Source organism: Plectropomus leopardus, chromosome 15, assembly GCF_026936395.1.
Source record: "Plectropomus leopardus strain MGB_pleo_1.0 chromosome 15, ASM2693639v1, whole genome shotgun sequence".
NCBI lineage: Eukaryota > Metazoa > Chordata > Actinopteri > Perciformes > Serranidae > Plectropomus > Plectropomus leopardus.
In genome coordinates, this window is record NC_142190.1 from 19,170,763 (window position 1) to 19,310,981 (window position 140,219).

The following is a 140,219-nucleotide window of genomic DNA, read 5'->3' on the forward strand; positions in this document are numbered from 1 at the left end:
AAAACACATCCTCACTGGATTGGTTTTTATGCAGCAAAAAGGTTTTTTTAATCGTAATTGTTTTATTTGTGTTTTCTTTAAAAAAAAAAAATTTGCTGCCTTCTTCAAGCCCTTTGTAATGTGGATCTTAAAAAGTGTGCCATAAACTCTGAGTATTAATATTGTGATCATGACTCTAATTATTGTTATTATCAATACTATGAATATTATCATCGTTATTATCTTAATCAGGCCTACTTCGCCCCGTGCCTACTCGTCACGTTGTTTAATGCCAGGATTAAAGCTTAAAAGAGGACAACCTGGTGAAAAATATTACATCATTACCAAAGTGGGAATTAGAATAAAGAGGAATATAGGCTGCCAGTCACACAAGTGAAATATAACGTTGTGACACGAGATGGTTGCTCACACTCACCCTCCTTTCCCCTCATATTTCATGAATCCTTATACGACTTCAAAGCTCTGTTAGAGAACAGTTAATAGTAAATTTTAAATATGCAGAAAACATGATTAAAAAAAATAACAAGAGAATATAAGAAGCAATAACAAATTTTGATAACTATAGGCCTATAGCCTAAATTTAGGGCAAAGATCCGATTATAAGCCTGTGTATATAAAAACTTAATAAGCAGCACACAGCTCAGTAAACAGCTCCATGTTGATGTGAAGAGGTATTGGACCGCAGCCACTTGTGTTGAGCAGCTTGTCTATTTTAAAGCAGAAATACAAATTTGGCTTTGCCTGAGGGCCGCTTTAGTAAAATGACAGGTCGCCAGGGGACACTTAATAAACCAACATTAATATATTCATCAGTAAAAAATTAATAGACAAGGCAAATCCAGTCTCAGGAGACCTTCACAGGTCTGGTGTCAACAGGGACGTTTCTAGAATTTGACGACATTCGAGACCCAGCCCAGCCCCCCCGAAACCTTTAGCATTAGCATAGGCTACATGATGTATGCTGTTGGTTCTAGGATGGAAATTATATGACACATACTGGTTTATAACACCGCAAACAGATACATCATTAGAGGCCCTTGCTGATATATCAAATATTGATTTATTTCCAAATAGGAATTTTTGTTTGCATGCTGGAATTTCTGACATATTTTGATGTAAAATTGGTTTTTAATGATGTACTGTTAACTGCACCTCCCCTCCCTCTGGGGTGCACAATGAATCGTTGTTGTTGTTTACCTTTCCAAAGATGAAATTGTTTCTGATGGTTAGAGCCGATGTCTGATAAATATTATTACTGGTGGCCTGTGTTCGGCAAATTGATATGTTTGATGAATTAAGGGTTTTTTTGTGAAGTCTGCTGATGGGTTCAACAAGAGATTACTGGTTATTTTATGTATTTTAAGTCTGTATCGAGCATCCAAAGCTTTATCTTGCTGTTTTGTTGTCATTGCTGTTGTTTGTTTAATGATTGTTCTGGGGTTTTTTTTCATACTGTATGTGTTGTTGTTGTTGTTTGTGGTTGTGATGGACTCTAACTGATATTGTTGTTACTGATGTTATGTTTTATGTATTGTGTCCCCTATTGTTTATGAATATAAAAAAGATAATTTAAAAAATCCAGCCCCACACAGGTCTGGTGTATACAGGGGCGTTTCTAAAATTTTAGGATATTTGGGGCTCAGCCCAGCCCCCAAAACAATCCCCAGCAGTATAACCTATTTAGGATTTTAAAATGCTGTGTCTTTGATTTTTGTCGCCCCCATTTTTGACAACATTACCCAAAACTTAAAACAAACACATTGACTTTTTTGATCCATTAGGTGGCGCCACAGTGGCACGATGTAGACTTCTCACCCACACAACAAAATGATTTCCTTACTGCGCAGAATAAATAGAGCTGCTAACGCAGTGAGAACAGCTGGTGAGACATTATCAGGTCATTCTTTGTCTTATAGAGGACAAACAAGTCTGTGTGGATCAAACCCTTGATTGTTTCGATGCGCGGATATCCCCCTTATCAGGCTTCTCTGGTTTTTGGAGAAATATAAATGTTTGGGACCATTGTGACATTGCATATTGTTTTTCCACTGCAAAACATACATGTTTAACGTGTTTTGTATGTTATTATTTTTGTTCTGTTTTCTTGTATTGTCCTTGTGTGTGGGGCTCCTGCCATAAACAGGAACATAAAAACAACCCATCAGTTGATGACGGGCTTAGAGAACCTGGCCTCCCTTGGTGGGACTCCAGACATTCATTGCTATGGGAGACATGTCTGTTGGGATAAAGCATGCTGGGAACTGTCACCATAGTAATGGCATGAGGCCGGGAAGAGGAAACAAGAACGACCCAACCAAGAGAAGAATAGGAAGATGGTGGCTGAGGAAGCATTTTTTATTCTATCCAACCTTGTGTCTCAACAGAGGTTCTCCTCAAACCAAATATTAAATGATGACAGCAAGATGTTTACTGAACTGAGTTTTTTCCTCCGTCTCAAGTGATGCAATTATTTAAAATGCTGCCTTTACTTCAAGATATTTCGAATGATATTGTATGAGCAGAATGCTGGAAAATTGCACCAAGATAGCAGATTCAGTGTTTATTCACACAGCAAAAAAAAAACAAAAAAACAACATTGTAAGATACAGACAATACACATCAAACTTAAAAAAAGAAATGGATGCCGGTGGAAAGATGAGGCTAATTGGTTTAAAAAATCTAAATAATAATCTGAAATGTTACAAACATTTGGTCAATAAATAAAACAAACAAGGATTAAAAGACTGTTTTGAATGTGGAACTAAATCTGTGTCAGTAAAGACCGAGGAGGTCAGTGACAGTTTTAAAGTTAAGGCTGTTTTTTCATTTGAGTTGGAAAATAAACAGATTTTGCTGACCTGGCAGCCCTGAGTAAATACTGTGGTTCAACGTCTTCACTGTGTAATGAAGCTGAGTGTCCAGACAGTAAACGTCAGCTTGTCTTCATGCTACACAGAGCATGTCCCTGTCTTTGTTCTCAGCCCGCTCTTTTCCAAGTGCCTGCAAATGCGCACAGCATGCAGTCATGAAGTCAGTGATGTTTTTTTTCTTTTAGTTTTAAACTATAAGAGAAACATCTGAAATGATGAAACATCTTATTCTATTAAGAGTATATGGAAAGTATTTTCTATGCTTGACCACTTAAAAATGAAGGATTAAAGTTTTTGGCAAACTTACTGCTCTTCCCACATGTTGTCTATTATGAAACTTTTTTTTTATAGAGAGAGAAACCATTTTTCTTATAGAGAGTGATTCGTTAAAGCAATGGTGCATATATTGTTGACCTGCTTAAACTGTCCCACATACTGCATGCATCATGTAATTTTTAATTCTAATTTGATTTATTAGGTCTTTATTGGACATGGGCAATATTCATTGATTAACTTAACAAAAAAAAAAGAACAAAAGGCTATTTTTCATCTCTTTACTGAGTCAGATGTTAAAATGGCATCCTAATAATAGAACAAAATGACATATCTAAATAAATCTACATCTATAACATAATATACCGTCCATGCACAAGACAGTATGGCATCACAAAGGCAAAGAAAAACATGCAAGAGAAGCAACAGAGAGGCATAACGTGGGAACATTTATTTAATGACCAGTGTAGGCCTACCTATTTAATTTTATTGTTTATTTTTGCAGGGGATTACGCCCAGTTACAAGCAATTGCACCAGAGTTAGCTAGTTGCTCATCTGTATGTGTTTTCCCTGGAAAGCTAAAAAAAACAAGAACAAACAAAAAAACCCAAACAAAAGCAAGTAGCTGACATGACCAAAAATAGGTCAATACATAAAAATCCATGAGTATAAAATTTGTATGATTGACAAGCTACGTTAACACAAAATGGATTATGACCCTTTAAATCATAATTCGGGTTTCAGTTGAAGATGGCTGCAAAACTGTCCGATCAACCAAAATGTTGTTTGCCTTCAGTGCCGTTGTGTATTAACTTACATCGTCCCACAAATGTTCAGAATCTTTTAGCTCAAAGTGAAGATTACAGAAGTTGAAAAAGTTGCTTAAAAATAATAGCACAACATTTAGCCTAAGCCTAACCCACAAGTTGTATCTAATTTAATGCAGAACAGGAATCAAATTTCTGCTTATTCACAAAACCAGCATTTTTCACTTCTGCTTCACAGATACTTCTGCTTTCACATGTGGACTGCAACAATTTCCCTGTCAGTCACCTCTATGAACCTTTGCCCCCCTTATATCTTTTCATTTATAAGGAATGTAGCAACAAATTACAAATCCATCCACATTTATAAGTGAAAGGCACTTTTTCTTTATATTCTTCGCCATTTTTGTAGTCACATTATTTGTATTTTGTCTTTAAAAAAGAAAAATATACAAAGAAAAGTCAGACACTTTCCTGGAAAGCTCTTTCTCAGGCAGGATTTGATACCAGTGAAATGATATTAAAACAGAGACGGGTATTTATCAGCAAGCATTTATTGTTTATTCTCCTCATGACATAAATGATGATACTAAAATATTTCTGTCCAATTAGTCGCTATTTTGGTCTTTCACAACAGCTCCAATTTATCTGAGTTTACAGATATAAATAGTTAGACGACTCATTAGGTCATAAAAGACAGCTCAAAGCTCCCTGATAAGAGCTGCAGGATTTTCAGGATACTCTGTGAGAGAAGAGGAATGTTCTGATTTCAGGAAAAACACTCAGGAGTCAGAAAACAGGAGTCAGTGCACAACAGCCGCATCTTAAAGGTGAGGGGGGAAGCTATACTAGAGTCCATGTTGTCAACATCTTACAACTACCACCAAAACAACAGCAGGGCATCACTGCAGAGACTTTCCAAATCATTTGTTATCTGTGGAGGCTTAGGTCATGTTTAGGTTTTTGGCTCTGGCGCTGGAATATAACTGATATCCAGTGAGTTCCTGTAAGGTGGAAACTCTAATTTAGAATTTTTTAAGGAATTACTAAAACTCCTCCTCCCAAACCACCAGAGATCCATATCTTCTTACACAGGCATGCACAACATAGAGGGTTTTTTCTAACACAAAAGTAATACGATATGTAACAGATGAATAGGTAGATTGTGTTTACTTTGCTCACTTTAATATCTTATTTATTCATTTAATGTTGTGCATGTTGTGTGGTAGTATTGCCTAATCACATCTAACCCGCAAAATGACCATTTCTATAGCAAATACTCACTGTGTGTTACCTTGAATTTGTAATTCCTCCACAGTGAACGAAGAATCCAAAAAAGGCAAACATTCTTCATGAATTGATGTAAACAGCAGCTAAACTTTATCAACGGCTTAATGTTATCAAACATCCGTTGAAAAACTCTCACACAACCAGTGCAGTATAATTCAAGTCTCCTTTATCCAGTTGTATGCGCAGTACTTCTCAAACAGATTTCGCTAACATTGCCATTAAAAACACATCAGCACAAGCAGTCTAATGCAAGGACGAGGAGCGGGCCTGTTTGAACTCAGCACAGTTTTAGACTCTAATGTTTTAATGCAAATGCAGGTGTTTGTGAAGTACTGAGCATAACACTGGATAAAGGAGACTTGGATTATACCGCACAAGTTGTTGACTAAATGTTTGCCTTTTTTTGGATTCTTCATTCACTGAGGAGGCATGCGAGAAAAAAAAGAGTTTTCTTGAATTCAAAGTAACATGCAGTGAGAAATTGATGGTCATTTTGCAGGTAAGGTATTCTATAAGCTTTTTAATGGATGATTACATCTAAAATACAGCATATTTGTAGATACATGCCAAAAGAAAGTGTTTGCAACAGACAGCTCATCTGCTTTACACAACTTTACTGTCCATCAGTCAGTGAGGTTAAAAAATCTGTGATAACCTGAGCTCTGAGTCTCTATCAGGTGCTTGTTGGACTTTGCTGTTCTGTCATCATCTTGTTTGTGAGACATCTGCTACCTGTCAACCTCACGTGTTCCTGCTGGAAAGAGAAGTTGACATTCAAATGTTCTTACTTCAGATCCCAAAAGTACACTGGCCTTTATTCTCTTCTCATGGCATTGTTTTGACCTTTCCTTTGTCTCTCAACTCTAGTTCTCATTTTGTTCACTTCAGTTCAACATAGCTAATAAACTTCACATTGAGAGTCTATCAATAATAATGTTTTAAGTGGTTTATTTCCTGATCTTTATTCATACTTAATCATTTTATTGAATTGATAAGCTCATTAAAGATACCCCGTAGTTTTTTTGTATTGCATACCAACATGGGCATGCAAATAAAATGAATAACATGGTGAATTGAGCTAACTCATTAGCACTGATATGCTATACCATATAATGAAATGGAATGTAACAATACATAGATGTGGATTCAGTTAAGCAATATCAACGCAATGCCTGTGCGCATTGCATGTGGACGCATACACTACCACCCTGCCCCTCACCAGGGTATGATAACATCGCCACCGGTTCTGTCTGACTGTGTTGTCATCTGACGCTACCCCGTGTGTTGCATGTGGACGCAGAAGGTTGTACGCTGTACGCTGAAAGAACTGACAGAGCTGCACTATTTGACGAGTTTGGAATGAGAACGGTTTGAACCATAACACTGTGGGTACCGCTCAAGTGTAATTTCTGGACACTCACAAACGCCTTGTCAAGTTATGCATGCTACATTGTGTCTTTTCAAAATAATCTCCAGTTTTCACAGGCAATGTACATTTTCTGCCTGCTAAATGCATGCAGTATGTAGGTGTCAGGAACTGAAAACTAGTTAAAAACTTTGTTTTTAGGTCTATTCTCTTGGGTTTAGGCAACAAAAGCATGTGGTTGGGTTTAGAAAAAAAAACATGAAATGAGCAAGACATGAGAGCAAATAGTTTATATGCTACACATACTAGTACACTACATTGTTATTAAATACCTCGATTGACTTTTGGTTTCACTAATGACTAGCAGGTTCCTGGGTTAAAGTCTTTATACTATAGCAGTTGCTCAAAGCATCAAAACATGCCACCACCAGGTCCGTCTCCTACCCTTTGATAAAGGGTGACTCTGTGCGTTGGTGTTTGACGCTAAGGGCCACTAACCAAGTGTTGGTATTTAAGGAGTTTGGTTGGAATCGTCCAAAAAATCTTTAACATCTCATATTATTATAAAACTCGTTATTTCCATCTTTACTTTTTCAAACTACTTTGAAAAGTGCCCATCCCAGTTTCCCAAAGTGTTTTGTTTGACTAATAGTCCAACGGTTTTTAAACAATTAAAGAAAACAGAAAGAAGTAAAACCTTCATTAAAATAATGTTTGCAATTAATGCTTGATTAATGGCATAAACCAGTTATCACAGCTGATTTTAGATCACCTCATTGTTTCAGCACAACATTAATAACCTGCTATGATTTGTGGCTTTGTTGTGTTACGGAAACTATTTGCATCACTGTCTTCTCTATTATACACTTCTGCCAGCGTAATTGTTTTGTGTCAGCACACACTGATGAATACAGAGATAAAGCCTTTATTAGAGGAACTGAAAACTAAAACCTCATATGAAACACTGTCTGTGTAAATAAGGACCAACTACACTAGTCAAGACAAGAACACTGAAAGGACAATGACTGTATTTTTAATATCAAAAGGTCAGCATATTTCTATGCTGAATTCCATTTGCTGATCCACCTCGTCATTGTCCTTTGAGATTGCAGGTGTACAGCAGTGTGGCAGGGGTGTTACAAGGCTGATGAAGTACCTTTGGTTCTATTTTCTACAGATAAGGCTGTAAAATGATAAGTCAGTGGTTCAAACCCCTCATGGGACCCTGCAACACTTCTTGACTCAGTATCAGCATGGATAATATCGATATTGATACTGATTAGTCAGTCCAGTGTCTTTTAGCACGTTGTACTTTACCCAACAGATACACAACAACATGATGCTTTAATTAATTATTTGCAACATTTATTTATTATTTTAATTTAGAAATAATGTGCAAAAATTCATTGATATTATAGCGGTACATTAGAAGTGGAACAAGGAACTCATTTAGTAAAGAAACTGTTAACGGTCACAGGGGTAGATTTTGGGAGAAATACAGGTTACCCGTCCGTCTCAATATTCAAGTGTTCAAGTGCTGAAAAGGTCTGTTTTCTTCTGTTCCTCTCCGTGTCTCTTGCCTTTAAGGCTGATTTAGTCCTTTTGCCTGTTTATATAGCTCACAGGCAAACATCCTTGGCAGGTGTGTGGCAGCCCAAAGAAGCCCACAGCACCTGCCACCCCTAGCGTTATTAAGCTCTGGCTAAACTGAGAGATGGATTTAACTCTATAACACTGGCAAAACAAAGACACCCAACTCCCAAAGCCAAACCCGACTTTCAGCTTTTTGAATTATTTGATTTAGACTGATCCTTGTTTGTTTTAGTAGCACATGCTTTGTGATGTGCCTGCTGCGATCTTATAGCACTCTACAAAGGGTTAAGCCATCTTTCTCGAGGAAAGAGGGAGACAAAAAAACCAACATCATTCTTTAAATGACTTTTATTAAAATGTTCAAACATCTGAAGTTCCAGCACTACTGTAAAACATTTGACAAAGCATTTTATGTCATAAATCAGCTCTTTTAACAATGTTTGAGTAACAATAAAGTAACAAAGTTTTTAACACAAAATCTATCTAAAATATTTAAAGGAGATGAAGATGAATTTGTAAGATTTTTCATTTGACCACACAAAACACATCCTGCTGATGTGGAAACAAACATCCTACAACAGCCTGTTCCCTCAGGCTGTGTTTTACACACACACACACACACACACACACACACACACACACACACACACACACACACACACACACACACTCTAAAGAGGTCCTTAATTTTTTTTTTTTTGTTTGACCCACAGAGGATAGTACAGACTGTTGCTTGACAGAAATAAAAGATACAAAAAATAAAAAATAAAAACACAATACAAATCTATCTGAAACATAGACACACAATAGAGTTTATAGTACAAATACAATTTATTACAGAAATATAAAATAAACTCACACATATGGACACATAAAAATGTTTGCGTGGCAACTGAAACAGTCTTTTCTATGACCTCAAACAGTGAAACTGTGAGAAAGAAGTTGTTTTTACCTGGGGTCGTATCATGGAGCCATCTTTAGTTTCAGTCTCGGCAGAAACTCTCCTAGGCAAATATTACATGCAAAACACACACACACACACACACACACACACACGCAAAACCAAATCCATGTAAAATGAGAGCTGGCTTTTCCTTGTCATTGTCAGTGACACACAGCATTTTAACTGAAAGCTTCAGTGAAACACGACACCAGCAGTCCAACAGCTAATGATAGAGCCACACACACACACACACACACACATGCACACACACAAGAGGCAGGTGTTTTTTAGATTCAAATAATGCTACAGACGTTAGGGTATAAATACAAAAAGGTCTCAAAGAGACGTGGTTTGACATTTCAAAATTTATGTTTTTCTTAAAAACAGGCTCTAATGTTCATATAATGGAAACAGGAGCATCTTTAAAAACGCACCTGCTGGATTACAGCAGAGCAAGGACCTTTAAATGACATAATAATGAACATGTCAGCCAAAAGCAAAACAGAAAAGTCAATATTTGTACACACATCTTCATCTCGGAGTCTTGTTGTGGGGTTCACCCTGTGGTTTCAGACAGCAAAATACAACACAGACACACAAAAACACTCATGTGCAACAGACATTTCCATTGTACCCTATTTTCCAAATGTCGGACACTTCTGTTCAGACATAGTCTTTCCTGTCGTATCCTCCGCCTGCACTGGTGCTGCGTGGGGCGGAGTAGGCCATCCGGGGCGGCTTGTACTTCTGCTCTTTCGGCGGGCAGCTGGTGCACAGCATCGCCCCACCAATCAGGAGCAGGGCCGCCGCTGCCCAGCCGATGTAGAGCGATGCCCCCAGCTCCCTCCTCTGCCCGCTGGTAAGAAGGGGATTGTAGAAATCACGGATGACGACGCTGGCTGTCCAAGAGACGGGGATGAGAACCAAAAGGCCACCAAGGATGAAGAAGATTCCAGCGATGATCATCACTTTGGCTTTGGACGCCTCGTCGTCAATGCAGTTGGTACACTTGGCACCGACGATGGAGATCATGACTCCCAGCACCCCAAGAATGATGGCGATGATCATCATCGCTCTGGAGGCTTGCAGCTCCTGAGGCAAGGCCAGCAACGAGTCGTATACCTTGCACTGCATCTGGCCGGTGCTCTGGGTGACACAGTTCATCCATAAACCTTCCCAGATGGTCTGAGCAGTTACAATGTTGGCTCCGATGAAGGCCGACACCCTCCACATCGGCAGGGCGCATGTTACAATTGCAATAATAAAACCAATGACTCCAAGGGCAATGCCCACGATCTCCATGCCCATCGACATGGCTGACCCTTTGTGTAATGACAAGAGCAAGCCTTTCAGATCGCAGTAAAGATCTTCCTCTGCTGTTCAGGCGCTCTTGAAAAGTGTGACCACCTGAAAGAGGGTGTGATGTCGCTATGAGATGCTGCCACGGAAACATGTGGTCCTTTATACCTCAGGGGAGCGAGGAGGAGTCCCCTGGTGATGATGTCAACAGGAGGCTGTCTTCACTAAAACACCACCTGTGCACATATAGTGGAGGAGGGGAGCTGGAGGCACCGCGGGTGAGGAGGGATGTGATGGCGGGAGGGTGTGGCTGTGGTTGGTGGGGGTTGGTCGCTGGTAAAATGGTTGTTTTCTTGAGAAAAGGGAAGTTTTGTTAAAAACAGTCAAAAAACAACAAGCATAGTTCGTTAAATCTAAATACTGACTTACATACATACAGCATTTAACTACGATGGAGAGCAGAGAGGGAGCTTCAGCCTCAGGATACTTAGAGAGCTTGTTGTGAGTAAGCATGGAAACGTAAACACACACACACACACACACACACACACACACACACACACACACACACAGATGCAAACACACTCTCGGGCTATAAGCAGGCTCTGATACTGTTGATCTATTGTTGCTTCCTGGTTCCAGTTGTGTGAGTTTCTCAAACAGTCAAGATTCGGTGTTAGGAAAACAATCCTAAAAAGCTCAGCTGGAAACCGGAATAACTGCACCCAGAGCAATTCTCAGACACCTTTAGCATACAGACAGCATGATCTTCTCAGTATCGGTTAGACGCTGACCAAACATTTCCTGGAGACACATGTGGTTTAGAGTACTGTATAAAAGCAAAAAAAAAAAAAAAAAAAAATACTGTTGCTGTTTTTTTTAACCCCATGTTGAAATTGTCAAGCAAGCGTTTTGTGTGTTCTAAAAAGTTTAAATAAAAAATAACATTGATTTTAGTAATGATAAAAGTGCCGTTACACTTTCAGGCACCTTGTCATTTACTGTAAATAGGTGAAATGTGTGTGACGATACCAGACTGACATTGTTGGTAATGCTGTGGAAACACTGAGCAACTTTCACAGGAATGAACGTGTGTAAATGTCTCTTTAAACATTTATTGTTTGCCTCTTCAAGGACATTAATAGCAAACAGCACCACTTTTATTTTAATGTGGGATGTTCTTTGATCACAGTCATATTTTTGAGGTGGCAATCTGGATTATTTGCAAGGGCCCATTTTTCTCCCAACTCTGTACAGCCCCCCTGACCCTGCTGGGCCCCAGTGCAACCACACTGCATGCATATTCTATATTTCACCTCTGATGTAGAGTTTACAAACTGAACAATGTGTATTTTCTCTGTGATCGGTATCAAGTCCTTTAAATATCATAGAATTACTACAAAATACAGCCACATGTCTCTAATGTAAATTTCTTACTGTCATAATAAAGAGGAAAAGCAACTTTTTTGTTAAAGATTATTTTGGGGAATTAGTAGGAAAGCGATAGCATTAAAGGAGGAGAGAGATAGGATGATATGCAGCAAAGAGCCGACAGCAGAATCGAACCCGCTGCTGTTATGTTAAGGACATAGCCTTTGTACATGGGGTGCCTGCAATACCGGTTGAGCTAACGGGCGCCCAAAAACAGGGCAACTTTAATCTTTTTTTTCAACAAATCACTCACCCACAAACCAAAATCTCAAAGATCTACAGTCTGATTCAATGTTTTCGTCAAACACACACACACACACACACACACACACACACACACACACACACACACACACACACACACACACACACACACACACACACACACACACACACACACACACACACACACACACACACACACACACACACACACACACACACACACACACACGTTACAAAAAACTGTCCTCACATTCGGAGTGTGGAGCCCAAAATAATTTTCACAGAGATATAAACACATAAACAAACCCTTAAGGCTGAACGGGGGGCCTGTTTGTCCTTCCATCGTGTTTATGTAACAACGTCAACTGACGCATCACTACTGAGATAACAGTGATAACCTGTAGCCTACCTGTATCAGCACACCTGTGTCCACCAGCTGCTTGTGTTGCTAAAACAAAAGGTGCATGTGTCCCTTGTCATGTTAAACCATTTTAATTACTATCACAGTGGCTAAAACTAAGACACACTCATTAGCCTCTTAATTATAATATAGGAGATGTAAAGTAATCCAGTACGTTTCTCAAATATCCTAACATTCTATTACTTTAGTATACTACATTTTAGAGGGGTATTTTTAAAGGATTCAGACAGTTACTATAATGGAATCGAATTATAAATGATTAGATTATTATAGGTCAAGATAAGACTTTATTGATCCCCCATTCACAAGTTGCAGTTTATAAAGTAATTAAAAATATCCCCACCTTCACCAGCTGCAATATTTATGGGATGTACAAATTAATTCATCAATAATTAATCCAATAAATAATAAATAAATGGAGCGTTCTGTTTGATGAGTAGGCCTACTTTCGCTTTAGTACTTACATTTTAATGCTAATGGTTATGTATTATTTAGTAGAAATTTTATTTTGCTTTATTTGTAACAGAGTAACTGTGATTTGCTATTTTTCACTTGAGCAAAAGTACTTATTCCTGGTACTTATTCCTTAGTACTGGGTGTTACTGTTAGTATATTCACAGAGGAGTTTCAAAAAGAGGTTTGTTCAATGTTGCTCAGATGAGCAGAAATGTAGGTCATGCGTAGTTATGCTGCTGATGCAAAGTTGCTCTGCTACCTGAGCACACCTGCCAGAACACAGAGGGATAATTTGACTATTCAAAAATGGGAAAAGCTTTTATCTGTGGTTCAGACACTAAACAGAGGGGCCTGCCCTTACCGTCACATCAGAAACCTAATCGAAAATCATCTGTCAAACGCAACTCTGACATATGTTGGGAAGTTGTCACAACACTTTTTCAATGCTGGATTTGTTAAAAAAAAAACCCAAGAAGGTAAAAACAAACATATCTGTCATGCAACCTCTTTCAACATTAAGAATTGAATGAATTAGGGTGAAACATGAAAAGTTAAGCCTGCATAATGTGCCATGGTAAAAAAAAAATGTATTCCTATATTACTTAAGTTATTTTAATCATTTCAGTAGATCTCAAAACAAAACATTTGCATTCATAAAGTAAACTCTCATTATTACCAAACACATACAATATTAATACAACAAAAGCCTTGTTATATAAAAGCAGAAAAAGTAGAAACTCAGCCTCGTAAAGCACTGCATGTAAAATGGGATAGAGATAGGAAATCACTAACGTATCACCCAACTAATGTTCATTTTACATAACTTATTCTTACAGTTCTCTCTGCCATGTTGACCTTGCTTTGAGCGCCATTTTGCTTGACTGACTAATGTTTCACATCTGTGACTGCATCTGCATTTTGTGATAATAGCAAGAAAAATATCACTTGGCACACAACAAAAAAGTCATTTTGCTTTACAATAGTACTATATGTACACACTGATCAGTAGAATGAGGAACACAACACAACATGTTAAAAGCACAAATAATAAATATATATAGGATAAAGTCTCCTCATTGAACTGACCACATAGACCAAATGCTCTACTAAATTTTCTAACTACTCTATATCTGGCCACTTCCTCTTAAACTTGCTTAAGACCAATGCTAATTGTAAACATTACCATCAAATATCTGTATAGAGCTTCCTCATCAAAAAAAATATCAAAAAAACTGTCTTTATTTTTACACTTATTTATGTTCGGAAATATATACGAACTAGTTTGGCCCTTTTGTGGTGATCTGTTCCACTTCACCCTCTGAAACCCGAGCAAATTGGTTTGATTTCTCTCAAAAACACAGGTAGAAGGCAGAAGCCTGTTCCCAAAAAAGTGCTGAATTTTCTAATTTAAAAAAAAAGTTGTTTTTTCTCTACCATAATTTAAATATAAAATTATTAAAACTTATTCATAAAATATTAATATACTTTTGTGGATATTTTTACCTAGTTTCTTTTTAATATATATATATTTTCCTCTGCCCTCCTTTTTCCCAACTAATTTTGAGGTAATTTCCTTGTCAACTTTTACTTATTTCTTGAAATTTGTGGGACATTTACCACCAAGTTGGTCATTGCCTTTTCCCATGTTTGTTTGTTTTTTTTACCTCCAAAAATCAAACCCACTTTCCCTTAGTTTCAAGGGTTTAAAAATGTAATCATTATTAAGCTACATTTTTGTACATGTTTCCTTACAACGTACACGTAAGCAGGATAAAAGTGAAAACAGCATGTCACTACTTCTCCTGCTCCCCCCTCAGTCCTGTCCTCTTCCTCAAACGTAGTCCCTCCTGTTGTAGGAGCTCGGAGCGTTTGACCTCGGCGCGGCGGAGTATGCCACACGACTCTGGGGGTGCACGCTGTACCTCAGTGGTTTCTCTTCCCTGGGAGGGCAACTGCAGCAGAGGATGGACCCTCCAATTAGCAGCAGGGCCGCAGCGGCCCAGCCAAGATACAGCGCCGCCCCGATCTCCATCTTCTGACCAGAGGGGATGACTGGACTGTAGAACTCAACCACGATGGTGTGCGCCGACCAGGAAACGGGCACCAGCTGGGTCAGTGCTGCTGTGACGAACGAGCCGCCTGAGGCGACCATCACCCTGGCTTTAACCACTTCATCCTCGATGCAGTTGGTGCACTTTGCTCCCGCTACAGAGATGAGGAGAGCCACCACGCCAATGATGATGGAGACGACGGTGAGCGCCCTGGCGGCCTGCAGGTCCTGAGGCAAGGCTAGCATGGAGTCGTAGACCTTACACTGCATCTGCCCCGTGCTCTGGAACACACAGTTCATCCACAGGCCCTCCCAGTACACCTGAGCTGTGACAATGTTGGACCCAATGAATGCAGTGACCCTCCACATCGGCAAAGCACAGCTGGTCACACTCAGCACCAAGCCGAGCACTGACAGAATGACGCCAACTAATTCAAGTCCAAAAGACGCCATCGTTCACTCAGAGAGGCGTACGCTCTTTACATCAAAAGCTCCTTTATTTGTCCTTTCTCTCCTCTTGGTTCCTCTTTTATAGAACTTTCTCTTTCTCACCGTTTTCTTTGCTTCCCTTTCCCCTTTTTTACTGTCCAGCAAATGTCTACAGGCCTTCTTGTTTTTGCCCTCACAGCTCCTCTTTGTGGACTCTTCTTTCCACCAGGTACGCCTCCTCTTCAAGCCGTAGCTCCTGCACCAGCTGCTGAATCCAGAAGTGACGATTTGTCACAGTGTGTTTCCTCCCCTCTGCTGCGTGTACGTGTCTGCTCAGATGTTACTTTCCTGTGTTCTGCTGCTCTTAAGGAGTTGATGACCCTTATCCATGTATCGTTTTATTACTAAGTGGTCAGGCCCTCCTGAAAGGTGACATCACTCGTCAGCCCAAGCCAATCAGGCAAGTCCTGGGCATTGGCCTCGTTTACCACCTGGGCGTGTTGGTGCTCGTTTGTGTGCTTTTTCAAATGAAGAGTAGTTTTATGGGTTAACCTTTTGCCCATGGTAGCGCTGGGTGTGTCTGCTTTATTGCTGTCAGGAGGTAATGAGTGGCCAGGCAGAGCTTGTTATGTGGTTGATAGGTGACCACACAAGACTGTAACGGATTTACAAACACGTATTGGATGTGTGTGTGTGTGTGTATATGTGTGTGTGTATGTTTGCATAGAGTTGGATTGTGTTTGACAGAAACTGGGGGAAGAGAAAATGAGAACTATAATATTTTAGCTTTCTCAATCTGCTTTCTTTCTTTAAATATTTGTTGTGATGTGTCACGTTTTTTCTTGCCTCGACAAAAACATAATGTGGCCATTTTTATGTTACTTTTTATGACATATACCATTCCCACTGGGTCACACAGTCTATGGGTGATTATACAATAAAATTCGAGTTAATGACAAACTGGAAATGCTGTGAATATATTTTATAGATTTGTGACTGCAGCTTCTGTGAACCTACCCTTTTCCAGCTTTAAAAAGTGGAGCAAACAAGTTCTTTGGTTTCATGTTTGGGAGGATTTATGATAGAAACTGCGGTGCAAACTAAAGCTTAAGCAAAAACAGTGTGATAAACACATAAAACTGAAACATGAGTCGAATGAAAAGACTAAAACCAACAATGTGTTAGTTGGTCTTTCTGTACCGTTTGATCTCTCCTCTTGTTTGTGACACACAGAGAGCCCATTTGTACATACTGAAAACATAAATATTTAAGAAAAGTCATGGATGAATGTGTTTTGTTTTGTTTTTTTAATACTTAATTTCTGCTGGGCAATGTTACTTCTAGCAGTGTATATTATAAAAGTGGAGCAAACTGAACGTACAATTTATCTACGAGGCAGACTGAGTGAGGTACAATTCCTGTTTATTATCAATATCACACTCTGACACACTTTTATCTTGAACAGTATATGTGTACTGTACATATTATCGCACTTCAATATTAATCAAACACGTCTACAATAGAATAGCTATCCCAGTAACCATGATAAGATAAAGCCCGATAAAAGGCTATTCATTGAGATTATCTGCGTGTTTAGGAAGGAAACAAATAATCTTCCAACAATTCAAATCATATCTGACTGTCAGCGCTATCAAACTCTTTGTTTACATGCTTAAACAAGAAATATTTGATGCCGTAGTCTCTGCTCGACAGCACTACTACAGTTTGTTCTCCAGCAAAGACTGTCTTGTGCAAAAGTGAGAAAGACAAACACAATTGTTATAGCAAACATCGTCTTTATGGCAGATGATATTTGAATCCAGGTGTCTGTCCCTAACCACGCTTTTAGAAACCAGGGTGTAAACAGCCAATGTTGCTATTTACAACCGGGTGTATAATCGCGGGAAAGGATTATACCGGTGTCAGGTTGAAACGCCGTCGGTAACAATGTAATATAAGGAGCTGGAAAGTCCCTCTTAGTGGGGCTGGAGCAGTGGTGGGTTGATCCAACAAACCCCAAACTTTCACCCAGGAACCCACTGTTTGCTTCTTTTTTTCAAACCTACCCACATGCTTTTGTTGCACGGAGAAATTAACATAAAAAGGTGTTTTACCGATGTTGTAAGTTTATTAGGGATGGACCCAAATATTTGGCGATTTGGATATTCGTTAATTGGGTAGGTATCAATGAGCCTAATGAGTTTCTCATTAGGCTCAATATAGGCATTCTGATACTGTAAATGATGAATGTCATTTCAGTTTTGTAATCTTGTTGCTTCGCCTGTTACGCACACAGTGACCGGAATGATCATTTTACCCAACGATTACCCAGCAGAGTCAAGCCTTTTCGGTATCGGTGTGAAAAGCACCAGTGTGGAGTGCTTTCCTGCAGCACAGAGCAGGTGAATTTTAGTGTCTTCAATAATGAGGACACTTATAACAGACACACAGCTGAATTTAACAGACTAATTTAGAGCACTGGACAGATTGTTGTACTGATAACTGTCAGGGTTTTTCTTGACTTTATAAATTACTAAAAAGTGTCACAACCACTGTCAAACAGTTTGGAGGCACAGCAGGTCCTTCTCTCTCTCTCCAGACACAGAAAACTGTCACAGTCCGCCCATTACGTAAAATTGACACGGCCTCCCCAGAACGTCATCAAGAGTTGCAGGAAGATACCCAGTGGGCCATACGTAGACGTGAAAGTCCACTGACCAAGCAGCAATATTTGAGAAGTTTGAATAAGAATGTTTCGACATTACTGGTACAAAAAAATTGTAAATCAACTCTGAATAATATCCATATCAGAATTATTTCTATCATCTGTTTTAGATTTTACATAATGAAACTTTAATGCCAGCTATACAAGTTTTAGCCATACGTGTTTGGTCTTTCCACATTTATAAATACTGTAACAGTTTCACATATATTTGTGTTGTTTAAGTTTCACTTGAAAGCTATATCTCTCACGAGTCAATGAATGAGTTTCAGTTCCCTGTTGATTTTTTCTGTGTGTCAATTTGTGAGTGTGAGCTCTTCCTCGTCTCCAGCTGCAGAGCAAATACACAAACGATCTATCATCATATCCAACTGGGTGTGTGGAGAGGGTATTTCACAGGACACGCTGTATGAATAACAGGTTTATCTATTTGGTTAGCTGCCAAAGGAAATTCAGTCAATAGGTGCAGGGGTCAGCAACTCCTGCCAACACACTGATTATACTTTAGTAACCTAAATACAGAAGAGAAGACAGAAAGTTATTTTAAAAAATGCAGGAAGTAGGCTACTGATAATGTCCTACTGGAAGAGTTTTAAAAATCTGAAGTTAAAGTACAATACATGTAGACATACAAAAATATGTTATTGTTATTTTTTCATAACTTTACTTTTGATTCAGTGTTTCAGAGATAAACAGCTCATACTCTAGGAGAGTGACTTAAATGCGTTTTGGATCTGACCCACTAACCCTAACACTGGTATGGGATGAGTTTAGCTGCAAGTATGTGGTGTGTTGTTTAGCATAAATGTTAAATTAAAGAATTATTTCATTGTAAATATGGCTGACCTGATGGTAAAATGAAGCGGCAATCTCCTTGACTGAAAAATGAAGCCAACATGGAAGTGCCAAAAACTTCAGTTCCCTAATGGCAATGTGAAGCTGGCTCTAAAAGCATGTAGATCCTCATAGAAGCCCATGTTATAATGTCTGTAATTTACAATATACAATGTAACAGCAGAAATAAACATGTTTACAGACTGATACAAAAAACAGCGTTGGTCTCTAGCAACATTTATCATTAATGACAACAGCAGGGGTGGTTTTTTTTTTTAATTACTCACCTGTTCAAATGTTATTTAGGCTTAAAGATACACATAATTAAAGGTGTGGCCACTTTGACAGGCTGTCTGTGAGGTTTCAGTGCAGTCTAAGAGTCAGATCCACCCCAACACAACCCTTATCGTAATATGGTCATTCCTTGCTCCAAAAAACAAACTGCCAATAGCTGAATTTGAGGCTTCAAAACGGCAGTCCACGAATCAATAGGTAATGTCAGGGTAGCTATGTCCATTACTTTATACAGTCTGTGGGTAAAATTGGGGGGGGGGCACAACTAACTAAGGGACAACAATTACAAGACAAATACAAGCTCTTTGTTACCTCAGTAATAATGTAACAATTACTGTCTATCTATTGCTGCTGCTGTACTTATTTATTTGGACTTTCACCTAGGAGACTAATGTTTGTGTCCTGTGTGAAACCAAAGGTCAAGGTGACAGAGATGGCAAAACGTACTGCATGTCAAATTACATATGTCACTTACTCATTAACTTCAGAAAGTGAAGTTATAAAACAAATGTAGTTATTTTAACCAAAATTATGATGGTTTTTTTTCCTCTGGGGATGAGAGCCCCGTTTTCTGTGAACATGGAAGTTTATTTCGAAAAAACAAAGCGTTGATGGAGCGGAAGCTGACACATCCAAACATTCAGTCGAGGGGTACGTAGAGCGTCATAGTTTGATGTGTAGGACCATTGACCATGCTGCTGTATTTGATTAGTTGAGAGTGAAAACATGCTGACAACAGAAACTAAAACTCCTTTTTTTAAGTGTATTAATGATAGCAAGTAAACATTCGAGAAAAGGTAGGGCTCATTTATGCTCTATTTAAGATATCTGTGTGCTGACACGAACAGAACCTTTCGTCCATATTCTGCGCTCATTTTGTCTGCATTCGTGAATGTTTTTTGAAGCTTATGAATAGTGGCGAAATGAAGCAGTGCTACCAGAGATTGTGTGGGCAGTGTAGTGTCGTAGTTAAATTCAGCTGTAGGAGACAACAAATACATTTTAAAAATGGGGGATCTAAAAGAATTGGCACTATAGTGAAACTAATTCTCTGTCCACGTCATGACGTATTTAATAATCTGTAAGGCTAGAATGCTGCCACCGTTAAAAGGTACATTATTAAGGAGGACCTCATAAACATGTTGCATACCGTATTTGAAGACCGTACAGTCAATACTAGTTTTATGTTGAATAGATTCACTGCATCAAATGAATATTTTCTCTGCCAAAATCTCAAGTTTATCTGTATTTATTTTTTTAAAATATCTCTCAACCAATCACAGCCTTTCATTTCAAACTGCTTGTTTCAAAGACAAACGGGGATTTTCGCCATCAGCCCTCACAAGGTCAATGGTCAGTGTCAGTACCGCTCTATAAACGGACCCTCAGTTACTTAGTAATAAGTCCTTTGAAAGAGGTATGGAGCCTTGGATTTAATGGCTGCTCAGAGATTTATGAACACATTGAAAACTGCCGTTAGAAGCTCTTTGATGACACACTGTCACAACCACACAGCTATCCTTCTGTCTCTGTGCGCACAGAAAACTCCAGAGTACATCAAACAAACCCAAGATGTATATTTCACTGGTGCATCAAAGCCATTATATAACTAAAAAAAGTACAACAAACAGCATGGAATAATTATATGAGATTAAGATATCAGTTTGGGTCCTCTTAAACCTCCAAGTGACTCTGTATGGGATATTTAGGTCAGATTATGGCACAGTACAGACACAGTGAAATGACAAACATTTCAAGAGTAGAAAGTGCTGCCTCCCTTTGGGCAGAGCAGTGAACAGCACACAGAAGGGCAAAACTTTAGAAAGTTCAGCACTTTCGTTTTCTGTCAGGGTTATAACATTTAAAAGTTTCAAAACCCCGACTGCCGTATATCATAGCACTTGCCCTTGCACTGACCCCTCTTTGTTGCCCTTCCCGACTCCCTCCACATCAATTTCACATAAATAGCTCTGTGATCTTCTTTGAACATGAAAACCTTGCATGTTCACTTTTACAATCGGCCTTCAGTCTGATTCAAAGAACACACACAGACCGAACATAACAGATTCTTGAGCTTCTCTCAAAGCTGACCTCAGCCTTTATTTCACGACCTCTTCAGCTTTCACTAACTTGTTTCAAATATTCTCTATTTGTTTTAAGAAAGTCATTCTAATTATTAAAGTAAGACAATGACTAAATGCATATTGAACTCTGTAATTTTCTAACCTCACAGTGTCATGAAATCATGGTGCTGCCTCAGATTTCTTGTGGGAGGAACCACCTGCATTAAATCAGTGGTCAAAGGCCTTGCATCTTGTGCGTTTCCTTGGTAAACTGATTTCACTGGAAATATGTGACAAAGTGAGCCAGGAGTTTCACCCTCTGTTGAAATCAACAACAGCACTGAGGAATGCAGAAGGCCTGCTATAAAACTGAACACAACCTCAATGAAGCACCTAGATCTGCTTTTTACTCAGATACCCCTCTAAGACAAGACAGTGGACACACTTGAAATTTCGATTTGCAGTGGTGTTAGAAATGAAAAAATTTGTTAATGTCACAAAGAAAGTCATAAATAATATAAATTGCAATATCTTCCTGTAGGTATTTTGTTACTGTTAAATCAAGCAACATGTTGAATGTTTTCCCAGTTTCAAATACAGTTTCAGTTCCACGAAGTGCCAACCTCTGTCCTCAGGGCTGCAAATTTGGGTCAGTTTGTGTGTAATGATAATAATAATAATACTAATGAAAGACAGAAAGAATCATGAAAGTGCCAATGAATTGTGACTTCAGGGTTCAAAAACTAGCCAGATTTCCTCAGCATGATTATGATTTAATTTTAAAACAAGGCTACAAAACCTGAGCACAAATGTCTCTTTATGTCTAATTTAGCATCCAACATTTTATTTATCACACACAGTACAGTCACTGCGATCAACATCAAAATGTATCCCTTGAAACCTGAAAGAAAGGTCTATCAAAAATAAAAGACAAAGTTGAACTGAGGATACAGACACACACACACACACACACACACACACACACACTATTATTCTCATTCTCTTTGATGAGATACATTATTAAGATGCATTAAATTGGTGAAAAAGGTCAGATCAAAAGGGATTCTCAAGACTGAGGTTAATATTTTGCGTGATACATGGAATCGTGCAGCCTTAACAAAAGGTAGCTTAAACAATCGATATTGAGCTTTGGACATGTCTTGACTGAAGCCTGGTGTAAATACACCCGCAGATTGGTATTGTAAATATCATATTGTCTGCCCAAGAGATCTCAAGACATGTTAAGTGGAAAAGTTAATTTAAGTTCACACTAAATACTTTCAAATTTAGCCTGTTGAAGCTGTTTGATAAAGACTACTGAGAAATAAATATGTGTGATCTTTATAACCTTGCTTAAATATCAAAGTTTAATGTGGCCTATGACTCTTGCACAGTACTGTAATTTGGCTGTACGTAACTGCTTCCTGTCTCACTGTCAAGGAGAAAGTAGCAGTTTTTCTGAGAGGGGTCTGGTACACAACGCCTCATGACAACGATAGGGGATTAATATGCATTATCCAGAACAGCAAAAAAAAAAAATCGTACGTTTGGGTCCTGCATATGTTTGCCATCAAGGTATCAATACATTTTTTAAATATTTGTTGTTTTAAACGTAGTTACGCCAACGGTGGCTAGTGTTAGCCTCTGAAGTTTTATGGTAGGATTTGCTTTTTTCTGTGGATAATATAAGCTAAATGTTGATATATGACTGTGTGTTCGGCTTTATTAAAGGTTTTTAGAAAGAGTGACACAAGGACATAGGTCTAAAATTGTCTTAATATGTTGACTATAAAGCTCAGGTTGATTATTTGTTTTAAAGAAGATCAAATATGGATTTGAAGTTTTTCTATTGTGCATGCCATTTGGTGCAACTTATACAGAAATGTATACTGAAATAAGCTGTTTACAGCTGAGAAAAACATTTTTGTTGACGTTAACTGAATTTAAAATAAAAACTAGAATAAAACAAAAATAAAAACAAAAACTCAACTTTTTACATTTGATTTAGGCTTGAAGTTATACATCAATAAGGGCACAGCAGCTTGAGTGACAGGCTTTCTGCCTTAAGTGTCCTCAGCTTCTTAGTCAGATCCACCCCTCGCCCTTATATGGTCACTTCCAGCTCCAAAAAAAAACAAGATGGCAACAGCAGAAATGCTAAACTTGAGGCTTCTAAATGGCAGCCCACAAACCAATAGGCTGTGTCAAGGTAGCTACACTTGAAGTTTCAGTTCTGTAATTTCGCTGCTAGATAGCACTAAATCCAATAAAAAAGATTGTGGTCTTGATTAAATAATGAAAATGTCCAGACAGACGAGATATGTTTACTCAGTTTACATTAAATCATCATAATGCGGTGGAACCGACACAGTTGATTGAGGACATTCTTCACATTACGACTTCAGCAGCATGTCATCCATAGTTTGTGAAGGAGTAATGCAGGAAAATCGCTGAGCGCAAGACCATATTTGGTCCGTCTGAAGTTTTCGTCACAGGTACTGATATTCAAAACAGACTGAGTCATCTGTCATTCAGGACATTACTCCACCCTCCTGCTGCTTGAGGTGAAACTGAAAATGGGGAGGTGGTAATTAAGAGAGGGAATATGAACTGAATAAATGTTATTTCTTTATTTTTTCTTCAAAAAGAATTTTACATTGTGCCAAAGTTGGGTGTTTTATTGTGCATGTGGTGCCACACGCAAAGCAGTTACAGGTCTCCTTCAGTTATACTTAATGAGACTGGATGGGTGGGGGAGGGTAAACAGGTTATGTGTTTGGGAGGTTTGGGGGAGTGGACCTGAAGAGGAAGCACTGATGACGGTTAGCTGTTTTTTCCTCCATCGCCCCTCCTCTCTCAGAGGGAGGAGATCATATGTACCTGTTCTTCTGAATCCTCTCCCATTCAGCAAACTCTCTTGACTAACAGAGCACTTGCCTCCATCACAGAGGAGGACAAACAACCCAAAGGCTTACGTCACTGCCACAGAGGAGCTACAGTCTGCAGAAAGGCCTTTCAAGTCAGGACTGAAAAGAGAACAAATAGGTTGTCCACAATGGTGTCCACTGGGCTACAAATTCTGGGCGCAGCTCTGGGAACCCTGGGCTGGATTGGTGCCATTATCGTGTGCGCCCTTCCCATGTGGAAGGTCACTGCCTTCATCGGCAGCAACATCGTGACTTCGCAGACTTCATGGGAAGGTATTTGGATGAGCTGCGTGGTTCAGAGCACAGGCCAGATGCAGTGCAAGGTCTACGACTCCATGCTGGCCCTCAGCCCTGACCTCCAGGCCGCCCGGGCCCTGACGATCGTCGCCATCGTGGTGGGCATCATGGCTATCCTGCTCTCTGTAGCTGGAGGGCAATGCACCAACTGTGTGGAGGATCCATCATCCAAGACCAAGGTGGGCATTGCAGCCGGAGTTCTGTTCATCATTGCTGGGATCCTCTGCGCCATCCCTGTCTGCTGGACGGCCCACACCATCATCCGAGACTTCTACAATCCGCTGATGGTCAACGCCCAGAAGAGAGAGCTGGGAGCTGCGCTCTACATCGGGTGGGGAGCAGCCGCCTTGATGCTGATCGGAGGTGGGATGCTTTGCTGCCACTGCCCCTCTAAGGATGAAGGCTCCTACACTGCAAGGTACAAAGCTGCCAGATCTGAGGCCTCAGCACCAGCGTCCGGAAAAGATTACGTCTAGAAGGCAGTAAAAAAGCGGTGTTTACCGGGACAGATGAACTGGTGCTTCTGGGTTATGATTGTTGATATTTTAGGTTGTTACTTGTGCAAAAAGTATTCCTGAGTTTCACTCCTCATGAGAGTGTTTAAGTGGAATAAACAGCAAGAAGGGAACCACACCCAAGGAGGAGTTTTAATTTTTATATGCATTCATTTGTATTTGTGCGATTGTTAATATGAGTATTAGTCATTTGCAAGTTTTTTCTGAGCGGTATGAATATTCTATAATTACAAAAGTTGAAATGCTGTATGTGGGTTGTTTTTATAAGCCATATGTATGTAATTCATGATGTGTCAGTTGAACTGTAAATAAATATTTTGTTTACAAATGAGAGATTACTTGTCCTTACTTTTTATTTTCACACACACTCACAGAGCAGCTGTGTTCAACTTCATCCAGTTGTTTTTAAAATGGAGCAAATCAATATATCATTCAAAATCTTTTATTGTTTTCCCTGTTTTAATGTTCTTTTTACACATTTAGTCATACATAAATGTCTTTTCACCACTGTGTTCAACCAAAATAAGTATCCTTTTTGAAACAGAACACCTTCACAGCATTTGAGAGGCACCTATTGTCTGACAGACTTGTAGATCAGGTTTAGGTGTGGCAGAAAAAGGAGGCGAGGTGGTTGGAAACTGGTCTTTGTTCAAACTGTGAGCCTATAGGCAACAGTGTTTGTACTTCATACAGACTCACAGGACCAATTTTTCATCTCTTCAGAGATTAAATATTAAAAATGCCAGGAAATATTCATATCACTTTGCTATGATCTTTAAAAGTCAACATTTCCTTTCTCTGTCAATCTATTTTGACCGATGTGATTAAAGTCCCTTAATTGAACATTCTAACCTAGAGTTAATAGTTCACACTGTATGTCTGAGATAATCAAGCTCATTAACTTAAACTTTTAAAGTTTGCCTCCATGTGTGCTAGCTGTATATATGGAGGTGACAATGAACTGATTCTGATCCTTAATTGGATTACACAACTGTTGTTAACTTTTTCCACTTAATGGTCTGTTTTTAGTTGAACATGCTGACCCAAAATCTGAAATCTTGAGTTTGTGTTTGCTCAAGGCTGGATCTGTGTGGTGTGTGTGTGTGTGTGTGTGTGTGTGTGTGTGTGTGTGAGCACAGGTGGGATCTGGAGCCATTGTTCCCAGTCTCAAAGTCTTGCTTGAGGTAACAAAGCTTGTATGTGTGGGAACAATGAACAGAGAGAGGACAAGGTTTGTGGATATCAGATCTCGGCTTTCCCCTTTTGTGTGGGAGCACAGAAACTCCACCCTGAAAGTTTGAACCACAATGGGAAGCAGTTATCTTCTCACAGTGCGACCTCAGAGCATCAGAGCACAGCAAACACTTCCTCAAGCAGGTGTAAGAGTGGAGGAGTACATGAGAGCAGTAATAACCCCTGTTGAGTTTTAATCTTTTAGACGTGAAAGTTTCTTTAAAAGCAACCTTTTCCGGTGTAGAAGTTCAGTCCTGGCTGCGGTGGCTTTATCATGGCTTCTCAGGGCCTCCAGATCATGGGCGTGCTGCTGGCCTTCATTGGCTGGCTGGGCACCATCATCACCTGTGCTTTGCCCATGTGGAGAGTCACTGCTTTCGTTGGGGCGAACATTGTCACCGCCCAAGTGATCTGGGAAGGCCTGTGGATGAACTGTGTGGTCCAGAGCACAGGCCAGATGCAGTGTAAGGTGTATGACTCCATGCTGGCTCTACCTCAAGACCTGCAGGCTGCCAGGGCCATGGTGGTCGTCTCCGTGATCGTTGGGGTGTTTGGCATCCTCATGGCTGTGGTTGGAGGAAAGTGCACCAACTGCATGGAAGACGAAGTGGCCAAAGCCAAAGCCTGCATCGTGTCCGGAGTGATCTTCATAATAGCCGCCTTGTTGATCATGATCCCAGTATCGTGGTCGGCTCACGCGGTCATCAGGGATTTTTATAACCCCCTGGTAGTCGCGGCTCAGAGGAGAGAGCTGGGGTCTGCACTTTATATTGGTTGGGGCTCCGCTGGGCTGCTGCTGCTGGGAGGAGGCCTGCTCTGCAACAACTGCCCCCCAAAAGACGGCTCAAGACCCTACATGCCTGCCAAGTTTGCCCCTGTGAGAACCGTGTCTTCAAACGTGGACTATGTGTGAGTGTTTAGACTGCAGCAAGTAATGTCTCGACAATTTTCATATTTGTTAATGCTCTCACTGAAAGTGTCACAGAGGGATCTATTTCTCAAAAATGTTGATGCTAAGGCTGACACAAACAAGAACTTGGTCTATTGGGTTGGTTTGAAAATAATATACACTCGGACTTTGAAATACTTTAACCCAAGAAATAATGTGGAGCACAAAGTGACAAAAGACAGCCCAGTAAAGTATTTTATCCAGTTGTTGTTTTTTTTTTGTTTCTGGAGGAAAGTTGTACCTACTAAAGATTGACATTTGCTGTCAATTGTCAGTTTTCACATGGAAATGTTTTTTTTTGTTACAAATAGACATTGTCTTTATTGTGAATCTAAGGAGTGAAAACCTGTAACATTTTTCACAGAAAAAATACTATTTTCTTGGACAACATACCTACTATTAATTGTTTTATTCATAGAGAGAGTGGTGCAATACATACATCTTTTATTACATTTTTAGGATGTATAAGTTATTGTATAGATTGCTGCCTAGAGACGTTTTGAAATTTTAACAATTATGAAGAATGGAGATTTTTTTTAAAGCTCATTGTAATCTTTGACAGTGTGTGCTTGAAATGGGTTTTGTAGTTTTTTAGTCGACGATATAATTATATAATGATCACTGTCTTTTAACCGTAAAAAATAAAGCTTCTTTGTTCACACGTTCCTTTCTCATGTTCACTTCGCACCTGCAGAAAACACTAATAAAACTGAAACTTAACTTCTCAATAAGCACTGGTGATAAGGCACTCAGGAATTTGGGGGAGTAGACTCCTGGGAATTTACTGTATCTGCCCGAGATGTTTGCCATGGTGTAATCCGCTGCCCTTGTATTAAGATAGTAATTTACCGTTTCTGTCCTGAGTAAAATGGACCTCGCTGCCAGAGACAACACTGCGCTGTGTATGCTCGGATTCATGTTGCTAAGGAACTGTTTTATATCTCCAAAGAATGGATATTTACAGTTTGCCCAGTGAGAGCACTTCTGCCAAGTCCTTTCAGCCTGATGTATCCCGAACCTCTTTAATGGTTTTCTTTTTGTTTACACACATTTTCAATTGAAACCAGTCTGACAAGAAAAACAATACACCCCTGTACTTTTTCACTTTTGTGTCCGTTTCCATTTTGGCCTCTCAGATGAGATAGGCCAGTGGTGGAGAAAGTATTCAGATTACGTTGGTTGAAGCATCAGTACCACAATGTATAAATTAGGGCTGGAAATCACTGGAAGCCCTGCAATATAATGATAATAAATAAGTAATGATACAATATTATTGCAATTTTAAATGTTTTGCAGTACAGTAATAATGCAATAACATGGACTGTGATGTATTCAGGTTTATTACCCTTTTAAACTGCAAAATATGTCCCAGAAGGAAACTTTGTCAACATTTGTGTTATCTTTTAAGAAAGTTTTTTTAGTCTGTAGATCTCATTTGTCATGAACTGATCTTTATTTTCTAGTAGGCTACCAAAAGTTTAATCTGTATTTGCAATATTAAAAAAAAGTTATAAAAATAGATACTTATCACCCATGTACTGATACAATCACACACTATCCTGACATTATGCTATATCAAAAATGTCCCCTCATCCCCTGGTTAAAATAGTTTGTTATTTTATTGTAGGTCAAAGTGCAGAAATATTATCAATAAAGTGTACTTGCGTATAAAAAAGTATAAGTACACAGCAGAATGACCACCTTCAATGCTAGAGTATATGATGGATTATAATGTGAGTGTGTGAGAAACATTTGAATGTTTTAGCTGGTCAAGCTGGAGCTGTATTTAACTATTTTATACAGTAAGTCTTGAATAATCTCGTACAGTTAATTTAGTTAGTTAATTTTATTCATAAAGTGCAATATCACAAACCAGGGGCTTTACAATCTCTACAGCATATGACACCCTCTGTCCCACTGTTTCATAGTTTCATCAATGCATCATTTTTTATGAACTGATCACATTTTTGTGTGTAAAATCTTAATCATTTAAGTATAGCAGTCAAATAAGTAATATCTTCAAAGTGCAATAATACCTCTCAAGGTAAGTATCTCAAAATATGTACTTAAAAATAATACCATGATTAATGTACTTTATGTTTCACCAAATTAGACATCTCAAAAAAACATTACTGACAAAAAATCTGTTTATTGTCTGAATGACAAACATGACACATTATGAATACATGAGTCTTTCTGAAGTGCTTATGCTGCAAAAAACATCAGAAGAGTCTTAGACTGAATTAATATTGAAATTATAACACAAAAAACAAATGAATAAGCCTCGATCTTAACTCCATGTTGCATTTTGGTCACACGCAACATACCTTGTAGAGTCTATTGCATGTTTCGGAAACAAAAGGTCGCAGTGTGTTAGTAAAAGAAATGTTAATCACAATGCAAATCACAACTTGATAAACAACAGGTTTGTGCTGTATGTAAAGTCAGTTGCCTTTTAAAGGGTTCCCATTTAATGCAGCAACTCAGACGAATTCCTTCCCGGGAGTTGTGGATTTAGGCGCCGAGTACTTTGCTCCATTATAGCGGTCTCCTCCTGATGGGCACTGACAGCAGAGAAGAGTACCACCTATCAGCAGCAGTCCTGATGCTCCCCAGCCCATGTACAAACATGCACCCAGCTCCCTCCTCTGGGCGTCAGGGACCAAGGGGTTGTAGAAGTCCTTTATGATAGTATTAGCAGGCAGAGACACAGTGACCAGACACAGAGCTCCACTCAGGACAAAGAAAACACCTGCGGAGATTGCCACTCTGGCTTTTGCTGCTTTGTCCCCGACACAGGTGGTGCATTTCCCTCCGACCACAGAGAGCAGCAGGCCAAACAGAGAGAAGAGGATGGCGATGACCACCATAGCTCGAGCCGCCTGGAGGTCCGGAGGCAGGGCCAGCAGGGAGTCGTAGACCTTGCACTGCATCTGTCCGGTGCTCTGCACTACACAGGTCATCCACAGTCCCTCCCAGATAGTCTGAGCCACCACGATGTTGTTCCCAATGAAAGCAGACACTTTCCACAGAGGCAGCATACAGATCAGTATGTTTCCAATCCATCCAAGCACCGCCAGCCCGACGCCCAGAATCTGCAGCCCTAAAGATGCCATTGCTGTTTGGTGGTGGTCCTTCTCCTTCTTGCTCCGTCTCAGTTCTTTACTGGCTGCCAACTGAAAACTCTACCTCTGCAGGCAAGTTTTATATGACCCACAGATGCCTCAGAGCAGCCCCCCTCCTCTGGGTGGGCTTTGGCTTCATTGCTCAGATATAAAACATCCATCACGCTGCCTTTGAGGTCAGAGGTGTTTCTCCACTACAAAGAGGCCCTGTGGTGCCCAGGCAGAGCTCTGAGAAAGAAAAGGAGCTTGAACAGTGTGCCTCAGTCAAAAGCTTGCTGCAGGAAATGTCTGATGTTGTGAAGTTGTGAAAGTTTGCAAAATGTGAGCAAACCAATAACAGGTAATAAATTGAGCAGCGATTCCCAAGCAGTTAGTATAGTATGTTGAGAAACTGAGAAACGTTGTGCCAGTATATACAGTAAATATAAAAATATATACACATTACTGTACAGTATACTGCAACATGCCCAAGCAACCAGATGGAATTTTCATAAAAGCTGGTGATTTTAATCTACTCATCCTTCAACTCTAAAGGTGAGGCAGTATCAAGGACAATTTTTAATTTAATTTTGTAAAACTCTGTTTAAAAAAATGACTGATAAATTCACCTTGTACCTTTATACAAATAAGGCTGTAGTTAACAGCTATGTCACAGTTGTTGGCAACTATTTTAAGCACTTCTCATGTAATACTATGTTCCAATGTATTAATCCTATGGACAGTGTCAGTAGAAGTCCAATCCATTTACCATTGCGAAAAGAGGGGAAATAACACAGACAGAAAAACAGCATAACCTCACAAGGCTGTTGCCAAGTTTATCCTGACAGACTTACAGCCATTCACTTCAGTGGAGTGAAGTTCGTTTAGGTATGCTGGATAACTGCTGATAAGTATGCCACGTATGAAGTTCAAGCTGCTCTAATAAGGTTATATGCAAATTAACAAGGACTATAGTTATGGTTTGTTTGTTTTTTTACTCAAAGGAAAGTGAATATTCTAACATAATAACTGTGAATATGTGAATAAATACTGCGGTTAAACCTTATAGTTCACTTAGTTTATTGATCTAGGTTGGGTCAAAGAAAAAGCCGCATGATAAGTCACACGGGATAGGTGAGAAACCTCAGTGCATGTCAGTTTGTGGAGATTGCATAGAGTTTGTGTCAAAAAGAAAATCATGTGCTGTCTTTTTTTCTGCACCAAATTATGGAGAGAAGTACCGGTGAGAGTATCAATTAGTATCGCTATTTATAAGGAATAGCTGTAACAGTATTGATTACATCCTAAAGATAGCCATCCCCATTTAAAATTCCACATGAATTCCACTGCAATAAAATACATAAAGTTCAGTCCTACCATGATCCAGATGTGTGAATCAGTGTCTTTATCCTTGAAGCATGGGTTGCCATCGTCCTTGACCAGCTTTGGGTGTGCAAACTCCAAACGATCCTCACAATTAAAACCAGGCCTGTTGTAAAACAAGGCAAATGTTTTTGTCTTTCAATTTTTTATATTATGACAATCAAATTAAAACTTGAGACAGATAAGATTTCACAAATATCAAACTGTGTTTTAAATAATAGTTAGCCTCGCTGGGATAATCTAGTTAAGGTCTGACCTGTCCATGTTAAATGATTTTTGATCTAGAACTGGTCTAATGTGGTCAACATGTGAAAAAGCAGTAAAATCTCCCTTTTTTGCATATTCATAAATAAAATAAAAGTTTTATAAATGTGAAAGTGGGTTTCAGACAGTCAGTCGGTGCTTTACCTTAATTATCTAACATGCTTTCACAACAGTAAGAGCTGCAAAAACCTTGGATCTGTCACTAAGCAGTGCAGGTTACTTTTCCTTAACTCTCCCCTCATTAACTGCTGAATCAGAAGCTACAAATCGGAAGCTAACTTCACAGTCATATCTGAACCGCACGCAAAACATGGCGACTGCGGTCACCTCATTTAACTTTACCTCATTTAACTTTTAACTATACTGAAGTTAAACTTGACCACTCCTGTTAAACGGAGTTTCTCAATTCGCTTTACAAACAAAGACAGACCACAACACTCAATAAATGTCTTAGCTGAGCTTCGGACAATTTTAGCTTTACATTTAGCTTGAAAATAGCATGCTAGTCAACACAGGGAGAATACATTTTCAACTCACCAAATCCCGGTTAAAAACTGACACAAAAAAAAACAGACTCCAGGAACGTAAACGTAAAGTGAACACAAATCCTCCAAAAATCATGGAAAAACACAAATGTATATTGTCTTACTTTTAGTTTCCTTTTTTCCTCGCTCCTGTTAGCCACGCCCCCCTCGGTGGGCTCGTGCGTTTTACTTCGCTCTGATAGGTCCTCTCTGGCCAGCACGCGGCGCTACAGCCACAGTGATTGGCTGTTATCGCCGCATCGGTTAAAGCAACAGTACATAAATTAAAACAGACCCTTTTCCCGGCAGACATGTTGACATTTCCTAGTAAGAAAAGCATGGGTGAAATTGATAATATTAATGATGGCTTGGTTCCATTAAGTGTTCCAGTAAGATATTCAAGTGAGCCAGCATGCACAATGCCAGCACCTCCCCAGAGTGGAATGCAGCCATCATTAATGTTAAAAATCCCAACTGTGTATTTCCTATAATGACAAGTCAAAGTGTCTGTTGTGAAAGGGGTCTGTATCAAAAATAATCAAAACTACCATTATTAAGATGGCCAACAGGGGCAAACGCGCTGCAAGTGTATTTATTTGTTTTATACTGTATACAACCTAAAAAACATGCAGACAAACAAAGCACAAGCAAATTGTGGGAAGATCAGCATTTGGAAAACCTGCTGCAAATCCCAAACAGTTGGGCTTTTGTGCAGAAATATGGAAGTTATATAGATAGAAAATGTAGTGCCAAAGCAAAGGGCTGTCTGACAGCAAGGCAAAGCAGTGAAAATACTCCAAATATAGTGTCCACTCCACCACAGAGAAATACTGAGCTTTGGGGTGCAAACAGGGAGTGCAGCGTCCTCTATCTACTGTCCACAGATAAGTGGGCTATCATGTACAGTACCACTTCAAATATCCTGAACTATCCCTATCAGATCACTGTTGCTCACAGATTGATGGGAAAAGGTAATCAATTTACATGTTTTAAAGATGATGGTGTTGATGTAGGGCCACAGGAGCTAATCTGAAAGAGCTGAAAGTTTGTTTGTTTGTTTGTTTGTTTTAACGGCTGGGAACCACTGTGTATCTAATTCTTTACTGTTACATTTTATTCTGCAAAAAGTGAAAATTGAATTTATAAAATATATTGTAAACCGTAACTCATTTTTATTTTGGTTAAATATTGACATCTATACTACATCTTTATTCCTGTAAGAATTTAAAGTTCTGATATGATCAAATATTTTCTCTAATATCTTTGGGAATATCCTTTACTCCTGTCTTTGTTTGATCTGTTTTGGTTCATTTTAGTATGGATGTTTGGCAACATGTCTGATCATTATGAGGAAAAACAAGCAAACTCAACAGTTCAGCTGAGCCTCACTGTTAATCAGTGCAAGTGGAAACACTCTGCCTGATTGCTGCACTGGGAAAAAAAAAAGCATGAAATAAGGTGGCAACTAGGCAGACGTCAATAAAAATGTGAAGATGAATCTCTCTGTGTCTTTTTTCTTCTCATGATTCAGATAAAAACATGACAGTGAAATGATGACTGCACTTTAACCCTTTAACAACTGGATCAATATCTGTTTTCTTGAGCTGCACTCAGATGCTTTTCACTACCATTTAAACCTCTGAAACCTGAGAAAATTGGTTTGATTTCTTTCAAAAACACCCCAAAAACATGATGAGCAACTTGACAAGAAATGTTCTGAGAACTGCAAAACATTAGTAAGAGGTGGCAAGAAAATGTTCTGAAAAGTAGCTTAGGAGGATTGTCAGAAAACAAGGGAAAATGACCAGAAAACTATAATTATATCTAAAATTTTGTTATGGTCTTTATTTAAATTTTTTTTTTAAAAAAATACTGTCTTGATGTCATTTTCTCTTTTTCACGTTATTTTTCTTGTTTTGTTTTTTTTTTTTAAATGAAGTGAATCGATTGGTATATTTCAAAAGCGAGTGTTTCACTTTCTATTTTTATTTAAGGTAAAACATTTGGTGTGTGAAGAGCTGCAGTCTCAACTTCTACCACTGTGTGTGGTTGACAATACAGAACTGACTAAATGACCTCAGGTGGTTTCAATGTGAACAATTTCGAACAACCAATCAGAGGAGCCCACAGCCTGCCATGTGAGCACAAAAGCTGCAGGTAAAAAAATCACATCTCTGTATTTCATTGCTGTCGCTCAGTGTGAGACAAATATGGCGTCTGCAGGCCTCCAGATTTTGGGCATTTTTCTGGGCACGATTGGCTTCCTGGGAGACATCATCATCTGCGCCCTGCCCATGTGGAAGGTGTCCGCTTTCATCGGGAACAATATTGTGACAGCGCAGACTTTTTGGGAGGGCCTGTGGATGAACTGTGTGAAACAGAGCACCGGACAGATGCAGTGCAAGGTCTACGACTCCCTGCTGGCCCTGCCACGTGACCTGCAAGCAGCCCGCGCTCTGGTTGTCATCTCCATTCTGATCGTCTTCATGGGAATCCTGCTTGCCGTCGCAGGGGGGAAGTGCACCAACTGCATTGAAGATGAAGGAGCCAAGAGCAAGGTAGCCATTGCTGCGGGGGTGTTCTTCATTGTCGGTGGTATCCTGTGCCTGATCCCCGTGTGCTGGTCTGCTCATGAAGTCATCAGGAACTTCTATAACCCCATTTTGAGCGACCCACAGAGGAGAGAGCTCGGTGCATCGATGTTCATCGGTTGGGGATCAGCAGGGCTCCTGTTAATCGGAGGAGCACTTCTCTGCTGCCAGTGTCCGCAGAATAAGGACAGCAGATACTCTGTGAAATATTCCGCCCCTCGCTCCGCAGCAAGCACAGGAGCATACGTCTAAAATGTCCACATGCTCATCACGGTCCAAGAAACTGGACTGAACTCTTTAATGTTTTTATGGTCTTGACTTTGAGTTAGAAGTGTTTTCTAATTGTTTTTAATAAATTAACCTTTTATACAACCATTGCCTTATCTTGTTCTTATGGGGGGTGAATGCTGATTTGTTGAAGTGAATACGACAAAGGTTTTAACATGGTAGTTTGCTGACAATGCATTAATTCTTGGCTGAGTTTTAACTTGGTGATATGGGTGCCTCCAAGTTTTTACTTTTAAAACTGTTAAAGTAAATGCCAACATCCAGCAGGAACTATTTTGCAGTTCATTTTAGGCTATCAAGTTTTCTTAAGTCACACTGAGGCAAGTGCTTAAACTTCTGTGTTTGGGTGAAAATCTGTTGCATACCTTCAAGATGTTGCACATGCAGTGTTTGCGACCGAATTGGGTTTTTGAAACCTGTTGGGATATGGTAGAAGTACAGGTGTTGCAGTGTCCATCATATTGAAGTTTTCCAGTGAACTAGCTTGCAGAATAAAGATCCTGTATCTGAAATCAGTTCCCATTTACCTTAAGTGAGCAGTAAGTTGATTTGTTGTAATGTAGCTGCAAAGTCACAGCACTTGTAGCATGTCTAAGTGTGTTAGCCTTATCCTTTGAATTTTTGCTGATTTTTTTTTTTTTTTTTTTTTTAAGGTGGATGGGGTGTGTGAATATCTTAAGTGTTAACAAAATCCATTATGGCTCACAAGACTATCCATACATTTGACATAATAAAGCTAATTGGCTAAAAGTTTTGTTTTGTTTTTTTTTAAAGCATTTTAGCATTAACTAGTTCAAGGATTCATGGGTGTAACAGTTAGCCTATCATTACAGTACTGTACATAAATGGGCTCCACTAGTATGTTGAGATGTTCATATGTATTTTCAGACACATTTTAATATTTAAAGAAAATTATATATAAAAACACTTAAATTATCAAGAGGTAATTTGGCAGCCCCTCAACAGTAACTTGAGGACTCCCTATGGGGTCATGGACTCCATGTTGAAGACCAAGGGTTTACAGATTAAACATTTCACTCCAGTATTCATGAAGTTTAGGACAGGCAGTACATCTGATTAATCTATATTCCATTTCTTAAATCAGGATGACACAAATCTTCCACTTTTTGACTCTTGTCAATATTATAACAACCAAAATTGCCAGAAAAAAAATGTTGGAATTGTACATTTCTGTAAACCACAGATAGGTTATGCTGTGATTAACACGCGGTTAGATTTAGGTACAAAAACCACCTAGTTATGGTCAAGAAAAGGTCATGTTTTAGCCTAAAATACCCACTTTGCCGGGCACAGTCCCTGCAGGAAAAGCAGTGACATCCCAATAAAAAACTGAAAACACAGCAATGACAATGGGTTTTATTGTTGGCATTATTTATAGCTGCCATGCCATCCATCAAACCCTTCACCTTCAGATATCAAAGTCATCTCATATACTAAGTGACTTTAGAAACATTGATATAAGTGTGAAACGTGCAAACTGAATGTATTTGGGGCTGCAGAAATGTACAATGCCAACATATTCTTCTGAAGACTTAGGCAGGTTATAATCTGAGCATGATAGTTGAATCACACTGGTGAGCATTCACTGAAAAGGTGCTGATGCACTTTGCTCTTAATGTATCAGTGTGCATGTCTTCTCTACCTGCTCAAGTATGATGTCTTTTTTTAGAAACTGTTCATGCAGTCTTTTACTGTCCTGTCAGGTTTAAAATGATTCTCATGTAAAGTTTGAAGATATGTAAAAGTGTTCCTTTTCAGAAAATGGTTACAATTAGTGTCTGAATCCATTTAAAATTTATAATGTGAGCCTTTTGTTTTTGGTCACAAAGCAGTCTTTCATGCATGAGCGCTTTTGTTAACAGCGTTCTCCTCCTATTTATCACAGTGAGCAAGAATCAGGACAAGCAGGAAACCTGATCCACAAACTAGCAGAGTCCCCTCCCTGTTGCCATTCTTTCTTACACCTGCAGCGCAAAAAACACACAGCGAAACACAACCAAAGCTGCGTTTACTGCAGAGTGAAAGCTTGATTGAAAAATGATTTTCAGACCAACTGAAGGTGGACTCTGTTGCTGTCTTTGACTTTTAAGTTTTAATTTAAATACGTACCTTGGATTTGATTTTTTTGCAACATGCAGACTCAGATAGTTGGCGTGTGTTTGGCAATCATCGGCTTTCTTGGCACCATCCTAATCTGCGGACTGCCTATGTGGAAGGTGACAGCCTTTATTGGGGCAAACATCGTCACCTCTCAGGTCTTCTGGGAAGGCTTATGGATGAACTGTGTGATCCAGAGCACGGGTCACATGCAGTGTAAGGCCTACGACTCTATTCTGGCTTTACCACAGGATCTACAGGCTTCCAGGGCTCTGATCTGCGTCTCCATTGCTGTCAGCGTGGTGGCTATTGGGCTCACTGTGGTCGGGGCCCACTGCACCAACTTCTTTCATCACGACTGGCTGACCAAAGCTAATGTTGGCCTAGCTGGAGGTCTGGTGTTTATATTAGCAGGGCTCCTGTGTGTTATTCCTGTCAGCTTGTCGGCTCACAACATCATTACAGGTTTCTACAATCCCCTGCCCACCACAGAGCGGAGAGGAGAGCTCGGGGCTTCCATATATGTGGGCTGGGCATCTGGAGCTCTGCTCATTATTGGAGGAGGTGTGTTGTGTAGCACCTACAGATGCTGCAGATGAGGAGAAGAGAGAGAGGACGACAGTGCATGACGTCAAATGCATACTGCAGTTGAAAATGTGCAGTGGTGTGTTAACTGATGGACTTTCTTTGTTTCAGTCTTTGATTAAAGCTCCTTTTTCAACATTAATTTCAACCTTGCTTAAATGCACTATACCAACATTTTACAGCTAATCTGTGTAAAATATTAAAATATGTTGCATACTGAAGTTTACAGTGAACTGCAGGACCAGGATATGAAGTGTTTAGGATTGTTTTTAAAGTGAAAAATGAAAAATGAAGTTGAAATTGTTGAGCCAGTAGTTGTACAATGTGATATTATAAGATGCTAACTGAAGAAAAAATATATTAAATGCAGAGATGTGAGTTTGTATGATGTTTTTTTTATAGAGCACATTAAGAATTCTGCAAAAACAATCAGTTTTTAAGACCTTTAAAGACCAATGATGAAGTTTAATCATAATCTTGAACAGTATATTTTAACAGCCAGTGCAGAGTATCTTAATTCTTTGTTTGCAAGAAGACAGTTTTACTTGATGTCAGTGGTGCCCCCAAGGGGGGACGGGGGGACATGGCCACACAGGCACAAATAATTGGAGGCCAATATTAAGAGACTGTGGCACACTCATTTTTTAAGCCAGCAGGAAGGTGAAGTCTGGCTTTATTGTAAATTATATTTGCTTGAATAATTATCACTGAAATCTATTTTTATACTTTCTACATAAAATGTATTTCTGTCATTTTTATTTTATGTTTTCATGTTCTTAGGGATGTCTTTTTATGTATTTTATTGTGAAACTGAAGGCAAATTTTCACATTTGTGAACAATAAAGTTTTCGTAATCGTAAGGCGTCTATGGGTACTAACCATGTTGGCATAGGATTGTTTTGGAACTCAAAATGTTAAGTTGTACCTTTTACTGGTATAGGTCTATGCACATCACATAATTCATAATATTAATTTGAAAAAAACAAAACAAAACCATACTATATCAGTATTTGGTTCCTAAACACTAGTTTTCAGCTAGCGTTTATACTTCCTATCCTGAAATTAAGTTAAGGCTTTTGGTTTTGATGTGTCATCCAAAGATTTTAAGTGTCCCTGTCTGGTCACCCCTATGAAAAATTTCTGGGGGTGCAAATGCATGTTTAGGAATTTCAGAGACAACTTTCAAGAGCTTGAATCAGAATGAGGTGAAGAAACAGGCTAAATAAAAAATTATTATCATTTTATCACAAGAGTTGTGAAAGAAGTTGAATTGTACTTCAAACGACTAAAATGTCTAAGATCACTGGGTTTGTTTCCTCACTTTTTTATAACTGAACAATATGTTTTCTGTTTATGGGCATGTTTTGACATGTCAGATTTATTCAATTTATTGTTTATCTTAAAACAATAAATTGACCTTGTATATTTGTATTTTTGTACAGGTGTTAAGCATTTCTTAGGTCTCTCTTTTAGCCCTTTACAAGCAACAAAATAGCTTGGAGCATTGCTTAAATTATCTACAGAGATATATGATGCCAAGAAAAGAGAAAAACATCTCTACTTCAGCCGTTTCAGTGTGGATAAAAGCCTGAAAAACTTGATTTGGGTCTAGCTCAGGGCTGTTTGAATACTCTCTGATATTTACAGATGGCTCCCAACCCAGGACCTTGTTTGCATATTTCTGTTGATCTTTGCGTCATCTGACAACTGAACGTAAGAGCAAAACATAACAGCTGACGAGAGCAGCTCTCTATTTCAGAAGCAACAAGACAAGAAAATGCCTCTTCTGGAGTCACAGTGGATGTTTAATTAGCTTTGTGGTTTTACCTTATACCTGCATAATTGAATATTTTTAAATGGGAGGGCAGGGCAGGCAGATCGGGGGTCTAGCACTGGTTCTGATTGGTGTTTTAGGAGTGTGTCTGACATGTGGACTGCCAATGTGGCGTGAGACGTCTTTTGTTGGAGCAAATATTGTGACAGCTCAATCGGTAAGTTTATTCCTCATCACAGAGAAAATCATTGCACATGAATTTGAATTTGATCATGTTGTGTCCATAACAACAAATACAACAGACTGGTTGTATTGAAGAGTGAAGAGTATATAACTTGAGAGTCATGTACAGTTATGTTTGTAAATGTTGGATTACACTGAAATGCTTGGTTTCCTCATATAAATTTATATATCTAAACACTAGAAAATAAAATACCAAAGGCTTTTAAAGGGATAGTTCACCCCTAAATCATATAAACCTATTTTAATATCTTAGCTTGTGATGCTATAAGCACAAAAAAATAAAAAAAGTAAAAAAACTGACAAACTCAATGCCAAGCCCTTTCCAGAAACCATGACCTGTTGAGTTTTTGCTTTGAGCACTACAAGCCCAGTGCCATATAGCTTCATCATAATGGAGAGATGGCAGACATCTCTACAGACGATATCTCCAACACTCTAGACTGACAAAAAGCTCTACAGGTACGAGGAAATCGGTACTTTAATTTGTTGGTGAACTGTCCCTTTAAAATTATTTTTAAATTCTGCAATAACAAGGAGCATAGTTACATATAAAGGCAGCTTCTCACCACAAAACATCTTGTCCAGTTTGTTTGTATCCCGTTGAAGGTTCCCTCTGTCTCTGTTTTAGGTGTGGGATGGTCTGTGGTTACACTGTATTGTTCAGGCCACAGGTCAGATGCAGTGCAAGAGACACACAACATCCATCACTATGACCTCTGACATCCAGGCTGGACGTGCCCTCACACTGATTTCCATCATCGCCGGCCTCCTCGGCTTCATTGTCACCCTCCTCGGAGGAGGTGTAGTCAACTGTAGTGGCGCTCCACCTGATCCTTTAGAGCCTCCGACCAACTCTTCCTCCAGAAAAAAGGTGCTGAAGTTGTATTCATATTTTGTAGACTGGGTGTTTTGGGATCTGGATGGAAACACTGCAGGAATATACACAGTGACTGTAAGCGGGTTTCCATTAACCCTCAAACTGCACACATTGAAATTGCGAATACAAAATACGCCTAATGGAAACATGTCAATTTCTATGACAGTGAGTGGCTGCAATAGAAATAAACCTGAAAATGTTTTGGACATCCATCGCCATGGTTACTGGAATGTTATCGCGAGAGAAGAGTCGCGTAACATCATGAAAGAAGTTGCATAACATCACGTTTTATCAATGGAAACGCGGTCATCTCGCAATTGTGTTTTATCAAAATTTAAAAAATATTGTTTAAATTTTGTGCAAATCTCTAATGGAAACCTACCTAATGACTTTATTTCTGTTTTTAAAAATTTTTACTGCGCTGCAACACTTTCTCATCCCAAGCCGTCATATAGCTTAAGAGGTATTCACGCTTTGTTTTACGAAATAAAATATGTCAGTCAATACCCCACTCGCAAACTTTTAAGCTTTTATTTGTCCTAAAAAAGACTGTTGCTAATACGTGGCTAAATGAGACTACAGAATAACATCAACCGAGCTGCACTGAACACGAACACACACACACACACACACACACACACACACACACACACACACACACGTATATAGATAGATAGATAGATAGATAGATAGATAGATAGATAGATAGATAGATTAAAGAAGGGTGTAACTGGTTTCTACCTTTACAATCCTGAAATGGGCAGGAACAGGCATTCGCCCCTTTACCTTCAGCATTCAAAACCCAGGAAGTGTGTTGGCCATCAAATGAAAGTCTGACCTACAAAAATCACAACATCAGTTAAATCACATATTACTCACATACAGCACCAATGCCTACAAATAAAGAAACAAAGAACACCCCAGAACATCACAATAACTCACCACAGGAATGAAGGACAGTGCCTTTGCAGCCTGAGAGTTGCATGGTGTATATATAGACTGAGCTACACCCATTGAGACCTAATCAGGATCACTTAAGGTGGGCTTGCCATTAAGGTGGCCCAGACAACCCTTCTTCAATAGTATCACTGATATCCTCTGGTTTTAGGTGTGTCTGCTGGGTGGAGCTCTGTGTATCCTGGCCGGCATCCTCTGCCTGGTATCAGTCAGCTGGTCGGCAGCAGCAACCATCTCAATCTACAATGACCCCTTTGTGACGGCAGCCCTGAAGAGAGAGGTGGGCTCCTCCATATACATAGGCTGGGTTGCCTCTGTGTTGCTCCTGCTCGGCGGCGCTCTGATCTGCTTCGTCTGTGGGGAGAAGGAGAGACCACCACCCTCAAACTACTCCTACATGCCATACAGCACCAACGCTCAATACAGCGACTCTGCATCCCACATGGCCACTCTGAGGTCTGATGTTATAGGACCAAACACCTCGAGGATGTTAGACCGTCATACGCCAAGCAGGATGTTGGAGCACGTAGCCCAAGTACATGAACATAATCAAGCTCAGAGTGGGCCGTATAATCAGCCGCAGCGGACACAAGCAGCATCTGAGCAGGGGACGTATGGCCGTAATCCGTCAAACAGATCAGGGACACCAGACAAGGGGAAGGGCTTAGTTTTGGAAATGAATCCATATCTGGTGCGTGACATTCCCAGCAGGGCCACGACTGTGCCCAGTGAATATTATTATAATACGGCCTAAATCTGGATGGATCACTGGTCTGAGAATGACTGAACACAGAAATCACTCAACTGTGGTCACTGATTGTCTCTGTTGACATGTAAATGCTCACTGTCTCAATACCTTTCTTTGGATTGATCAATAAAGTTTGATGCCATTTTGATTTTCATGCCATTGTTATCATCACTCGAGATATCTGAATTTACAAGCAGCTGTTATTACAAACTCATACTGTGAAGCTAGACATTTTTCAAACTCGAAGAAATATATTTCTAACTCTATATGGCTGCACAATAAATGTTAACCAGATATTTTGAACATATTTTGTATATTTTGAAACTCCAACAAGGTAAGGTAAGGTAAGGTAGATTTATTGGTCAACTTTGTTTAAAAATGACCATAAATGTACTCTACCATACCTTACCATACCTTACCTTATTGGAGTTTCAAAATATACAAAATATGTTCAAAATATCTGGTTTACATTTATAGTGCAGTCATAAATTAAATGGAGTCTTATGTCTGAACATTATGAACATCAAAAGCTTAAATGAAGAGCTGGTGCCAGATGATACAAGACTTCTGAATATCAGAAGTTGTACTGCTACTTCAACACAGAATTTATCAAATGGAGTTATTAGGTTTCTCATTTCCTTTTATCTTCATCGAGATAACAAACGCGCACACATTTTGAAGATAAATGTAATTTCCTCTGGAGAATATCATCTTCCTCCAGAGATAAATGTTGTCATTACAAAATGCAGATTAAGGACTGTATGCCCTTACAGAAATGTAATATGTGCACATATAGTGAATTTCCATTTAAATCATATATGTACATAAAAAGTAGAAACAGTAAACACATTTCATGTATAGACATATATGTCTAGCCTACACAAATGTGTACGTTTATGTATGTATAATATTATACTGTAGGTAATTATACATATAACACGTGTATTTGTATAAATGTGCGATATAAAAGTTATTTAAAAAAAAACATATTGCACATATGCAAACGTTAGCTTACTTTCTTAACCACTCTTACTCTTTCTGAAGTCTTGTCCAAACGAGTACTTGAACCCCAATCTCCGGCTGTAAAAAAATAAACAAAATGTAAACATACATAAACATACAGAATTTTTTAAAACATGTTGTTTTCATAAACTTGCACACACACACACACACACACACACATAGACATACAGTATATATATGTAAATAATGAATGAATGAAGCTCAGCTATGAACTTTAAGAGTCACAATGTTAGCAAAGAGCTTAAGTTTTAGACTTTCGCAGCACATTTTAGTAAATATCTGCTGCGTCACTCAGCAACATGGTGAATACTGACCATATCCACAGGTGGTGCTCTGCTGACCTCCATCTGCTGGGAGAAGAACAGGAGGGAATTTCCCTGCAGGGATGTTGTCATGTGAGCATTCAAATACCTACATGCCGCTAAACTCAACTAGTATCGATAGTCGTGAGAGTGATCACTCAGGAAGTGATGTGCTCTGGGAATCATTTTAAAGCTATTGATCTCTGCCAAACAGAAGAGTACTGGAAAATGTACATACACCATAAATGACTGTCACATATTTTTAGTGACACTGTGAGAGTTCTGATTTCTTAAGAGGAACGTCTTAATGTGAGGATTTAAGAAGTGACTGGTATTTAAAGATTATATATAATAATATACATGACACAAGTAACAAATCACAACTGGATGATGTTACAGGTTTGAAAAGTCTCATTTCATTTAAAATGAATCAAAGTTGAAATTAACACTGAAACTGAGGTTCCTGCAGTGGATTGTTTTGAATGTTGATCACTAAATACCTAATTGCATAATCTGTATCCTTGAAGTAAGCTCTCTACTGCTGATAAATAATTTTAGAATCAATTTTAAATGTACAGAACAATTGCACGTGTGCGCTGATGAGACACATTGTTTATGCTAGATTTAAGTGATTTTGACCATTTGGGGCCTCTGTTTGCATCTGTGCTGAGAAGCAATCTGGTCAGGTGAGATTTCTCCACAAACCAGTTTCAGCTGAGAGGCAAAGGCGGCAAACTCCTCCTCTGACTTCTCCAACAAAACCTGTAAGTGAGGCAGCCACAGTCAGCTTCCCCTGTGGGTGGGCAATAAAAACCTTTGCCCGCTCCTCACAAACAAATTACTCCAGTTCCCTGCAGCCCACAGTCTCGCCTCTTTGAAGGGACCGACAGAGCTTCAGCATGGTGTCTGGTGGAAGACAGATTCTGGGTTTGGCCCTGGCCATCATCGGCTTTCTGGGGAGCATCATCATCTGCGCTCTCCCCATGTGGAAAGTCACAGCCTTCATTGGTGCCAACATCGTCACTTCGCAGGTGATCTGGGAGGGTTTGTGGATGAACTGTGTGACCCAGAGTACGGGACAGATGCAGTGCAAAGTCTACGACTCTCTCCTGGCCTTACCCCAAGACCTGCAGGCTGCCAGAGCGCTCGTCGTCATTGCCATTATCGTCGGGGTCTTTGGGATCCTTCTCGGCGTGGTCGGGGGCAAGTGCACCAACTTTGTGGAGGACGAAAGGCAAAAGTGCAAAGTGGCCATCGCTGCTGGAATCATCTTTATCATCGCAGGCCTCATGGTGCTGATCCCTGTCTGCTGGACCGCCAACACCATCATTCGTGATTTCTACAACCCCATCATGACCAACGCTCAGAGAAGGGAGCTGGGGGCCTCGCTCTACATCGGGTGGGGCACCGCAGCGCTGTTGTTTCTGGGTGGGGGCCTCCTCTGCAGCTCCTGTCCCCCCGGAGATGAAAATGACTATGACGTGAAGTATTCCAAGGCTCGCTCTACAAACAGCAGCAAGGCCTACGTTTAGATCTTCACCGAGAAGTGGAACTGGGACAGTCTGTCAGAAAGAGATAAGATAAAGAGTTTATGAAAGTGCTGCCTTCTGTTTACAATGTGTGTTTTAGTCTTAAAAACTTCCATAAGAATCATAAATGATGTTTTCTTTTACAATCTTTCAATGTGAATATACAGTATTTTTTTACACCATAATGGACAATGTGTCCCAAAAACTCAAATATGATTTTTTCTGGCATTTGAGATTCTAAACATGGCTGCTTTATATGAAAAATAAGTGTATATTTATGGGAAATCAACCTATGCAGTGACTGTTTTGTATCTATCTATTATTGTATACCATTAACATTAAAGTCATTGTTCAGACATGTATTTGTGAGCATGTGAGACTTTTTTTCTTTGAGTCCTTTTCACTGTGGGGTGTTTTTTCTTTTTTCAAAAGAAGAACAGTTATAGTGATGACAGGTGCCAAAAACAGTGGATCTGGTTTTTCCAGTGTACATGAAAAAATCCTTACAAACAGGTTGTGTGACAATGTGTTCCTACTGTCAAAGAAATGTTGCTCAATAAACAAAGAAACTAAGCGGTAACCTCCTGTTGTGTATGTGTATATTTCCTTGTAATCCCTCTTTTTGTCTTTTAAGACTGATGAGGTCTGTAAACTTTTGCACAAGAAAAAGAGATTTCTTGATTTGTTGTGTCTTTTAAACATGAGTACAGAATTGTGCAAAAATCACAATGGTAGGCACAAAAAGTATCCCTTTGAACTTTACAAGGACAGCTAGATTAAAGATTATTGTGAGCCTGATTAAACGGTTAGGCAGTGTGTGTGTGTGTGTTTGTGTGTGTGTGTGTGTGTGTGTGTGTGTGTGTGTGTGTGTGTAGGAGAGGTTTGGCATGTTTCAAACAGGTTTTTCTGCGCAGTAACTGCTGCTAGAATGAAACTGGTTTTCCCTCAGGAGATTGTGTTCCACATTATTCTCCTTTTGTTACACGAATAAATTCTGCATGCACGCATTATTCACATGCATAAAAGCATTGCCAGAGGATGCACAAACACAAACACACACACACACACACACACACACACACATGCACGCACTAAGCCCACAAAACACTGAGCTCACACAAGTATTAACTTTTGAGTCAAATAAATTCCCTCTTTTTTAAATTTGCAATCCAATTCAGCGTTTCTACACAAAGGTGGCGTGTGACAGAATAAAGATGATGCCTCATGAGTATGCATCTTAAAAACATGTGGCCCAGAGGCCTATCTTTCTTTCCCAAGCTTACCGTTTCCAAAATAATCTCGTCAGACAAAGATAATGAGGGAGGGAATATGATGTCACGGTTTCACAGCTACCTCTCTCTCTCTCTCTCTCGCTGGTTATGAAAACCTCCTCCCCTTTTGTTTCCCTATAGAGAAGGTGTGGTGCGTGTACACCTGACTAGTAGCGCACAGGCAGCCGCTCAGGTGACAGAAAAGAAAGAGCACTCCCAGGTAGAGAAATAAAGAGAAAGGGGGACAGAGGGAGAGAGAGGGGGAGGAGAGGACAGCAGTTAGGGACATGAAGGGGGAGGGACAGAGACAGAGGAAAAGTAGGTTGTAAACAAATGAACTGAGGCTGAACAGAGACACACCTGGAGTCAAGTAAAAGCTACTGGAGGCATGACGGACTAGTCAGAGAGAGCTCTGCGTTCCTGGGACAGATACTTTCACATCACTGCAACTGTTGCAAGGAAAAATGGAGAGAATGAAAACGGCAACACTAAACACTGAGAAAGACTGAGAAAGAAAAGCTCACAGAGAGATACAAGAAAGGAGAGAAGAGAAAGTCAAAGAAGCTCCACAGAGAGGAATAAAATCATCAGAGCACCTTTTCTGCAGGTCTGTGAGGATTTCTCAGCTAGCGTCTATACGTCATGGCCTCGATGGGGATGCAGATGCTGGCCAGCGCCCTGTGCCTCCTGGGTTGGGCAGGGGTCATCATCAGCTGCATTATGCCCATGTGGCGGGTCACGGCTTTTGTGGGAAGCACCATCGTCACCTCCCAGACCATCTGGGAGGGCATCTGGATGACCTGTGTGGTCCAGAGCACAGGGCAGATCCAGTGTAAACCGTACGAGTCTCTCCTTGCTCTCAGCGCAGACCTGCAGGCCGCCAGGGCTCTCATCGTGCTCGCCATCATTACAGGCAGCATAGGCCTCATTCTGGCCTTCATTGGAGGGAAGTGCACTCGCTTTTTGGATGAAGAAGGAGGCGGAATTAAGGGCAAGGTGGCTGTAGCAGCAGGGGCGGTTTTGATTGCCACAGGGCTGCTGTGTTTGATTCCCACATCGTGGGCGGCCGGATCTGTGGTGAGGAAGTTCTACAGCGCCTCCTTAGATGCTCAGCGGAGGGAGATTGGAGCCTGCCTCTACATCGGCTGGGGAGCATCCATCCTGCTTATTCTGGGAGGGGGTTTGTTCATCAGCTCAACGTGCCCCCTCAAAGCCCACGATGCAGATAAGAGCCCTTCTGTCCGTTACCTGGTGGTCCGCTCCTCCAACGGGTCCAACCAGGCTGGTTCTCAGCACAGCAGAGCAACGTCTCAGCCGGTCGGAGCAGTGTTTCCCAGGTCCCAGAGCTACGACGGAGCTTCAACGAAGCCCCCTCTGTACACAAGGCCACCCCAGGAGGACGGGTCTGCGCAGGGCTCGAGGCTGGAGTCGGAGAGGTCATGGGCACCATCGACAAAGTCTCAGATGAAAAGACTGGAGTCGATTAAGTCTGAGTACAGTGAGGCGCCCTCTACAAAGTCTCAGCTGAAACAAGCAGAAATGGAAGAGAAAACATCAGTCAAGAGTGACAATGAGGATGTGTCCTCAAATCCAGCGAGGACATACCTATAAAATGGACACTGACACACACACTCACACATACAGTATATGTACCTAAGTTTACACATGCAATATAAAGGTTTTACATACTATGGGTTATTTAGAAGTAGTAGTTTACTTATTTTGTGACTGTTAACTGATGCAAAGAAGTCCATTATTTTTTATGTAAAATCATCTTTATAATTCATCATGTTGCTTTGATTAAAGGACAGAGGGGAAAAGGTCTGGAATACATTCATCAATATGAAGGACAATCGCAGTTTTACATGTCTTGTGCACTTTAACAGAAACTGGATCCAAGCACACGTGAAGTATCTTCTTGTTGTCATCTTTTTACAAAATGGCCTTTAATTAAAAATCATTCATTTTGGCATGTTAATGTGGAGCATTACACTAGTGACAGCTTTTTTTCTCACTATCTAAATGCACTGAATGAGGATGAATCCGTCCGCATTAAGAATTTTACCTCAGGCTTTTTAGCTTTTTTGTCTCTGCTGGACGTTCACCATCCTGAACGCAACATAAGTAATGAAGCAGCAACATATTATATCTTATTTTCCATCATTACTTTAAATTGATATCACTGCATTTTTTTTTCCAAGTACGTGCTTGTTTGATGAGCTGTACAGCCATGAAAAACTAAAATAATAAGTTACACTTTTTTGTCATAACTGTGAAATGTGATTTTATTTTGTTGAAGAGATATTGCTGACAGATGTCTTTGTGTTGACCTCTTAATAAACGACTAAATGTAAAACTGACAGAGCAAATCTTTTTCATTCATTTAAATGCAAACACGTCGCAAACAACCTGAAAAGAACCTTTCATTGATAGTTTACGGCATCCCCCTGGACTTTCAGTCTTCTTTCTGGCTATTAAAATCTACAGGACAAACTGGTTTGACAGAGAGTGTGTTTGCAGCGCAGGTGTGCAGGGTTAGTGCAGGGAGGCACAGTGTGATTGTGGAGGATTCAAACTCAGTTTCAGTGAATGTTTCATGTTTAGTTTGGGGTTTGTATAGTCAAATGTGCAGTAACATCATCATGTAGGCACAATCTAATGCTGCCAATTCTGTTCTGAAGACTGTGATGGATAGATACATGACATAAACCTGTAAAGTTGTTTTAATGAGTGACACAACAAAACTAAGTAGGCATAACAGAAAAAAACTACAATAACAAAAGCACTTCAGACAAATATCTGTGGGTTTTAACCAGCATTTCAGCACCAAAGTCAAGAGTTTTTAATGGGTTTTTGATTACAGGCCATACATATGGTCTGTGGTTAACACAGGTTTAAGATACTTTCATGTTTTGTTCTTTGACATAAAACACATCAGTAAATACCCCACTGGTAAACTTAGAAGTCTTTATGTGTCCTAAAAAAGGCGGTTGAGAGGCTAAATGAGACTACAGGAGGTCCTCACATAGAGCCGCGATGAACGCGGCTTTGTAACTATGGCGACGCAACTCCAAAGTAGCTCCTTTTAGCTTAACATTAGCTTTTTACTACTGGCGACTGCATTTAGGCTTTAAAAATACTTTAAAAGGGTGTTCATTTGTGAAGATTATCTTACTGAACAACGTGTGTAAGTGTCATAATTGTTTGTTTACCACAGAGTTTATTTCAGCAATGATCCAAAGTCCAGAGGGAATCCAAGGCTGTTTCTGACAGAGCGACGTGAGCTTCCGGGTTGGCCTACGCACAAGCATCATCTCCGGGGCACCATCATCACTGACTGCCAAGAAACCCTGCTTTCTTTACTGTTCATCCGAAACAGTACTGCACCTCAATCCTCAATTTAGTATTTGAAGAGCAAAAAGCTACAAAGACAAGGAAATTCATTTAGGCTGAACTAGGCTGATGAAGAACTCATAAATTAAGGACAACAGACCACTGTTCAAAAGTTGTACTCTTTTTCTTTTTTTAAAATTTTGTATGAGAATAATGCCTCTTTGGTGTGAATAAAGTTTTTTTGGAGTAAAAATCTCCCCCGGGGCACTTTTTATGGCTGTACAGCATGACCATAGACTGCATATAAAAATCTATATACGGTTTTAAAATAATAATAATAATAATAATAATAAGAAGAAGAAGAAGAAGAAGAAGAAGAAGGAATTAATAAAGTAATCATAATTCTTATAGTACATGACCCACCATTAGGGCACTTTTTATGGCTGTATAGCATGGCCATAGACTGCATATAAAAATCTATATACGGTTTTAAAATAATAATAATAATAATAATAATAATAATAATAATAATAAGAAGAAGAAGAAGAAGAAGAAGAAGAAGAAGAAGAAGAAGAAGAAGAAGAAGAAGAAGAAGAAGAAGAAGAAGAAGAAATTAATAAAGTAATCATATTTTTTATAGTACATGACCCACCATCAGGGCACTTATACAGAGCGCTCTTTCTTGTCTGATAATATTGTGAAACACTGCCATCTCGTGGTCAGTGGTTCACATAAACATACTGTGCACTGTTATGTCTTCTGCATTCTTCATTGTTATGATGGAGATCTTTAAAATGTACTTACTCCACTGCAATTGTAGTTATCGCACTTGAAATAAAGGTATCTGCTAAAAGTCCAGCTTTGTTGTCATTTATCTGCAAAAAAAAAAAGAAAAAACAGCTTATGCTGGTAGCTGGTTTTAGTTGGTTTTAGCTTATTGAAGATAGTCTTAGATGGTCCTGAACCACTCCTCACTGGTGTGACCAGCTTATTAAGCTGTGCACATTCATCTTTATGCATAACACATGACAGGAGACTTAAGTGATTTATGCACTTTGCTTTTTATACTTCCCTCTCATGACACCGTTACTTATCCATACTTGAGGAGATTGATTTGGTTTCAATTTTACAGCAACTTCAATGGCTAAAACAGCTAGAGTGACCGTCACAGACCAGCTAAACCATCAAAAAGTATCCAAAAACATACCTTAAGCTTAAGGTGGTCAACCAGCTTAACCATCTTAAACTGGTCAAGCTGTTTTTTCAGCAGAGTTGAAAGAAGTATGCATTAGCATGGCCGATACTGTTCAGTTGTATTTCAATTGGTTAATAACTCTTTCCTGCAGGCACCCTGAATTTGAAGCTTCTTACCCAAGTGGCAGCTTCATTATAACCTCCAAAGGTAAAAAATAAAGCCAATGCTGAAGTGCCAAAACTGCAGTTAATTATCTATATGCACAGCATGTTAAAACCACATTTATGTAAAAATTGCTTAAATAGACAGACTTTCATCCTCATAAATAATAGTCATGATTAAAATAGTGGATGATAGAAATACAGTGTTCTAGTTCTACCTGACAATGGAGTACATAAGGTTGTCCATATTATATTATATTATATTATACAACAGTTTTCACTGTTTTTCATTAAAGCTGCTGTAATGATGGTATGCAGAGTACAAAAGTGGGATGGCACTTAGGCAAGGACACAGAAAGTCTGTCATTTGGGTAGAGTTTTTCCCAATAATTTCTTCAAAAATTTTTTTTTTTTTTTTACAATTTGTTGAAGACCAAGGCTGATGGGTTCATTCACTCTAACCTCTCCATTCTATATTGTTTTATTTACTTTGTAAATATAAAATGTACATCTTGTCTCACTATCTATACCTTGCTGATTTATTATCAGTTAATAATAATAACAACAACAATAATAATAATAATAATAATATATTTTATTTATGAAATTCCTTTTCAAGTACTGTCCTATCCATTTGGTAAATATTTATATATACTTTCTATGTGCACTGATAATAATGGTAAATCTAATCAAATGCAATGTTTATCTCAGTTCAGATCTTTAAATTATTTTTGCAACAATTAAAACAATAAAACCACAACAAAAAATTGATCATATAAGACATGAGTGGTGTATGTGTATTGATTTATGTTTTTAGTCTATTTTTATGATAAATACTTTCTTTTCACTCCTTTTCTCCTCTTTGAGAGGACATTAATACATATTTTAAGGTCAACTCTGTAACAACAATCATATTACTTAGCCCGAAGAAATGTCCGATTGCACAAATGGCGACATTGCAGTGACTAACATAAATTTCAACTTTTTAATCTTCAACTTTTGGAGTGTGTCAAAAAAAAACCTCACTCAGGCTTTGTAGCATAATTTGATCCATTTTTGTTTTTTATCTATAAGTCAATGGAATTGTCTCACATAAAATCTCTATGTGAATATCTACAAACAGTGATAACAAACAGAACTTCAGTGAATCTTTAATTTATCTGAATGTCTCCATATGATGACAGAAGAAGGAGGTCAGATTCAGAATCACATTATTTGATACAGGCAGTAAATGTACAGGCATTTGTCTTAGCATTCAATAAAAACAGAGTTTATGATAAATCAATAACAGCAGCCCGAACAGTTCTTACAGTGTGAAGAGAAGAGAGCCACTGAAGCTGTTTTGGTTATCTGTATTGTCATAGACAGAATGACTTAATGGGAGAACCAGGTGAACTGTATCTCCTGCAATCAGCTCCAAGACAACAGAGTGAGTCAAAAAACTACCACCTCCATTAATCACGTTGTAATTATACATAATCCCCTGGCTGTTTTTGTACAATTTTACACCTGAAGCACCATTACGGCCACCATACACAGTGAACTGGAGATAATAGACCCCTTTGACTGGTGCTGTGAAGAAACCTACAGAGTAGAAAATGAAAATGAAAAACAATAATGACTGATTAATATCTTTGTAAATGACTGCACATGTTCGTGTGAGCTGCAGTTTATTACCTGTAGATGGATTGTAAGCATTGCCGATGTTGGTGAAGACCTTGCTGTATTTCAGTGTGATGTCTGTGTTGTACGGTCCAACGTGTCCTGCATCGGTCAGAGCTACGTAGAAGGCCACCTTTGGTCTCTCTGTTAACACAAAAATGTCATTTATACATTTATTTCATTAAACTTAACCTGAACCAAAAAAAGTAATGCGTGTGTGTGTGGGCGGGGGTGATAGGAAGATACAATCATCACCTGCATTTTCTCTCTCCAGCTGATCAATCCTGGACTTGCTAACGAGAAGTTCACTCTCACTGTTGTTCAGTCTGGTCTGCAACTCTGGAGTTAATTAATACAAAGACAGTGAATTACAGAGCAAAGGACAACATTTACATGCACAACAGATTATAGTCAGTATCTTGACCCTCATCTTATCTGTTGATCCAACACTGAAAAATGTGCTGTCACTTAAGCTACTGCATATTTGTATGGAAATTAAAGACATTAATATAAATTACTACCTGCTCCTTTGTTTGTTGCGTTATTGTTTTATTTACAAAAGGAGGCCGATAACAAGTTTTGCTCCACTAACAGGTTAGTCCAGCCATCACTCACATCAAAGTTTCAACACTGGATCCTACATTTGACTGCATTATCATCACTAGCTTATGCCCTTATGTAACAAAAGATAATAATGAAGTAAACAAAATGTGGGTTTAGTACTTTAGCATTTCAGAATAATTACTGCTTCAGAATCAAAGCCAGCATCCTTGTTATATCAGTGCTAATATCTCTTTTTCAAACTTCAACACTAAGGAAATAACTGTAACTATTAAAGTCATAACACAATTATCTAAACCTGCACTAAAAATAATGTATCTGTTATAAAACACAGACAGATTAGGAGTTGCCATTGTAATGGAAGAAGAATGTAAATATGTAACCATTAATACAAGTTAAAATAAGATTAGAGAAATTAAAGCCATTAAACGTATTAATGCATATTTGTCAGTGAAATACCTGCAGTCTCTTTTTCTAGGTCACTTGTTTTGCTCTCGGAGGCGGTCAGTCTAGTTCCAAAAGATGTCAGTTCTGTGGCTTGGACTGAAAAACATTCCAAGTTTATTTTTTGTTTGTGGATGCTTGAAATCATTTAAATAAAATTACGATATTATGATATGCATCAGTGCATTGAAAGACTTCAGTCAAACAGTCAAAGGACACATTATCAAAACTGCAGAAAGACAAACCAGTCTGTACCAGAGTTTTCTCTCTGCAGCAGCTCCACCTGCACCTTGGTGACCATCAGCTCAGCTTTAAGTTCATCCACATGGCTCTCACTGTCCTTCACTCTGGCCTCCATGTTCCTCAGCTCCACCTTGAGCTCCACCACCATGTCTCTCAGCGCCCTCACCTCCGCCCAGATGTCAGGGGTGGTTTGCTTTGTGGTCGGTTCCTCAGCTGCATCTCTTGGAGCTTTCTCCTGAAACTGGCTGATCTCACCCGCCTCACCGAGGCCTCCACCCTCCCCCTGAGCCCCTGACCCACACAGACCGAGCAGCAGCAACAGCAAACCAACAACAACCCTCATTGTCCAAGTCACACGTCTTCACAAAGGTACAGCGGCAGAGCTGGCATGTCTTATATCGTCTCCAAACTTCATCTGGCTGAAAGAATGGGAAAAACAACAAATGTTTTTGTTTGCTAGTTTGATTCAAGGCCTCAGATGATTCAATATCTCTGTGCTGGTGAGAAAATACAAGCTGCTACAGGCTGCTGGAACATTTTTACTATGACCTCCTCTCATGCAGTCACAGCTGTGCATACACCGTGTTTATTAATACACACACAGACAAACAGTCACAGAAACACACTCATCTTAATGCTGAGGCCTTTTACTGAGAATGAGGGTTATCTGATTCAATGTTATCTGATTCCCTCTAAGAGGGAATGAACATTTTTCTTTACTCTTATTATTATCTTATCAGACCATACCCTCTTGTTCAGTACTCAACTTTTTCTCACTGGAAAACGGTATTACCTGCTGTATGAAATGCAAGGCTGTAGACATGAACTCAACACTGGGGGAGAACAAATCTGCCGGAAAATCTTTGGACTTCATGCAGGATATCTGACAAATAATGTCATAAAGACCAGAGCACCATTGTGGGTCGCTGGGTGAATGTGTGGCTAACTAACTGCAGTTAATTTAGCCACAACAGCTGACATTAGGGATGATTGATTGAACAGCTTTATTCCACTCAACGCTGTTACTGACACTGTTCAGCAAAAAGTAGTTATTTCCACAATTAAAGTTCAAGTGCAAAAGGACATATTTACATTCACGTTACATTATCATGCATCCTGCCTTAAGTGAAGTGTTTCTATTGGTACAGTGTTTCAGTGATAAGTTTCCCATTGCCTGATGGGAACATTGACAGATGCAAAGCTAGCCAGAGGAACATGCTCAGAGAGCACAGGCTTTTTACCAGTTTGTGCACATAATGTATGCTAGCTAGCTACTGACAGGAATTCAGCATTCAAGAACAGTTCAAGAAGACAACCATTAACAAAATCATCTTTTTCATAACACTATGTGAATCTATCACAATCAACATTGATACAGCCTTTTTTAATCAAGATATTGAATCATGTAACTGCTGCAGTACATAATTTTACTTTTAAGCACATGTATTTGCAATATGATGAGGTTACTGGACCGGCTCTGAGTGTGAGAGGGCAGGCGTGAGTGTAACAGACTCAAGCTGACATGTGCTACAGTTGAATGAACAGAGAAGTTGGATGTCTGTGTTACACTTTCAAGAATGATGTTACAGCCGATCCTTGGTGTAGCACATTATTTTTTTTATTCCTGTAGGAACAATAACAAAAAAAAACACATCAATATCAGTCCTTGGCGTCTGTGTTGTACTACTACTGCTTGAGGGTGGGCTTATTTCAGAACACGCATTAAAATTAAACAAACAGAATAAAATTACAGTCAAATGTCCATGTAATGATTCATCATGTAAACATCTTTCTAACTAACACTTTGTTTTAACTCCATTCATCCTCAAAATGAACTGTTTTACCCTTTTAACTTCCCTTATAGTTATTTATTAATCATTACTATTTATTCTTGTCTTTGTAACCTCCTTGTTCACGAAAAACAACAATTATTTGAATACAGAAATCACGTTTCTCATATAAACTCTCATTTCTAACTATCAAAACAAACCAATTTTCAATGCATCATTTACGCTCTTATTCTGAAACTCACAGGAAACTGCCTACTGCATGACGGTCAGAGCCGCCATGTGCGCGAGCTTCATTATGGCTAACACTGGCGCCATCGGCCGTTGCTCATTCACACACACAAAAAAACACATAAAACTGTTTTCACATCGTCCATTAGCATGAATTAAGTTCACCGTTGCACCATTCGCACTTTATAAGTCAGTCTGTTTTCACCGTCCCTGGCATTGCCCGCCATATCGGACTACTGTTCATTCGGTCCACAAGCTAGCTCGTCTTCACTCAAAGTTATGTTCAAACTCACTACATGTCACCACAGTCTAAGGCTTTTACACGTTATATTGTCATCATATTTCATTCTGGTTATGATTTCTGAACCTCTTACCTGTAGGAACAATAACAAAAAAACCACATTAATATCAGTCTTTGGCGTCTGTGTTGTTTCTGCGTAACTCTGAGGCCTGACGTCTTACTCTGGTTGAGGGCTGGCGTCAGCCGTAGACACCTCATGCGCACAGCGCCCTCTGCTGACTCAATATTTCAACCATGTAAACATAACCACAACTGCTATTAAATGAATGAAATCACACGGGAAATCCCATTACAATCCCTTTCTAACGTTTTAAAGTCCTTAGCTGTTTTATTGAGTTTAGATTTTAAATGGGGGCAAGATATTTGAATCAAAATATTTGAATCAAGTCTCTAAATCAAGTCTTTAGTGTGAATGTCTCTGAAACACACAGTGCCACATCTGCTGCCTTGTTGTAGTGGTGTTAATTTAAGAGGATTAAAACAAGACAAATTGTAGCCTGTTTCTTATCCACACACCATTTGGACAGGAAAGCACTACAAAACAAGAAAGGTCACAATACCAAAACATTACTTTTTCTTGTTAGAGAGAAAGAGCCTATGTAGGTAGATTGTTGATTGATTGTTTTCATATCTGGATGCAGTAATGGCTTTAGAGAGAGGACTCAAGAGGACACAGATAGTTATTTTAGGTCAACTCTGTAACAACGGTCATATTTTTAAACCCAGCAAATGTAGAAAGAGTTCAACGATTGCAAAAATGGTGACATTATAGTAACTAACATGATTTACAGTTGGGGTTAATTAGGCTCTGTGTATCCATAAAACCTCTCCCAGGCTTTGTAGCAAAGTTTGATACAGATTTGAAACTATAAGTTCATGGAATTGTCACATATAAAGTCTCTATATGAAGATCTACAATCAATGATGACAAACAAAACTTCAGTCTTTGATTTATTTGAATGTTTCCATGTGATGACACAACATGAAGTCAGATTCAGAATCCCATTATTTGATACAGGCAGCAAATGCACAGACATTTGTCTTAGACAGTGGTGCAGAGATTTATCAGCATTTTCTACAGAATCACAGTGGATTCAATAAAAAACAGAGTTTATGATAAATCAATAACACAGCAGCCTGAACGGTTCTTACAGTGTGAAGAGAAGAGAGCCACTGAAGGTGTTGTGGTTATTTACACTGTCAAAGACAGAATAGCTTGATGGGAGAACCAGGTGAACTGTATCTCCTGCCATCAGCTCCAAGATAACAGAGTTAGTCAAATACTGAAGATCAGTATTTTTTTCCTTCCATTCAACATTAAACATAATCTGCCGGCTGTTCCTGTACAATTTTACACCCATATAACCTGTATTGCCACCAGACACAGTGAACTGGAGAGAGTAGACCCCATTGACTGGTGCTGTGAAGAAACCTACAGAGTAAGATAAGAAAATTAACAACAATAACGAGATTTATGTAAGCTGATTGACCACACATGTTCGTGTGAGCTGCAGTTTATTACCTGTAGCTGGATTGTAAGCATTGCCGATGTTGGTGAAGACCTTGCTGTATTTCAGTGTGATGTCTGTGTTGTACGGTCCAAAATGTCCTGCATCAATCAGAGCTGTGTAGAAGGCCACCTTTGGTCTCTCTGTTAACACAAAAAAGTCAGTGAACACGTAACCTGAACTAATGTGTGTTTGTGTGTGTGTGCTTGTGTGTGTGTGTGGTGAATAGGAAGATACAATTTCACCTGCATTTAGCCTCTCTAGCTGATCAATCCTGGACTTGCTATCATGAAGTTCCCTCTCACTGTTGTTCAGTCTGGTCTGCAACTCTGGAGTTAATTTGATGACAGTGAATTAAAGAGCAGAGTAAACTGTTAATATGCAAAACAAACAATATACAGTATCCTGACCCTCATCTTTGTGTTGACCCAATACTGGAAAAAGTATTGTAACTTCAAGAGGCCCTATTTTTGGTTTCATATTTGTATTTTAGGGGCCCACTAGAATAAGTTTACATGCTTCAATATTCAAAAAACACATTATATGTCTCATATTCCCCTTTTCTGAAGCACCTCTGTCTGAGGCCAAGTCCACACATACATGGGTATTTCCTCCTGGAAAAAAAAAAAAAAAATCCTGTCCACACCAACAGTATGTCAAAGAAATCTCTATCCACATCAAAATGCAAACGCAGGCTGTCAAGCTATAGCAAGCATAGGCCAAAGCAAAAGGTGGCGATATAACTTCTACTGTAAGGCCACGATGGCCAATCAGAAGCCTGAAGTAATTACCAAAAAAGGCACAACCACCACAACAACAACAACTACAGAGCATTGCAGGGGAGAATGAAGTGAGGTTACACACGCCCTGCCTGCTTGAACAGCTGTGGTCAGGCATGTCTCACTGACTCATTGACTCTATACCACCTTTTATTACAATTTCACTGTCTTTATCAGTCACAAGGTGAGGAAATAGAAATACATCTGTTGCTATCAAACTTCCCTGCTTCCATTTCAAAATAAAAGTTCTCTGACAATGTCTGTCGACAGAATCCCATCAGTTTGCGACACATGGAAATTTATTGAAACATTTGCAGGACCGTGTTGTTGACAAGGCAGGAGCCTGCACGACTTAATAAATGAGTGGATATGTGTCCATAAATTTTGAAAAACAGAAGTCATAGCGGCATGCAGCACAGCAGAAGTGTCACAGTAACAACCATGTCAGTATGAACACCACAAGCATGAAACACTGCAGATCAGCGAGGTTGCCATCATGCGCTTGCTCAGGCATGGACTGTGCTGCAGGTGAAGATAACAACTCACACTCTGATGTCGAACAAAGGAGGCAAGCATAAAAACACAGCTCTCCTGTCTACAAATAAACACTGAAAACTAAGTTTTCAAATATCTTCACCCTGGTAGGACTTTTCCAAAATGTCCCTTTTCAAAAACTCAATTTCTGGGACAAAAGGCCAAAACGCATAGAAAAAGCTATGTTTCTAGAAGAAAAAAAACCCCTGTATATCTGTGGACTAGGCCCGAAACAGTCTGTCTGATTTATGTCCCACCTCCAATTAGTCCAGTGTGCTCTGATTGGTCAGCTGGCTCTCTCTGTGCACATTCTTCTCTATTTGTCACATTGTGACATCACTAAGTTACAGAAGTAAACACTAACACTCAAACGAGCTGTTTCAGGAGCTGTGCCCTCTGAGGGAGAGAGTGAACGACCTTTTGTGAATGGTTAAAATAGATTATCTTATCAACACTGATTTCAAAGATGTATTCTGTAGCTGATAATAAGTACATCAGTGCACTGACACACATCATCACCTGCATTTTCTCTCTCCAGCTGATCAATCCTGGACTTGCTAATGAGAAGTTCACTCTCACTGCTGCTCAGTCTGGTCTGCAAGTCTGGAGTTAATTAATACAAAGACAGTGAATTACACAGCAAAGGACACCATTTACATGCACAACAGATTATAGTCAATGCCTTCACCCTCATCTTATGTGTTAACACAATTCTTCTTCTTGCACTATTCTGCATGTCTAACTCTGTGTTTTATAGAGGGCTGTTAAGTAACAGGTTAGTCCAGCCATCCCTCAGTCAAAATTTCAACACTGGATCCTACATTTTACTACACTGTCATCACCAGTTAATGCCCTTATGTAACAAATGAGCAGAATGAAGAAAAAAATGGTTGTATTGTTGTAAAATACTGACATATTAGGAGTTACCATAGGATTTTTAAGAAGAAGCAAAAACTTAAACTACATTCCACAATGTAAATATAAAACCATTAACAAAGGTTAAAATAAGAGCATAGAAAATGAGAAACCATGAAATATATGCAACCACTGTGTTTCGCAGAGAAATACCTGCATTCTCTTTTTCTAGGTCACTTGTTTTGCTCTCGGAGGCGGTCAGTCTAGTTCCCAGTGATATCAGCTCTGTGGCTTGGACTTAAAAACAGAAGTTTGATTTTTGTTTGTGAATAGTTGAAATCTTTTAAATAAAATTATATTAATACCTGATGATTTAAAAAAATATTTAATCTGTAGCTCACCATAAGTGCATCAGATCATAATTGACACATTTCAGTCAAACACACTATCAAATCTCAAGAGGAAGAGGAACCAGTCTGTACCAGAGTTCTCTCTCTGCAGCAGCTCCACGCGCACCTTGAGCTCCACCACCATGTCTCTCAGCGCCCTCACCTCCGCCCAGATGTCAGGGGTGGTTTGCTTTGTGGTCGGTTCCTCAGCTGCATCTCTTGGAGCTTTCTCCTGAAACTGGCTGATCTCACCCGCCTCACCGAGGCCTCCACCCTCCCCCTGAGCCCCTGACCCACACAGACCGAGCAGCAGCAACAGCAAACCAACAACAACCCTCATTGTCCAGTCACACGTCTTCACAAAGGTACAGCGGCAGAGCTGGCCTGTCTTATATCGTCTCCAAACTTCATCTGGCTGAAAGAATGGGAAAAACAACAAATGTTTTTGTTTGCTAGTTTGATTCAAGGCCTCAGATGATTCAATATCTCTGTGCTGGTGAGAAAATACAAGCTGCTACAGGCTGCTGGAACATTTTTACTATGAACTTTTCTCATGCAGTCGCGGCTGTGCATACACCGTGTTTATTAATACACACACAGACAAACAGTCACAGAAACACACTTATCTTAATGCTGAGGCCTTTTACTGCATCTCTTTCAATTCAGAGAAGGAAGGAAAACTTTCCTTAACTCTGTCTCACTAAATATCTTTTAAGACCATACCCCCTAAATGCAGTACTCAACTTTTTCTCACTGGAAAACGTTATTTCCCTGCCATAGGGAATACAAGCCTGTAACCATGGAGTCAACACAGATATTAGGACTGTGTCTAAATATGTGTATTTTGATACATATCTCCAAATGCACAAAGGCAGATTATGAGTTTCTTGGAATGTTGTATTGTTTAAATCGATTATTATTGAAATAAAAAATAGACAATTATGTGGCCTTTGTTCTGTAGTTACGATGACTGCATTTTATTGACACATTTGGAGGCAAGAAAGATTAAATCACTGCCTATGAGATCACTACTGTTTGTGCAAACATCAGGCAAAGCAGAGACTTTGTTTTGTAATCAGTGTTGTAATGAAATGATATGCATAAGATAACTTGATGAGCAAAAAAAAAAAAAAAAATCATTGACACAACTTTGATGTGAATGTGAAATTTTAAGATTTTTGTCACTTCAAAATAAAAAGGCATTCCTTAAGGTATAAAATTGTTCTAGGTGAAAATCATTTTTCAACACTGGGCTAAAATTTGGCAGAAAAATCCCATTCTAGAAAAACAAACAGTAAATTCCTCAACAATGATAGAGCTCAAGAAAAGGGGTATGATGATGTTATTTAAGCATTTATAGCACAAATAAATAAAGTTCAAGAAGAAAATTGAAGCACTTAAGCACGCTGTTGATAAAAAAAGAACACTTCCACCGGGTTATATGAGACAATGCCATTTAGGCAAGACCAAGGTTAGCAATACTCATTTATAACCCAATCATGAGGGCAATTATGAACCAAGCGTTTGTCACTGTTCAGTCTGACAGGCCGGTCCAAATTTTAAAAAATGCAGAATTTCTGGCTGAACATTTGGCATTCAGCCTCTCCCTTTTTAACAATGTAATGAGGAGTATGGCACAATAAAGGCCCACTCAGATTACCCACCTTTATATATGTGAAATGCTGTGCACACACTGCTGTCAGAAACCATTTGAACAACTATTTGACGAAAATAGCCTGCTTAAAAAGGTAAACATTAATGGATACTGTTCATCTCAGGGGTTAAACAATTAGATTCTACATGCAGTGATTGTCTCCAACACTAACCCTGAGAAGGACATGAGCTGAGAAAAAAGACAAAAAAAGAAACAGAAAAGCCATCAGTCTGCTGGTCTGTCAATCCGGTCAGGGCACGACATCAACCCCCAAAATAAACTCACAGCTATGAAACATGAGCACAATGATACCAAATTAAACCTTAGTAACTCAAATCATCATAGTAAAAAATAAAGTTCAAGGCACATCAACAGTCTAGAGTACAAAATATAAAAACTTGAAATGGCAGAGAACAAGCTTGTAACTGTATTCTACATTTCTATTAAATAGCACAAAGAGGCATTAGAAACAATAAAGGCACCTGACTGCTGCTATCAGTAAAGGCAATTCACGAACCAAGTAAGAGAAACAGCAAACCAACACAAGTGAAAGGCCAAATCACAGATCAAACACCACGTTTAACATTTTTATGGAGTGTCACGTGTAGAGACTGTCCCAGCACATGTCTGCTTGGACTGTTCTGTAAGTTGCAATTGTTATTTTTATAAATTACTTTTATGCACAAGATCACTATGCTTATTCCCACATTGCATATCATTGATCACGAGTTGTCTCTGGTGTTATCAACAAAAGCTTGGTTAATACATAACCTGAAATTTGGGCATTTTGGTTTCTTTGATGTTCTAATTTCTAAAGTTTGACAAACACTTTGCTGGTTTGAAAGACAATAACCATATTCACAAAATCAATTTGATATTCATAACTTTGAAGAATTTCCCCTCAGATAAGATAATTTACCTTATTACATCTAAAGCAGGAACTTCGCCTAAAGCTGGCTTGTGAGTAATTTTGACCTCAATCCCTATCCCAAAATGTTGTCAAGGCACTAATGTATGACTCGTCATTAAGTTATGATATTATATCTGACCAACTTACTGCAAAGTATCCCTTAAAACCACAAAAAAGCCATCAGCAACTCATTCATACATCCATCATCAGCACCATGTCCTGAATCTGTTAGATACACACATTAATGTGTTCATTATATATATAAAAAGAAATGTGAAAGGCACTGTAGTGTAGCAGGTGGAACAATCTGCACGACAACCTGTGCAGGGAGCCAGAAGTGGCTGTTTGTTGTTGAGGACAGTTTTAAAGTCTTTCAAAAGCACAAAGTGTGTGTGAGTGTCTGTTAGTTTCAGCCAGGTAAAAAATGAACCGGACATTTTGAGAAAGTATTGAGTCACAACAGCTGGTGCGCTCCTTCCCCATCTTGCAGGATCACACTTCTTCAAAGAAGGCCATCTGAGACATGTATGCAGAGTTTCGCTGCAAAACAACACAAGTGTAAGCAGTTTGAGAGAGCAAAGGTGGCTAAAAATCAGTGCTAAGACATCTGCATTCATGGTGCGATAAGAAACTCAAAGACAAAAATTATGTGTGCTGTTATATAACTGTCACTACAGATGCAATTAATAGTATTTAGGGTGGGGCCGCGAACTCGGTAGTTACAAGTGTGAACCAAGTACAGATGCACGCTAAACCAATCTGCCAAATTTGGGCATCTGAGAGTACATCTGGGTGAGAATGCCAAGTTTGGACAGGAGGTGGAAGTGCCCGACAACCTGTAAGCCAGTCAGTTTCCAAGCAAGCTGAGAGTATCACTGCAGAGCTGATCTGCAGTGATAGTTTCGGCATCTGGTCTATTTTCTATTATACAACAGTTAGTTCCGACCGAGCAAATTGATTGGACAAGAGTCATGCTGTGAGTGCCGATATAGAGTATAACAGCACTGTGACTGTCAACTTTGCATGTATCACTTCATTTTACAGGTGTTCTGAGCCGTTAATTACATTAACCATTAATTAGCCAACATTGAGGGCGATAACACACTTTGTAACGCAAAGAGCAACGTATTTCCACAAATAAAATTTGAGTTAGATCTTCAGAAAAGGACAAAGGAGCACGAAGGAGCCCGTATGCTTCAATGCAAATCTCCTGTTATGCTAATATTACACAGGAAGGCATCTCAATGTACTGATTAAGCCGTTAACCCATGAGCACAACATGTATACCATCTAAGAAACTGTCAACAGATCCATTAACTGGCTGTACAATAAATGGAAACACATTTAAAAATGAAATGTACATGATACAAAGAAGTAATATGTAGACCTACACAAAGTAGCAAATCATTATCTATTGCTGCTTTTTACCGTTAAAAAAAGGCACTCTGAACTGTTGTATAAAAGCAATATCACACTGGAGGTGGTGCTATTGTACTGATTATCTTGAGCATGAGGCCACTGAATGACAACCGTGCTGATTATCAGTACAGCAGCAGCCCCTCTTTTGTGATATTGCTAGTATCAACTGTGTTTTTGATATTACATACTTATTCCGAATATTTGTTAATTGTGTGTCTAAACAGAAGGCAAGAGACAAGCAGACAAACACACACACACACACACACACACACACCACACAAAGACAGACAGACAGACTTAGCTCTACGTTTGATGAGAAAACAGGGGAGCAGAATCAGTGGTTGACCAGCGCAGAGGGAGAGAGGGAGAGAGCGAAGCCGCGTAATGTCTGCAGCTTGCTCAGAAACTACATTTTTTTACATTTACATTTTTAGTATTACACAAAGTAATTAAATTACTGAACAAAGGTATTGTTGGGAACCAGTTCTAGGTATCTTTACAGTATCAATTCAAATGTGAACAGCAACCCTAACAAACTTCACATGCTCCGTATTTTAAATGTTTTGTCACCCCACTGCAAAATATTCACAATGGGTGCCCTTTATACTGTTGGCTCAAGTTATATTTGTTTATGTATAGGGGAGAATGTTTGTGCTTCAGGTTTATAAGAACCATTATGATAAGATAAATTCTTAGCGCTGTCAAAAAAAAAACTACTATAATGTATTACAATGACACATGCTGCAGTCAGTCGGCTACGGTGTGCACATTAACCTATTATTATGAAACAGTACACAGACGGGAAACACTTTATAGTATTAGTTGGATTCACTGGTTCATACACTCTATTAGACAATCGGACAGGTAACCAATCACCAGTAAAACTAATAATATAAGTAATAATAACACCAAGATGAAGATCTTAAGAAGTGATGACACGTACGTTGCTGTGAGGTATGTAGACGGGCTCCTGGATGAATCCCCTCGCCTCACTGCGGAGGCCGTAGATGCCAGCTTGCTGCTGCTGCTCCTCCAGCTTCAGAGACTCGATCTCCGTCTTCAGTTCCTTCAGCTGGTCCTGCAGGTGTTTACTCTTCTCCATGTACTCCAGCCTGCATTGATGCGTGACAACACATCGTACACAAGCAGATCTGAACTGTCTGTCAGTGTTGTTACAAGGGAATTTAAACTCACCTCTCTCTCTCGATCTCCATAGACAACCTTTTCATGTCAGAGTCCTTGAAGTCGAGGCGCGTAGATGCAGATTCATAGGCAAAGTCGGCTGCTTCAGGAGGAGCAGGGGGAGCAGGAGTGGAGTAGGCTGCTATGAGCTGGAACCCAGGAAAACGGATGTCAAGTCAGTGGTTTTACGATAGCAAAAATTTCAATTGATATGAAGCCTAACTTTTTGCAAATGATATATTTTGTATGGCTCTGTAACTAGTTGCTACTACTTGAGTTGTTGCTCTTATTCCGAGCAACAACTCAAAATGAAAGCAAACTTTTTATCTACTAAATCCAACATATAATTTAACACTTACAAACAGTTGGAGGTTGCACACATTACTTTCATGCTTATATTTCAGCGTTTTGAGCTGAATTACAGCGACTCTTTTCTTGTGTGAACTTGGCTGCTCGTATGATGAAAATAGTCTCCTCAAAAACTAACTCCTTAAATGCACTAAACATCACATATTGGGGATTAATAAAGTGACTGCACTGTAACAACTAATATTTATAAGTCAGAGATTCATTAAAAACAAACTTTTAATCTAGGCTCGGGTGGTATCTTGATGTTACGTTGTAGCCGAGTATTTAGAAATACTTTTCAAAACTACAGACACTCATCCTTTTATTAAACTAATACAGAGATGCTGTATTGAGGATGCATTGTGCGTCAAACACTGTGACTGCCGGTGGTAGGACAGTTTTGGTGAGTTTCATTTTGTTTGTGTCCTGTTTTAATGAAGTGCTCTTATGATGAGTTGATGCGGCAGCTGAGTTAGTTTTAATTTGGTGAAAGATAATCTTGAATTCAGAAGATGTTCGTTTGCACTACACACAAATACTGTCATATACTGTATACTCCGGTGAAATTTCAGGAAGGTACGAAGAAAATAGATACCGCCCAAGTCTATTCTAGCAGCACTAGCATCATCACCATACAGGGTATGTTGTTTTGGTGATCTCCAGCAGCTTTTGTTTGGCTCTCCTCTCAGCGTCCTTTGCCTCGGTCAGGTCCTGTTTCAGATGATCTGCCTCCTTCAACCTGGAACCAGAGGTTTTGGTTACTTCAAGGGTGGAGGAAAACACTAATCGTGTTATTAATATATAGTAAACAGAATACCTAAGTGATTTTAACTTATTCTGGACAAACAGAGAGATAGAATGTAATGATAACTAATAATGGCTTACATTGAAAAGTAAGATAAATGTCATGCATATAGACTGAATCACAAAGTTTACTTACAATAACTTCTGGGTAGAAAACTACCACATCACATACATATAATTAAAAGGCACTGAGAAAACTCCGGCTTGGGTGGTACCCAGCCTGACACCCTGGCTGTGAGACTACCAAACTCCTCTTTTGACTCCAAAGATGTAGCAGGATTTAAGGACACATTTCAATTTCATTTTTTAAATGTAGTTTAAAAAAAATGAAATTAAAATTTAAATGTAGTTTAAAAAATTAGTTTTAAGCCACCCAAAAAAGATCAATATTAGTTTCAGCATGCACTGTATTTAGGATATTTTCACAGCTTTAACTTGCAGTGTGACAGCCCTTAGCGAGAGGGATTTGAGGCAGTTTTATCAAAAACACCTGAGTCCATTGAGAAAAACAGTCATTTTACTCCACCAAACCGCAGAGCTGCAGGTCTACCACTGCCTCGATCTGCTATTTCGTAAGGTTCAGTGATGCTAATATTCAAATATAGTGTACACTTAAACTGAAGTATGTTTTGCTGCAGCCCCATCCACGGCAGCACATTGCTTGGCTTCTCTGTCAGTAGATTTGTTTTACTAAAGACGTCTGCAAAACATAACAGTTCATAAATAATCACAGCAGAAACGTCAGATAGGTCGGACCACCGTGTTTAACTCTATATCTTAATCTATATTTAGACTGGTTATGAGCCAGTCTTCTACCCGGAAGTGACTTTGGTTGTTAGTGCGACGTCACAGTGATTTGGTCGATAGAAAAGCTGTCATTGGGTCCAGACCTCCTCTCTGACTGCTCCACCAGTTTGACAGCCAGCTGCTCTGCCTCCCTCATCTTCTGCTCCATCAGCCTTTTCTCCTCCTTGGTCTTCATGGCGGTGACCTCTAACCTCTGCCTGTCCTGCTCAGCTTCTGCAGCCTTGTGGGCCAACAGCTTGGCCTCCTCCTCAGCAATCTGGGCCTTCTCTGCCAGCAGGTCTGCTGTCTCTTCAGATCGCAGCTAGAGAAAATGCATTATAACATTTAAAAAGCGATTAACCAGCTAATACCAGTTGAGTTGTGTAAGAGTTTAGGGCTGAGTGTGAATAAGTAATCTGTCTCTGTAAAATCTAATAAAAACAGAAATGTAAAGCTTGTTGCCCAGACAGGAGCTCACCCAATAGTCCGGAAGATTCAACAATTATCTCATGTCAAGTATATGAAGGCCTCACCAGTGCCTCGTTGGCCAGTCGTGCCTCGTCCTGCAGCTGGAAAAGTCTTCGTTCCATTTCTTCTTTTGCCCGTTCCGCTTCCTCTCTCATCTGTTTTTCCCGTGCCAGGATTTGACGCTCCATCTAGATGGAGTCGAGGAAACACAATTTAACTCTAAACAATCAACAATGATTATGTATGCATCGTGTACATCACGTTTTATCTGTTATCCTCATTGTTACGGTGGAGCTGAGAGCGCGCTGACCTTCTTGCGGGCCTTCTCCTCTTTCGCTTGAGCCTTCATCTGTTGCACTTCAATGGAGTCCACCTTCCTCCTCCTCATGAATAGATCGTGGTTACCGATGCACAACTGCAGGATCTAAAGACACAGGTGATACATAACAGCAATATCTTACTTCTAATAACTCTCATCTAGCATATTTATAGTTGAACATTTACACGTTAAAGAGGCAAACCAACCAGCTTGTTGACGCGCAGCTGAGACGAGTAGAACTTGAAAACATCTTTCTTTTTATCGAGGGGTTTGATTGTGAACTGCAACATGAGAAATGAAAAAAATAAAGTTCAGTTATCCTGCACGACTGACTCTAATTTTGTTTTAGCATTGTTTCAGAAAGCAGCACAGCTCTGATGCCTTTACAACAATACAGCTAACGGGTTAGAGAGGAAATTTCCATACTGACCGCAGGTTCAAAAAAAACAGCTGTGTGTACTGTCGAGCTGTAATAATTACTTATTAGACAGAAAAATTCATTGGAAACTGTTATGAACATCAATTGATACAATTTAGGGCATTTTTAAAGAAAGAAGGCTAACATTTTGGGGTTTTTCTGCTTTGTAAATGTGAGAATTTGATGCTTTTTTTTCATACCTGATAATAAACTGATAAATTTAAACTGTTGGTCCAATAAAATGTTCCATTTAAAGGCTCTGAAAAAAATATTTTTTGCTGTTTTCTGACATTTTATTGAAATAAAGATTAATGGATCACTCCTGAAAATAATGAGCAGATTAATCAATGATGAAAATAACTGTTAGTCGCAGTCTTAATGTATTGGCAGTTGTATTGTTGTTGAGTGTGGCACGGTACATATCGTAAAAAAATATATAAATATTCTGCATATTTTCCTACGAAAATCTTTATGGTTGTGGAATTTCCATACAGTTGAACAAACAAACAAAAAAAAAAACAGAGTGGCGTAATTAAAAAAATCGGAAAAGAGAGTCCACTGCTTCCATTACCTCCTTTTCACTGTAAGAGATGTTGCGGATGCCGCTCCAAGGAAAGGATTTGTTTGGGTTGAGTTTGCTGTTGGGGCTGTAGATGTGAAGACCCTGAGCATCCACTCCTAGTAACAGGTCTGTGTCCCTCTTATTTTGCTGTCAGTGTGATGTGTAAAACAGAAATGTAAACCAGCATGGAGATAATGCTTAAGGTTGTTTTTTTTTTCAAAATACTTTATCGAGGCACTCACAGTGATGGCAAAGTAGCTGACACCGTACATCTCAAGGTCCTGAGCAATTTTTAAGTATTCCATCTCAGCCTCATCCCTGTACGGATGGTGTAGAAAAACAAGGAAGAAAAGGTTTACACATGTATTACACTCAAACTACAGAATCTAAGACTACAGCTTTTGTATAGTAGGGGTGTCACGGTTTTCCAAATGTAAGACCTGAAGTGACTTTAAGGTCGCCATTACTTTCAATTTCAATTTCAATATTTTTTAAGCATTGATGGCTATGTCTTGGTTAGACCGAGTCTTAATTTGTAAAGATTAACAGATCATTAGTTTTATGCCCTGAAGTCTGTCATTTACATTTACAAATTCTTCTTTAAAAAAGATAGGCCACGTGCCATAGTATCAAGCGTGATATAACTAACTTTTTTTTTAATGTACCACACATTTAAGATTTTATTGTTTACTTACGAAGTATTAAATAGCATCCAATATTATCTCTCTTGACTTTTTACAGTTGTACATCCCCCTAAGGTTATTGAGGTCTGCTGACGAGTTGCTCCTGGCTGTCTCAAGACTAACACTAACACTGCCTGCTTTGAAATTCCCTCTTAAAACACATTTTCATGATTTTTAACCCACTATGAGTGTAGCTTCTACATGTTATTGTCCTTTGGTCTTTTAAGCTTGTCTTTGTGTTCCTACTGCATTCTTTATATGGTGTTTTTTTCAGATTTTATAATTAGTTATTTTATTTTTTTACTGTCTGTTTTTTTGTAGTTTTTTTGTGCTGTTTTTGAATTGTACAGCACTTTGGTCCACTGTTACTGTTTTTAAAAGTGCTAAATTTGGATTGCACTAAGGCTATATGGTTACAGTTAAATAGCTTACTGAAATGAATAGACACTTTTCCCCCCCAATCATCTAGGACCAAAACAAAAAGCCACTAGAGGGCAGAAGGGTACTTTAAAACAACAGCTTGAGTTTCCTCAAAGGCAAAAGCCCTCCTTGCTTCCCTTCCACTTCACTACCATAGCCTACATACTGCAGTTTTCAGGTCAACAACACATTGGTTGTTTACATAACTTAAAGGGAAGGCAAAATTATGCCACACTGCTGACTTTTTTGAAGCAGTACGATAGACGAGTCTCTCCATCGTCTCCAGCAATGGCCACGGTGTCTGGAAAATTGCAGTAAGCTATGCTGTGTTATCTTTGACGTGCTGTTTTTTTCCCTTTAAACACATGCAAATAAGCAGGTTGGGGGTGGAAATCCTGCTTTGCATCAAAATTGAAAACTCTTATGACCAATTTTCAATTTAGAACTGAAATCGTGACATCCCTATTATTAAGGTGTTAATTTCTCTTTAGATGCTGGATTTCAGGAGCCCTGCTTGTGCTGGCCTACCTGGCGATGCCTCTGTGCTCTGCATACCAAGCGGTAATCTTCTCCTCCCACATGTCTGCTGTCATTTGGTATTGCATCAAAACCTGGGATACCATACAGGACCATAGGAAAGACATTATATACTGTGTATTAATGCTGCATGATTGATGCAATTGCAATTGCAATTTCAGGCTGTGCGATTACATAACCGCAGCCAAAGCCAAGAAGAAAACTTTCGCCAGTTAATGGAAAAACTTACTTTTTTTGGAAAATATTAAGTTATTTTGAAAACAGTACTGTAAAAACTTAAGGTTTTGTATTTTTCTCATTCTACTTAATTTTTGTATGTTTTGAGTTGAGAAATACACACTTTAAAACTGTTAATATTCTCAGCATTTTCCTTTGTAAGCAAGAAGGTAGACTCATGATATCATTTATTATTTTATCGTAATCACAAATCACAATATTGTTCAGTATAATTGCAATTGCGCATTTTTACCAAATCGAGCGGCACTACTGTGTATACACACATATATGTAAAGTAGACAATAAAGTAGACCTACAATACAGACACTATATGTGAACAACAAGAGTGAAAAATACACATTGTGCAGTATACTTACTCTTTTCGGCAAAAGCTCATCTTGTGCCAGGAAGCCTGGCTTGTGAAAGTTTGGGTCATAGTCACCGTACTGTGATTGAGGGGGAGACGGTAGAAAACAAGAAAAGAAAAAGAAAGAAACGTGGGTGTTACTGGTGCACAATTGCAAAACATAATGGGTCTTAATGGGACTGAGCCTAACCTGACCCACCAGGTTCTGGCTGAGCTGGAGGGTAATTTCTCACTATTCCCTTGGGCCTGAGTGGGCCTGGTTCTTGCCCATTAAATGCTTATTCATCTAGTTATTTTATGAAACTATAGAGAGCTGTCTTGTGCTTACATGGTCCTTTGGCAGGAGTTTTAATGGACTAAATCAAGGGGGAAAGAGAGAGAAAGAGGGGAGAGAGAGGGGGAAAGTGACAGAACAACGAAGCAAGAACCTGGGTAGAGAGAGAGAGAGAGAGAGAGAGTGCACGAGAGATGGGCAGAAAACAAGAGAAAGAGAAAGAGGGCTGCAAGGCGGCTTGGTTGGCAGTGTTTGCTTTTGCCTCCCCAGGAGTGGGAGAGATGTGCGTAACATGCAGCGTAGAGTGGTGATCATCATCTGAGCACTGCATCACCATGGATCGCTGTGCGTTCTAGATGCACTGCGATGCAAAGCCCGTTCTGCCAAACCTGTCATGCACAAGATGACAGAATAATAACAGAGAGAAGAGAAGAAGAAGTGGTGCGAGAAAACACACTAGCCCTTCGCTTGTTATACTTGTTTTAATATCAAAAAATGTATATTTTATAATATAAAAATGCAATATAGAATAGTCCTATTATTACAGCACAAATTCAGATTTTTTAATTGGGTCTTGGGCCCAAAACTGCAGCTGAGGTTCAGGCTCGGGCCGGGCTTGGACAGAAACTGTGTGGGTTCATGTAGGGTCATGCCTGATTTTTTTAGGCCAGATCAGAGCTCTAGTAGGATTTAGGGGCATCTATTGGCAGAAATGGTAAATAATAACTTTGTTTTAAATAGTTCACCTGAAACTAAGAAGCTTTACTTTATTTTTCTAACATTAGAATAAGGTGTTTTATCAAAATACAGAGGGGGTCCTCAGAGATGTCATGTTGGTTCTACAGTAGCCTAGAACGGACAAATCGAACACTGGCTCCAGATAGGGCATATGTACTGTATTTCCGCATTGGCCACCACAGTTCTCCTACATGGTTGGTACCCAGAAGAAGTTTCAGTTGGTTGCATTCAAAAATCTCACTGCTAGATGCCACTCGATCCTACACGTTAGACCATTAAATCCTATAATATGTGCAAGACTAACAGAAAATTAAACATATTATTGCATCATCACATAGATCTGCTCTTTAAATAAGTCACCTCGCATCTTCCTTTGAGGATTAAAATAAGTACCCAAATGTATTTTTATACTTTCTACCATCTGTGCTGTTGTGCCCATACACAGAGTGCATCTTTGCATAAAGCTTATCAAAACATTTTCTTTTCAAGCGTATTCGCATAAAGCATTAACTATGAATTTAAGCTTGACTAAAACGGACAACATGTGTTTTGAGAAACAGGCAGGACAAACATACTGCAGGTGCAGCAAATAATAGTAAGGGACCATGCATGGCTTTCTTACCTTGGCCTGAACAGCATATGATGCCAACAGAACAGACGCTTCAGGGGAACAGAATATCTCTTCATCTAATATCTGTTTTTTCACCTATAAAAGAAGACAGGTAGGAACATGTATTGAACCAAGTGAACATTTTTCATTCAGTTTTCTACAGTAAGGAGCTGGATTCTACCTACATATAAAATACAACCAACAGCAACATTTTCAAAGAGTTTATACAAAAATGAATAAAAGATTATTTTACAAGAAATGTGATCAGTTGGATTACCTGTAAGAAGAAGAGGTGCTGAGTTATCTCTTGGACTAGCTCTTCTTCTACTTTTTCTGGGAAGAATTTGGCCAGGAAATGAAATGTTATGGGAGAGTCCTTTGGAACCTCCTGGTCCAACACCTTAGAAAAAAAAAAGGTTCACAATAATATTTTTTATTAGACTAGACTTTCTCTGAAGCCATAATGTCACGTCAAAATGACAGTCTTTGTGATATGTTACCAGCAACATACTAAACAACTAGGCAATCAATTGCTTGATTGGTCTACGTACTTATAATTTATGAGGAATTTAAATAATCAATGAAATATAATAGTAATTCATTAAGCAAAAATGGCAAACATTAGCTCATCCCGGCATCTCTGGCGTGAGGATTTGCTGTTTTATATCATTTTAAATTAAATACATTTTGGTTTTGGATTTTTTGTTGAATTAAACAAGCAATTTAAAGATGTCATCTTTGACTCTGAATAAATTTGATGTTTTGGGTTTTGTTTTTTTTTAACATGTGGTCTAACACTCTGTAGACTAAACAATTATTTGAAAAATGATAAATGAATTATCTGATAATGAAACACTATCATAATTTGCAGCCCTATAATCAAGATTAGCCTCACCTCCAGCACATACAAATCCTCTGCAATGGGAAAAACATTTTAACCACATAGCGCCTGGAAAATTGTGCAAGTGGTGTTGTTTTTAAAGCTCATTAGCCACTTTGACAGTGACAAGTTCACTAGTTCACTCACGCGTTTCTCTGGTTTCAGCCAGGCGTAGGTGTCCTTTACTGTGTACCTGAGTCCGAAAAACCAGGTCTCCCTCAAACCAACAGTGCGACACACCAGGTCAAACAGGTCTTTACCTTTCCACTTCACCTGAAAAAACAGTGCGTGATACAGAGACATGTAAGTTACTGTAAAGTTAATAAAAAAGAAACATTTATAAAACTTTGTAGTTTGCTGTTGATCCCCTGTGACTTCAGTTTTTTTATGACCAAAAATGTTCTTTTTTTTCTACCAAATTTAAGTTATCATCAACTAAAAAGCCTAAAACACAAGGGTACGACACTTGAGAAATTTCTTTTCAATCTACTGATGCTCTGACATAAACCCTATCATACCTCCTTACCCTTCATGCAAATGTAATGACATTTTTTAACATTTGATGAGAGCTTATTGAGTTGTAACCAACTTGCAGCTCCTGCAATATCCTCATTTGTGTTATTAATTTAAGTGTGTAAGTCAGTTTGTGACTAAGCCATGCTGGTATCATCCCATGCTAGTACCCGCTCAACTCAAGTCTTCCGGTGCTAAAACTTCAAAGGAGAAAAATAGGGCATCTCAAAGTCTTCACTTGATGACTTATGCAAAAAATATATTTAATATGCAAGTTTTTCTTAACACCTGTATTTAGCGAGCTTGAGTGAGCGTGAATCCCTTTTGGCTAACATTATGTGAGCTAACAACAGATAAAACATACCATTTGTTGATATTAATCTACCTAGACATGGAACAATGCACTCAGAGTTAGAAAAAGAATCATTTCAGCCTCAAAGGTTGCCTAAATAAATCCATACCTCACAGCTGAACTCCATTTCAGCATCCATGGTGATAACTTTGACTTTGAAAGTCTTTGGTTGTTTCTTCTTTAATCCTAGGATAGACATGCTGAGGGTGATGCTGTCAAAAAACCTGCACAAAAGAACAAAACTTAAGTATTACTAGAGTTAAACTGATTTCACAGCAAAACATGGCATTTTACATGGCAAAGACAAGGCAAGGCAAACGTGTTTAAATAGCACATTTCATACCACAAGTGCTTTGCAGATTAGTCAAGTCATAGTAGCCCAACACCAAGCATGCCCCAGAGGGCTGTGCAAACAGTCATTTCAATTCAATTTCAATTTGATCTTTAACGTCCAAGACAGGGAGGTAGAGATGTACAGCAACAACAATAATAGCATTCATTGCTATAACAGTGATTATAGAAATATGAATAATAATAACTAGTTGTGTGGGTCACTCCAAAAAAGCATCAGTAAGCAGCATTGGCAGAAAACACAAAAAATGTATAGAGGTGAGTTATACTGTGTACAAGGAATTACAAATGGAAGATTTGACACATAAAAATATGCTAAGCGCATACAGGCTAGCACATATGCAAAACACAGAAATGTGTATCATGCTAAGTATGAATTACATAGCAGGTGTTTAGTAGGTAGGGGCTTTTTATAAAAGTTCTTTGGATGTATAAAAGTGGGTTGTTAACTGCCTGCTGGAGATAACCTTAGTTAGCTTCTTAGATAACACATACAAATACGTATATACGTTTAAACTTTTGTCTATACAGACAGTTGGGCATGCAACTCACAATATTAGAGTGGTAAGATCAATCATTCAGTTAATTTCACTGACACCATGAGCACCAAGGAAGACGGTATTACTGGCACTTTGCAGAGATGCAAAAAAAAAAGATTAGTAGAGATTATTAGTAATACTATTTAAAAAAAAAAAAAAAAAGCTAATAAAACATGTCCAGTGAACTATATTCATAATTATCATAATTTTAAATGATAAATTATTTTACAGAATTGTTATAATTTTAAACTTTTTTTCAGGTCATTTCTTGCTTTTTTTTTACATTCTCTCTACATTTTTTAAAGATTTTTAGGAACATTTTTAGGTAACTTACTTATATTTGGGCAAGTTCTTCTTTTATTGTTCATTATTTTCTTCCCATGTTTCTGAAAAAATGTTGTTCTTTTTTAAAGCCAATTTGCCCAGGTTTCAAATGGTTAGATAAATAATTTGATTGTATTTCTCATCTATGCTGAGCAAGTTTTGAGTGAAAGGGATTTAAAGCTTGTCCCATATAAATGCCTGTCCCAAATATAAGCCAATTGAGGTCAATGCTTTAAGCAAAAATAGTTCATTGAAGTTTTACGGTAATAGAAGTGACTATATGGACAGAGCTATATTACAACTTCCTACAGTAAGTTATAGCAGTTGACTTTAGTTGTTACTGGAGCTGTGAACTATCTATCAAGCAATACGAAATCAATATTGAAGCAGTTTTCCAGAAAATAAAAACAAGTTACATCTACAACAATGATAAAGCATGCAGCTGAAAAGCAGAAAAAGGCTATTAAGTTACATGCTTCTAAATCATTTAAAACATTTTTAAAAAACCAAATTTCCCATGTTTCAAAGGGTTAAATACATCATTTGAATGTATTTCCCTATTTGCTGAGCAACAGTTTTGAGTGAAGGAATTAAAAGCCTCTCCCATGTAGACACCCGTCCATATATAAGCTTAAAGAGATCAGTGAGCTAAGCAAATACTAGCCCGGGCTATTAATTAAAGTTTTACGGTAATAGATGTGATAAAAAGGACGGAGCTTTAATTTAACATTTCTCAGTAAGCTCTGGCAGTTGACTTTAGCTGTTGCTAGAGCCTGAATTATCTATCAAGCCACGCGAAGTTAACGTTGAAGCAGTTTTACAGAAAGGAAAAAAGTTACACCTTAGTAACAATAAAACATGCAGCTGAAAAACAAAAAAGGCCCATTACCGGCGAGTAAAGTTACAGACTTCTGCCGTCCAACAAGGCTCAGAGGAGGCTGGGCTTTTTTCTATAGGGGGAGTCCAATGCTAAGCTAGCTGATATTACTGGACAGCGTTAGCTTTCCAGCTATGCCACGAAAACGGACCAAAACAAGTTGTAGAAAGAGCGAAACTTTTGAGGCATCTCCATCGTGAAACAGATTTACTTTGAAGCTTTTCGAAAGACACCTGGAAACAATTTCGCTCACGGTATCGGTAGCAACGCGCTTTAGCTGGTTAGCTTGCTATAACATTATCGAGAGGACTTTCCAGAAGATTTTTGTTTTGACTCGCGGTCACTCTACAGGTGGGAACACGAACAGCAGCCTGGGATAACGCCACTGCGCGTGCGCATGAATTTGGAAGCAAAAATGATGCCTTCAATGACTGTCGGAAATATAGGCTTGACACACGTTTATGTTTTTTTTTGTTGATTAAAAAAGTATAGAACAAGTATGGCAACCTGCTAGTGATGAAAAAAAGTATTCAGATACTTTACGTAAGTAAAAGCATTAATACTACAATATTTTAAAAAACACGCATGCAAATAAAAGTCCTGCATTGAAGCTTTTACTTAAATAAAAGTAACATATTCATTAAGAAAGCACTTAAAATATTAAAATTTTAAGTACCCAAAGCAGAAAAATCTGAAACGCAAAATTATCATTATTATTAGGGCATTAAACTGTTAGTTCTGAATAGAATATTTCACCAAAAGGGTAAAAATTAAACAATAATAATAAAATAAAATGAAATGAATAGGGGGGTAGCCTACAAATGTATCTCAGTTGTCGTATACAGTGGGATTTTTTTCTAGAATGTCATATAACTTTTTTGCTTGTATTTCTTTAATTAGTTTTACGATTTTATGTTCCTACGTTTAAATCTACTAAGGAAAAAATAAAGTTGAGGATGATTTCAGGATGTTGTTCTCTTGTATGACAAATTTTGCCAGAATTGCATTACAAAGTTTTTGTTTTTCGAGAAATACCGAATGTGATATTGTTTCTGAGGACAAAAGCTGGAAATGAAGAGATATTGTTGAATGTTGTTTAACACTTTTGTGAATGTCAAGCCAACATATTACACCACATTACAGTACATGATAAAAAAAAATCTGGTCTGTGGTTTCAATATCATTTACACACACACACAAAAAAAAACACAATTCCGTAGAAGAAAAAATGCCGGTCATAATTTTTTTAATGTGTATTTTTCTTTTGGGGATTGTTTTATTGTTCATTGTTGTTGTTAGGGCAGATAGTATGGTGGCCATGAATGCAGCAGCAGGAAAGCAAGGAAACCACGTAAGCTCCTCGCCTTGCTGCTTCCTGATAACGTTAGACTTAGCTCCTAATTCAAAATAACAGCATTTTATGTGTTGTTACATTTGGATTACAGCTGGGAACTAACTAGTCTACATACCCGACTGAAGAACAAGCTGCCACGAAACAAAACAGCGACGCTGCTGCAGGTTAACTGTCTCTGCCATGTGTGCTTATTGCTTGTGTTTTGACAGTAGCAGCATAGGGGGAGGTCAGCCAAGTCCTGCCCTCCAAACAGTGCAAATCAAAGTTTGTTTTCTTTAAAAATGCTTTTACTAAAAGTAAATTATACAGAGATGTGACTTCCATTGTAATAGTTGCACAGTGTTTTAAATAGTTCGCACATTTTCCACACTGAACAAACATTTAAACGCTACACTTGTGTTTTTGCTCCCATTTCTCACAACTTTAAATCACATGTGTGGCATTGTGTGATCAAACTGCACATTTTACAGCGACCTACACACCTGTGTGGTAATGATGCTTCTTAATCAGCATCTTGATATGTCACACCTGTCAGGTGGATGGATTATCTTGGAAGAGAAGTGCTCACTAACACTGATTTTTAACAAACTTGCAGCCAAAATTCAAGAGAAATATATCAACTTAGAGCTAGAAAAAAGTCTTTCTGAGAAAACTGGGAGTCATAACAAAAGTATTGTGTTAAATCTTTTTGTTCAGTCTAGATTAATATAATTGTTAAGAAAATTATCAATTGATTTCATAGAACTGAGTTGGAGATATTTTCAGATTGGTTTGTCTAAACACGATATCACAAAAGAAATCACTGTAAGGCCAAATCCAAGCCAAGATGCAAGTGATCATCTTGTTAGATCTGTAGCTAAGGTATCAGCATACTGAGCTATCATTTTCATTCACATGTTAGATTTATAATCTATAATAAATGGTTGATTGTCTGTTATTAATACTATCATTTGACTATATGGTCTCTGTTGTTTTTCTTTGAACAGGTTTTTATATAATGGCAGCTCCCACTAACACATTTGAAAAAGTGAAAGCAGCAGTCTTATCAGCCCATAAAGGCACCACACCAGCAGAAAAGATAAACTTTTATAACTCCTGGGCAGAGAACTATGAACAGGTGAGATAACTGAAGAACAGTATTGTGATATCAGTAAAATATTGGCAGCGTTTTTGACTTGTTAAATAAAAGGTAATGTACTGATCTCGTGAAAGATGTCTAAAAACATGACTAAGTTAAACTGTTCTAACATTACTGAAAATAATTAGAAATTTCCTAAAATATAACGAAAACACATTTGACGGAATGTTAGAATATTAAAAAAGAATTACAGTTGATTGGATTCTAAATTACTACTATAAATACAGTAGTTTTATGGCTTTTATTTCTTTGTATCTAGCCAAATGTAGTGCTGCAGTGCTCATGCTCACCTTGTTTGTCTATGCTAAAAGCCACTGCTCTTTCTTAAAACTGGTTTGAACAGGATCTGGTAGTTCTGGAGTACCGTGCACCAAGTCTGGCTGCAGACAGCATCTCCTCCCATTTCAGCGGTGACCGTGAATCTGCTGCAGTTTTGGATTTGGCCTGTGGTACAGGTCTGATGGCCAAACAGGTAAACTAAAAAGACAGAGAACCAACTCCTGCTTTTGTTATATCCTGTTCAAACTGAATGAAAAGAAGTAACTGCATGCTCACAGTCATAATTTAATATTTGACAAAAGCCTTTTTTTTCTTTGCTTCTTCCGAGAGTGACATAATTAAAGACATCCCAGAATATTTTCATTTGTGAAAGCAAAACAAGCACAGCATTTAGATATGATATCAAATCACCACGTTTTTTTCTTGTACAGTAGCTATAACATCACACCTCAGAAAGTGATAAAAGAGGACAAAATCACAAAGGGAAAACAACAACAACAAGCAAACCAAAACCAGCATAAAAGATAAATAAGCAGGTAAAATAAATAAATAAAGAGAATAGGGATGGGGTTGGGGGACTAATCTTAGAGTTAAACATTGTTATTAAATGGACAAAATGGGATAAACTCAGTGGTTACAGAGGCACCAGCATACTTACAGATAAAGTTGAGAAGAACAAATTATACATATTTCTGAAACAGGACAGAGTTTTTTATTATTAATCTTGAAGGAATGGTTGAAAATGATCAATAAATGGTCTCCATAAGTAGCCATCTAAGACAGAATTTAATTTATAAAGCGTAATAAACATCCCATTACTCAACCACATTGAAAAAGAAGGTGGTTTTTTGATTTCCAGGACAGTTATAGCATTCTTTTTGCTAAGAATGTTTAAAAATATTTGCTTCTATAAAATATTTTTTTCCTTTTCTGGATCAAAACTTTTAATTAAAACCTTTCCAGTCTTGGTGTAGTGATTTAGAACAGCACAGACCTTATCACTGTCAGTTTTTTGTTTCGTGTTTGTTTGCTTTGACCAGAGGGCCTGAAACAGCCAAATGTCTTTTTGCTGTGCAGATGAAGAGACATGGATTTGGACGATTTTGGGGTATTGATGGAAGCAAAGCTATGTTGGAGAGGGCCAGACAGAGCGGGTTGTACCAGGACCTGAAGCAGTCCATGCTCGGAGAGGGGCCACTACCTGTCCAATGGGGTAAATTAATGGTTTAAATAATTTCACATTGGCCATTCATCACTGTGATTCAGTAGGTCAGGCGTTGGCAACCTCGGGCACAGATGCCACCATCAACACACCGTAGCTAACTAATGGCATACTCAGTATACAGTAGAGTAGAGTTTTTGAAAACGTGCAGGGAACTCGTGAAGAGTTCCAGGTGCATTCAGGGATGCTCAGAAACATCCAAATTTAGAGAGGGGATACAGAATGATACAAAGTGTCATGGTTTAGGAGTCATACCAAGATAGTGCTTATAACCAACGCCTCAAACTACAAAAGGTGAGGACAGAGCTTAAGTTTTTATGGAGCATTTTCAGATGCAACAGATTGACATTCTATTGATATGATACACTGATTAAGAAGACGTTTTATAAATGGCGCTTCATATCAAAAAGGTTGCCGACCCATGCATTACTTAGCTAACTATATAAAGTTATGTTAAAAACAATTCTTATCTTACATGATAGTTAAGCTTTAATGTTATTAATCCTTAGTGTTATCATCAGCAGTACTGTAAACTCTCTTATCTTCTTTACTCCGCTGCCTCTCTTCTCTTCAGGTTTGTTTGATGTTGTCGTGATCGTTGGAGCGCTGAGTGTTGGTCAGGTCCCAGTTGGTGTAGTCAGAGAGATGTGCAAGTCCACCAAACCAGGTGAGATACTGTCTCAACTGCAGTTTTGATTCTTAGTTGTGATTCAGTGTACCCTCACTGTAGGTGAATTTTGAAACCACCACTGCACTCTCACCTGTTTCCACTAGGTGGCTTCATTTGCATGACAACCAGAAATAACGAGGACAATGTGGAATACAAAGTCGCCCTGGAGTGTGAGCTGAAGCAGATGGAGCATGAAGGGCTCTTGACTTGTGTAGAGGTCACTGAGGTTGGAGACTGGGAGAGAGCGGTGTCAGAGCAAGAGGACGGCTATATAGCTGGAACCGTGTACCTCTATAAGAAGCAATGTATGTAGATGTGACATTACACCAGGCAGCTACCTCTAAGGCTGAAAAATTAAGCCAAAAATTAAAGCCATCAAATAGCAGCTTGAGACTGACTTTAGAACAGAGTGAATCCACATAATGAAATCCACACATGGCATCTGTACAGTCTGAGTCAGATCCACCTCTCTCTCCTCCACAGCTCCAACCTCTCAACCAAATATTATCAATTCTGTCCCCAAAAAAACAAGATGACGACTGTTGAAATGCCTAACTGGAAGCTTCAGTATAGAAGTTCAAAAACCAGTGAATAACGTCATGGTTACTATCTTCATTATGTGTACAGTCTATGCATTACACCAGCAAAGTTAAACAACTCAAGAAGATGCAGAATGAAGATATGAAGCTTTATCTGCCAATGTAAATGTAAGACTGGAAATGTTCATGACTAAATGTTTCTTTTTTTACTGAACATTATTAAACAAACAGACATTGTTATTGCCTGTAATTATACAAAATCCAAAGGTCTGTGGCAAATGCACATAATTATGACCACCGAAATAAATATTTAGCAATTGCAGTAATACAATTAGATCATTACAGTGTTCCAGCAACGCTGTGAGCAAAAACATCCTATGACCTCTTAAAGTTCATCTCTGACTGAAGCTAACATCTGTTCATATAATGACTATAATTTATTTTCTTTTTTTCCCTAAAGATGTAGCAATAGAGGCCAAAATAAAATAGAATAAAATACTTGAAACAGTCCAATAAAATCAACAAAAAATTCACAATGTTTCTTCAAGATACAATCTCACAAAGTCTGGTCTCAGAGGGCCAACATATTGTACCTATTTCTCCAAAAGCCATACTAAAAGGTCCATCCTTAAGTACAGAGTAATCGTTTCCATCATGACTAAATGTTTCAGTTGTATTTTTAACAATATTCTTGCTACATGCATGGGCATGTTGCAGTAAAATGAGTATCTGAATTAAACTTCAGATTTCTAAAGATGTACACTATATTGTGGATATGCAGCAAAGTCTTTCTAAAAGAAAATGATTACATGAACATTAGAATTGTGAAATAAACAAAGGCGTAACAAAGGTATTTACAATGTGTCTAGTGTGAAAGATTTAGTGACATCTAGTGGTGAGATTTCAGACTGCAACTAACTGAAACGTCTCCCGCCCGTCATGCATGTAGGAGAACTATAATGGCCAACAAAAAATGCAAATAGCGTAATAGAGTTTTGATTTGTCCATCTGCACTATCAACAAGGATGAGGACCTGCTCCATATGTGGTTAAAAAAGTTTCCTTCTAAGGAAACAAAATGCAACGATTCTTATTTCAGGTGATTATACACAAATGAAAATATGCTTAAGAATATTATATTCAATTTCTGCCAGTTTATCTCCCTAAATCCTTCACACTGAACCTTTAATCAAATAAGCAGGCTAGTTTAATGAGCATGAACAAGAATCATGCACTTTATAAGCCAGCAGAAAGATTTAGATAACAGGAGGTCACATTAATCATAGACCCTTCATTTTCAATTTAGAGCCATTAAAGCAGCAAGTCTTTATAGCTGAAAACGAGTTAAAATGGCTAAGTGAAAAACAACAGTGAAGGAGAAAAAAGGAACGAAGGAAACAGGAGTAACATCATTTCTCCCTTACCAACTCTCCTAAAATCCCTACTTCTCCCACTCCTTTACTCTCTTACCCTAAATCTCCTCATTTCAGATTTTCTTTAAAGTAAAGATGACCCTTAATTTCCCCTGAACACAATCTGAAATTATTTTAGAGCATGTTCAGTTTGCACAGAGCAATTCATAACCCACATCTTGAGGACCTGAGTAAAGGAATGAGATGAAAAAATGCATTTCTCATTTTAAGTCAAGATTGGAGATTTCTTTTAATTCCCTATATTCAAGTTTTGAAGAATTGGACACGTATTTGCATGGCAGACATGTCTTGATTTAAACCCTCAGCCAAGATCATACATTTCATCTACTTGACAACGTCTACACAGTAAAAGGCCTCAGCATTAAGATAAGTGTGTTTCTGTGACTGTTTGTCTGTGTGTGCATTAATAAACACGGTGTATGCACAGCTGTGACTGCATGAGAGGAGGTCATAGTAAAAATGTTCCAGCAGCCTGTAGCAGCTTGCATTTTCTCACCAGCACAGAGATATTGAATCATCTGAGGCCTTGAATCAAACTAGCAAACAAAAACATTTGTTGTTTTTCCCATTCTTTCAGCCAGATGAAGTTTGGAGACGATATAAGACAGGCCAGCTCTGCCGCTGTACCTTTGTGAAGACGTGTGACTGGACAATGAGGGTTGTTGTTGGTTTGCTGTTGCTGCTGCTCGGTCTGTGTGGGTCAGGGGCTCAGGGGGAGGGTGGAGGCCTCGGTGAGGCGGGTGAGATCAGCCAGTTTCAGGAGAAAGCTCCAAGAGATGCAGCTGAGGAACCGACCACAAAGCAAACCACCCCTGACATCTGGGCGGAGGTGAGGGCGCTGAGAGACATGGTGGTGGAGCTCAAGGTGGAGCTGAGGAGCATGGAGGCCAGAGTGAAGGAAAGTGAGAGCCATGTGGATGAAATTAAAGCTGAGCTGATGGTCACCAAGGTGAACGTGGAGCTGCTGCAGAGAGAAAACTCTGGTAGAGACTAGTTCCTCTTCCCGTTGAGTGTATAATCTTATCATGCACATTTACTGTAGTTTCTACTATATCTAATTTTGGGTCAGAAGATAAGATGAAGGTAAACATGCTAATTTGTTGTGCATGTGCAACACTTTGCTCTGCTTTTTAATTCATCAACTCCAGACTTGCAGACATTTCTCAGTAAGCTCTGGCAGTTGACTTTAGCTGTTACTAGAGCCTGAATTATCTATCAAGCCACGTAAAGTTAACGTTGAAGTTTTCCAGAAAGGCAAAAGTTACACCTTAGTAACAACAAAGCATGCAGCTGAAAAACAAAAAAGGCCCATTACCGGCGAGTAAAGTTACAGACTTCTGCCGTCCAACAAGGCTCAGAGGAGGCTGGGCTTTTTTCTTTCGGGGGAGTCCAATGCTAAGCTAGCTGATATTACTGGACGGTGTTAGTGTGTTGCCTTTAAGCCATTTCTTTAATTTTTACAGTTTTGTCCTTTAAATAACTGCTGGAACTCATTTCAGTTGGGAAAAGTTTAACTTTTTGTAAAGATGCTTTTATTTAGAAAATTTGTGATCCATTGACATTACATCCTGTTGGGTCTCTTCCTGTTCAGCCACTTCCTGTTAACTGTCTCTTCCTGGTTCTGCAAAACAGCAAGGCAGACATGTTCATGCTCTGAATTTGATCCTCTACCATCCGCTGAAAAGCATCATAGAGGCAATGCCTTTTCACCAGCTTGTTGATGAAGAAGTGCAACAGTAAAAGGTCAACTTTACTTCGACTCTGTCTTCATTGGCTGTGGTTTAACTCAGTGTTTAGTCAGAGTTTCGACACACTGCACAAGAACATCACAGTGAAAAGACAGCATTTGATGCTTTCAAGTGATGAAGATGGCAGTTAGCAACAAGTCGTCTATGTAACGATAAGCCAGAAGATTTTCATGCATGGAGGTCCTCATTCACAAATGCAGCTGCTAAAGTCCACCTCACAGCAGCCCAAGAATTAGACCTCATGACCAAATGGCAAGGAAAAGAGTCTGGCGAACAGGTGAGACGCATACGCTCTGTGCATGTAAACAACTCCAACCTGGCTCTGCAAAAAGCATGGGAAAGACTGCGAGACTGCTATGCTGCCCCTGAAATCATTGAGAACTCACTGTTCCAGCGTTTGGACAGTTTTCCAAAGATTTCGGCGAAGGATCACACCAAATTACGTGAACTTGGTGATTTGCTCATGGAGATCCAAGGCGCCAAGGAGGATGGATATCTTACAGGCCTTTCATATCTGGATACTTCCCGTGGAATTGGACCAATCGTGGACAAGCTTCCATATGGGCTTCAGGAGAAGTGGTCATCCTCTGGGTCATGGTATAAAGAAGAGAACCATGGTCGCTTTCCACCCTTCGAGTATTTTTGTGATTTTGTGTGCTATGAAGCAAAGAAGCGAAACGACCCTAGCTTCACTCATCAAGGCGGCACCACAACCTCCACAAAACCAGAGAAATCAGTTTGAAAGAACTTTAACAGCAGCAAACCCATCACAGTGCACAAAAAAAGAGGTTTCTGCAACCAATAATGACCCTAACAAGAACTGCCCACTACACAACAAACCACATCCACTTAAAAAAAATGCAGAACATTCAGAAACAAAACTCTAGATGACAGAAACGCCTTCCTCAAAGAGAAAGGAATATGTTTCAAGTGCTGTTCTGCAACCTCCCACCTTACCAAAGACTGCAAGTCTTCTGTGAAGTGCTCTGAATGTGAAAGCACCAATCACGATGCAGCTATGCACCCAGGCCCATCATCTCAACCCGTCAAGGCTCCTCCACCACCACAAGAGAACGGCGGGGAGGGAGAAGATCATTCTAACGTGACTGATGTTAGAACAAGCTGCACAAAGGTATGTGATCTGGGTCAGTGGGGTCGTTCGTGCTCTAAGATCTGCCTTGCAATGATATACCCAAAGGGTTCTAAGGACCAGGCCATTAAAGCCTATGTAATTCTGGATGACCAGAGCAATTGCTCTTTAGCCAAACCAGAGTTCTTCAATCTGTTCAGTGTGGATAGCAAGCCATTCTCATACCATCTCACAACTTGCTCAGGCATCATATGGCAAAAAGGCAGAGCGATTCCAGATTGAGTCACTGGACAACAAGGTTCTCATCTCCCTTCCCCCACTTCTTGAGTGCCATGAAATCCCAAACAACCAAGCTGAGATCCCCACACCAAGCGCAGTTTTGCACCAGCCCCATCTCCATCACATCGCCAAGCACATCCCAGAATTGGATCCAGAAGCAGAAATCCTGCTGCTGCTTGGAAGAGACATGCTCAGGGCACACAGGGTCAGACAACAGGTAAATGGACCCCACGATGCTCCCTTTGCCCAACGTCTGGATCTGGTCTGGGTAGTGATAGGAGAGGTGTGCTTAAGTAATGTGCATAAGCCAGCAGTTAATGTGTTCAAGACCAGTGTTTTGGACAGTCATCGCCATTCAATTTTTCCACCTTGTATGAGCTTCATGCATGTAAAGGAAGCACAAGAGAGCTTCGACAGGCCTGGCAAGTCACCGGACAAGATACTTGGACAGTCAGTGTTCAACCGTACTGAGCATGACAACAAACTTGCTCCATCAGTTGAGGACATCCTCTTCCTAAAGATAATGGACACAAATGTCTACAGAGACAATGCTAACAGCTGGGTTGCCCCACTCCCATTCAGAGAACCACGACAACGTTTGCCGAACAGGCAGTCAAACAGTTCATGTCCCTGCAGTAAACACTAAAAAGGAAACCTGATATGCAGGACCAGTATGTAGCATTCATGGAAAAGATCTTCCGTAACGATCATGCTGAGGTAGAGCCACCATTGAACAAAGTTGAGGAATGCTGGTATCTCCCATCGTTTGGGGTATGCCACCCCCAAAAGCCCAATCAGATTAGGGTAGTTTTCGATTTCAGTGCTCAGTACTATGGCGTCTCCCTCAATGATGTGCTCCTCACAGGTCCCGACCTTAACAACTCACTCCTCAGTGTGCTTCTACGCTTTCGGAAAGAAAGAGTTGCAATCTTGGCAGACATCCAGCAGATGTTCCGCTGCTTTTTGGTGCACGAAGACCATCGCAACTTCCTCCGTTTTTTTATGGCACCAGGACAATGACCTCAGTAAGCCGGTAATCGAGTACCGGATGAAGGTTCATGTTTTCGGCAATGCACCATCTCCTCCGGGTTCTCCAGCTTCCTCCCACACTCCAAAGACGTGCAGCTCAGGTCGATTGGTGAATATAAATTGCCCTTAGGTGTGACTATATGTGTCGGCCCTGCGATAGTCTGGCAATGTGTACCCCGCCTTCCGCCCAATGACAGCTGGGATTGGCTCCTGCCCCCCCGCAACCCTTACGAGGACAGGTGGTTACAGAAAATGACTGACTGACTGACTGGTTTCAATATCATTTACACAAAAAAACACAAGTATTTCCGTAGAAGAAAAAATGCTGGTCATAATTTTTTAAATGTGTATTTTTTTTTGCGGATTGTTTTATTGTTCATTATTGTGTTTAGGGCAGATAGTATGGTGGCCATGAATGCAGCAGCAGGGAAGCAACGAAATCACGTAAGCTCCTCACCACCGCTGCTGCTTCCGCATAACATTAGACTTTGGTCCTAATTCAAAATCACAGCGTTTTATGTTCTGCTATATTTGGATTACAGCTGGGAACCAACTAGTCTACATACTCGACTGAAGAACAAGCTGCCACGAAACAAAACAGCGTCGCTCCTGCAGGTAACTGTCACCATGTGTGCTCATTGCTTGTGTTTTGATAGTCACAGCATAGGGGGAGGTCAGCCAAGTCCTGCTCTCCAAACAGTGAAAATCAAAGATTGTTTTTTTTAAAAATGCTTTTATTACTAAAAGTAAATTATACAGAGATGTGACTTCCATTGTAATAGTTGCACAGTATTTTAAATCGTTTGCACATTTTCCACACTGAACAAACATTTAAACGCAACACTTGTGTTTTTGCTCACGTTTTTTCACAACTTTAAATCACATGTGTGGCATTGTGTGATCAAACTGCACATTTTACAGCGACCTACACACCTGTGTGGTAATGATGCTTCTTAATCAGCATCTTGATATGTCACACCTGTCAGGTGGATGGATTATCTTGGAAGAGAAGTGCTCACTAACACTGCTTTTTAACAAACTTGCAACCAAAATTTAAGAGAAATATATTAACTTAGAGCTAGAAAAAAGTCTTTCTGAGAAAACTGGGAGCCAAAACAAAAGTATTGTGTTAAATCTTTTTGTTCAGTCTAGATTAATATAATTGTTAAGAAAATTATCAATTGATTTCATAGAACTGAGTTGGAGATATTTTCAGATTGGTTTGTCTAAACACGATATCACAAAAGAAATCACTGTAAGGCCAAATCCAAGCCAAGATGCAAGTGATCATCTTGTTAGATCTGTAGCTAAGGTATCAGCATACTGAGCTATCATTTTCATTCACATGTTAGATTTATAATCTATAATAAATGGTTGATTGTCTGTTATTAATACTATCATTTGACTATATGGTCTCTGTTGTTTTTCTTTGAACAGGTTTTTATATAATGGCAGCTCCCACTAACACATTTGAAAAAGTGAAGGCAGCAGTCTTATCAGCCCATAAAGGCACCACACCAGCAGAAAAGATAAACCTTTACAACTCCTGGGCAGAGAACTATGAACAGGTGAGATAACTGAAGAACAGTATTGTGATATCAGTCAAATATTGGCAGCGTTTTTGACTTGTTAAATAAAAGGTAATGTACTGATCTCGTGAAAGATGTCTAAAAACATGACTAAGTTAAACTGTTCTAACATTACTGAAAATAATTAGAAATTTCCTAAAATATAACGAAAACACATTTGACGGAATGTTAGAATATTAAAAAAGAATTACAGTTGATTGGATTCTAAATTACTACTATAAATACAGTAGTTTTATGGCTTTTATTTCTTTGTATCTAGCCAAATGTAGTGCTGCACTGCTCATGTTCACCTTGTTTGTCTATGCTAAAAGCCACTGCTCTTTCTTAAAACTGGTTTGAACAGGATCTGGTAGTTCTGGAGTACCGTGCACCAAGTCTGGCTGCAGACAGCATCTCCTCCCATTTCAGCGGTGACCGTGAATCTGCTGTAGTTTTGGATTTGGCCTGTGGTACAGGTCTGATGGCCAAACAGGTAAACTAAAAAGACAGAGAACCAACTCCTACTTTTGTTATATCCTGTTCAAACTGAATGAAAAGAAGTAACTGCATGCTCACAGTCATAATTTAATATTTGACAAAAGCCTTTTTTTTCTTTGCTTCTTCTGAGAGTGACATAATTAAAGACATCCCAGAATATTTTCATTTGTGAAAGCAAAACAAGCACAGCATTTAGATATGATATCAAATCACCACGTTTTTTTCTTGTACAGTAGCTATAACATCACACCTCAGAAAGTGATAAAAGAGGACAAAATCACAAAGGGAAAACAACAACAACAAGCAAACCAAAACCAGCATAAAAGATAAATAAGCACGTAAAATAAATAAATAAAGAGAATAGGGATGGGGTTGGGGGACTCATCTTAGAGTTAAACATTGTTATTAAATGGACAAACTGGGATAAACTCAGTGGTTACAGAGGCACCAGCATACTTACAGATAAAGCTGAGAAGAACAAATTATACATATTTTTGAAACAGGACAGAGTTTTTATTATTAATCTGAAGGAATGGTTGAAAATGATCAAATAAATGGTATCCATAAGTAGCCATCGTCAGTTTTTTGTTTCCGTGTTTGTTTGCTTTGACCAGAGGGCATGAAACAGCCGAATGTCTTTTTGCTGTGCAGATGAAGAGACATGGATTTGGACGATTTTGGGGTATTGATGGAAGCAAAGCTATGTTGGAGAGGGCCAGACAGAGCGGGTTGTACCAGGACCTGAAGCAGTCCATGCTCGGAGAGGGGCCACTACCTGTCCAATGGGGTAAATTAATGGTTTAAATAATTTCACATTGGCCATTCATCACTGTGATTCAGTAGGTCAGGCGTTGGCAACCTCGGGCACAGATGCCACCATCAACACACCGTAGCTAACTAATGGCATACTCAGTATACAGTAGAGTAGAGTTTTTGAAAACGTGCAGGGAACTCGTGAAGAGTTCCAGGTGTGGGATACAGAATGATACAAAGTGTCATGGTTAGGGAGTCATAGCAAGATAGTGCTTATAACCAACGCCTCAAACTACAAAAGGTGAGGACAGAGCTTAAGTTTTTATGGAGCATTTTCAGATGCAACAGATTGACATTATATTTATATGATACACTGATTAAGAAGACGTTTTATAAATGGCGCTTCATATCAAAAAGGTTGCCGACCCATGCATTACTTAGCTAACTATATAAAGTTATGTTAAAAACAATTCTTATCTTACATGATAGTTAAGCTTTAATGTTATTAATCCTTAGTGTTATCATCAGCAGTACTGTAAACTCTCTTATCTTCTTTACTCCGCTGCCTCTCTTCTCTTCAGGTTTGTTTGATGTTGTCATGATCGTTGGAGCGCTGAGTGTTGGTCATGTCCAGGTTGGTGTAGTCAGAGAGATGTGCAAGTCCACCAAACCAGGTGAGATGCTGTCTCAACTGCAGTTTTGATTCTTAGTTGTGATTCAGTGTACCCTCGCTGTCGGTGAATTTTGAAACCACCACTGCACTCTCACCTGTTTCCACTAGGTGGCTTCATTTGCATGACAACCAGAAATAACGAGGACAATGTGGAATACAAAGTCGCCCTGGAGTGTGAGCTGAAGCAGATGGAGCATGAAGGGCTCTTGACTTGTGTAGAGGTCACTGAGGTTGGAGACTGGGAGAGAGCGGTGTCAGAGCAAGAGGACGGCTATATAGCTGGAACCGTGTACCTCTATAAGAAGCAATGTATGTAGATGTGACATTACACCAGGCAGCTACCTCTAAGGCTGAAAAATTAAGCCAAAAATTAAAGCCATCAAATAGCAGCTTGAGACTGATTTTAGAACAGAGTGAATCCACATAATGAAATCCACACATGGCATCTGTACAGTCTGAGTCAGATCCACCTCTCTCTCCTCCACAGCTCCAACCTCTCAACCAAATATTGTCAATTCTGTCCCCAAAAAACAAGATGACGACTGTTGAAATGCCTAACTGGAAGCTTCAGTATAGAAGTTCAAAAACCAGTGAATAACGCCATGGTTGCTATCTTCATATGTGTACAGTCTATGCATTACACCAGCAAAGGTAAACAACTCAAGAAGATGCAGAATGAAGATATGAAGCTTTATCTGCCAATGTAAATGTAAGACTGGAAATGTTCATGACTAAATGTTTCTTTTTTGTAATTAAGGTTTTTTATTGAACACTATTAAACAAATTAAGTTTAATAATGTTCTGTTTTTATCGAATACACTGATTCTTTAGAAAATGCTGATCAGTCTCTGGACAGCTGCCTCGAAGACAAATGTCTATACGTTTACTGCCTGTATCAAATAATGTGATTCTGAATCTGACCTCCTTCTTGTTTCATCACATAAAATATTCAATTAATCAAAGACTCATTGACGTTCTGTTTCTTGTCATTGATTGTAGATCTTCATATAGAAACTTTACATGAACTGCAATGATGTTCACATACTGCAAATGTTTAGATTCAACTCTTTACTTCAGATGCTCTGGAAATATTGCGAATAAACATAAAAAAGGATGAGAAAAAAAACATCATTTGTGTCAGTTTCTCTCTTTGTGAGTACAGAGATAATATGAATACACCTGATATCATGAACACATGTTACCATGACAACTTGACTGCAATGGTTTACCTTAAAATTTAATGAAATTTAATTTCAATTAACAGTCTGTTTACACAAACACAAATAGTGAAAGTACTACTTTCTAGTACAAAACCCATACAATCTGTTATTCAACCTGCATTTGGATCTGCCTCAAAATAAAACATAGCGAAATATTTTTATACTGTTTTTTTTTTTAATCACTTTCGGGTTTTTCTTTCAAATAAAAACTGCCAAAAGAATGTCTGTATAGTGTTGCCATAGTGAAGTCAACTTTTGAAAAATTTTACCGAGGTAAACAAAAACATAACCAAAATACTATAAAATACACTATAATCAGAAATCTAAACAACACTTCACAAAGTGATTCACTCAAATGTTAGAGGAGGGGTTTGTCCTGACATTGTTATTGCATGTAGTTATACAAAATCCAAAGGTCTGTGGCAAATGCACATATTTATGACCACCAAAATAAACATTTAGCAATTACAGTAATAAAATTAGATCATTACAGTGTTCCAGCAACGCTGAGAGCAAAAACGTCCCATGACCACTTAAAGTTGATTTCCCCCAAACACAATCTGAAGTTATTTTAGAGCATGTTCAATTTGCACAGAGCAATGCATAACCCACATCTTGAGGACCTGAGTAAAAGAATGAGCTTGAAAAAATGCATTTCTCATTTTGAGTCAAGATTGGAGATTTCTTTTAATTCCCTATATTCAAGTTTTGAAGAATTGGACATGTATTTGCATGGCAGTCATGTCTTGATTTAAACCCTCAGCCAAGATTGTACATTTCATCCACTTGACAACGTCTACACAGTAAAAGGCCTCAGCATTAAGATAAGTGTGTTTCTGTGACTGTTTGTCTGTGTGTGTATTAATAAACACGGTGTATGCACAGCTGTGACTGCATGAGAGGAGGTCATAGTAAAAATGTTCCAGCAGCCTGTAGCAGCTTGTATTTTCTCACCAGCACAGAGATATTGAATCATCTGAGGCTTTGAATCAAACTAGCAAACAAAAACATTTGTTGTTTTTCCCATTCTTTCAGCCAGATGAAGTTTGGAGACGATATAAGACAGGCCAGCTCTGCCGCTGTACCTTTGTGAAGACGTGTGACTGGACAATGAGGGTTGTTGTTGGTTTGCTGTTGCTGCTGCTCGGTCTGTGTGGGTCAGGGGCTCAGGGGGAGGGTGGAGGCCTCGGTGAGGCGGGTGAGATCAGCCAGTTTCAGGAGAAAGCTCCAAGAGATGCAGCTGAGGAACCGACCACAAAGCAAACCACCCCTGACATCTGGGCGGAGGTGAGGGCGCTGAGAGACATGGTGGTGGAGCTCAAGGTGCGCGTGGATCTGCTGCAGAGAGAGAACTCTGGTACAGACTGGTTCCTCTTCCTGTTAAGTGCTGATAATGTCTCCATTAACAGTTTAACTAAAGTGTGTGATCTTGTCATGGACATATACAGCACTTTCTGGGCACATGGTCGAATATTAGTTTAACAGATTGTGCATGTAAACAGTTTCCTCTGCACTGCATTAACTCCAGAGTTGCAGACCAGACTGAGCAGCAGTGAGAGGGAACTTCTCGTTAGCAAGTCCAGGATTGATCAGCTGGAGAGACAAAATGCAGGTGATGATTGAACCGTCCTATTCACTATACACACACACACACTACATTTTTAGCCCAGGTAAGTAAAATGCTCTACATTAACTTTTTCTGTGTTAACAGAGAGGCCAAAGGTGGCCTTTTATGCAGCTCTGACTGATGCAGGTTATGTTGGACCACAAAACACAGACATCACACTGAAATACAGCAAGGTCTTCACCAACATTGGCAATGCTTACAATCCAGCTACAGGTAATAAACTGCAGCTCACACTGACATGTTTGGTCATGGTCATATATATAAATTATATACTGTATGTACATATCAACTGTTATTGTTTTCTCTCTACTCTTACTCTGTAGGTTTCTTCATAGCACCAGTCCGAGGGGTCTACTATTTCCAGTTCACTGTGTGTGGTAACCACACAGGTCTAGTGGGTGTGTATGTGTACAAAAACAACCAGCGGATCATGTTTAATGTTGAGTGGAAGGAAGACGCACATTTTAAGTATTTCACTAACTCTGTTGTCTTGGAGCTGATGGCAGGAGATAAGGTTCACCTGGTTCTCCCATCAACCTTTGCTGTCTATGACAGTGTAGATAACCACAGCACTTTCAGTGGCTCTCTTCTCTTCGCACTGTAAGAACTGTTCAGTCTGCTGTGTTATTGATTTATCATAAACTCTGTTTTTATCGATTACACTGATTCTTTAGAAAATGCTGATAAATCTCTGCACAGCTGCCTCGAAGACAAATGTCTGTATGTTTACTGCCTGTATCAAATAATGTGATTCTGAATCTGACCTCCTTCTTGTTTCATCACATAAAATATTCAGTTAATCAAAGACTCATTGACGTTCTGTTTCTTGTCATTGATTGTAGATCTTCATATAGAAACTTTACATGAACTGCAATGATGTTCACATACTGCAAATGTTTAGATTCAACTCTGGGTTTACTCCAGATGCTCTGGAAATATCGCGAATAAATGTAAAAAAGGGTGATAAAAAAGACATCATGTGTCAGTTTCTATCTTTGTGAGTACAGAGATAATATGAATACACTTGATATCATGAAAATGTGTTACCATGACAACTTGACTGCAATGGTTTACCTTTTTGACTTTTTGCACACTGAAAATGACCCCTTGTTTTCACCTAAACACAACATGAAGTGATTGCTGTCTATGATAAACTTCGGCTGATACACTTCTTACAGTGGAGAAATACTGCCCTCCAGTGATAAAAGTTTAGTTCGGCATTAATGTGTCTGATGATATGAATATAAATTGTATTTGAGACTGTGTTCAATCTTCAAATTTAATTTCAATTAACAGTCTGTTTACACAAACACAAATAGTGAAAGTATTACTTTCTAGTACAAAACCCATACAATTTGTTATTCAACCTGCATTTGGATCTGCCTCAAAATAAACATAGACACAAACACATTTTTTTTTAATCACTTTCGGGTTTTTCTTTCAAATAAAAACTGCCAAAAGAATGTATGTATAGTGTTGCCATAGTGAAGTCAACTTTTGAAAAATGTTACCAAGGTAAACAAAAACATAACCAAAATACTATAAAATACACTATAATCAGAAATCTAAACAACACTTCACAAAGTGATTCACTCAAATGTTAGAGGAGGGGTTTGTCCTCATATCTAGTGAGAGTGAATGATCATGTGACTCCTGAATGCGATAGACCTTTATGTTGGCCAAACAGAGCTGAAGTACTGTTGTTACCACCAGAGGGCTCAAAAGAACAGATACTAAGTTCAGACAGAGTGGAAAAAAGTTTTCCTCCCTTCTCAGAATTGAATCAGATAACCCTCATTCACAGTAAAAGGCCTCAGCATTAATATAAGTGTGTTTCTGTGACTGTTTGTCTGTGTGTGTATTAATAAACACGGTGTATGCACAGCTGTGACTGCATGAGAGGAGGTCATAGTAAAAATGTTCCAGCAGCCTGTAGCAGCTTGCATTTTCTCACCAGCACACAGATATTGAATCATCTGAGGCCTTGAATCAAACTAGCAAACAAAAACATTTGTTGTTTTTCCCATTCTTTCAGCCAGATGAAGTTTGGAGACGATATAAGACAGGCCAGCTCTGCCGCTGTACCTTTGTGAAGACGTGTGACTTGGACAATGAGGGTTGTTGTTGGTTTGCTGTTGCTGCTGCTCGGTCTGTGTGGGTCAGGGGCTCAGGGGGAGGGTGGAGGCCTCGGTGAGGCAGGTGAGATCAGCCAGTTTCAGGAGAAAGCTCCAAGAGATGCAGCTGAGGAACTGACCACAAAGCAAACCACCCCTGACATCTGGGCAGAGGTGAGGGCACTGAGAGACATGGTGGTGGAGCTCAAGGTGGAGCTGAGGAACATGGAGGCCAGAGTGAAGGATAGTGAGAGCCATGTGGATGAAATGAAAGCTGAGCTGATGGTCACCAAGGTGCACGTGGAGCTGCTGCAGAGAGAAAACTCTGGTAGAGACTGGTTCCTCTTCCTGTTGAGTGTTTGACTTCTATGATCTTATTATGCACATTTACTGTAGTTTCTATTATATCTAATTTTGGGTCAGAAGATAAGATGAAGGTAAACATGCTAATTTGTTGTGCATGTAAACAGTTTGCTCTGCTTTTTAATTCATCAACTCCAGACTTGCAGACCAGACTGAGCAGCAGTGAGAGTGAACTTCTTGTTTGTAAGTCAAGGATTGAGCAGCTGGAGAGAGAAAATGCAGGTGACGGTTGTATCTTCCTATTTACCACACACACACACACACACACACACACACACACACACACACACACACACACACACACACACACACACATTACTTACATAGTCAGTTTACATGTCATGACATTCACTGACTCTTTGTGTTAACAGAGAGACTAAAGGTGGCCTTCTACGCAGCTCTGACTGATGCAGGACAAGTTGGACCGTTCAACACAGCCATCACACTGAAATACAGCAAGGTCTTCACCAACATCGGCAATGCTTACAATCCAGCTACAGGTAATAAACTGCAGCTCACATGAACATGTGTGTTCGTATCAGTTTACATAAATCAGCTGTTATTGATTCTCATTTTCTTCTTTCACTCTGTAGGTTTCTTCACAGCACCAGTCAAAGGAGTCTATTCTCTCCAGTTCACTGTGTGCAGTAACCGTACAGGTTATATGGGTGTACAATTGTACAAGAACAGCCAGCGGATTTTGTATAATGATGAGCGTAAGGAAGAACCGGGTCTTGAATATATGACTAAGTCTGTTGTCTTGGAGCTGATGGCAGGAGATGAAATTCACCTGGTTCTCCCATCAGACTATTCTCTCTATGACAGTGTAAATAACCACAATACTTTCAGTGGCTCTCTTCTCTTCACACTTTAAAGATGTTTTTCAGGTGATTGATATATCACAACTGTTGTTACTGCATACACTGTGCAGATAAATCTCTGCACCGCTGCCTACAGGACAAATATGTATACATGTACTGCCTGTATCAAATAACATGATTCTGAATCTGACTTCATCTTGTGTCATGAAGACAACTTTCAAATAAATCAAAGACTCATTGAAGTTCTGTTCTTATCATTGAGTGTACATCATATCAAAACCTAACATGAACTGCACTGATGTTCACTCCTGTAACTGTAGCTGGGTCAAACTAAAGCCTGAGTGAGGTTTTATTGAGCCATATTAACTCCAGTCTCAGTGCTCATTGCCATGATGGTAAAGCCTCTGGGTGCTCTTGGGAGATGACGGGGCAAATTCAGTCTGTAAGTGGTTTAAATGTTAACTTGAAACAGTGAACAACAGGCTGTGGAGAATGTTTTCTCTCATTTGGTGGGTGTGTCAGAAGTGTAACCCTATCAGCAGCGACATGTAAATAAACACTGCTGTATTAAAATACAGTGTGCATGGTGGTAATGCTGTAAAGATTGCCAATCATCAAGAAGAGGAAGGCACTTTTCCGTTTGAGTAAATATTTGTAACGTTCTGTCAGGGCGGAACCATGGATGTATAAAGAGAGCTGGATACAGTATTGGAGGTGGGCTCCCTTTCATTCTTATGAAAGCTGCTCAGTAACACATGAAGCGAAAAAAAACTGGATTTACGTGGTATGACATTACCCAGATCTTCTCCATTGAGGGGCCCATAGAGGAAGCGCATTTGAGACTTTTGGCAGCTGAGCGGTGAAGTTCCAGTTTAGTGCTCCGCGAACTTGATAAGGGATAAAATGATTTAATCTCCTAGACTTTTGAAATGTTATCAGACCAAGTGGAACAAATCCTGCAATTGAAAGTCATTTTGCAGGGGTTGTGATGCTAAAAAAAATGTATACACTGATTTATCTCTTTTACATGTAAGTCTACAGGGAAAAGTATTTTTGGGCCCAATGGCATCACAGGAGAATCTCAGACATTCTAACTCCACATTTGGCCAATATGTAAAAAATGGTGTCAAAACCTGGTGCTGTTCCTGTGAGCTTGGGCTGAAAGTGCCCCTGGTGTAGCCAGAAGATATCTAGGCCGAGACTTCCTTCCATTGTTTACAACTGGATTAACAAATTGAGACAGGTGAAGATAACATTCTGGCTAATCTCTGCAAACAGTTATCTACATATAAATGCAGGTAAATCAGTAAAAAAAACTTTGCCAGACAATAGCTAGTGGGTTCAGAGAATGCATTATAACAATCCACAGTTTTCCGACACAGCTGTTATCATTAGCAGTAAGTATTAAGATCATTTACCTAAGTTTGAAAAACAAAACAAAAACATATATGTATGTATATATGTATATATGTGTGTGTGTACGTGTGTGTGTGTGTGTGTGTGTGTGTGATTGTGTGTATGCGAGTGTTACAGTAATGGTTTAAAACTTCTACTTCTTACAGCCTTTTTTGGTGGCATGTCTCCAGTCTTGGTCATGTGTCAGAGTATTTGCACATGGCACAAAACCTGCCCTCATAGTTTAGGGGGCGTTACCTATGCTAATTGATGACTTATGGTCAAGTGGCATTCAGCATCGAGCACACCTGGATAAAAGCAGATTTGGATGGTTAAGAACGTCTGGTGCATCTGGAGTTGACTGCTATTATGTTTTCTTTTACCAGATAATTAAAAGAAAATATAAGAGAAATTTAAGAGAATGTTGCTGCATGAGGCCCATTGTACCCAAAATGACAGACTTCCTGTCCTTGCTTTAGCTTCCCCAAACTTTTTTTGTTATTAATGTATTCAAAAATCACAATAATAATATTTAATTTAAAAAAAAAAGTTGAAATCAGGGGCTTCAAAGCAATATAAAAAGAAACTTTCCCTATATTACAGAATCACTTTTAGGGCATTTTGCTGCATAAACTGTCTCAATGGCAATGATGGATCTGCTCGGAAGAGATTATGATTACACACAAAAAAGGATTTTCTAAGAACTAAAGAAGAGTGAGGGAGATAAGTGGATGAGGGAGAGGGTTTCCCTCACAGGGACTCATCACAGCATGATGTCCACCAGCCACAGGAATATCAGATTTGGGAGAATGAGTATCACTCAGAGAGTTCATTTTCCCCGGAGATGGGTTTGCTACCTCTTTAACTATGGAAACCCTGAGCTTCATTCTCCCATCTGTTTGAGCTGATCTGTCCCATGGCATTTGGCACACAGATTAGAGTAATAGGAGAGAAGGGGCAGCGGTACATTTAGAGACCGTGAATTGCATTCTAGGCAGCGCTGACTGGAGAGGAAGGGCTACAGAGACATAAGGGAGTGAAATCACGTCCTACACAGAGAGAAAGAGAGAACAGGCCTTTGAAAGGGTTTTGCTGTGAAGGCATTTAAAGGAGTGAAATAATTGGATGCTGGAGGCCTCGTCTCAGCAAAAGCAAGAATGCAAACCCCATTCTTTCCATGAGGGAGAGGCATGTGGAGGAGGTAAAGTCGGGTGACAGGGGTTGTCATCCAGCAAAATCACAACCAAGGGGTTTTAATATCTTTTCTTTCACACAACACCATGCATTCAATATAAACAGAATTAGGGCATTTTTTCTACAGGATTGTATCTTGGGAAGAAGCCAAGTTATACATTGGTACCAGGGGATCTACACACTGTATTGCTTCTTCAGAGATATTGATTCTTTCATGGCTATTCTGCTCCACTGCAGATGATAGCAAGCTGCTTCCCGGCTTGGTATCGCCCTGGTGAACTTGGCGAGGAATGAATGAATGCCCGAGAAAGAAATGGAGGCAGAACAGTTGAATGTAATCCCCTGACATACTCTTCCTGCATTTGGGCTACGGTTTAAAGAACAATAGGACAAGGACTGGGCAGACTTATCCTCATTCATCCTCATTCAGTTTATGGTAATTCACTGAAACTGCATGAGTCAAGATTAATTGATCAATATTCTTCAAAATGTGCCACACTTAAAGGTCCAGAGTGTAGGATTTAGGGTCTTCTATTAAGGGCAGAAATGGAATATAATATTTGTAATGATGTGTTAATTAGTTTATAGTCACCTGAAAATTAGAGCTGTTGAGCCTTTGTTAGCTCAGAGTGAGCCATTCATATCAACATCAGGCCCCCAGGAAAGCTGCTCTGCCTTGCAGCAAATGTTTCTCAGTGGCCACTCGCGGTATTACAGCGAAAAATCCTCTCCAGCCCAGAAAGCATTTTCCCCATAGACCACCACTGTAAAAGAGGCATCAACAAAAATGTTGATTGGACACCTCAAACTGCAAACAAGTTCAGTTGTGACACTTTCTATTCTGAAATTTTGAGCCATGGAGGTTTTATATTTATAAAACTTTCCCAGAGCCAAGAAAAGTAATTTAAAAATCTGTGAGGCGAGTCTATGAGGTGAGTGGGAACTCGTGGGCGGGGCGAGTGGGAGGAGCACTACTGCACATAGTAGCGCAGTAGTGCTGCATACCCAGGTAAATCCAGGGGGGATTTATATAGTAACTACACTGAATGCATTTGCACAAATCAAATGTTTAAATATTCGGCCTGAATATACAGACCTCTTTTTAAATCAGCTCAATTGCAATTACAACATCAGCGTTTCACAAAACATACATTTGTTTAACCATTTCAGTAATTTGTTAAATTGAAGCTGAAAGAGAAATGCTTTTAAGAGTTGAATGAACGTGCATGTACGAGGAGTTACTAATGGCAAAATGATGAGTGTCGCTGCCTCGTAACATAATGATACTGGTTGACGTTTACTCAAGTAATGTAGCTAGTTTGAGGTAGCTTTGCTTGGGTAATTCCATTGGACTACTTCATAGAGTGGTGAAGTAATGTGTCCTAAAACGCGGAAATCCGTTAGCCTCTTAGCACTCCCGGTTCCCTTGTCAAAAAGTCTACGGGTTTTTTGAATGGGCTTTTGGTAAAATGCCTTAAATAAGGTCTGTGGTTAACACAGGCTAAAGATATTGAGACGTTTTGTTCTGCAACATAAAATATGTCCGCTTAAACCCAATTTTTGAATTTTTAAGGTTTTACTCGTCTTAAAAAAATGGCGGTTGCTAACAAATGGCTAAATGGGACTACAGTGTTTGTTTGGTACGTTAGATGTCATCACAGCGGACAAGGAAACTCATTAAACCCACCGCTTTACAGGGTCACGCTCAAACTTGTAGATATATCTGTTTATAATAATTTTCCATTGTGCTTTAATGTGTTTTTACAGTGTTTGTAGTGGTGATGTTTAATACGTGCGACCACGTTGTAGTTCTTGTATTCCTTATCAATAGCTTTTTGCTTCTGGTGATTTAATTTGTGCTTCAAAACACACAAAAGTGGTGTTCATCTGTGAAGATTATCTTGCTGAACAAAAGGTGTAAGTCCCATAAAGTTGTGTTCATCACAGAGCTTATTTATGGCGATAACCAACAATCCCATTCAAAAATCCCATAAGGTTTTTTTTACAAGGGAACCACTGCAATGCTTACTTCCCGGTTGGCCTACAAAAATACGTCATACCTTCACCACTCTACACTTGTACTTCATTACATTTCAGTGGGAAATATTGTACTTTCTACTACATTAGATTTGTTTAGCATTAATTTAGTCACTTTTCATGGAGATTTAACTCGGCACAGTTATCAAATTTCTGAAAGGGGGTTCAGTTAGATAACCTAAAGTTAACCAACAGCGGTGTAGTTAACGTGACGTTACCCGGCTTATGTCTAATATTAGCTAGCAAGAAATCAATTACTCGCTGTTAATTTCATCACCTTTGTCATTGTAATGCCGTTCCACAATGTGAGTTATAAACTCTTTCTCCACTTCTTTAATAAAAGAATCTCTGCAGAGTCATCACACTCATGAGCGGGAATGATGTAGACAGATCATAGACTGTATGTAAAGACAGTTATTATATACAGTCTATAAGAGTGATAAACCTAAAGATCTGCCAGAAACTACATGCTGCTGTGATTAATTGATTCTGCTGTAAGCATTTTAAAACACGCAGCAGGGCTCCCACCCCGCTCCCTGTGGACGATCCATTCTAGCATCAACCTCACTTGAGGCTGGCTCCAAAACAGAGAAAATATCCACATAGCCCCCCCCCTTTTCTTTATTGTTTTATATAGCATTTTGTGCTTGTAAAAGGTCTCCAAAGTAAAGCCTAAGGTCCAAAAGGAACTCTCTCTCCCTCAGAAGACACTGCTCCTAAGCTGCCTGAGGCAGCTCATTTAAATATCAGTTTCAACGTCTGTAACGTGGTGACATCACAATGTAACAAATTAATTATGCATACAATGCCCTGCTACGCATCCGCCTACTCTTGGCATATGTACATCCCCAAACAAGCCTAATTAAAGCTTCAAGTGGAAGCTGGAGGCTGCCGAGAGTGTGAGCTTGAATTGTCATATCGAGAAAACGCTGCTTTTTTCACTGTGACCACAAATTAGCCTTGTATGGATTGCCAAAGGAAGACCAGACCAAGAGTAAGTGGCTGAAATGTATTTTTTTCCACTATTCCTTAACAATAGAACTCAAACATGCTAATTGTATTTACTTTCTCACATCTAGCAGCTAATTAGTATTAGCTTAAGCAGTTAAAATTAGCCAACAACTCGACTGCAACGAGACTAGCGGAAACAAATGTAGCCATACTCTGCCCGTTTATGTTTTATTAAAGCCCAAAGTTATGCATATTCAAGGGAAAGCCCTGTCTGTGAGGTGTTGCTACAGACTGTTGGTCCTTCACAACTCCAACCTCTTGTCTGAATTTGGTCACTTCTGGCTCTAAAAAACCAACATGGTGATCGCCAAAATACCAAACTTGGCTTCAAAACTGTGGTGACAAACCTATGGCTGCCATCACGGTAACTAAATCCATTATTTATATGGTAGCTACATGATGTAACCATTTCCATTGTTTAGATTACAGCACACAATGCAGTGTAATTCTCACTAATTCATAATTTACAGTGTATTTTCTTTATTTTCTTTTTTTTTCCTATTATTCAAACACAACATGAATGAAAAGCTCTTAGTGGAGTACTAATGGCTGTTTTGAATCCAAATGCCCACATACTTGGCAGAAAAATGATATACAAGCTTGTTTGATGGCTGTTCATTACAAATATTAGGCGGGAGGAGGTGTTCCCATATTTCATATATTGGAAGGGGGATGTGCCTGACTGTGTTTGCATGTGCTCATACTGTAATGCATGTGTATTTGTGTGTGTGTGTCTAATGTGTGTATGGCATTTGTCTGTACTTGGCAAGGTCAATGCTGCACATTAGTCATCTAGGCCAATAGGGTTTCTCTAATCTGTCAAACTCTGGCAACAGCTGACTGCACGGAACAAATGGTAGATACAGACTGTTTTATATCTACAGGGCTTGTTCCAGTGAGATTTATAAGTGTGTGACTATGTGTGTTATACCCATATGCTTTGTTGAGACAAACTTACATATATATGGAAATTTCTTCTGTTTTACTGTAACCATTATGCAACCTCAGAGGGGACTCACAAGGCAGGAAAATGTTTGTGTTGTTTATCCTTTGAATTCATGCAGTGAGAATAACAGGAGAAACAGATGACTTTATTTTGGTTCAAATGGGCCATTATAGAGGCTTTCTGGTGCATCTTACAGAGAGAGTGGCTTCTTTAGCTGATAAACTTTGTCAATGAGATGCAAATCCATGCAGTATTGAGGAGGGAGAGAGCCAACAGCGCTGGGCTGCTGCACACACATGCACGCACGCACACACACACACACACACACACACACACACACACACTATTAAAGCCTAACTTTCTTTTTCAAATGCCTCAAACATGCATGCATTTTATGAGACACTGCATCGTAAATGTCTTTCTTCTTGATCAGTCGCTTAGTGATTCACACACACTGTCTGGGCAATCCTGTGCGCAAATTGAATCAAGCCAATCATCCTCACAAAATTCAATCATTCTGCCATGCAGGTATTCTATGTGGGGCTTTATTCAATGACAGAAGAATTGTATTCCAAAACATGATATATCCATTTCAGCTTCAAAATGTAACATAACCAAAATTCCTCAGTTGACTTGGTAGCATTGAAGTTAATGGGATTTTCACTAGCAAGGACCACACCTCAGTTGGAATTAATTTTAACAATTTAGTGACGTGAATGTAGATTTGGTATAAACTTTAATGTTGAATTATTGGAATGGATGGTTGAGTGCGGTGTGGGGAAACTTCGGTGGGAATACGCCGTGGCTCCCGGGCACGACAGACCCCCAAAAGCGTGCATTATATGAGAGAGGAAAAAGCCGATTTGAGATCTCTTAGGTCGGAACGGATGTAACGGTGATAAGCTTGGGAGGACTATCTGCCCATGATCTGAATAAAGTGTTCCGGTATACCGCTGCGGGAAGCCGAGGTGGCAGCTCCGATTCTGAGAGAATGTCCGGAGTAATGCATGGGAGAGATGCCTGACAATGACAGGACCTGACGGAAGTGTTGGTGGAACCAGAAGCGGGGAACCACCTGGCCGGATTCAGATGCAAACAGAGGGTCATCTTGGGATTTGCTTTGTGACTTCCGGAAATGTAAGTAGTTGGAGAGAATAAGGAAGGGGTTTAGAACTGATTGAATGTTAAAGTAGAAGATAGGAGTGGGTTGGCTAGATTGGTTGGTTTTGGTTCTTTTAAATAATAAACTATGGTGTCGTTGGAGAAAAAAGAAAGGTCCAAGAGGCAGGCATGCCGACGTGGATCGTATCGAAGGGTCGAAGCAGTGAATTCTGAGCATCTGAGGAAACCAAAGAAGGCGAGAATGAACATTGCCTCTAGAGTTTGGTTGACGTGAGGTATGCTATATCTGGAGCGAATGGTGTGGATACAGCGTGACAGCAGATCCGTGGTTAATGGGAGTCTACAAGGATTTTTGTGAGAGGCCTCTGAGCAGTGAGGTGATCTGGGGATGACCATGAGCTGGCCATGACTACCGGTTAGGAGTTTAGAGATGAACGAAATGCCGCTGAGGTAGACTTTGATTGGGATCAATCAAAGAATGGGCGTGGGTGATAAAGCAGGTTAAGGTGATGAGATCAAATTAAAGGAAAAGTTATGTTATGCATGTCGTGAAAGTTGTGGAAGCAATTCCAAGCAGACCAATATGGAGAGAGAGTTGCAGGGGACAGGCTATTGATGATGGTGTTCTGAGATTCCAGATCAGGGGCATGAAAGCTGGATTTAGAAGAAGCAACAGGCAACAGGTGAGAAAGGAAAGCCCGCCCCTGGGGAACAATGCGGATGCAGGCTTCGAGGTTAAGCAGTAGAAGGCACTGGCAGCCCGGTGCCAGAAGCCCCGAGGAGAGTGAACCAGTGCAGCAGCCGATGCCATACATCTGGGGGCCCCAACATCTCGGTGCCAGATCCCCCAACGAGAGCGAACTGTCGAAGTCACTGTTGATGTACAACTGGGGGCAGCGGCATCCTAGTGCCAGATGCCCCAGCGAGAGCGAAGTGGTGCGATGCCGAGCGTGTACAGCCAGGGTAATGGCATCCCAACGCCAGACTCCCCAGCAAAAGCGAACTGCTGCAGGCGTCGATGTAAGCTGTAGACGGCACTGGCAGCCTGGTGCCAGATGCCCCAAGAAGAGAGAACCGGCGCAGTAGCCGAGGTCGTACGGCCGGGGGCACGGCATCTCGGTGCCAGAAGCTCCAATGACTCCCCAGCAAAAGCGAACGTCTGCAGGCGTTGATGTTAAGCAGTAGAGGGCACTGGCAGCCCGGTGCCAGAAGAAGCAACAGGCAACAGGTGAGAGGCGAGAGGGGAGAAATGGTGCAGTTGCAGAGAGCGGACAGCCAGGGGGCAATGGCATCCCTACGCCAGACTCCCCAACGAAAGCGAACCACCGCAGGCATCGAGGTCAAGCAGTAGAGGGCACTGGCAGCCTGGTGCCAGATGCCCCGAGGAGAGTGATTCGGAGCAGTAGCCGATGTCATCCAGCTGGGGGCCCCGACATCCCGGTGCCAGATGCCCCAGCGAGAGCAAACCGTCGAGGTCACTGCTGATGTACAACAGGGGGCAGCAGCAGCCTGGTGCCGGATGCCCCAGTGAGAGCGAAGTGGTGCGGCTGCCGAGCATGTACAGCCGGGAGCAATGGCATCCCAATGCTGGACTCCCCAGCAAAGTGATCCGCTGCGGGCAGCGATGTTAAGCAGTAGAGGGCACTGGCAGCCCGGTGCCAGATGCCTCAAGAAGAGAGAACCGGTGCAGTAGCCGAGGTCGGAAAGCTGGGGGCACCGGCATCTCAGTGCCAGAAGCCCCAACGAGAGCGAAACGTCAAGGTTGCTGCGGGTGTACAACAGGGGGCAACGGCACCCCGGCGCCAGATGCCCTGGGGGAAAGGGATGAAGTGGTGCGGTTGCTGAGTGGATGGCCAGGGGGATCGGCATCCCACTGCCAGATGCCCCACCAAAATCTAACCGCCGCAGGCGGCGAGGATGAGCAGTGGAGGGCACTGGCGGCCTTGTGCCGGACGCCCCAAGGAGAGTGAGCTGCCGCAGATGCAACGGTTGGGCAGTAAGTGGGGCCAGCATCTCGGTGCCAGATGAGCCAACACAAGTGGGCCACTCAAATGGAGGTGGGAGAACGGTCGAGGGCGCAGGCATCCTGGTGCAGAGATTGTACGGTGAGGCAAGCTGGTGGGAGTGGGAGGGTGCTGCCAGCATCGCTGACACTCCGGGCAAACCTGACCACCGTGGCCGACGGAACCTAGGAGAAATGGCCGCCAGAGACATGGTGCAGTCAAGAATATGGGTACGAACCGGAGATGGACAAGAGACGAAAGCGCCAGGAGGGCAGATGGGAGGATCAGCCGTGGCCAGGGTGAAAGTAGGCAAAGGCCGCAGCGACGGAAAACGATCGGAAAGGTGACCAGAGCCATGGGACGGAATGACATGGTGCACAGGATGAGAGGGAAAATCCAGTGGCAACCTGGTGCCAACGGCCCTGGCCCAGACAGATTAGGAGGCGTAGGCGGGAGTCTCAACCAAGGTCGGCTGCTGCGGGTCGTGCGGAGGCACGGTGAGGGGCACTGACAACCCGGTGCCAGATGCCCCAGCGAGAGCGAACTGGTGCAGTGGCTGGGATTGCATGGCTGGGGGCGCCGACAACCCAACTAACCAGGAAGCTGTGAGTGTACAACTGGGGACATTGGCATCCCGGTGCAGGGTGCCCCAGCAAGAGCGAAGTGGTGCGATTGTCGAGCATATGCGGCTGGGGGCGCCGATACCCCAGTGCCAGAAATCCCATCATGAAACGAATGTTGCAGTCGCCGAGGTTGAGCAGTAGAGGGCGCCGGCAGCCCGGTGCCAGGTGCCCCAAGGGGACAGAGCTGCTGCAGACGGGCAGGAAGAGCAGGAAGTGGCGCTGGCATTCTGGTGCCAGGTGGTCCAACACGAGCGGGCTGCTCAAATTGAGGAGGGAGAACAGTCAAGGGTGCAGGCAACGCGGCATTGAGAATCCCATGTGGGGTGAGCTGGTGGGAGTGGGAGGGCGCCACAGACACATCTGACGCCTCATGCAAACCTGACCTCCACGGCCGGCGGGACCGAGGTGAAGCGACTGCCGCAGCCCCGGCGCCCCGCTCTTGCTGAGGTTGCTGAGGCTTTTTTTTTTGTTGTTGTTTTTTTTTGTTTTTTGGGAGTTTTTCCTTGGGTGATGTGAGGGTCTAAGGGCAGAGGGATGTTGTAAACTGTACAGCTCACTGAGGCAAACCATGTTTTGCGATAATGGGCTCTACAAATAAAATTTACTTGACTAGACTTAACTTGACTCACCAGAGGCAGCATGTCCCCGCTTCCTAGTCAGCACGGTCCGCCGGAAGTGGTTGAAGACGAACCGGCCCTTTAACAGAGGTGCTTACGTCATGGCGCACGACGGGAGCCGCCGCGATGACGTCACCCGGAAGAGCGCCAATGTTGACAGAGCAGCGCTCAGATGTCAGGATGTCAAAAAGCTTTGCTGTCAGTTCTGCGAAACGGTATTCCACGGTCTTCAAAGGGGGCCGGCAATCGGGAGACCTCGCTGGAGCGTGGTGACGCCGCGCTCCAGCGCTCATTGCTCGACGGCGAGCCGCCGAGCCGGCAGAGTCGAGACAACGGCGGGAGGCCGTCACCATCCTCCACGGCGATGGAGTAGGAGAACCGCGGTGGCGCAGGGCTGCACGGGGGCGACCGCGTCCTCTTCTTTCCGCTGAGGGTGGCGGACCAGGAGATGCAGAAGAAGCCCTACATCTGGATGGTGAGCAGAGAGGAGCCGGGTGGAACATGGACCATGGACCATGGAGGGAACCGACGGGCCGGCGGCCGGTTGCACTGCCGAGGTCGGCGTCTCCGGCACGATGCGACAGAGAAGTTGTTGGCATCGGACCCTGAGGACGCCTGCACGGCCAGATGGAGACGGTGAGGGCCACCATCACGGCTTCGACCGAACAGGTCGTCATCCGACGGGGACAGAGAGATAGAATCCATAATAGGGGTGAGTGAGCGAACCGCACTCGACTGAGAGCGAAACGCTACGTGGTGTGTCGGTAGGCGCTCGTGCAGAATAACGAGAACGAAAGGGGGAGATCGGGTTAGGAGGATATTTAAGCCGGAAGAAGCACGGTTGAGGTGCGGTAGAAGTGTGGTCCTGCTCCTGAAACTCTGCTATATAGCTTCACTAGTTTGAAAACACTGGAAGATGTTGCATTTAGGGACCCCCTTGATCCTGATGAGGAGTCACAGTCATGGAAGCAGTTGAAAGTGAGAATTGTTTAACATCTTTTGAAAAGTAAACTTTTTTCACGTTACTTGTTTGGCTTCTTGCCTATATGACAAAGGATATAGGCTTGAAAGGAGATGACATGCAGCAAAGGGTTCCAGGTAAGAGTCCACCAGGGAAGCTACCGGGTGCCCTAAAAGTAAATATTTTTAAAGGTGTGGCATTAATCAGAGGTGTGGACTTGAGCCACATGACTTGAACTCCGTTCAGACTTGAGTCACAAAGTTGATGACTTTAGAATCGATTTGACAAAGTAAAAAAAAGACTTGCAGCTTGACTTGGACTTTAACACCAGTTATACATGACTTCACTTTGGCGTGAGCCTTTTTTACTTGAAAATACTTGATACCTTACTCAAAGTGAAATTAGGAAGCAAACATTAGAGACATTCTTCCAAAATGAGATGATTTTTTTAAATTTAAGCAGCCTCACACAACTCACTCTTTTCCAGATTATCTTCGCTTCCATGCCTGACCTTCCAGCACTCACTCTCGGACTGTTTTCCTGGTTTCGACTCGGCTAGTCTCTGACCACCTCTCCTTGTCTCTGCCTTCTGTCTCCAACCACAAGTTCTGCCTGTGACACTTCCTGGTTTATGTCTACCTGTGGCTGTGCAGTGTTCTAATGCTTTGGCTCCATCAAGAGAGATCACCGTTCTTCCGGCCAGCACAGAGCGAAACATCTCCTCCGTGTGAGTGCTGCTAGTGTTTATTGTTCTGATGGTACATAAATTCCCTGCCTTTCCTCGTTCATCCTGCTGTCTCCTCCTACTGGATTCGTCTGCTCCGCTGCCTGCTTGATGCCAACTCTGCTTCCTACTTGACCGCAAGCCCTGCCTGCCGCTCTCTGAAGTCCCCACTTTTCCCACAAGCTCCCTGCTTTAAGTGTTTCTGTAACTTACCTGATACACTCACTTGCCTGTCCGCTCCGAGCTGACAATTTCCCCACTCGATCTCTGAACTATCACCTGTGAATGTGAGCTCACCCCACTCTCTCTACGAACACTACTCAACCCATGAACTCCACTCCACCCAGAACTGATAACTGTCCCTACTTACCTGCAACCTGATTACACTCACCTTTGCTCCATTCAACCTGCCAAAAGATTAAACAAAGGTCATTACCAGCTACTCACCTGCTCTGTTGTACTGCAATTGGGTCCTACCACACCCTGTTACATATATCAACTTTTCCACCTTTTTTAGACACAAAATTTGAAACTGGGCATAAAAAAAGGTGGGCAACTTTATGACACACTACAGAGCAGAAAACGAGTATTTGTCATGACAGACTTTTATATCTGTTTCGGGCATAATTCCATATTATCGGGCTGACATTGTGTGGCCTGATTTTGGCATTAGGCTCATATTCACTTAGGGAAACACCTTTGTGTTACATAAATATTTGTCATCAAAGCTACACATTCTCAACAAGTCAAAAAAAAAAACAACAAAAAAAAACGAACGATATGGTCACCATCACCGCTCAATGATTAGAGGTCACACTGCATTTTGCTTTGCTCTGCAGATCTGGTGAAGGTGACGGCTGTGTCAAATTAGATATTGATCTTAAGAGTGTGTGTGTGTGTGTGTGTGTGTGTGTGTGTGTGTGTGTGTGTGCGCTGTGTGGGTACACCGGTGTTTTTACGGACTCCTTCTAATCAATTAATCTAAAAGCGTTATAGCATCTATGAACCACAGGTCAAACTTTGAAATCAAGTTTCTCAGGGCATGTTTGTAATTAGCCAGTGGCTTGTTGAATATTTGATTTCTTCTCCCTTCTTTAAATGTATGTGTGTGTGTGTGTGTGTGTGTGTGTAATGCATTCAACAAATATTAGTGGATTGATTCTCATTTGTGCGGACAGCCCCTGAACACGAAGGTTGAGTCCTCCTTTCATTTGTTATGCAGCTCACAAACACAGGGTGACACTGTTGATTTGATGATGGATCAATAGGACAGGATACTGTCAGACCAGGAGATAATGAGACTCTTCAAACATTCACAGCATCATGTGTTTTCTGATGCCATTTTGAGTGAATTTTGTTTGATGCACGATGTAATTTTGATTGTATATAGGGATCTTTTTAGAACTTGTTTTAATGCAAAACTGTTTTTGCTGTGAGTTGAATATTCAATGTTCAGTTAAACTTTATGGAAGCAAAGATTTTCAGCTTCAGTAAAGTTTTTGTTTGTTTTTTTCTTTTGCAAATTTAAGATGCAAATGCCTTTTTCCCACCCATCACATTATATCTTTTTTACTATTATGCTTTATTATTACTTCACAAAGTCTAACTCTGTGTCACTCCTTAAAATTTCAGCAGTAAAATACACATGTTGACTGAATGCTGTCTTACTTAACCTTCCCAGGTGCAGTGGTCAGGAATATTTTAATATGTATGGACATATTAAATAAACATAAACATAGATTTAAACATATGATTATCACACAGCCTTCTTTTTTTACTGAGCTTTGAATCAAATGTTGAAAGAGACTAACATGGTCTGTGACATAACAGATTGTGCTTAAAGCATCTATAAGTGACATCTTCATAGTAATAATGTGCCAAATTACAATGTGAAAACTGTGTGACAGTGTGTGATATTGTCACCTGATCTGCAACTCTACAAAGCTTTAGTGTTAGTTTGAGCTCATTGTTTAGTGTCTGGCCACAACTTAACTGTTTTGGATCTGTCTCACTATTGGCTCTCATGTTTTTTGGCTGCAGCTGTCACCTGTTTTCAGTGAAAAATCTCTTAAAACCCAATGTATACTACCTGATCAGCACCAAACAGCAGACTGAAACAGTTAGCGTGGTGTTTATCAACTTAAGAGGCAGATAATTCCCAACACATACATACTAATTTTGGTGAGAAATTAGTGGAAGCAATGCTTGCCATTCAACTGTATATGGTGATTGTATGTCAGCGCTGTGTTTACAGTCTCCCATAAAATAAATTAGTTTTTTTCAGTCAGTCTGTGTGAACCGTCATACTGTCATCATATTTAGTTCCCGCCACTCAGTCATATTAAGGAGGTCATCTGGAGGAGCCAGTCTGAGCTCCAGCTCTGCCACCAGAGTGTCAACATTTCAGTTTCTTTTAAAAACACAATTTGGCACGAACTAAAACAATTTGAAGGAGATGACTCAGCAGAGGAAACAGCAGAATGATAGATGTTTGCTCAGAACAACAAGCTGCAGCTCTGGCCTCTGATGTTGTCAGAGGCTGACGTGTGTAGAGGATTTTTCCTTGTTTTTTGAAACCATAAAATATTTGCGTGCATTTGTGCTGTTAGAGAAAGGCATCTAGAACAGACTTGCTTTGGTTTTCTGATACAAGAACTTGAGAAGAAAAGCTGATTATCTTCATGTCAGATTTCTCAAAAACATATGCAAATAAAAGAAAAATAGAAATGGTGAAATAAATTCCAGGTTGCAGCTTATCTTTAACTGATTTCAATGGATTCAAGTGAGAGTGTGTGTGTGTGTGTGTGTGTGTGTGTGTGTGTGTGTGTGTGTGTGTGTGTGTGTGTGCGCGTGTGCGCGTGCATGTTTGTGTCTGTGTGTGTGTCTTCTGGCTCAACCTCCTAAATCCTCAGGCTGTTCATCTTATCATCTGAGATTTGGCAGCTTCTCCTGTTTGTCTGTTACACATATATTTAGATATTAAAATGTGTGTGTGTGTTTGCTGGAAGTCTTACTATGCTAAAACTGTCTTTTATTCTTTCCTTCTCTTTCACACACACCTCTGCTCCTCTTTTATGGCCTACTTCCTCCAGGATCATGTGACCACCTGGTAACAACGGTGATTAAGTGGGAGCACCGCAGGTCCAATGATGCTGGAGGGCACTGCAGGTCTCAGGATGCCGAGGGGGACCTCTCTGCTTTCCTTGCCCCCTTGAGAATCCTCATGTCAGTAATTAGCGAACACCGCCTCTGGTGTGTATGTGTGTGTGTGCGCGTGTGTGTGTGAGAGTATACAGTGTGTTTTCAGATGTTTTTGCTTGCACATGTAAGAGGGAATATTTTTGCGACGAGCTGTTCAACGTTTTCACTCTAAACCTCCAGTTGTTGCTTATTTGTATGTTAAATACTTTAAGTCTGCTAACAAGATCTGTGTCTACTCAAATAAGATCCCACACTTTAGATTACCCATGTCCTTTCCTTTTAAGGAATTTTCAATCATACAATCTTAAAAAAGAGTTTAGTGTCTATTAAAATCCACTTTGATGGGACTCATGACTTCCAAAGATATTAGTTCTGCGCACGGATTGAAATGGTAACCTTTGAATCACAGAATGATCTCTGTTGGTCTTCAACTTTCTCAGCATAAATATAACAATCCTTTTTCACAACCTCTTAAAAGTCATCTTTAAACAGCTACTGGCTCTCTTCCACCACGGGAATTTAATGACCCTTAAAGATGCAATAAGTCAGATGTGGCCAGAATTTTAGTTTAAAACATTCGACCCAACATTATCAACAGAATGTGAAGAAGTAACAGTTTTGACGTTATGTCAAAGACACCTGTAGACCTGTGACATTGCCCTAACAACAATAATCACCTAGTAGACAACTCGCAGTTGATTTTAATTATGGACACATGTAAGATCTGCAAACCCGTCAGTGAAGGGGTGAAAATATTCTAAATAAAGCATTTTTTTCTAATCAGATACTGAATTTTTTCTCATTCCCAACCTGTCAAATACTGCCACTTGTTGTGTGTTTTCGGATTCAGACACAAACACAAAAAGGCACCTTTTGCACCACGGGCTAGTGTCAGTTTATAGTGCCACCTGATGGCAACTTTTGTGGTAGTATAATATGCTGCTGGATGGTGTAAGTTTGAAACGCCACCATTAAAAACGCATATGAGGAGCTGGTAGATGGCGCCAACAAACTGCGGACTTCAACTGGGAGCCTGCGGTCACTTCCAATGTGAATGTCGGGCCAAGCTATGATGTTCTTACTGACATAAGTTTATTTTTACAAAATAATGTATGCACATAAATAGCAGAGACTGTGCGTTTTCTGTGAAAATGGAGATGTGTTTTAAAAAGATAAAATGCATGTGACAGGCGTAAATTGACAAGGTGTCAAGGCACGTCAACAACAGACACAGGAGGATACCTAGTGGATCATATAGAGATGTAAAAGCCCACTGACCAAAAAGTAATGTTTGGCAAATTGGGATGAGGTGTTGAATTTTGCAGGTGGGCCTTTTTTAGGATGCTAAAAACTAACAAACTGTTTTATTTTATGTTTGTGAAGCGAGGGTTTTGTACAGGCAAGTTATTGTAAACAAACATTGTGTTTTGGTCTGTTGTGTTGCAGATGTACTATCTTTGTATCTACTGCATGCTAACCAGCTAGCCCAACCTGTCGTGTGTACAAAAAGATTTGAACAATGTGCAGTAGCTCTGTTCAAAATAATAATAATGATTTCACTCATCTCTGGATTTGATTGTAAGTCACTCAAAGAAGTTGCACCAAAACATATTGTGAACACAGAAAATTCAATTATCATGCTGTTCGATTCAACAATTTCTGTTGAATTAAGAGCTTCTTGAGTTATCTGTTTTTAGCTATTACAAATCCCCAGGGAAAGTGAGAGTATGTCTCCCCTCCTACAACATCTGCTGATAAAATGCCCTTGACCACAGCTTTACCAATTAGACAAAGAGGTTGTACTGGGTATATGAATCTGGGCTGGAGATCACAAGGAAGAAATATCCTCAACTATCTCTTTCTGGCTAAACAGCTGATTATAAGAATACCTGCAGTTACAGGGACAAGACAGTTAAAGCAAGAGTTCGGGTACTCTTATTTTGTTACTCTGCAGTTAGCTGTCATGCTAACAGAGAGCACCTCTCCATATTAAGTACGCCCTTGATCTCTCTGTCCTTCCACTGATGTTGTCCTGAATCAGATTATACGTACACTCGAACATGCACACTAACACAAACGTGCGTGACAAACATACAAAGACCCACAAATACACAAACAACACACACATGCACGCAGAGGCACATTTTCCCAGCCTTGTTTTATATCTTTCAAAGTCCAAACACGTCATTCCCTCAAACTCAATCGTACCCACACTCTTATCATTTCCCAATTCTTACCCCATTGTATCGCTGGCTCACGCTCTCCCTTTCCAGACGAAGCTAATAAGCAGACAAAGACGGAGGAAATGAAAAAAATTAGTTTAGACACAACCCTCATTATTTCCTTTCAGAGCACCAGCGACATTGTAATTGCAGAAAAACCTCTCTGTCTCTTCTTCCTCACATGCTCCATTTAAGTCTGAATCCCTGTAAAGAACAAGTGATTGATCTCTCTTGTTCTCTCTCCTCATCATTTCATTCATCCAAGCAGTCTTTCATGCTCTTCTTACGTCTGCTCCACATGAAAAGGGCGAATGAATATTAGCAAGAGGGTGAAGCTCCATGTGAACCTACTGAGTGACACGAACTAGCCTTTAATTGTTCTCCAGAAGTCTTTCTCCCCCCATAGTCTTTGATCCTCTTGTTGCAGAATCAATACTGTGTGAGCAGACACACATGAATCCATACCAACACGCTCACAGTCACAAACAAGGGCACACACACACACACACACACACACGAGCATACACTGATATTCAAAGGAAATCGATTGGGACATTCAATCTTCTCATACCAATGTTAGTGTAGCTGCTGCAAAGAGTTTCCCAGTGTTTTGTTTGACTTTCATGAAGATTGAATATAAGAAAAAAAATGCTCTCCATTAGTTGCAGATAATTCTTTATTCAGGCCTGTAACAGATGGATGTCACATGTAGTGTGTGTGTATATATGTATATATAACCTTGTTTCTCAATCTGTCCTGCTCCTCTGCTCACTGTTTTTTCTGGTCCACTCTCAAAGATAGTTAAGAGTTCTCTTTTATACAGAGCTGCCGCCACACATGGGATGGCCAGACATGCTGGCCTGTGATTGGCTTTCCTACATCAAGGTGAGCCTGTCCCTGAATGTCTACTGGCTGACACTGGCTGCAGCAGCAGGACGCCAAGTTGTGGTGATTACGTGAGCTTGCTCCTCTTTATGTTTTCATGTGCTGATGGGAGGGTTTGACATCTGGCTCGGAAAATCTAACAAAAAAATAAATAAACAAGATCCTGTCGACATGCCAACTAAAATTATTGCTTCAAAGTTGCACTTAGTCACTTTTATTAAAAAAAATAAATACATTGTCATATTTGCTGAAACTGTCATTACATCTACACAGTAGTACGTGAAACACATGATCTGTGGAAAAAAAAATCATATTTCTCGTCCTTGCAGTGCTTCTAATGGCCTTACCATATGCAAAACTACAAGAGACAAGTTCCTCTCATGCAGCTGACAATCATAGCTCATAATCTTCATTCAAACTGCCAAACTAGGCAGCACTGATTATTATGAATCAAGATTCTGTCAGTGCATTGCCTAATTGTCAACTCAAATGTTTTCAGAAACATATTTTAGTGTACTGTTTAGCTGTTAAATAAGAAGTTTTGCTTCAGCCGGTGGCTGATGCTATGTTTTGGCTTGACTGCCTTCTATGTGGTGGCCTGGTCACAATTTTTCTCGTTTGACAGCTTGACAGCTCACTAAAATATGAGTCTTAAAACTTAGAGGTGAAAGAGTGGCAATGCAGTAACAGAATCTTGATGCCTCAGTGCTGCCAAGTTTGACAGTTTGGCATAGTTCACAAGCAGCGATTGATATGATTGACAGCTGCGTTAGAGACATCTCAGCTCTGATTAGTTGTTTTTCCACCCATGGGGGATTCTAGCATACTTGAGGCAATAGGAATAGGAGAAGGGACATTATTTTTGTCACAGACAAGGCTTATTTATGCCATATAATAGCCTACTTTGTGGATGTGATGACAGTTTCAGCAAATATGACAAAAAATCATTTTCATAAAAGTTAAGTATTGCCTTAACCCTTTGAAACCTGGACTGACATTTGTTTTCTTGTGCTGCATTCAGACGCCTTTTACAAACATTTAAACCTTTGAAACTTGAGCAAAAAAAAAAAAAAAAATCAAGATCAATACATGTATTAAATATTTAAAGTTATTTAGTAAATTTCCTGTAACTTTGTATACATTTTTTGCTAATCTTTGGGTTGTTTCTTTTAAGTTTTTCATTGCCTTTTTCCATGTTTTTGAAAGAAATCAAGCCAATCATGCACTCATTTCAAAGGGCTAAGGTGCATTTCCTAGTTTCACAAATTGACATAAAATGTGAGTAAAAATGTGTATTTCACCGATGGAAAGATGGTCTTTTTTTAAAAAAAAAAAAATATATATATATATATACATATATATATATATATATAAAAGTAGGCTGTCTATGCAGTAGAAAGGTGCAAATACTTTTGAAATCGGTGCTACATAAATGAGAAAACAGAGAAAAGGGGCTGTGGCATTCGCGTTTGCTCACGAGGCAGAAAACCTACAACTACCAGAATGCATCTGGACCAGTAAATGCTCCTGCTGGTGGATGACGTAATGCGCGCGTGGCCGTTTTTTCGTTTTTTGTTTCATTTAGGGGGACAGTTCGGCAGCTGGCTGTTGACAGTTAAATGGTAAGTTAAAATGTGTTTCTGAAAACATTTTAGGCGAGAAATGGACAACGTTATAACAGAATCTCGTTTCATATCGTTTTAGCACAGCTTAGTTTTACCGTTTGAGTTCGGTTTTTTTCAGCCTCTCTTTCTAAAACACAGGAAACAGTATGGCACCTGCTTCACGAGTTGTCCTGTTAGAGCCAAACACTGCAGAAATATGTTTCTAAAGACATTTGAAGTGAGAAAGGGGCAAAACTGTAAACAGGCTTTGTTAATATTTTATCAGCACAGCCTTACAGCCATTACTGTTTAGTCCGACTTTGAGAAAGAAAAAGTCTCTCTCAGTCTGCTTGCATACTTCTTGTCAAATATGACTTTTTGTCCTGGTCAGAAATTACTAGCTTTTGTGTCAGTGGGGGCGCCGGGTTTACGAAATACGGACGTGTAATTTGTGATGTTTGAGCAATAGTCATCTAGGGGATTTTAGTTGAGAGATGAGCAGGGAGATGTGGGTGCTGGTAAGGTGGAGGACAGTTTACCACGGATTACTTGCTCATACTATCCAAAATGCTGGTTAATAATGGACAAATTTGCAGTGTTGAATGAAGTAAGCTCCCTGAAAAGTACAGATATCTTTCCAGAAGATGACTTTAGTAGACGTTAAAGTCACCTATTAGAATATTACTTGAGTAAAAGTCTTAAAGTATCTCATATTTACTATGCGCAACTACCAAAAGTAATTTTATGATATTAAATGTACTTACTGTAAGTAATGAGAGTAAAAGTACAAGTAAATGCTGCTGTTAGAATTTTGAGAATTGTGACGTTTGTTTTTCTGTAACATACACCACCTTAAAAATGGAGTCCAAAACAGTTGAAGAAACCTAGGTCCCTTTTTTTTTTTTTTTTTTTAACAACTAATAGAATTTAAAGAATAAAATTCACTTTATCCTTTCTTCCTATTCCTTCATTTGTCCGTCGTTGTACTCCCTCCCTCCCTTCCTTCCCTAGTTTGTAGTATGTAACCAAAGTGCATAGAAGAAATATAGTAGAGTAAAAGTATGCATTTTATTTAGGGCATATAGTGAAGTAAAAGTATGCATTTTATTTAGGGAATGTAGTGGAGTAAAAGTGAAAGTTTACAAAAATATAAAAACTCAAAGTATTATGAGGAATGATTTGTATTGTTTTTGCACTGTTTACAGTTATTATGGCCTTCAAAAAATGTCCATCCATATTCAACAAGCTTAATAATACTTGAGTATTTTTTAAAAGCAAGTAGGCAAGTAGTTACTCCAGTACTGTAACTCAATTAATTATTTGACTCAGAAATGTTCAGATGTATTGGAGTAATATTTAACCAGGAGTCTCTGACTCAAGTAATAGCGTACTTTGTCCACCACTGTGTGTTTCTGATGGTGCATGTATGTTTGTTTCTTCGTCACATGCTGTTGACAGATGGTGACGTGCATGAGGTGACCATGTTCAATGTCAACCCAAAATGTGCACCAAAAAGTTTTTTTTTTTAACTTGATTTAGTACAAACATATATTGAGACTGAGACTTATTTGTCAGACAGTATTGTGGCTGAGATGAGACACTGAGACTTTGAGAAGTGTCCCTTTTTGTAGGAGAGAGACCAATAAAGGTGTTGTTATGAAGGCATTATTGACAGATAGAGCTAAGAGTTTATTATGGGGCATTAAACTGGCAACAGATGGAGACCTTTGCCCACTGGTGTAGTTCAAACAAGGGCAAATATCATCATTCTGCCTTGTTTTTGTCCCTGGCCTGGCCCTATTATGTGTGTATGTGTGTGTGGCGAGCACACACCTGCTTAATGCTGTTGGTCGAAGCTTTACTCATTAGTATTAATGAATCAGACACTTACTCCATCCTGTTCGTTATCTCTCTCTTCTTTAATTCAGTGCAGCTCAAAGAGAAATTGTTAGTCAGTAAACACAAAACAAAATATGTCACAAAGCAGATGACAGGAAATATTTTAACACACAGCATATACTATGTAACCAGTAATGACTGCCAAAGGGGTAAAAATATGTCTAAAGTAGGAAAATATTAAATCTGTGATTTTTTTAGAGTATTTAAGCCCTAGGTTGCATTTACTTCCCGCTGCCATTGTGCTGGTTGTTAAATTCTGCAGGTGGGTGCAGCTGAGGTGGAGTAAACTACAGTTTAGTGTATTTCTCTGATGCTGAGTCCAAATTAAATCAGGCAGACAGAAGATGGCAGATAGCTTTTTGACGGCAAGCTAAAAACAAACAGTTTGATACAACTGCAGGATAGTTAAACAAATTGTGTGACACAATGCTAAAATGGTGATATCCCACTGTTTACAAAGAATTGAATAAAACATCAAATTAAAGATGTTTTCTATTTTTTTAGTAATGTCCAGGTTGCCTGTGTTACCTTTTTGTGTGAGGGAGTTATGTAACATCCAGTTTTAAATCCTGTTGCGGAGAACGGCAAAAAGTTTAAATATTTTAACTTTGGATGGTAGTGCTGTCTGCTGTTACCATCGCTGGTATTCTCTGCTGGCTTCACATAATTTTACTATCCTGCCCTCTTCCATTAAAATGATATGGATTACAGTCTACTGTCTGCCTGATTCCATGTGGACACAGCATTTAACATCTGTCAGTCTAGTAATCACTTTCAGTAATCATTTTATACATCTTAAAGCTGCTCTTATTAAAGTATTAATAGTAAATCTGAGGGTGAATATTTGACTTACAATAATCAGGTGGACACACAATGGCGTAAATATTGATTTTGCAACCGGTACAGGACACTGGGGCCCAGAAACTGCTAGGGGCCCATATAGGAAAGAGATCAGGCAAAGATGGTTTGAGCCCAGGCAGACTGTTAGATTAAATGTAGCACTTCAGCTGCTGTCACTGGTGCTGATCAAAGGCTGGTTTGCGGGATGGGAGGGACACCCTTCAATTAAAAATAAGGGACAGCTGTTTTGACATGTGGCGTTTGGCAGCGGCATATTTCTCTGGAAGGAGAGTAGGCGGCAGCTAATGGACTGCGGCTGTAGCACGTTGAATTCAGCCAGCCCAAACCGAGGGGGGTTTGATCACGCACTGCTGCTGAATCAGCACAAGTTCTGTTGCTGGCGATACACAGTTTAGATTCAGTGCTGCCACTGGCCACCAGGTGGGGCTGAGTCCCAGACAGCCCCAGCCCAATTAAAACCCTAACCCGAACCCTGGAGCCCGTGCTTATGTTTTGAACAAGAGTTATGAAAGAGTAGGGCTTGGAAATATGCTTTTAAAATAATATCATGATATTTTTAGGCTATATCGCAATACACAATATATATCTCGATATTTTGAAATGGCATCTAACCCACTGTAAACTACTAAAATAAAAAATGTTAAATGAATATGAAAGTAATAATAAAATGAATAATAGCTCTTAGAAAGCCCTGCTTTTTGTGTGTGCGTCTGTGAGAGGCAGAGAGCTGTAGGAGAGGGGAAAAAATGAAACGCAGTGACAGTGTCTCATGTTGAAACCCAACTCTCAGTATCACTTTCCAGCTCCTTCATGTTTGTTTGTTTTGGTGCCATGCATTGTGTAAACGCCCCCTCGCCTCAGCCTCACAGATGGACGGAAAGTGTTATTAAATAACGACAACAAAATAAACGATATAGCATTAAATGAAATGATAGACCTTTTTTATTGTTAGATGGTATATTTTGTGATTTTGCGCAGCCCTAGAAGAGAACGTAGATAAGTTTCACTCTTAGTACACATTTAATATGTTTTAGTGAAAATGCATGTGTTGGGGAATTAGTGACCATACGACTGGATAATTGAGACTTGTATTATAATCCTACATGAGTTGACAGTTTTTAAACAGATGTTTTGGTACAGCTTTGTTGTTGTTAAACGTGGTCCCCAATCAATCACTAAATCAATATGTTTGCTGTTTTTTATGGAGGGATGTGAGATGAACAAAGTTAAGTAGTATTTTCTTTACATTTAGAGTGAGAAATCGGGTTTTTTACCCACTGACGGGCTTACCCTTTCAAAAACAGATCCAGTGGCTCCCACCTCATCCTCTAATCTCCCTCTAAACTAATCTCCCATGGAGTATATTTGATTTTTCTCCTTCTTTACTTTCTAGCTATCTTTGGCTCTCGTTGTATTCATCTCTGAATGGATGATTTTTGCTCTGTGCAGTTACTCTCTGTACCAGCGGAAAACCCCCAAACCATCAATCCCTCGTCCTGGCAGCCCCAACGCTGTGGCAATGAGATGTGAACCTGTGTTGTGACAAAGCTGACCTCCTTTTCTGCGTCTCTGGGGATCGTGCCAGCAGGAGGTGAGAAAGGAGGATGGGGGAGGAATCGAGGGAGGCATGGATGATGAGAAAAAGCAACTGTCGAAGATGAACCGAGAAAATTGGGTTGGTGGAGGGAAAGGTGAAGTAAAGGAGTTAAATTAAATCCAAGGCAGAAGCACTGGAATGAGGTGAGGAGAGCAAGGAGACTTGCAGAGGGGGCGTGCATGTAAAAGAGAAAAGGCTTGAAGGTAGGAGGGAAACGGGTAAATTAAGGGGGAGGAAAGGTCTACGGATTGGGGTGAGTGGAACAGGTTGCAGCAGATGGAGGTGGGAGGTGACGGGGCAGGTGGAGCTCCATCACTCTCTCTGGTTTCTGCATCCTTGTGCCTCTAGCAGGAGTTGATTTACTGCCCACCACTGAATGAAGATCCCCTCCACGGTCGTCTGCCTCCGTCTCCAGTTTAGTGCTCCCTCCCAGGGGTGATATTAATACCTGAGGAAACACGGTGCTTCTATTCACCTGCTGCAGCCGGGACTTTATAGGGCACTTCACTGCCACAGAGGAAGAACATTATTCACACAGACAAAAAAAAACAAAAAACGTGTAGGGGACTATTGTAGTTGCAAAATATTCTCTGCTTTGCAATAGCGACACTCCACAGCACTGTTACGGCCCTTGACCAGAACCTGAATAGAACAAAACAGCCTTCTGTTGTTGCACTGCGCTCTTTAAACGGTCGTCTGACTGGTGCATTTACTGTAAAGCGTTTGATTGTGTTGTCATAGACATTAGCTCTGGTTTCAGCTGTGAGTTTGATCCAGTAATGAAAATCTGACTCACAAAGCTAATATGTTTCCATGGCAATTCCCATGGCAGCTGAGTTGAATATTCCTGTTGCTTGAGTCTGACGAGCTGGCCCCACACTAAATGAACGACATGTATTTTCATCATGTTATTTTCTTTATAAATTTGGAGAAAAAAGGAGATGTTATAGAGAGTAAGACTCTCTCTCTCTCTCTCACACACACACACACGGTCCTCTTGGCTCCTCATCAAGTGTTTGTTTACTGTAGCCCAACCTCTCTGCTCGTCCCCTCTCTTCACTCTTCCATTATTCACTCTTTCTCCTTAGCTTCACCTTCCCCTTTTCTCTCTTCTCCCTCACCTCTTTCTCCCCACGACCTCTCTTTCACCTCAAATCTACATAAACTCTTTTGCCGCCTCTCTTCCCCACCTCTCAGCCGCTCTCCTTCGCCTCACTGTCCCTGCACAACCTTTCCATCCTCTCGTCCCCCTGCTCCTCAGTGATGTTTCATTTACTTTAATCTAATTTGATGTTATTTAATTTAGAGAGCCGTGACTTGTGATGGCTCAGCAGGGATTCGGGGGTGTAGCTCCACTGTCGCATATGTGCGTGTGTGTCCCTGTTTGGGTATGATCACGCGCATGTCCGTGCTTCCGCGGGTCTGCAGTGTGCACACATGCACAGATGTGCCCTTCGGCAGAGCAGAAATGTTTGATTTCTGCAGCCCGAGTTTGTCTCAGAGAAAACAAACTAACTTAGAATCATGCCAAGATGGTCATTACTTATTTACACGGCTGAGTGAGAGTTAGGAGACATCATGAAGAGTCGGATTGAAAGGGTGATGAGGGATAATGTTCAGATAGCCATTGTAGGGAAGAAATGAGGGCTGCAGGATGAGAAATAGATGAGAAGAGGAAGCAGAAGAAGAGGAGTGACCTTGGGGAGGCCAGATAAACAGACGTATTGTGATTTATATGACTTCATGCATTATTGACAAGAGAATTATTAGCTGCAGGGAATGGTCTTCACTTGCAATAATCTCCAGACTGCTTTGACATGGTGCTATATATGCTGGCTATGAAGACAAACGTCTATTGCAAATTTAAATTCAACCCAAAGGATCTGCTCTAAGCAGCAGAGGACAGATTCTAAAGTCTGAGATAAAGTAAAATCTTGGCCGCAAAGTATTTTCTGAAATATGTCTGAGATATGTATCTACTGAAACAAGATGCCTCGGGCACTAAGCTGTTTTATCAATTCTGTTTAACCTGTATCTCCCGTTGTAAAAGAATATTCCTGTGAAAACATAAAATCTAAAATTTCAAAAATTGATTGTAGCCACAAATTTCTCAGTTTTTATTTAACATACAGTTCATCATATAATAACATTGTTCTGCAGTTTATTAGCAAATTATATATAATATTTTGTGTGCAGTGTTGTTGAGTTCCTTTTTTATAATAACAATCAGCAAGTGCCTTTAGGTAGAAGGTATTTATTAGTCATTTTTTAAACAAAGTTTAAAAAACAAAATTACATTTGTCCTTGATCCTGGTACGTCTTTGGAGTATCCAAAAAGATTAGAGAAAAATATAGGATTTGATGACTTGTGTTGTGGTTCTGAGTAGTGTTTGATGTGTGTGTTTTTCAAGTGTCAGAATTGACTCATTAGCCACTGCGTACTCAGAATTGTTTGTTTACTTTGTAAATGATGAAGTTTTGAGCTCAGATGAACTTGTGATGCTGTTAATTTTTATCCCTCAGATTTTCTCAGAGAGCAGCAGTGATGCCAGCAACATTACCATATTGTGAATTAAATGTAATGTAATCGTGTTTTAATTAAACCTCATTTAGGTCTGATAGCAGCATGCGTTAGTGTGTGTGTGTGTGTGTGTGTGTGTGTGTGGGTGTGAAGACGTGTACTACTGACATTATGGGGACTTCCACTCCTCTCGGCGATAAAGTCCTCATAACTAAAATAGTTCAATTTTGGGGTGAAGAACTGTGCTAAGGTTAGGGAAAGTTGTAAGGTTAGTGGTTAGGGTTAACACAACTGTGTGTGTGTGTGTGTGTGTGTGTGTGTGTGTGTGTGTGTGTGTGTGTGTGTGTGTGTGTGTGTGTGATGAATAACTCCAGCGTGGGTTTCTATAGGAACCCCTTTCATACTGTGCTGCACTCTCAGTTTTATCTCATGTCATTGATTCTGTTACTTCTTCCATTTTTCTTTCTAATGCTCATCTCTTGCTGTGGGTTTCTATTTACCTCTCCACGGCCTGAATTAAATCAGGTTTGGATGCACGCCTTTACTGTCGCTTGTCATACACAAAGGTACATAGACATTCAGTGATATTCACACAAAATGTGAAATTAAATGGTTATTTTTTTTTTAAAATCACTTTGTTGACTCTGTCCACTTACTGTATGTTTGGATGTGTGTGTGTGTGTGTGTGTGTGTGTGTGTGTGTGTGTGTGTGTGTGTGTGTGTGTGTGTGTGTATGTGTATGTGTGTGTCTGCGTGTGTGTCTGCGTGTGTGTCTGTGTGCTTCTTGGATATAAATTCAGGCTGATCCAAACTGAAACCATTTGGAACCAGACAGGATAAGAAGAATACTGCTGCAGCAGCTGAATTCGCGTGTCTGGAGGGATGATGGACTGGCAGCTGCCTGGCTCAGAAGAGAAAACAGACTAGAACAGCTTAAACCTACCAAGGTGTGAGATTTATTCATGCCTTGTGTGTGTGGGTGTGTGTATGTGTGTATGTTTGCCAGGTTTCCGCTGATATGGGGTTTTTTTGAAGGCTGATTTTTGATATTTTTGCATTGAAGGTTTCTAAAACTGATATTTTGTGCATTACATTTGAGCATTTTCATGATAAGATGTCTATCCGTCAACTTATTTTTTTCCCCTCAGGTGTTAAAAAAATCTTTAAAATAGCATTTAAACCATCATGTTGCACTAAAACTTTCCCTGAAACCCCATTAAAAATGTAATTGTTCCAGGGTTTAGCAACTCCTATTGAGTGCTGGGGGAGAGTAAATTGAGCTTTTAATTTACCAAAACATTACTAGATAATTAAATGAGGAAATGAGATCTGCAAAGAGCACAAAGGAGGGATCTGTGGATCAGTCATGTCTACAGTGAATGACACTCACTGACAAGTAGCAGGATGATATGTTGTGATACGATGTGTGTGTGCATGTGTTTGTGTATTCCTGAGTATATCCATTTATTTAAGGGAGATGATGACTCACCCAGTAATCTCCAAATTGAAGCACTGTTACATTTTGAGGAAACATCCATCATGTCTCCAGCAGGTGCGCGTAGGTCATCACCGGGGTAGTCACAGTGCCCAGCTAACTCGTTAGCAGTCCTACCAACCTGTCTCTTTGCCTGTCACTACTCCAGAGTTGCCAAAGTAATTCCTAATTTTATGGTCTGTGGACAGCAAGGGCGCCAAACTATGTTAAAGTTACCATGGCTAATGTCATTACAGGCTGTCAAACACACTTTACTGCAGTTATTTAGCTGACAGCTTATAAACAGTGAGAACCTGAAGCTTCATTGACTTTCTCAAAAGAACTCTCAGTGCCCTACTTGCATGCTATATACTAATTCAGACAGTGTTTTCATTATGCAAATACAGCACATTCCTGGTGGGGAAAAACGCTCAGATCAAATATGCTCACTAAGGCGACCATGCAATCTAAAATTGCTCCATTTTTGAGTGTGGTGCTGATGGACACCATTTCCCCATAATTCAGTCTGCAAAGGGAATGGAGGAGCAACTTACAGCTTGGAAAAAAAAACTGATGGGAAAATGGTGAATGGTGGTCTGATGATTCTGCCAAAATATCTCAATTTACAACATAGAGTATGTGCTACTCTATTTGTACATAATATGGAATGAGGACACACTGATTGACAGAATAAGGTTACTTCTTTTGAAGACTGCACAGTCTTATCAAATAGGTATCTAGTGATATAAACCTCCCCAGTAATGTATTGTCATCACATTTAGTTACTTCTCACACAGATAAAACATTAGACATTAATATCTTTAAGATATTTCTTCAGTTTTACTTACAAGTACAATATTATTTACTGAAATATCTGTGAAAATTTTAAAACATTTGCCTTGACTATCTTGCTCTTGCTTTGGTGCACCAAAAAGTATTACAGCCATCACAACTCATGAGTTAGTAATGAAGCAGTTACAGCACATTTATGTGTATTTTTGGAATATGTAGTGCCTTTACACATAGCTACCTTACCATGGACAGTATGCCTCTGGCCTTAGCCGGGGTGCTCCAGGCAAAATAATGCAAGAAAAATACATTTTAATTTTCTACTTAGCCACCACAACCTGCACAATTTTATGTCTCTTACCTTGTTTAATGTTTCTGTGCCATTTCTGTGTCTGAACGCAGCATTTGTATGAAGGTCTCATAAATTGGTGCCCCATAAATGACATTATGAAGTTACACATGTAACATATATAACTTAACATATAATAACATATAATATATAGACTATTTATATAACACTATGAAAAAACATAGTTGCAAAATGCTTTACAATAAAACCAATCTCATTGAAAACACAAGAACAAAACAAGTGAAATGTCATCAAAGTAAAAAATAAAATACAAGAAGGCAAAAATCAAGGTAGTAAACAATAGTTAGGACTAATAGGACAACAATAAAATAGATATACATTATAGAAAAAAATAAAAAGATAAAATCAGGATATTCTTTCTAATCAAAGTACATTGTCAGACAGCATTACAGCATCACAGCCTTTCAGAATGGGTGAAATGTATGCCTTTGGGTGCATTACTTTTTGTTGGAAAACATACAAACAGTTTGTGAAAAAGCTTGGTTTGGTTTAGAAAAGGAAACGTGGTGACAATGTCCCATAAAATTACTTAAATTTCACTTGGTGTTAGACAGGACACAAACAGTGGTCTCCTGGGTAAAAGTGTTTGTTTTATCCATCCACCACCCCAACTTGTCATGGGTACTTTCACTCTTTATACTACTTCCCTCTTTACTCTGGTCAGCTCATTTCACATAAAGGCACTCTTACTGATTATGTAAGTTTTACACAAATTACAGGCTCATGATTAAATGGGTTTGTATACTGTTGCATTACATTTTGTTTATGTACAAACAGTGCATGGGAACAGCCTGTAACCGGATATGTATTCATTTTTGTGATGGATGTGAGGAACAGTTTTGAGACACAAATTTCACAGATTTCAGTTGGCATGATAGTCAAGCATATGGTTTGGCTGGATGACCTTTGAGCTTAATGTTGCTAATGTTGCTTGTTGTATGTCAGGTCCAATTATAGCTTCACCTGTTTACCTCACATGTCTCTTTTTCTGTGACTTCTATTCATTTGCCAAATATTTACATATTCACGTATGCAAGCAAACGCACCATATCACACTTATAGGCTGATTGTTTTAGTATCTCCTAGTCACAGTCCTGGGCACATAGGTGAATGTGAATTAACTTCCTTTAAAGGGGTTTAAATTGGATTTTTGATCATACCTACAGTGTAAAACCCTGGCAGATGGGAACCTGTTATTTCCCCAAGGAAGGTCATCGTTGCTGCAGGACTTGGAATAAGCATGGCGGGGATGTGGAGTGGAATGGATGATGACAATATTTAAATGCTAATGAAAATGAGGCTGGATTTGGAGAGATGTTGAATGTATTATACAGCAGGGTTGTGATCTGAAACCATAATCTGCTTTCTCATGTTTCTGTAGCTGCCAGGTTCCCACTTCATGAGGGAGCAGGAAACAAGATCAAGGCATCGCTCGTCTGCCAGTAGCAACTTTCCTAAGTCGACAGAATTCATATGAGGAGCATTTGAAGTACCACACGCATACGTACAGAAGGGGAACGTGTCTTCTCCGGCTTTACACTGCAACATAAAGACAGAAAGGTACAGTTCATTTCCCATTATCTCCAGTTTGACTTTTATCATCATAAGACTCAACTGAAATCACAAACTTTGCTGCCCTTTAAGATAATTTTTTCATTTTCATAAATACACCACTCTGAAAGAGGCTATTAAAGCAGCACATTATCATCACCTTTCACTGTCGTGGAGGAAATAAATTGCCGTATCTGAACATGAACTTTGAAATGCTAATATTCTTTTTCAGAAGACTGCTGTAGTGTGACCTCAACAGAGACTCTCTCAATATATAAATTCACTTAAGCCTGCTCCTCGTTTTTTGATCTGCTACCGCACCATTTTCTCTTTCTTTTTTAAAAGGTGGACTATTTAACACTGTTATTTCACTTAATTATTGAATAAATCTGACTTGATTTGAGTCTTGGGACCATCACAGATGCACCAAGATTTAAATTCAGCCCCAAGACCTTTTTACATGCATTGCATGTTGCTTCCTTACATTTCTTGGCTCTTTCCACTGTCAACAATCAAATTTTAAAAATCCAGAGTGTTAAGTCTGTTGCTTCAGGCTATATTTTAGTCATGGTCGCATTTATGTAGTGATTAAAGCTCAGGAGGCAGGAAAAAAGCGTATCTCTATTAGTGAGCAATAAATGGTCTGACAGAGCAAACATTACTGGAAGAAACAGGACAGCCACTTTTGATTGCCGACATGACTCCCTGTATTGATTTGCTGTGAGGTCAGAGTCCATGTTAACGTGTCCCTGTGGCTCTATTTGATGGTTTTCCACTTGTGACTCCTCTCTTTATATTTGTGAAGCCGTAGGTTTTGCCAATTGTCACCTCTCTCAGGTCCCTTGGCAAAATCCAGTTGTGAGTGTAAAATCCATGTTATATACAGGGTGAAGTGTATTAATCAGTCAGTCAATGGGTAACTGCAATACAGCTGAATATAAGTCAAGGTCTTTGACTCGCTGAAGAGTTTTCTATTGATGGACAGCACAAAGTAGAGCTGCTGACATTTTGTCATTATGTGACAGAGACTGACAGAGCAGATTTTTTCCCTGTTAATGAAATGCAAATGTGCTGTCTTTTCAGCGTAATGAACGGGACCTAGTAACCCTCCACCTCAAAAAAGTCACTAAATTGGATTTCTCAACACCTGAGAAAATTGTGTTCATCTCACCATGAGATTTAAATGATCACCTGGCCAGATATCCGCCACACAGCTGTGTCCCATTAGGGCAGCAGATGGACTTCAGTAATAAGGCGACCATTAGAGAACAAGGACCTGAAGGGGACCCAGAAGTAGATTAAAATTTATAGTTTTTGATTGTAACATTCCAATATTCCCCATTTCATATTTTGCAATCACTGCTGAAACTGGTTGGAAAAAGTCAAAGTCTACCCTTTAAACCCACTTATAGATGACAAATTAAAGGGAAAATGGTAAAGGACCACAAATGGTTTTTATGAGTATAAAAATGAATCATAAACCTTTTTAATCACCATTATCAGAACACAAAATGACACAAAAATGGTGTCTATTGCTCCAGTATAGTTGGAAAAAAGAAAAAAAAGTCTGAATTAGAAAATACACCCTCCTTTTGTAGCTCATCAATCTCCCCTCTCTGTCCTAAGCTCTTCCCACCGGGGCATATGCATGCGCTTAATACAGTAACCTCTGTTTCCCAAACATTGATTTATTTAATCCTATTTGTACAGTTACATGCAGCTCTTCCTTGCCACAATATGATTTCAAATGACACAAGAATTAGCTAGTTACACATCCCACAGTCCCTCCCCTGCTCCTCTTCTTTAGGAGGAGAGCAGACAGCAGTTTGGGAGACGGACCTTCTGTTAATTGCTCTGGGGGCTTAAATTCAGCCATGTGTAAACACCCAGTGCGAGGTGCCACAGCGGGCTGGTGACCAGTGGCAGCACATGGTCTACCTTCTGTAACGGCAGCAACAGAAAGTGTCCTGATCCGGCGGGGAGTCGGGGCTGTGTGGTCCACCAGAGTTGGATTTACGTTGGTTGGATTTAAGTTGCTGCGGCAGTTTAAATTGAATTGAATTCGGGTGTGTCTCCCAAGCTGCTGCCTGCTCATCTCCTACTGAGGTAGACTGTAATGGCGAAAAGTGAGGCAGAGGACACACTGTGAAGGCCGTGACTTACCAAGCCAATGGCGCGAAGGCCACAGTGTGTCCTGCACCATTAGCCCTCATTGACCCTTGTGGGCTTTTTTTTCCAACCATTCAGCATGTTGAATCAGTGAAGGGGACGGTGAATGAAATCACTCTGATTGGTTGTTCAGCTCAGCACACGAGAGAAAATAAATAGAAGTGAGAACTAAGTTAAGAGTTAAGAGGGAGGGAGGAATAAAATTGTTACATAATGGTAAAATTGTTTGTCATTTGTTGTTGTTCTTTGGTGAACAGTAAATATGCTTTTTTTTCAATTGGGTTGTGTTGTTAATGTGCCAACTGGCATTAGCTGGCTATCTGGCTTCTTCTAGTTAAGTTTTGGATGATGGATATAGATGACTGCCACCTGTTGGTATGGAGGATTGTCTCTTCTCATGCAGACGCAGAATGCATGTGCTGGTTTGCCATCGGTGACACGGTGACCTGAGGCAGCGCAGTAGGGGGCTTTCATCACTGCTAGTTATCTGATGTCAGCTTGGTGTGTTGTGGCCTTAAGTCAAGGCTCTATTTAATGTTAGCCACATAAATGTGATCTCGAACTGCAGCTGTGAGCCTTTTGTTTTGGTTAACAGAGGCTTAACTATAAGCAATATTTTCTCTCAATCTCTGAGATGGTTTGATAGTATTAATATGTTTTATTTAATTTATTGTCTGACTCTATTTTAGACTATCTTTTTGAGAGGTCTGTCATGCTTTTTCAGGTTGCTTTGCAATGTAGGCTGTTGTTGCCAAAGCTGAAATAACAACTTTCTTTGCAATATTCTTCTGCATTGAATCCGGCTTTCACCAGAGAGACATGTACATGCAACGCCCTCTCTCTGAAATGACCTGTGATCTGCTAAAGCCTGAAAACAGAGTCAAGAGGATGCACAGAAATGTAGTGTTCTCTCAGTCCACTTGATTTACAATATGTTCAACATTTATTATGGGATTTTTACCCAATTACGCCAGATTTAAACTGCCTACCCCAACTTTAAGAGACTTAAATCTATATCAGGAGCACTGACGCTGGAGGGTTGTGATGGCTTTTTATTAACTGATGTTATGACCTTCTCCAAGTTGGATTATGTCCGGACCAGGGGGTCAGCATTAAAACATTGTAACAACATAAACAAGCTAAGACAACTGTCATATACTACAAAATAGAACAGAAGCGCCCAGTTAAGATGCTTAAAGAGACATGAGTTTCTAAGACTAGATAAATAAAGTATAAACAATAGGCCTACATTTAAAAAAAAAAGTATGTTGCACAGTATAGCAAAGGTCTAGCTCCTGGGTTAATTTGTTATTAGACCTTTAAGGCCTTGGCTATAAGTATAAACATTAAGGAAACAAAGATAACTTTTAACACTTTAAAATATATCCCAGTGATATCTTTGGAATGGCATTACTTAATGAGCTGGACCTTAGCTTAAAGTGTTTTTTGTTTTGCTTTTTTGTTTATTTACTCTGACATGTTTATTGTGTTGGTTTCTTTGTAATAAGATGTCAGCCGTATCTTTAAACCAATGACCATAATGAAAGTTTTGGATTTAACTGTGTTGCTCTTGACTTTTTTTGTAGCTGTGTGTGATTAAATACCCTTCATCTTACAGTGTCATAAAAAGGGAAGAAAAAGAAGTTGGTTTTTCCCTTAATTTGTCATCCAGCTGTATATGTTTAATGCACACATGGACAGGAAATTTTGGCTATTTGAAAAGTCATTAAGTCATATTTTGGGGGTGGTGATGCATTATAATGCTGTTATGATATAAGGGCCCATCAGTCCTCAGTGACATTATATCTATCGAATGACATTTATGGGTTTATTATAGAATTAGGGGTGATGTATGAAAAGGGAATAGCCTCTAACTGTCCCTCAAGATAATCTTGGTGCCTTCGAACAAATTCAGATCTAATTTTAACTCGCATAAATCACACTCATGTAGTTTAGGTTGTCTGTAAACGTTGACATGAGGCGCATCACTTCACCTTCATCTGTCCTACCTCTGCAGGAGAAAGCATTTCAGCACCATGGACAGCGCCAAAAAAAAATCAGCACCTCAGATATGCATGTGTTAAGAGAACTGCCATTTCCTTAATATGATTTCTGTGAGAACTGAAGGGTAAATTTAATGACTTAGTGTTTTAGATTGACCTAATTTCTCAGTAAACCTTGACAAAATTTCAACACCTCTGTTAGGCTCATTAGATATGCTCACAGTGCAGTTAGGGTGAAACATTCATGAATCCTGTGATATCTTTACTTCTCAATAATGCCTCAACTCCAAGTGACAAACAGTAGTCTATCACACTGTTAAACCGCAAGGCGCACACTTAATGAGCAGGAGGGAGATCGATTGGCAGACTATAAAATCTGACAAGTTGATTTTAGTTTTAAAAAATCTAGGAAGCTAAGGGATTTAAAAAAGTAAGTATAAATACCTTTTAATCTTAATTTATGTGTACATAATATCTAATTGTTAAGTTTATTTAAAATTTAGTTGTATGTACTCAAAGTTGTTGCAAATTAATATTGACAAGTTTCACTTAATCAATTTTTCAGTTTTAGCAGTTTCAGTAAACCAAGTTTACTGGTCTATACATCTGTATTTAGCTGTCTGTAAAGCAGTAAATCATATTTGTATATTTTTAAATATGTTAGGAAACAGAACTTGCCGATCTACTAACTTCATCCTTGGCAAACTCCTTTTTATGATTAAGTTAAGTCAGACTAGCTTTACTGAAGTTGCTAACACTTAAAAAGAACAACTTAATTCCACTTGTCATTTTTAAGTTGCAACAACTTTACAAAATTGAGTAAATACCACTAACTTTTAAGGAAACTTAACAATTATAGACAATGTAAACATAAATTGTTATATTTATTGTCCTTTTTTAAGGCAACCAGTTTCCAAGATTATATTAAATTTTCAGATTTACAGTACACCTCTCACATGATTTCTATGAGATTTAAAGGGCACATTTAATAACTTAGTGTTTTAGATTGACCTAATTTCTCAGTGAACCTCGAGAAAATAATCAAAACCTCTGTTAGGCTCATTAGATATGCTCACAGCGTAGTTAGGATGAAACATCCATGAATCTTGTGTTATATTCACTTCTCACTATTGCCTCAACTCCCAGTAACAAACAGCAGTCTATCACATTGCTAACCCCCCCAGGCGCACACTTAATGTATTAACCCGTTGCAATCAACGGGAGGGAGATCGATTGGCGAAATAAGTTGCTGTAACCACTTTTAATTATAACAGCGCAGCAGCGCGGGAGACACAGTTTTCAACCTCAAGGCTAAGACTGCAATTGAGCTGCTGCGGTCCCACTGGCGGGGGGAAACAGAGGCGTCACAAAGGCTATTACATAATTAGTACGGGGGGTGTAAATGGGATAGTGGCGGGGTATTCTAATCAGAAAACACAGGCAGCCTGATTAGGAGATAACACAGGGGGAGAGGACGTCTAACAGAGGCAAAAAAAGGGGTTTGTGTGGAGGAGAAAACGAAGATTTAGGATGGATGGTGGGGAGGAAAGGTGAGGGGGGGAGGGGGGTATCAGACACACACTGCATCATTTAAGTACTGCGGCTGATGTCATTTCCTAAGCACCATAATTGGTCATCAATGACTCTTAAAGCTGTGAAGAATGGCTAAATGAAAACACACACAAACACACACAGACACAAACACAAACACAAACACACACTCTTCCCCAGGGGAAATGTTGTAGCTTCAGTGATCCATTGAAACCTTAATTGCTCGGACCTAACACCCACCTTCTCTCTCTCTTTCTCTCCCTCTCTCTCTCTCTCTCTCTCTCTCTCTCTCTCTCTCTCATACACACACTCACACACACACCTGCGAGCAGGGCAGTTCCCACTGAGCGCCACGGCGTCGCATATCCCCACTCACCTATACACATTCGCACCTCTGCTGCCGTGGGCCCCCATGTGGCCCCTCCCTTCCCGAACTGGACCGATAAATGGGTTAACTCTGTCACCGGGAGTAGCCGAGACAAATGCACGGGGAGCGTCGGGAGATCCCGTCCCATCCCTCCGCTGTTCTACCGACCAAAGCTTTCAACCGGACATCATCCGGTGTTGATTCGACAGATTGAATTTAAATCGTGATTTATCATTTTCTTTTTTCTTTTTTTTTTTTAGTAAAAGGCGAACAGCAACAGCAGCAGCACCACCAGCTCCGGTTGTTAGACCCAGACCCGTGGGCGGCTGGGTGGCGTCCGTCTGGGCGAGCTGATAGGACGAAGATTTGGCACTCTACCTACCAACTGCTTCATCCCAAAAAATTTCAAGATATGGCGATGAGAAGTGAGATGTAGAAAACGGATGGGAGGCCATTCATGTGGGCTTCAGCTACAACGGACAGTATCTCCCAGCACCACCACCCTCCTCCTCCACACTAACCAGTTGATTTTTTTTTTTATTCTTATAACTATCTAAAAAGTGTAGAGCTCATGACACGCTGGTGAATCCCCGAGGCAGGTCCCACACACAGACTGAATGAGTCCATCTTTTGCTGTCGGACGGACTCCTCAAGAGCACAGTACGGATGCAAACAGACTAAACACATCTTGGCAATTCAAAAGACCCTCAGCATCTCCGCCAACGGTGCTCTAACCGAGCGGGGGGAATCTCACACCGGGGGACCAGGCGTTTCACAGGCAGGTAAGCTCTAACCCGACGGCTAATTAGTGTGCCACCTCTGGGTTGGCGTGTGAAAGGTGATAAAGGTGATTACCGCGACCGCCCGCCCATGCGTCGGTGCCGCTGATGGCCGCAGAGCCGCGCGGGCGACTGCACCTGTTGTAATCAGTGCTGTGCGGAGCGTGCTTGTGCGCGAGCGTGTGTAAACAGACCTCTATGTATGTGTTGACAGTGGAGATGAGCTACGCTGTTTTAATGGCTGACAACGTAATGATGTCTGTGTCTATTTGCATTTCAACTGCTCCCCGAAAATCTCTTTTCCAGCTGTTTGCGTGCGTCGCGCGCGTCAGTACGCGCTGTGTGGGTTTGATCGGTGCGATTAGGTGATTATAGGTCCATCACATGCGCGCTATAAGTGTAATTATAGTATAATTGTCTCAACACGCAGTGGGACGTAAAGCACTCCATCACTATACATCGAGCTTTGTGGCTTATCAGCCGCTCTCCTGTTCACTCAGGCTGTAGCAGCTCACATATTGGTTCTGATAAATGGGGGCTGGCTGCAGTCTAAAGCCCACTTGTATTCATTTTCATTGCCAGATGCTCTGAAACTCCACAGTCATAAAGCGTGATGGCCAAATCTGTCACCTGCCTCACATTCATCATCAGATACCCTGGGGGGACCCGCCTGTGGATGGTAACGGATGGAGGGTGTTACAGTACGTGCGTGGTATTGGGCGGTGTGGGTGCGAGCATTTTTGGCGGGTAGCGCGCATGAGTTTTTTTTTTTTTTTTTTTTTAATTTTATTTTCAGACACCCCACTCTCGGTGCAAAGAGGGTGACATGTAGCAGCGGCTTTGCAGGCGGTGTGAATCCAGCTGCGCTCCCTCCGCTGCAGATGCGCTCAGAGTGGCAGACTATCGTGGGTGTCCAACTCTTTTCCCGTCGGGGGGGACTCTTTTAACATCCAACAACAAGCGTCCTTTCAGACCACCTGACTGAAGATCAAGGGCGCACACGTCCACAGCTCCTCTGCCTGGGCTGGCTGGTGAAGCACCAGAGCTTTTCAGTTGGCGTAGCAGCTGGTGGTGGGGTCAGTTAGAGCGTGTTGGATGACCCAGATTGACCTCCGGGAGAGACGGCTGTAGGCGACAAGATGGGCAGCCCATCCAGCACCTCTATTGAGGAAATGTTTTTAGAGTACTGCCTTGATGGGTAAGAGAGAGACAGCAGAGATCACAGCTCTGTGGAGGCTGCCTGTCTTTGCCCAAGGTGACTTCAGGAGGACACTGACAGTGTGACATTGAGCAAAGACAGAAAAGAGAGCTCGTTATAATTTGATTTCCATCAATTGTTTTTTATTATTGATTTAGCTGCAAACCTAATAAAAGCCACGTTATTCTTGGTTGCCTGTTGAAGTAACACATGTCCTTCTTTGATGTGTAAATTTTGTCTGCTGTCCATTTTGTTTGGCTTTGTCTATCTGACACATCACAGAGTTGCAGTTTGCACTCATCCAACACTGGTGCTTCAGCTCATCAGCTGTGGTCCCTCATTATGTTTGGCAGGCGGCATGAGCCTTATCTCTGAAACTGGGGAGGACATGGAAAGCTAACTGACGTTTTAGTGGCTTGAAGTAGGAACAGAATTATTTTTTGATTTATTCTTGTCTGCACACATCTAATGCACACCACAGTCCTTGGATGAAGCTAAATCACACAGTTTTTAATGTTTTGATGGTTAATCAGTGGCTGCAGCAGTAGTAACAACCTGTTTCCTTTGATGTGATGAATACAGGTTGATTCTGTTAATGCTGTTGTCTTGTCTGCCTGCTTGTGATGGCAGCGCTGTGCATGTGCTGTTGGGGAAAAATACTGTTGTGACCTCTCCGCTCTTTTCTGCCATCCCGCTAATGCATTCCTCTCCATGGGGACAGAGGGAGGTGAGGAGAAAACATGATTCTCCTTTCTCCCTATTCCCAGCTTTTGGCTCAATCTCAGTCGCTCCATTTCCCTTCATCCCAGCCTCTTCCCTCCAGTTTTGAGCTTAAATTTGTTCTGATCACCACACTGCAGACTTGAAACTCGACTCCCCAGAGTGCAGGTGACCCCACAGTTCAAACACTGTCAGCCATCCCGCTTTCATTTGGTCCTTTCATCCCCTTCGTACCCCATCCTTCCCCTGTCTCTCTATCACCTGTCTGTCTGTCTATCTGTCTTTCTGCCACTCCTCTTCCTGCTCTCAGCCAGGCGATGAGGCTTATCAGATGGAGGTTTTTTGCTCAAGCTTGTCCTTGTCAGCTCTCATGCCTGTCTCTGTGACAACAGTCTGTGTTTTCACGAGTAGCAAAACCACAATCCAAAAATATATGGGAGGAAAGTAGGGAGTGAGTGAGAGTGGTAGCAAGAGAGAGAGTCAGTGTGTGACTGAGTTTGATGTATGTGTATGCGTCTTTGCTGGTTTTGCCATGAGTGAGTGGGTGTTTGTCAGTGGAAGAATTGTGAGAGCAGATGGACTGTTGAAATACATTCTCATATTAATTTCATATCATATGTCTTATTAATTTGTCCACTGATTAAATAATAGCTAGGTCCCATTTAATTTGAGGAGTTGAAGAATTTGGGGATTTCATCTGGCTGTGGCTTATTTAACAGCCATTAAATGTTCATTTCTCTTTTTTCTTTTTTAAAAATCATTTCTTTTGTCTTTTCCATTAATATAATCACTTGTAAATGTGCTGCACATCAGCGATACATACTGAAAAACTTCATACATCGTTATGTAAATCACATCCAACTCGTCAAATACCGCTGCTTTGTCAGTGATTGGCATCAGATCCCTCCTCTTTGTTAGTGATCTCAACGTCAAGTACAGACGCACAAGGGGACCTTTTGCGGCGGTATGATACGCATTGGACTGTCAATGCAGTGGGCCACAACCCAACTCATCAGTGGGCAGATACCGATGCATTGAGGCACTCTTCACAGCGTTATGAAATGCACTGGCAACTGCCATGGTACAAAGCCACAATGAGACGTATGTCAGATGATGTATGTCACGTGATGTTACATAATGTTCGTAACAATCATAGTCATTGTCAGTCAAGATAGTTTTTCTGAAGGGTTTTACATACGTTTTAAGTTTATTTTTAAAAAGACTCAATGCCTGTAACAAGAACTGCACATTTCCTGTGAAAACAGAAGTATGTATTCAAAAGACACAACGCATGTAACAAGCATAAATTGCTACGTCATTCCTGAATGTCCAAGACTGACACTGTAATCTAACTGGTGATTCATATTTTGATGAGTAGGTCCACTCACAAAGCAGTGACAATTGATGAGTTGGGATGAAAATGCATGGATCATATACATGCAAGCCCCGAACTAAGTTCTTTGGTTTTATTTCAACATTAGGGGGGACACATATGAGATAGGTATAGGGTCTTCCGCCAGGAAATTTTGAGCTTGAAACACTTAATTTCCTGAATTCTGGTGAATTTCTTTGCATCAACTTTTGCCTTTTGCATCAATTTATAGTGCAGGATATCTTTAGCTTCATTAAACAAAGTCGTCTGCTACTTTAATGTTTTTATTGCCAGGAGAAATGCGCATGTTTTAAATATTTAGGGGGACCTACATGCACCCAACAACATCCATAAGTAAATTTAAACATGTCTGACAAACATGCATGCATTGATGCACTCATAGGAATGTAAACATGGGCATGTATGAATTCATTTGCAATTTCTGCTGAAATAAACATTTTATGTGCATGCATGTTTACATTCATATGAATTAACATTTAGTGTGTATAAATCTGCTGAATCTGCACAGAAGTGACAGCACATTCACTTAGCACCCTAAACAGCTAGATACGCACATTCCTATCATGTTAACTCAAGTAGATGTATGTGTACCAGCACACTCAATGGGCTAATTGGCATGGGTGGATGAGCCAGCTGGGCACAGGCCCAGGGACCC

At 40.0% G+C, this 140,219-nt stretch overlaps 18 protein-coding genes across 25 annotated transcripts in view; 12 read left to right on the forward strand and 6 right to left on the reverse strand.

The window, feature by feature from the left end:
* Positions 1–8,490: 8,490 nt before the first annotated feature.
* On the reverse strand, positions 8,491–32,663 carry LOC121952184 (claudin-4-like). 2 transcript variants are annotated; one of them, XM_088088331.1, is made up of 3 exons: positions 32,646–32,663; positions 31,727–31,838; positions 8,491–10,751 (listed from the first exon to the last, which is right to left on the reverse strand). In XM_088088331.1, the coding sequence occupies exon 3, from the start codon at positions 10,412–10,414 to the stop codon at positions 9,764–9,766; it is 651 nt and encodes a 216-aa protein (XP_087944457.1). In that variant the 5' UTR covers positions 10,415–10,751; positions 31,727–31,838; positions 32,646–32,663; the 3' UTR covers positions 8,491–9,763. The 2 variants fall into 2 exon arrangements, with proteins under 2 accessions (XP_087944457.1, XP_087944456.1); XM_088088330.1 differs by lacking the exon at positions 32,646–32,663 and adding an exon at positions 32,534–32,557.
* Positions 13,531–15,981, reverse strand: LOC148187273 (claudin-4-like). The gene has a single exon (XM_088088329.1). The coding sequence runs from the start codon at positions 15,433–15,435 to the stop codon at positions 14,764–14,766; it is 672 nt and encodes a 223-aa protein (XP_087944455.1). The 5' UTR covers positions 15,436–15,981; the 3' UTR covers positions 13,531–14,763.
* LOC121952164 (claudin-4-like) lies at positions 24,049–25,396 on the forward strand. Its single transcript, XM_042498682.2, has one exon. The coding sequence runs from the start codon at positions 24,380–24,382 to the stop codon at positions 25,022–25,024; it is 645 nt and encodes a 214-aa protein (XP_042354616.2). The 5' UTR covers positions 24,049–24,379; the 3' UTR covers positions 25,025–25,396.
* LOC148187274 (claudin-4) lies at positions 26,320–27,906 on the forward strand. The gene has a single exon (XM_088088332.1). The coding sequence runs from the start codon at positions 26,571–26,573 to the stop codon at positions 27,207–27,209; it is 639 nt and encodes a 212-aa protein (XP_087944458.1). The 5' UTR covers positions 26,320–26,570; the 3' UTR covers positions 27,210–27,906.
* On the reverse strand, positions 29,375–31,838 carry cldn29 (claudin 29). Its single transcript, XM_042498963.2, has 2 exons — positions 31,727–31,838; positions 29,375–30,598 (listed from the first exon to the last, which is right to left on the reverse strand). The coding sequence occupies exon 2, from the start codon at positions 30,359–30,361 to the stop codon at positions 29,729–29,731; it is 633 nt and encodes a 210-aa protein (XP_042354897.1). The 5' UTR covers positions 30,362–30,598; positions 31,727–31,838; the 3' UTR covers positions 29,375–29,728.
* A 2,018-nt stretch (positions 32,664–34,681) lies between the features above and the next one.
* cldnd (claudin d) lies at positions 34,682–35,483 on the forward strand. The gene has a single exon (XM_042498964.2). It carries the CDS (start codon positions 34,731–34,733, stop codon positions 35,361–35,363), a length of 633 nt encoding a protein of 210 aa, XP_042354898.1. The 5' UTR covers positions 34,682–34,730; the 3' UTR covers positions 35,364–35,483.
* An 830-nt stretch (positions 35,484–36,313) lies between these two features.
* LOC121952347 (claudin-4-like) lies at positions 36,314–38,962 on the forward strand. The gene has a single exon (XM_042498965.2). It carries the CDS (start codon positions 37,553–37,555, stop codon positions 38,114–38,116), a length of 564 nt encoding a protein of 187 aa, XP_042354899.1. The 5' UTR covers positions 36,314–37,552; the 3' UTR covers positions 38,117–38,962.
* An 863-nt stretch (positions 38,963–39,825) lies between these two features.
* LOC121952344 (claudin-4-like) lies at positions 39,826–42,849 on the forward strand. Its single transcript, XM_042498962.2, has 3 exons — positions 39,826–40,093; positions 40,748–40,990; positions 42,105–42,849. The coding sequence occupies exons 1-3, from the start codon at positions 39,959–39,961 to the stop codon at positions 42,705–42,707; spliced, it is 981 nt and encodes a 326-aa protein (XP_042354896.2). The 5' UTR covers positions 39,826–39,958; the 3' UTR covers positions 42,708–42,849.
* Positions 42,850–44,769: 1,920 nt separating this feature from the next.
* LOC148187275 (claudin-4-like) lies at positions 44,770–45,587 on the forward strand. The gene has a single exon (XM_088088333.1). It carries the CDS (start codon positions 44,926–44,928, stop codon positions 45,556–45,558), a length of 633 nt encoding a protein of 210 aa, XP_087944459.1. The 5' UTR covers positions 44,770–44,925; the 3' UTR covers positions 45,559–45,587.
* Positions 45,588–46,983: 1,396 nt separating this feature from the next.
* LOC121952230 (claudin-4-like) lies at positions 46,984–49,182 on the forward strand. The gene has a single exon (XM_088088326.1). The coding sequence runs from the start codon at positions 47,469–47,471 to the stop codon at positions 48,435–48,437; it is 969 nt and encodes a 322-aa protein (XP_087944452.1). The 5' UTR covers positions 46,984–47,468; the 3' UTR covers positions 48,438–49,182.
* Positions 49,183–52,650: 3,468 nt separating this feature from the next.
* On the reverse strand, positions 52,651–56,968 carry LOC121964535 (uncharacterized). Of its 2 annotated transcripts, XM_088088328.1 has the most exons (7): positions 56,818–56,968; positions 54,556–54,844; positions 54,438–54,471; positions 54,198–54,281; positions 53,433–53,516; positions 53,193–53,321; positions 52,651–53,099 (listed from the first exon to the last, which is right to left on the reverse strand). In XM_088088328.1, exons 2-7 carry the CDS (start codon positions 54,766–54,768, stop codon positions 52,822–52,824), a joined length of 822 nt encoding a protein of 273 aa, XP_087944454.1. In that variant the 5' UTR covers positions 54,769–54,844; positions 56,818–56,968; the 3' UTR covers positions 52,651–52,821. The 2 variants fall into 2 exon arrangements, with proteins under 2 accessions (XP_087944454.1, XP_087944453.1); XM_088088327.1 differs by having other exon boundaries at positions 54,438–54,844.
* A 714-nt stretch (positions 56,969–57,682) lies between these two features.
* On the reverse strand, positions 57,683–61,173 carry LOC121952111 (uncharacterized). Its single transcript, XM_042498598.2, has 6 exons — positions 60,903–61,173; positions 60,634–60,717; positions 60,085–60,168; positions 58,498–58,581; positions 58,267–58,395; positions 57,683–58,176 (listed from the first exon to the last, which is right to left on the reverse strand). The coding sequence occupies exons 1-6, from the start codon at positions 61,147–61,149 to the stop codon at positions 57,893–57,895; spliced, it is 912 nt and encodes a 303-aa protein (XP_042354532.2). The 5' UTR covers positions 61,150–61,173; the 3' UTR covers positions 57,683–57,892.
* A 585-nt stretch (positions 61,174–61,758) lies between these two features.
* On the reverse strand, positions 61,759–77,729 carry nf2b (NF2, moesin-ezrin-radixin like (MERLIN) tumor suppressor b). The gene is made up of 17 exons (XM_042498597.2): positions 77,373–77,729; positions 75,379–75,493; positions 74,552–74,677; positions 73,802–73,924; positions 73,537–73,620; positions 71,913–71,981; positions 71,311–71,393; positions 69,922–69,997; positions 69,689–69,826; positions 68,906–68,980; positions 68,691–68,804; positions 68,446–68,568; positions 68,017–68,234; positions 66,959–67,061; positions 65,987–66,123; positions 65,736–65,904; positions 61,759–63,913 (listed from the first exon to the last, which is right to left on the reverse strand). Exons 2-17 carry the CDS (start codon positions 75,466–75,468, stop codon positions 63,866–63,868), a joined length of 1,776 nt encoding a protein of 591 aa, XP_042354531.1. The 5' UTR covers positions 75,469–75,493; positions 77,373–77,729; the 3' UTR covers positions 61,759–63,865.
* A 929-nt stretch (positions 77,730–78,658) lies between these two features.
* Positions 78,659–82,802, forward strand: mettl27 (methyltransferase like 27). 3 transcript variants are annotated; one of them, XM_042498601.2, is made up of 7 exons: positions 78,659–78,711; positions 78,806–78,878; positions 79,701–79,831; positions 80,196–80,324; positions 81,209–81,344; positions 81,928–82,020; positions 82,128–82,802. In XM_042498601.2, exons 3-7 carry the CDS (start codon positions 79,712–79,714, stop codon positions 82,334–82,336), a joined length of 687 nt encoding a protein of 228 aa, XP_042354535.2. In that variant the 5' UTR covers positions 78,659–78,711; positions 78,806–78,878; positions 79,701–79,711; the 3' UTR covers positions 82,337–82,802. The 3 variants fall into 3 exon arrangements, with proteins under 3 accessions (XP_042354535.2, XP_087944409.1, XP_042354536.2); XM_088088283.1 differs by lacking the exons at positions 78,659–78,711; positions 78,806–78,878 and adding an exon at positions 79,272–79,384; XM_042498602.2 differs by lacking the exons at positions 78,659–78,711; positions 78,806–78,878 and adding an exon at positions 79,319–79,575.
* Positions 82,803–85,004: 2,202 nt separating this feature from the next.
* Positions 85,005–92,594, forward strand: LOC148187276 (methyltransferase-like protein 27). 3 transcript variants are annotated; one of them, XM_088088285.1, is made up of 7 exons: positions 85,005–88,584; positions 88,683–88,755; positions 89,578–89,708; positions 90,073–90,201; positions 90,858–90,993; positions 91,541–91,633; positions 91,741–92,594. In XM_088088285.1, the coding sequence occupies exons 3-7, from the start codon at positions 89,589–89,591 to the stop codon at positions 91,947–91,949; spliced, it is 687 nt and encodes a 228-aa protein (XP_087944411.1). In that variant the 5' UTR covers positions 85,005–88,584; positions 88,683–88,755; positions 89,578–89,588; the 3' UTR covers positions 91,950–92,594. The 3 variants fall into 3 exon arrangements, with proteins under 3 accessions (XP_087944411.1, XP_087944412.1, XP_087944410.1); XM_088088286.1 differs by lacking the exons at positions 85,005–88,584; positions 88,683–88,755 and adding an exon at positions 89,115–89,261; XM_088088284.1 differs by lacking the exons at positions 85,005–88,584; positions 88,683–88,755 and adding an exon at positions 89,129–89,452.
* A 1,331-nt stretch (positions 92,595–93,925) lies between these two features.
* On the forward strand, positions 93,926–95,452 carry LOC121952807 (complement C1q-like protein 3). Its single transcript, XM_042499646.2, has 4 exons — positions 93,926–94,209; positions 94,381–94,464; positions 94,564–94,692; positions 94,803–95,452. Exons 1-4 carry the CDS (start codon positions 93,963–93,965, stop codon positions 95,081–95,083), a joined length of 741 nt encoding a protein of 246 aa, XP_042355580.1. The 5' UTR covers positions 93,926–93,962; the 3' UTR covers positions 95,084–95,452.
* Positions 95,453–96,305: 853 nt separating this feature from the next.
* On the forward strand, positions 96,306–98,019 carry LOC148187277 (uncharacterized). Its single transcript, XM_042499645.2, has 4 exons — positions 96,306–96,921; positions 97,095–97,178; positions 97,328–97,456; positions 97,550–98,019. The coding sequence occupies exons 1-4, from the start codon at positions 96,591–96,593 to the stop codon at positions 97,828–97,830; spliced, it is 825 nt and encodes a 274-aa protein (XP_042355579.2). The 5' UTR covers positions 96,306–96,590; the 3' UTR covers positions 97,831–98,019.
* Positions 98,020–135,694: 37,675 nt separating this feature from the next.
* The window catches only part of caln2 (calneuron 2), a 34,181-nt gene continuing 29,656 nt past the window's right edge, over positions 135,695–140,219 (forward strand). The window contains exon 1 of one of the 2 annotated variants that reach the window (XM_042499456.2): positions 135,695–136,256. Coding sequence is in view for 1 of the 2 variants with exons in the window: in XM_088088551.1 (XP_087944677.1) it covers positions 137,393–137,451 (59 nt within the window). In the remaining variant the exon portion in view is untranslated. Of the gene's footprint in view, positions 136,257–137,083; positions 137,452–140,219 lie in introns of those variants that run through there. The other variant, XM_088088551.1, reaches the window with a different exon arrangement.

What these genes read in the sequence shown, in the direction of transcription:
- LOC121952230 (XM_088088326.1), top strand. Translation starts at nt 47,469, where the DNA reads ATGGCCTCGATGGGGATGCAGATGCTGGCCAGCGCCCTGTGCCTCCTG.
- mettl27 (XM_042498601.2), top strand. Translation starts at nt 79,712, where the DNA reads ATGGCAGCTCCCACTAACACATTTGAAAAAGTGAAAGCAGCAGTCTTA. An exon ending in CAGGTCTGATGGCCAAACAG is followed by an intron (nt 80,325 to 81,208) that starts GTAAACTAAAAA and finishes TTTGCTGTGCAG; the next exon opens with ATGAAGAGACATGGATTTGG. An exon ending in GCCACTACCTGTCCAATGGG is followed by an intron (nt 81,345 to 81,927) that starts GTAAATTAATGG and finishes TCTTCTCTTCAG; the next exon opens with GTTTGTTTGATGTTGTCGTG.
- LOC148187274 (XM_088088332.1), top strand. Translation starts at nt 26,571, where the DNA reads ATGGCTTCTCAGGGCCTCCAGATCATGGGCGTGCTGCTGGCCTTCATT.
- cldnd (XM_042498964.2), top strand. Translation starts at nt 34,731, where the DNA reads ATGGCGTCTGCAGGCCTCCAGATTTTGGGCATTTTTCTGGGCACGATT.
- LOC121952164 (XM_042498682.2), top strand. Translation starts at nt 24,380, where the DNA reads ATGGTGTCCACTGGGCTACAAATTCTGGGCGCAGCTCTGGGAACCCTG.
- LOC121952344 (XM_042498962.2), top strand. Translation starts at nt 39,959, where the DNA reads ATGGGAGGGCAGGGCAGGCAGATCGGGGGTCTAGCACTGGTTCTGATT. An exon ending in ATATTGTGACAGCTCAATCG is followed by an intron (nt 40,094 to 40,747) that starts GTAAGTTTATTC and finishes TCTCTGTTTTAG; the next exon opens with GTGTGGGATGGTCTGTGGTT. An exon ending in ACTCTTCCTCCAGAAAAAAG is followed by an intron (nt 40,991 to 42,104) that starts GTGCTGAAGTTG and finishes CTCTGGTTTTAG; the next exon opens with GTGTGTCTGCTGGGTGGAGC.
- LOC121952807 (XM_042499646.2), top strand. Translation starts at nt 93,963, where the DNA reads ATGAGGGTTGTTGTTGGTTTGCTGTTGCTGCTGCTCGGTCTGTGTGGG. An exon ending in GCTGCAGAGAGAGAACTCTG is followed by an intron (nt 94,210 to 94,380) that starts GTACAGACTGGT and finishes CATTAACTCCAG; the next exon opens with AGTTGCAGACCAGACTGAGC. An exon ending in TGCTTACAATCCAGCTACAG is followed by an intron (nt 94,693 to 94,802) that starts GTAATAAACTGC and finishes CTTACTCTGTAG; the next exon opens with GTTTCTTCATAGCACCAGTC.
- LOC148187277 (XM_042499645.2), top strand. Translation starts at nt 96,591, where the DNA reads ATGAGGGTTGTTGTTGGTTTGCTGTTGCTGCTGCTCGGTCTGTGTGGG. An exon ending in GCTGCAGAGAGAAAACTCTG is followed by an intron (nt 96,922 to 97,094) that starts GTAGAGACTGGT and finishes CATCAACTCCAG; the next exon opens with ACTTGCAGACCAGACTGAGC. An exon ending in GCTGGAGAGAGAAAATGCAG is followed by an intron (nt 97,179 to 97,327) that starts GTGACGGTTGTA and finishes TTGTGTTAACAG; the next exon opens with AGAGACTAAAGGTGGCCTTC.
- nf2b (XM_042498597.2), bottom strand. Translation starts at nt 75,468, where the DNA reads ATGTCTATCCTAGGATTAAAGAAGAAACAACCAAAGACTTTCAAAGTC. An exon ending in CATATGCTGTTCAGGCCAAG is followed by an intron (nt 71,982 to 73,536) that starts GTAAGAAAGCCA and finishes CCTCAATCACAG; the next exon opens with TACGGTGACTATGACCCAAA. An exon ending in TCTACATACCTCACAGCAAC is followed by an intron (nt 63,914 to 65,735) that starts GTACGTGTCATC and finishes GTTGTTTTGCAG; the next exon opens with CGAAACTCTGCATACATGTC.
- cldn29 (XM_042498963.2), bottom strand. Translation starts at nt 30,361, where the DNA reads ATGGCATCTTTAGGGCTGCAGATTCTGGGCGTCGGGCTGGCGGTGCTT.
- LOC121952347 (XM_042498965.2), top strand. Translation starts at nt 37,553, where the DNA reads ATGCAGACTCAGATAGTTGGCGTGTGTTTGGCAATCATCGGCTTTCTT.
- LOC148187273 (XM_088088329.1), bottom strand. Translation starts at nt 15,435, where the DNA reads ATGGCGTCTTTTGGACTTGAATTAGTTGGCGTCATTCTGTCAGTGCTC.
- LOC121964535 (XM_088088327.1), bottom strand. Translation starts at nt 54,768, where the DNA reads ATGAGGGTTGTTGTTGGTTTGCTGTTGCTGCTGCTCGGTCTGTGTGGG. An exon ending in GCTGCAGAGAGAAAACTCTG is followed by an intron (nt 54,282 to 54,437) that starts GTACAGACTGGT and finishes AATGTTTTTCAG; the next exon opens with TCCAAGCCACAGAACTGACA. An exon ending in TGCTTACAATCCATCTACAG is followed by an intron (nt 53,100 to 53,192) that starts GTAATAAACTGC and finishes TCTACTCTGTAG; the next exon opens with GTTTCTTCACAGCACCAGTC.
- LOC148187276 (XM_088088285.1), top strand. Translation starts at nt 89,589, where the DNA reads ATGGCAGCTCCCACTAACACATTTGAAAAAGTGAAGGCAGCAGTCTTA. An exon ending in GCCACTACCTGTCCAATGGG is followed by an intron (nt 90,994 to 91,540) that starts GTAAATTAATGG and finishes TCTTCTCTTCAG; the next exon opens with GTTTGTTTGATGTTGTCATG. An exon ending in GTGCAAGTCCACCAAACCAG is followed by an intron (nt 91,634 to 91,740) that starts GTGAGATGCTGT and finishes TGTTTCCACTAG; the next exon opens with GTGGCTTCATTTGCATGACA.
- LOC148187275 (XM_088088333.1), top strand. Translation starts at nt 44,926, where the DNA reads ATGGTGTCTGGTGGAAGACAGATTCTGGGTTTGGCCCTGGCCATCATC.
- LOC121952184 (XM_088088331.1), bottom strand. Translation starts at nt 10,414, where the DNA reads ATGTCGATGGGCATGGAGATCGTGGGCATTGCCCTTGGAGTCATTGGT.
- LOC121952111 (XM_042498598.2), bottom strand. Translation starts at nt 61,149, where the DNA reads ATGAGGGTTGTTGTTGGTTTGCTGTTGCTGCTGCTCGGTCTGTGTGGG. An exon ending in GCTGCAGAGAGAGAACTCTG is followed by an intron (nt 60,718 to 60,902) that starts GTACAGACTGGT and finishes TCTGTTTTTAAG; the next exon opens with TCCAAGCCACAGAGCTGATA. An exon ending in GCTAGAGAGGCTAAATGCAG is followed by an intron (nt 58,396 to 58,497) that starts GTGAAATTGTAT and finishes TTGTGTTAACAG; the next exon opens with AGAGACCAAAGGTGGCCTTC.